Genomic DNA, 144179 nt, shown 5'->3' on the forward strand with positions numbered 1-144179 from the left:
TTTGCCAAAAATTCAAGTCCTTGTCTTTGCGTGTTTTTCAGATTTGGCAACTTTGACTGGAGGAAAAAGGGTGCGTGTGCGTGTGTTTGTTCTCCAACTCTGCATGCACAACAAAAATCTGATGTGTCACTTTTTCTAGCCCCGTGAAATCGCAGTTGAACTTCAAGCATTTCTTTTCTTTTTTTAATGGTATCTCAAGAATGGTAACGCCTTCCTCCCTCCTTCATGTGTTTTCATTCTTGTAGGGCTTTTGGGAGGGAGGAGGAGCCAGCTTGTTCCAAACCAAGCAATTCTTGGCTTACTTTCTTCAACCTGGTCAAAACTTAAAAAAAGGAGTCCTGCTTTAAGAAACATCTTTAGGTTAAGATTGTGAAGCAGGAAGAGGGGATCTTGTGGTTACAGAGAAACAGCCTCTGCTGGGATACAATCAGATCTGTGGGTGGTGTCCACTTAGCATCAGAAGAAGGAAATGATTTCTCCCACAAAGAGGGTTTGCATGTTTTGGCAGCAGTGCTGAGATCTACAACACCGCAACCTTTTTGGTGCCAGAACTAAAATTCCTTCTCCAACAAGTTTGTTATCAACACTACAGGGCAGCACATACCCCAGTTTGAACTTAGGGGTTGGCTCGACACACACACACCAATCCAGATTCCTTTTCATCATTTCCTTTTCAGTTTCTTCAAGTTTGTTTTCTAAACTTCTCCTCTGAGTTATGACCTAAGCACACACATGTGGAGGGACAGCTGTGCCAGGTAGCTTATGAAACCTGCGTGACGTGAGCTCGAATCCGAGCTGCAGCGGACCAATGAGAAGCCGGGAGAAGACAGCAGAGCACATGAAACGTAAGGAGCTCGGAGAAAGCATGAATGCAAAGGCCATTCACTGGAAAGAGTGACGGATGGAGACAGAGCGGGATTTTGAATGTGAGCTCACAAATTCAGGAACACTTCAGCCCTCCACACTGGCCACCTGCACCCTAACGCCACCTGGTGGCCAAAAAGGGAAACATTTCAATTCAATTTTATTTATATGGGCCAAATCACAACAACATAAGGGATCAGTCAAGGAACTTCTCTCTGCGGTAATCTCGTTAAAAAGAAAGTCTCTTTGTAGAAATCACTTTGTTTATGCCTGTAAATATCAAAACAAGCACATGAGCAGCAATGCAGGATGATTTGATTTCACATTTGTAACTGGCAAACTACTTAGTGGGAAAGTGCAGACTTCCTCTATTCCAGCATGCAGCAGAGTCTGGTTGGCCAAAATGAAATTTAAAGGGCTCACTTCTGAAATGCAGAAACATCTGTCATAAACATTTATGTTTATAGTTTTGCTTTATGGTTCAGCTTAGAGCCCAGTGATCCAGTAGTGTCCAAGAGTGTAATAAGCACTAACTTAATATTAATGTTAACTAAATATTAACTAAAGCATGGAAGAAGTGGGGTTACTGGTAACTGTATTTTGCAGTCTTGGCACTTATAAAAGTCAGACAGATTAACGAACACAGGTTTTGTTGCGCAAACATTTTATTTCCATTAGTACTGAGAAATAAAGTCCGAGACATACTGAGGCTTTAAAGGACATTTCTACTGTTCCAGAAACAAGTTTTCTCCTAATAGTGCTATTTATTGTTGTGAATGCACCTGCAGTTTACAGATAAGTTTCATCTCTGACAAAATACACATAGCCTGAATATGAATTGATGCGTGGGGAATGACAGAAATAATAAATAATGAATGAGGAGAGGAGGTGGTGATGAAACCTGCAGTAAGCAGGAAACAGAGGAGTGACGGGCACCTGCACAAACACACACACACACACGCACACGTCATATCTATATCATTTCAGTCTAGCTGAATGTAGTTACATGTACATACAGAATACCTTATGATGCAAAACATGATATACACTCTCCCCTTGCCACTTTATTGGTTATATCTGTGAAATCTATCCATGCCACTGCAACAGCTGTGCCTATTTTTTTCAGTGTTTTTTGACCTCAAAGTATTATGAAAGCATGGGACAAATATCACCCCACAGTATGTGTGTGAGAGCTTTGTAAAAGTGTAAAAGAATCAAAGGCTGAAGTCTTTTACTGGACTGGAATAAATCTCACAGTGTAAATAAAGTGGTCCACGGGTTTAGATTTCAAAATGTTAATAGGGCCCAAAACCGTACTCTAAATCACAATATTTACACATAAAACAGGAAAAGATGCTGCAGGAGGGAAACTAACTTTTCATTTACTCAGTACGCTACAAAAATAGACGATCAATAGAAGAAGAATACTCCATTGTATATTCAGTATATGACTAGAAAAACAAAGCTGTCATTGGTAGACAGCATGAGGAAAAATGTACAGCAAATAATCAAACAGTTTTAAGAAAATAAGTTGTTTAAGTCTTTTTTTTCTTCCTTTTTTTAGTGGATCAAAAGTTGTATCCAGTATTTTTATTGTGCACTTTCACTTCCTCTTGCTGTGTTTCATTTACCTTAAAAAAAATAAGCGTCACAGGTCAGAGTGACCAAAAAAATGCACATTAAAAAGAAGTTTCCAGTTTCCAGTAGCACTCCTCTTAGTTTTAGCATACATATATATATATTTATAGATAAAAGTTGAAAATAACTTCTATGTATTCCACTTACATATGGAATGCTTAAAAGCGAAACTAGCTTCCAAAGACCTCCTGTCAGCTACCTCTTTAATCAGCATAACCTAACAAGTGGATTGTTATATTTATTATTCCCAGTACAGTACCAAATACACACTGTGTTCTGTTGATCTTATGTGCTGCACAATAATGTTTAACATTTAGTATTTACTGTCATATTCCCATATATCATTGTGATGTTGTTTATTCTATTACTCTTGTTCTCTTCTGCTTGCTTTCTTTTTTCTTTCTCAGCAGGTGATCCAGGTGATTGATATATGCATTTTTTTTTCCCTGCCCGTTCTGTTGGTTTTTGTCTTTTGCCCTTCTCCCCCGTCCCTCTTCTCAGCTGTTTCTCTTTCCCTCTTTCTTTCTCCCCTTCTTTCCCTCAGTCAAGTCTGTCCCGTATTCAGTAAGTGAAAATAAAATAAACAATAAAAGGTGAATCAAATGGACCATTACGGCAAGGCTGGGATGGTCAGTTTGGTAAAGTAAATCCGTTGGGCATCTTTCTTTGCCTTTAGACAACAATTCTGATGGCAAAAGAGCCAAACGGGACAGGCCAAAAAAAAAAAAAAAAGTATATTATTATAGCCAATATTTTATTCATTTCATAATTGCAAACCCAGGAACTGGAAACATCTCATTCTGAGATGACCTCACACCCGCCTGTCGGCCAATGCGGATGTCTTAAAGTCCAGCATCACTGAAATAACGTCCTGCCTGCGGTCTGCAGACTGTGTAGTGTGTATTTATGCGGTCAGTGCTGTGCCAGTCCAGTAAATATTTACAAGTATTTTGGAAGCATTTAGAAACAATAACATATGGCAGATGATGGCGTGACTCAGAGCTAAATCCAGTTCATTTTGTGTGCGCTGTCACAAGGGTTTGATTATAAACGCCTTTTAAATAAGCGTCTTTTCTCTGTAAAATTAAAGTCAAATCAAATCACAATGAGATTAAAGTTCTGCATTTCAGGGAAACACGTGTATTCAGTCACTAGATGGAAAGCTTGGTACAGCTTTTTTATTTGTGTATTCAGTACAGCAAGTAGACCATTAGCTTAGCTTTGCCTAACGTAGCATAAAGACTAAAAATGAGATGAAACTCGAGACTTTAGCTTTAGTTCGTGCTTTGATCATTGACATGCGATGTAGCGAAATGGTATCAGTCTTTTTATCTGTCTTTTTCAGTAAGAAAGTGAATGAAGGCGTGTTGGCCTTTAAACTAGATTTAGCCCTGAGGTGCAAGGACCTTTAAACAATTAAAACAAAGAGGCAGTTTTCCATCTTCTTGAAAATATTACATTTCATTTCATATTCATCACCTAACACGTTTAGCTTTCCTGAACCAAGAAAATAAATCTGACCAAATCCGGGACTTGAAAATTTCTAACCGCTCACTGAATAATGTCAGCTTACGATAAATATGGAATACACAGACAGAGCACAACCTAAATACTTCTTTTCAAACATATGGCATGTTTATGTCTTAACGTGCGACCTGTGACAAAGAGGAATGGTAAAACTAAAATAAATAGACATGGCCCGAGCACCTGTAGATAAGAAACTGCCTGTTTCTTTGCCAATAAGTATTCAGTGTTTCATTGCCTGAGAATCTGTCCAGAGTTATGCTGAGTTGAGTAAAGGGCTTAAACAAAATTAGCCTCGTATAAACTGCTGCTTTTAATACTGAGAGGAATGATTTGAGGAGACTTCCCAATACTCCCTCTGTGTCCGATCTCAGAGTGCTTCAGACCCAGTACTGGTTCTTTTTCAAGGCCGGGTTTGTTGTCCGACAGTGCTGCAACAGCTCAGGGTCTGCGTCTTTGGAGTCCATCTTGGACATTGGGATGTTATTGGCTGGGTCAGTTTTGCGAAAGGTCTCTGTGGTGGCCACCTCGCCGTTTTTGGGCTTGGATGCTGCCGTCTGGACATTGTGCTTACCCGTCTTGTTTTTGCGAATCAGATAGTAGGCCAAGACAGCCGCCAGTAGCAAGAGAATGAGGATTACCATGATAGGGATGATAATAGGCCAGATGTTACTGCGCTTGGCAGCTTGTGGTCTTCCATATGAGCCAGATCCAGAAGCTGTAGTGGCATCTCCGTGGGGCCAGAGAGGGCTAACTGGAGTGACTTGAGGGATCCCAGGAAGATGATCAATGTCTTTGGAGGGAATCCTCAACAGAGTGACAGGGTAAATTCCAGAGGCATTGTAGGGACCGGTTTGGAAGGAAAGCACACATTCTGCAGGAGGGACCCCGTGAGCTTTGAGCAGGAAGCGAGCCTCATCCTGAGTGGCACCACTAGGTGATCCAGAAGAGCCATTTAAGATTTCCATAGCTACACGACCCTCATCCAGGTCCTTTTGGCTAAACGACTTCACTGAGTCACCTGCGTTTGGGCCTCCAGACTTTACAAACCGAGCACCTCTCGGTTGCTGGATGACAGTGAACGTTGGGGTAACTTTAGTCTTGTTGGCGAGGGAAGTTGCATCTAGAAGCTTTTTATCCAGTTGGACAAGCGCACCCTGGGGTAAGAGAGGATCCCTAGCAATGTTGGCCAGAGGTTGCACAGTGATGTTGAGGACAGAGGAAATGTTAGCAGCCCGGCTGCGGGCTGTAAATGAAACACTGTCTCGGGGTGAAGTGGACTTGACAAAGCGGACACTGACTCGGCCTTCCTTAATCAGTTTCTGGGTAAAAGCAGATGTAGGCTGCCGGTCTACCATGACAGCGGCGTACTTGGGAGCACTTGTGATTTTATAAAGGATGTCCTCCTCAATAGGGCCACCAGTGCTGACCTTCAACATCTCTTCAGTCACTAAGGTCTCATCGTTGCCCTGCTTCACCTTGATCTCAGGGGCTATGTCAAGAAGCAGGGTGTGGGCCAGTACGACGATGTGCAGCATGTATGCTTCGGTTTGGTGTTCTCCATCTGATACTACGAATTCCATGACGCTATCTACAAGGCTGTTGTCACTGTAGAAGCCCACCTCTCCACGATTGACCATCTCTTGTGTGAATTCAGAGATTGCCTCCATTGTGCCTGAGTCAACTAGTCGACCATTGCTAGGTGCTTTGGTCACCTTGAAGTGCACCTCATCTGGAGGACTGTCCTCATCATGAGTGTTAAGTTGTCTCTGGGTCAAGAGGGTCATGGAGCCTTGAAGAACCTCAAAGAGTGTTTCTGTAGTGACTAGTTCAGGGGGGTCTGAGCCCCTCCGTTTGATTGAGATGTTAAAGACTTCCTCCAGGACCACAGACTTAGCAGGTGAGGCCAAACTACGGCCCTCAGACTTAAGACGGGCTCTGAAAGCAAAGCTGTCAGACGAGTCTGCCAGATCATCATGGACATACTCCACCTTTCCTTGAATGACATCTTCTTGCATGAAGGACGGGGTATTACGGGGCAGGTCCTGACCATCCAGCATGATACGACCACGACCGGGGAAACGCTTAATTTCAAAAATGACATCCACTTCCCCTCGGTTTTCTTCTGGTAGGCTAGCCAGAAGGTTTGAAGCATCAAGAATTGAATCATCGATGGTTTTTCTGTGACCCTGCACAATATCCAGACCTAAGCAGAAAAAACACAAACGAAGAGAAATGTTAAATTTAATCCAGTTGTTTTTTCCCCCCCAAAGATACCTACTATCTATTTTTGTCTCTCCTGTTGATATTTAATTATGCAGGAGATTGAATCTGGAATACATTTGGAGAGGCAGATGGAGCAGGGGGCTTGTTGTTTTGGCAGCAACAGAAGTACGGCTGACAGGTCCCTTTGTGACTTCAGACTCTTAATAGTAAATTACTGTAAAGAATAAGGAAGAGAATCTAAAATGAAGAACAAGCTGCAACTCACCAGCACACTCCCCAGAAATAGAACTTTTTTTCTTCCCTACTCAGTAACAAACGCGTGGTTGCTGGGTGAATTACAGTATTTTTCCAAAATGTCTGAGCACAGTTTTAATTTGAATTTTTTAACCAAAAACAAAACAACATATCCTAGAAATAGCATCTCTTTTTTGAAATGTATCACTAAACATTTATATGTAAAGTGTGAGAATGACAAACTGCATTCAAATCATCACTGATGCACATTATTTGAATCTTTGTGCTCTCTCCAAAGATATCAGCAATTACAGCATTGTGCTGTATTCACCAACATATTCAGTGACTCTTACAACACTTCGCAAAATGCCAGCTCCAGGATACAATAAAAAAGACAAAAACTATTTTAAAGTGCTGCAGGAACGCTCTGCATTCAAACACACAAAGTAACCCTTTTTACTTTTACAGCATACAACAATGTGTGGTAAGGATAAACTCAGCTAACTAACAGAAAAATACTTGAAATGTCTGTTTGAATAATGACTTCGCTGGAGTCTTCTAATGGTGCTTCACAGATGCAGACTCTCATCTCTGCTTCCTAACATCTGTGCACATGTATTCATAATATGTATGCTTTTGGTAAGTACCAGAGTGATCATTTAGGCAGGCTCTCATTTATCAGTGTGGCCTGTGAAAAAAAACATGCAATTTACTTAATTGAAAGTGTTGCATATGTCCCTCATTTCATCATTTACCTTTGTTCCTCCACAGCTGTGAGGAGATGTTGCTGTGAGCAGCATAATAAGACACAGTTATGGGCAGGATGTGATGGACGTCTGATGCTGACTGGGACAAGAGCTCGATGGTGTCCTTCACTGCCCAGAATGGTTTCTCGGGTAGCTGGTGCTCATAGTAGACCATTCCTGACTCCAGCTGTGCATCAGAGGAAGCGAAAACAGAAGGTGGTAAGTTGTTTCAAATAAAACCATTTCTTAATTTGGCGATCACTTCAAAGCAAGTTTTATTTTAGCAGATACTTTATTTATTTATTTCATTCCAACTAACTTTTGTAGAATCTGATAGAAATGTCGAGGATTCATTATCTGACATGTGGCTCACTGCAGTCAGTCACTTGTTTGCTTGACTAACTTTATAGGCAAAGACTGGTATTTTAGCTCGGTAAGATATTTTTATTTGGAGCAGTGGTTTGGCTCAGCTCAGCTGGATTGCCTGAAGTCACTGTTGCCTCTTCTCTCTCTCTCTCTCTCTCTCTCTCTCTCTCTCTCTCTCTCTCTCTCTCAAACAAACACAGAAAGGTGCACATATGAATTTCTGCATGCAGGAAAAAAGCAAACACACGCTGCCGAATAACTCAAATCATCAAATGCTTTCGGCTTGACGACGTGTTAGATTTTCTGTCACAGTCCAAAAGGAGCAGTTTTCGGGGAAAGAATTTGTTCTCATGCTCGTCCAAGCACGGTCAGATGTCAAGAATGGAAATGAACAGATAGTCTTGATCCGACTGTTGCCAACACAGCTGCACGTGTGGCGCTGCTAAACTATCGACGCCGTGTGCCTCATAGTCCTAAACCAAAGCCATTAAAAGCTAAAATTAGCATCAGTAAAGTTTCAATATTCTTTATTTTTTGTAATCTGAATATTTGGTTATATAATAATAATAATGCTAGACAAATAAACATAAACGTGGTTATGGAACAGCGGAGCTCTTTGGAATCAAGAACCCCACCCTGATGAAGGGTGTTGCCAAATTGGTTTTAGCCACAAAAAGCCACAGAGATTTTATTATACTCAGAAATCCTTACTTTCTGCCCTTTCCATCTCTGCCCATTGCATGTAGACTTAACAGTCATAAAGGTACAGGCAGAGCAAAGCTGCACACACCTACTCTTCAAACAATATTAAAAGGATTAAAAGGATATCAAAGAAACAAAAACTCCTAATACCAGTGAGACATCACTAGCAACGATGCCCCCTGGTGGGAAAGAAATGTTCATGCTTCACATGTTGTCAGTTTGAAAGAAAAATACATTCAGATTCAACAAACTGCAGTTACAGACATGAACGTGGAACAAACAAAAAAGGGAGTTTAGACAGCATTAGACAGTAAAGCTCATCATTCATGACTTTCAGGGCTAATAACTTTTGAGTTACTTTCCTTATGAAAATACAGTTATTGCTATCATCATGAATATGCTTCCTATTTAAGTAGTAGATTACAATTAATTTTACAAAAAATACATATACATTTACAAATCATTCCTTATCTGGATCTGTGAAGATGCTGATAGGGAACGTAGGAAGGAAAGGAATGTGGATTGCAAAGTTATCTTCATATTCATTCATAAATATCTAAAAAGAGCATTATTAAATGCTACGTCCAGTTGAACAGAATCAACTTTTTGGGAGAGCGTTATTAAATTCTCCCCAAAACAGTCCAAATAAACCTTTGGAGACAAAGTTAGATCGGGAATCCTGAGGTGGAGAAGAGGGATAGTAGATTTACTGGACAAAGGATGTTGAACAGACAGGAGGAAAAGAAGGATACCATTCATGGATGGAGTGAAGGAGGACAGAGGGATGGTGTGGCAGAAGAGGTGTTCTCAAATCTTGTTTGAACATTTGCTAAAACTGGACAGCATTGTTGCTTGGTTAACAGCAACCGACACCACTAATTTGTTCCTTGGAGCCAAAGTACAAACTGAAACATTTAGTGCCAGCAATCAGAGGGCTGTACAAGAGGCTGGTTTTCAGGAAGCAAAAACAACACCGAAAAATCAGCACTATTGATTGTCTGAGAACATTTAATACAGCAAGAAGACATTTTCTATCATGTCAAAAAGGTATGGGCGTATGCAGAGGAAATAAAACTGTACATAAAACTGCACAAGTTGATCCTGTGCTGCCAGCTTGTGCTGATAGGATTAGCTGTCTTACACGCATGGAAGCAGTTTTATGTCTTATATCTCCCATGTGCGCTTGATGGTCTGTGCAACAGATGAGTGACGTGCCTTTTACAGCTGTCACTTCTTAGACACGCTGACCTGCTATTAATAGTGATGTTAAATCTCAAAGTAAAGAGGATTTACTCTGCAAAAAAGAACAGAAACACATATTTTCACTGAACCCCAAAACTCTAAAAGTAATTATTAAAAGGAGATAACATTAAAGGATCTAACGTACATTTTAGTTTCAATTTCATTTCATGGTTTATTATGTCGATCTATATCTCCCTGCTAACATAAAATCATTTACAACTTCTGATAAACAGAAAGAAATGTCTCCTAAAGGAAACATATGCCAGAAATGCACATTTCGCAGCTCCCGCAGAAAAAGCAATCACCTGTGATTGTGAGAATTGACTAATTTCCTCGTACTGGTTCCTGTCATTGGCCAGGATGAGTCTTCCCAAACGAGGCGGGCGGAAAAGCGAGTAGCTTATCTCATTTCCATCCCCACTGGTTACAGCCCCCACATTGGCGCTTGTGATGGGCTGCCTTGTTCCTGTGAAAAGACAAACACACACACATAGACAAGCGGTCCTCTGATGAGTGCTGATGACTCTACTGAATGTGGCCTCTTTGCAGTCTAGTTCAGCTTGTAAAATTACAGCCCCAAACTTTAGAGGTTACTTTAACTCATGCACAGGGCAGATGAGCTTCCTGATGCGGAGAGCATGAAATGTGTCAGATGGAGCCACGTTTTAAATACACTATTGTCTGATTGTTTCATCTGCTCAGAAGCACAAACAAAGGAGAAAGGTGCCATATTTCTGGATTTTAATGTTCACAAATCATCATGACTACTCCTGTAGCCTCTCTGCTCTGTGTATGTGTGCAGCTCAGTCTGCTGTTGGTTAAAACCAGACCTTATAGAAGGGGTGTCAAACATGAGGCCCGGGGGCCAGAATCGGTTCGACAAAGACTCCAATAAGGCCCACTGGACGAATGTGGAAAATGTGAAAGAGTATACATTTTGGACTCTTAACTGTATTGTCAGATGTTTTTAGAGCCAAGCGATTCATACTACACCAAAGTAATTAAGTAACAAAAAAACAATGCCATGACAGAAATGTTGCTGTTTTTTCAGTCTGCTATTGAACAATCGACAACTTTTTTTCTTACGATTCGAGCACAAATAACCTACTACAGCAGCATTTCTTTGTCATGTATAAAAAGTGCAAACTGTATTGTTGAAACTGCAATGTCTCATGGATTAAATGCACTGATGAACTTCTTTATACTGACAGAAAGGGGTGTTTCACTGGCTCGATCCACTTAAGATCAATCATATGTGGCCCATGATGTAAAATGAATTTAACACAGACAGGAAGGCAAAGGAAATGGAAATAGCATGGACCCAGCAAGCTGTTACTGGCTGAGGGATTCACACACACCCACACACTTCCTAAAGAGTGTAAGCCCAGAAGCATCCCAAACAGCAAAATATGAAAAAAGTAAGAAGATTACACCTCAGAAGTTCATAATTGAAAAATGTTGTTTTTTAGGAACATCCTGTGTATTACACGTTAAATAAGTTTTCCACACACTTTTATTCTGTGTGTTATAAGTCTGACTAACAACCAGTTCTTAAAATAAAGGTTGTTGACGTAACTATACTGTGTGCGTGACTGCGCATTCATCATCATGGTTATCTTTCTATCATTGTCATCTTCAGAAGGTTTTTTTTTTTTTTTTTTTGGCATCTTACCTGGAAATACCATGAGGTTCGCCTGCGTTACCATGGTGATGGTGTGTGGCCTGGCTGTGACGACAAATTTGTAGAGAGGAGACGTGTGCTCGCCGTCTGTCACTGTGAAACTGAAGCTGCCAGAATCCTCACCTGGAGCAGAACAGATTGCACAGTTTTAACGGGTCACTTGTTAAGTTCGAGCTTTGAATCTGCTTTTGTTTGTTTCTGCCCCTTTTTTGTCTCTCTGAAACTTTATTGTCTTTACACTTGAAAAGGCAGAACATTGTTTAAAGCTTGCTACACCTTTATTGCCTTGTTAGAACGTAAAAAAAAAAACACCACGTATTTGTCACAATAAGGTACAAATAAATATTACATGTACTACTTATTTAATTATTTTTTTTTACAACCTAGCCACAGTATATCTCTGGGGTTTAATTGGCCTATTGATCAATACCAGTGACATTCTGATTACATTACAAGTTTATTGAGATTTCTGCTTGGAGAAACATAAAGACCTGTGTTTCAGCTCGTCGTGTTAGCAACACTCTGAGGTAGACGCAAATAAAGGTCACAGAGTAATCAGCGTGTCAGCGGAGATACAGCGTGATCGAGCACTTAACCTCTAATTCTAATGATCTCACCCTCGTGGACGAAGACGACCTCGCCTTTGTTTACGTGAGCCTGCGTAAAATTTAGGATCTCATCATCAGGCGCCTCTTTCAGTGCAACCCTCCCATTGATCGGCATTTCAACGTTGTAAACCAGTTCCTCTGCGGGAGTGTCAGCGTCCTCAGTGCTCAGCATGCTGGAGGTGATATCAGCTTCCTCACCAGCAAAAACCTGTGAAATACCAAAGACAACAGGAGAGAGAAACACAGTTAAAGACACTTTAGGGGTTGGGGAAAAACATCAATACAGTATCATGATATTTTGTGCAGTATTTTTATTTAATATATGAAAATACATACATAAATAACAAATAAAAATAAGAGATGGATAGATGGATAGATAGATAGATAGATAGATAGATAGACAGACAGACAGACAGACAGACAGACAGACAGACAGACAGATTGATTGATGGTAAGTACAAAAAGAAAACCCAGCCTATCCGTGAAACATAAAGCAGCCAGCTCCAAAGTAAGAATTTAAAAGGTTAATTATTTCTCCATGGCAGTCTGCACACGCCTGTTATCAGAAGATGGAACACAGCAGTGCAGACTGAATGACTCTCCCTAGGTGGAGGGCCCTTAATGGACTTCTAATGGTCGGATGGCTGAAAAGAGCATTAATTGAAAGAAATGGGCCAGATCTCTAGAAAGACATTCCTAAATAGCTGGAATCAGTTGGGAGAGTGTGCTTAGGGTGCCTTGCAGTGAGAAGTAAATATCGATCTAGAAAGCCACTCACCCTTCAATACCACACTCCCTCTTTTTACAGACCCGGGATAAAGACCAGAAAGCCTCTGGGCAGAGGAAAAGAGGACACTTCGGTGGTAGATGTTAATGTGGTAAGTGTCAGTCAGTGGGAGACAGAAAGCGACAGATCCTAACAAAGCACAGACTCAGTGACCAGAAACTGGTAATCGAACTGGGGAGGACACAATTATTGCCCTCTGAGGACAAAACAGAACATGTGATCACTGTTTAATACGTGAGGTCAAACCAGATATGCATTTCCTCCTAAAACGAAAATCATTCAGTAACGCAAGGATCACTTACTTTAACTGATTCAATGCTGTAATTGCAAATTTCAGTGCGCTAAACAGCGTCTCTTAATAAAAAAAATTATCCATAGTAGAAGGAGACTGGGCACATCTGACTGGACCTGGTTTTTCAAATCTGTCTGTCAGTGTCACATAAAGTCTCGGTATGAATTTCTGGGTGGAAGTGCAGATTAAGACACACTGACAAGAACACAGCCAAAGCCTGGAGAGCGTTTTGGTGGAAAAAAAAAAAAAAAAAAGACAAACTATCTCAATGGGATTCTTTTCTAATGAGGATACTACCAAAGGAGAAAAAAAAGAAATAGTTGCTCAGCTTCTGTGACCGATTTCTCTGCACAGATTAATGGTGGCTGTTTATCAGAAACCCTGTTGCTAATGGACGATGTCTAAAGAGAAAACTGATGCTACTCTTTCTGCTATTATCACAGCCATGGTACTAAAATCTTTTAGTAAAGTGTCTACACTGCTTTCACATCTTCTGTCCTGAGTTTTCATTTATGTCTTTACTTCATCTACATGATTTTTGTAAACAGTTTCTGTTTTATGATGTTTTGGGTCATGATTTTATTGTTATTCTAACATGAAATAGATTTATTTGTACTGTTCAGGTTGGTGTCTCGGTTTCAAAGAGTTACTGATACAAGTTTACAATTTACTCTTGTGGTAAATTTTAGCATATAGGAAAGCTATATGCTAACAATGCCATACCGCTGTATTTAAAACTAGGTTCTTTACTGCTGTTGTTTGTATTGACAACATGTAAGCCTATGGGGAATAATATATAAGGATTCTTTTATTATGACTTTGTTACAGTAACAGGTCATAACCATTTAAATACAGAACAATTTCAGTAGCTGTACAATCTCCCAAAGTGTTTTTCTTTTCTTCTGGAAAACAAAATTAAATTAATATTCCCTTAATATTCGTTACAAAACATTCTAATGAATTCTGCTAAATAAAGAAATGAATTCCATATATGCACTACATAATTATGTCAAGTATATGGGTCTTGTCTCTTTGTCTAATATATGTATTTTGGCAACTTCCTGTTTTTATTTTGAAAGTTTTTTTTTTTTTTTATCATGTTCTGGGTTAGTTTTGCTTCCTGTCCTCCCATTTGCTGGAATTTAAATTAAAGGCTTCTGTTACTGATGTCAAGCTAGCTCATGTGTTCACTGGACAAATTAAAATAATATGACTGTCAATAGAATTTAAGCAGTCACAGGCAGAAAATCATCTTTAGTAAGATGTGTACAAAATAATTTGCCAATTGAATCTATTTTTCTCCATATTCTCCAGAAATGTGGCGCTGCTGCAAATATCAGGGAATAGATGTTGAGGGAAAACCTTAAGACTCATCAAGCAATCAACATCCCCAGGGCCGCATTGTCTTCCATTTCCCTATTATAGACGCTTTCAGAGAAAGTTTAATCTTCAGTTCTGAAGCTTTTGTCTTTTTAAGTGCTTTATGTCACTTCTGGTTTTTCACATACCTCCAGAGTTCTGCAATATAACAAATGTTTTATGAAGTCTATAATTTAGTTGCCTTTCAGTCCAGTGCTTATAACATCCCACTCAATTTGACACTCCATCAAAGCCCTTTCAAAGCCCAGACTGCATCAAGAGTTCAAAGCTGTGATCCATCATTATACACTTACTGCTTTTTCTGTTGCTAGATTTTGTCTTTGTTGCTCTCAAACGATAACGCTTAAAAAATGGTGATGAGCGCAAAGATAAGTAGGCTTTGAGTCAAAGATAAATCAAGAGTCCCATTCATAACAAAAGCCCTATGTCTATATGTCTAATCTCAGTGTCGAGCGGCAGAAAAGACCAATATTTGTCGCTTGCATAATAAAAAACGCATTTAGAATATGCAGAAGTCTATTATTAACAAAGGAGACATAAGCAAGATATAAAAGAAGACTTATGTTTGCAACAGATAAAAAGGAAATAAGACGGGGGTCATTTCATGTGAAAGTTACCCATGTGTTGCGTATTTCTGCGCTGAAACATGTGCGTGTACAGTCAAACAGAATTAGCACCGACAAGTTCATGTGTAGTTCAAAAGACGTTTCGACACCTCAGTTAAAGAGAACCCAAATTTATTTGAATGGTAATGTTTTTGAAAGTCTAAGTTACACATAGTTATTGCTTCAAAGGCATCTATATGAGTATATGTCTACTCCTTGGAGAGCAGAGTTGGTTGTTTTGAAGCAAATATGTGGCAAAATTTGGAATAATGCCCAAACTGTCAGCTTGAATTTCATGAATTTTGAGCCAAAAAAAAATCTACTAAACATGTATCTCACACTGTGGCACCACTGGCACTGCTGGCTGAAGTCCCTGCAGAGACTAAGATTGTGACTGGACCTGGTGATTTTTTTTGGTCTTTTCACCATAGAGGCTGTGGACTAAGAAAAAGGAGGGACAATAAGCTTACATGTGTCAAGTTCCTTCATGAGCAAAAACATGTGTCGCTAGGTAGGTGCTAGGTAGAATCGACAGCTCTATCACATCAGCCTACAACAACAAACAGGAAAGCGTTTTATCCTCGCTGTTGCAGAAACCTGCAGAGATCTTGTGATATGGGGCTTTAGAGGAGCTCGTTCTCCTTGGGGCAGTTTTCTTCTCGCGGCCTGCAAAAAAGCACAGTCTGATAGTTTGTCCAGGGGCACACCGATGGTGGGGGAGTGCAGACTAACCCAAACGTTCCCAGCCAAATCTGGACTCTATCAGAGAGGTTCGCAAGTGGATTGCCTTAAGGCAGAACACCCACTTTTCCTCTTTGCACCATGGATGAGACGGCTGCTCAGTGCATGCCCACCCCTCTATTTTAGCCCTATTCTCGCAGAAGCCTTCGGTGTACAGTATGCAGACATGACTCAGCTGAAAATAGCACCACCCACCTGGACAATTTCTCAGCTTTGAGCAGCACTGCAGACAAATTTGGTGTCCCATCGTTCAAGCTGAGGGGACAAGCTACTGGCAATTATCTGTGGGAATAATCATGTTAATGCTGAAAACTGTTTGCTCGACAGCAGCCTAACACATCCTCAAGAAAAGCTCTCAAGTCATCTAAAGCCCAGGATTTATTCACCTTTACAAAGAGATTGCTGTTAAATGCCAGCTCTTATAGGAACTAGGTTTAACTAAGGTTTTCCAGAGGCTGACATGAGAAGCTTTCCTGTTGGTCTCCAGCAGGATTTAGTACACAAACAGTTTTTTCCCTGTTTCCCATTCAAATGTTTTCTGGTGTTGTCCAAGAGCCATCAGATACTAATTAAATGCTGAAATGTGTACTGTACCTTTTTCACAAAAAGGCATATGTTTGCTAATGGCAAACAGAATTTACACTGTTAGAAGGCTGAGCGATGCTATTACAGAGCAATTCCCGGTCCTTTACACTAGATGGCCACATTAGCCCATTCTCAACCACAGCCAATCTAGGACAGGCAATCTGAAAATGGTCTCGCAAACTGATAGTTTATATAACAATCAATGCATTTAGCACCTAGGAGGACGGGCCGCAAATTCAATCTGATTGGAGATAATGGCTGGCATTTCATTTTGAGGGAGTAATGAAGTAGCTGCCATAGGCAAATGACTTTGTTTGCCAGTGACTCAACATCATCCTCTAAACGTCTGAGACTCTGAGGGGCGCCAGATGTTTGCAGCTGCATCCAAAACTGCCTAGGCATCATGTTTAAGTACAAATCCACCAGTGTGTTCGTAATTCTATACTCGGGAGCTAAAGTTGACAGCGGGAATAATGCTATTTAATTTCGATTTCTCCTCCCCTCGTCCAGCTCATTCCTCTCAGAGATACAGGTTAACTACATGCCCTCGCTCCTACTTTGTGTCGTAATGAGAGATTAAACAAAAGTACTTAGCGAGGGTAATGAGGCTATCACTCAAAGTCAAAGTAATCTTGTAAAATGTGAGAGATGCAAAAGCAAAATAGATTGGCAGGCTGTGTTTCTGCACAGAAACACAGCAAAGTCAGTCGGAAGCAGACAAAGACAGACAGGGTTTAAATTCTAATCAAGACCAGCTGTATCCTGCAACACCAGGCCAAATGTGATCAGACTGAGCAGAACCCGATCACGGTCGTGTTAGTCATCATGTCTACAGAGGTCACTACACACACACAGAACACACACACACTTCCTGCTCTAAATCAATCCAAGTGCCACTGGGCCAGCCCCTTGCTCTGTGCGGGTTAGACATCCACATATTATTATGTTACATTCTGCAGCCGCAGCAGAGGAGTCGCAGGGATTGGATGCTGGCCTCACTCTGCCAGAAAGCCGCGGTCTCATCGACCATCTTGGTTTTCCAAAAATACGGGTTGCCAGGGAGACGAGGAGCCACAGGCAGAGCGGGGAGGGCTGAATGACACAGTTGGTTTCCAGTTCTGTGAGCTGATTACTGTCGACTTTTTCCGACTGCGTGACTACTCCTGCTGTAGAATCTACGTTATTCATCCCCCTAAACGTTTCTTTCATGACTGACGTAAATCAGTTTAAAAGCTTGCCACAAACTCATTATAAGCCTTCAGCAGAGTCATTCAAATATACACCTTTCTTCTTACAACATAAAGTTCTAAGAATTCAGTGCGGAGGTGTTTCGTTCTTTGACAGTCTGCCACTACCAACTTATGAAACATTATCCAAATCGCCGGGGAGAAGCAAATATGCACGTCCATCAAACTTCTGTGTCGTTATGCTGTAATTTCACTTGGAACCCAAGCACAACTTACCCCTCAGAAAAGTGACAGTACAGGATCAAAATGGAAAATCTAGACACATACTCAGAAATGTATACCTGAAATTCCGCCTGATGCTTTATAGTGGGCACAGTGGTGAATCACTGCCCTTCTATTGTAACGTGACTTTGCACAACTTACATTCTGAATTTTCACTTTATTAAAAAAGCAAATACTCTTAGGGAGACGGTGCATGTCTGAGATCTGTATAGTTCAGACTCGATGTACAAATTCCATGCATTCGTTTGCCTTACTGCGTGGAGAACATTTTATATGTAGGTCATACAAGATTCATGATTTTGGACTGTTACTGCGGCTGAAACTATAGTGTATGGATGTGAGAACTGTCAGCAAAGCATACACATTTCATTCAGAGAAGATTAATCTATCAGCTTCTATAGACAGATTGATCTGTCTGTTATTTTGTTGGAAAATCAAACTAAATGAAGACTAAAGCACAAAGCACTATGGGGTAATTCTGCTAAATTGACCGCCTTTCAGCACGCCAGAATCTCATCAACCGTTATAAAGCCATTAATCTGTCATTCTTTCATATTTTGCGCGGCTTGAGCATCAGACCAGAGTTTGAAGCAGGTGGTAATGCCTGTAGCCTGTCAATCACGCATGCACGAGTCAAACTAGGTCTCTCTTCCTGCATACTGCAGCAGAGAGACCAAATACATACACTTTCATCTAATAACTTGCTCCAATAATGTTTGAAATACTGCAATAAACATGTGCTCTTTTCTCTTTCACAGGGAATGAAAGCTGGTGGTCAGCTTGAATTGATATCGGGTAAAATGTACAACACTTTATAAGCATAAGGGAGTTTCAATATGTTAACTTTTCTGGCTTGATGAGCATGTGGGAGAATTGGTCACCTATCACACGTTCATAAGAGCAAAGTATTACCTCTGTTCCGGTGTTGCGCGTCAGTTTCGGGGGCTCGTCGTTGACAGGTATGACAGTAACCGAGATGGTGAAAGGGAGGCTCCTGCGGTCAATGTCATAAGCAGAGAGCGAGAGTGTAAAATTGTCCTCGGTGCTCTCTGTGCTGTCGTGCATGTAGTAGACTTCTCCATGTCTCATCTGCAAGAGACCAAAAGGATGCCAGTTGTTATATAGATCTCATCATGATTCATGAGTGGCAGAACACATAATAAAAGGTTAGATGAACTTCAAAGGTGGGATTCAATTTTACAGTGTGATTGTGTCTCTTAGCATCTGTACACAGTGGAAACCAGGGAGCCGTAACTTCTCTATAAACCTGGTTAAATCTTTTAGGAGGAATTCAAGATCATGACCTGCACACAGCATTATTCAAAAGTCTTGAGCCATTCCTCAAAGTGATCTTGAACAATAGCTTTCTCAAGGTATTTCAAAGACCTTAGCTACTGGCTCCAAACTTTGAACCAAAAATGTATCACTCCATATAATCTATTGCCACTCATTGTCAGACCAGTACTTATAGCTGTGCATTGTCAGAGGAATGCTTTTTCTTCTTTTTTGTTTTTGTTTGTTAAGCCACTTAACACCTATCATTTAATTATAACAAAATGCAGCTAACTCAAGGTGAGTTAGCTGCATTTTCTTTGACAGACAACAAAGAACCATTCTTAAGGAAGAGACACAGAGAAAAGGACAAGGAATGCAAAATTAGACAAGTACTGGAGTAAAAATCAGTGGCAACAGATTTGATGGAGTGATGAATTCAAATTTTTGGTTCCAATTGCTGGTATTGCTTCAGCAATTATCTCAGTATTTTCCTGACTGAAGTTTGGTCCATTTACAGCATCCTGCCATGCGATTGCATTTGTCCCTAACCACCAGGAACCCTCATGTTAACTTTTATTGAATGGAAAAAAGTTAGCTTTCATCCTCCAGCTTCAATGTGTTTGCATTATGCTAACCATAGCTGCGTAGCTAGCCACCATGTGGCACATCATTATATCAGCTAGCCCAAATTCAGTAACCATACAAACGTCACTGCTGTTTTCTGTCTTCATTTATGTCAGAAGTGATAGCAGAGCTGTACGTTTAAATTTTTCAGAAATCCCTCAATAAGAACATGCTATATTATTTAATCTTAATTTTTGGGGGGAGACTTCCCGCAAACCACTAGAGGGAGCCCACGTACCACCAGTGGTGCGCATACCACAGTTTGAAAATGACTGCGATACAGAAAATGACAGAAAATGTCTGATTGGCAACAACTTCATTCTTCATCATGACAGTGATCCCAAACACACTGGCAATGCAACAAATGATACCTGGAGAGAAAAACAGCAGTGTGGGATCATCTTTTTCAGAGAAAAAAATTCAGAAACATCCAAAGAAGAGGTTTGAATGTCCTTCAAGAAATCTGGAGAACTATTCCTGACTACTGGTTAAATAAATTATAAGAAAGCTTGCTTGAGGGAGTTCAGATTGTGAATAATGGTAGTCATATCAAATACTGACTTTCAAGCTTACTGAAAACACTGTTTTTGCTTTGTATACTGCATTTCCATTTGTGTTTGCGCATTTCAACAAAATCGCTGCAGCTATTTCCCATTTTCGTAGAAAAATAAAACAAAATGAGGGTCGGCTCAAGAGTTTTGTGCAGGGCTGTAGTTTGAAACGTGGATGGATTCAACGTGTTCGTCACATATGAAGCACAATATGCTTATTCTTCACAGCAAGTGAGACAGTAAAACTACATCCACAATACTGTATTATTACAGTCAAGTGTAACGAAATCAAGGCACTGATAAGGGTAGTCCACCAAATTGAGCTTGGAACAATTTGCAACTGCACTTTGTTACAATGCTCTTTGTAACTTTTAAAAGCAGTCTACAAATAGGCTCTTTTGCTTTCTTGCCTGGAGTTACTGTAGATGAGAAGATAAATACTATTCTCTGGTCTGGGTCATAAATCAATTGGTTAAATATGCCAAATTTGCCAGGAGACAGTTTCCCCAGCTCAGCATAAAGATCGGTCTTTTGCATTGATTAAATAAACAACTTACCGTATGTAAGCGGGCAGTAGAGTTGCTGGTAAGTGGAGTTTTTGATAGACTTTTTTTTAATGTGAAGCCAGACCCACTGTCTTCTAGATGTAACCTAATATTCATTGGACACATCTTTGCAAAGAAAGTGTTTCAAAGTATAGTTTCAAACATTTTCTTTAAAAGGATTATATTTTAAAAGGATGAGAAGAATATATTGTTTATAGCGCACCCTGTATTATTTTTGTTTTTCTCCAATCAGATAATATGATACCAGCTTTCAAAGTCGAGAAAAGGCTATAATCAGGATTTAAATGTCTGTCTGATAGCAGCTCAGGAGCAAGTGAGCTGACACCTTGAGAGAAACCAGATGTAGAAAAGAGTCAGTCATCCATTGTTAAGGGAACTACATAGAAAACAGCGGCTGTGGCTGGGCCGAACAAAGAGCTTTACCTTTCTGCATTCCTGTTTAAAATCTTTGCCGAATGGCTCGAATAATTTAACTTAAACATCCGTTTTCGCTGATACTTTTTGACACATTTACAGATTCAGAACACTTCTCTGCAAAGAGAACAATTAGATCTTTGTCTAGACAAAAGCCAGAAAGCCACAGAGATGAAGGGACCTGCTTCAGAGAGCAGCAATTGGCGAATGGATTCCATATGACGGGCATCCTTTTGGAATAACAACCTTCATCATCATTACTGATCAGGGAAAGTCGGAGAGAAAATCAGTCTGCTTGCTGGAACAATAAACAGTTGCTGGTAATTGGACACTTGGCCAACTCAGCAAGGCTGATGTGTATGGTTGTGTTTATTACTAGCTGCAGACTTTATGTTAGTCTAATTTTAGGCCGATGAAAAGTCTCTTGGTCTGGTTGGCTATTGAACTATGGAGTACAAATGGCAAAGGCATGCTTGCAGTGTTCAGAAAACATGCACTGTGTGAAAATATAAAGAAGACAATGCAGACTTTAATAGGTTACTGCAGACCTAATGGAGACCTGATGGAAAGCTGAAACCGATTAAAACAAAGACATATTGGAACAAAGTGTTTCATGTTACTGGATGTTCATATGACAGATTCTGTGCTTATGTCCCATCTGGACCACATGGCACATAAAGTAAATTGAAATTATTGTGGCAGGCGTTCCTGTGAATCTGTATGAGTCACAATTTTTTCTCAAAGTAGACTCTTCTGTGTAACCGTAGGCTTACATAACCTCAGTGCCCAAACTGATGTCTTCATTGCAGCACTACTACTAATAAGTCCAGTGTGCATTCCCAAGTGACATCTGGGGACTTTCCTACTTGAGCTTCAAATAATATTGAACTTAGCAGAAAAAAAACACAGCTTTCCCATGTGGCACCTTTGGGATGGGAAAAATTAAGCCAGTGTACAAAGTCCCCAAAAAAATGCAATTTGTCTAATGGCCACTTGAGGCTGGCTCCAAAAGCTAGTCAGTCCTTGTCGACTGTAAATTTCCTAATTTATGTAGGAATGTTTAAAGCGTAGTACAAAAGCAGATTTGGTCATTAGTGTGTAATAAAAGCACGCCTGCTTAGAGTGAAAGGTGACTGTCGCTGCGAGCTGTCTACTGATCATCACCTCGTCTAATTCAAGTCATTCAGCTGGACTTCTTGACTTTATGTTTTGGATTATTTTACAATTATCTAACGAATAACATGACCTGCTGTGTGGCTAATTGTGCTAACAGATGGCCGAAGAAAACGGCACTATTTTTTTTCCCCTCTAAGCTGTTTTCATTTATTATTTTATTTATATATTATAATGTTTATATATATATTTAAAATATTTATTTTATATTTATTTTATAATAATTGCGGGTTGACTCAAAAAATATTCAAAATTAGGCTTGAACCTGAATTCCTATTTGGGATAACTAACTGGACTGGATTCTCTGAGTATAACATTTGAAGAAAAATTAAAGAAAAAGTACAAATATGTCAAAAAAAGTATCACGATTTTTTTCTCTCCCAGCGTTCATTGCAGCAGACTCATTGGAGCTGCACATTAGACTCTTAAAGACACAACATGAGTGAGTCTAGTAAAGTGTGGGAGAGCTTGTGTGCACTCACATATTATTATAGGAATTTAGCAAGCCAGTTTATTTTGGCTGCAGGCGCTCCAAAGGCATCGTCAGTTTTTCCACAATGCTTCAGCAAAGTAGAGCAGAGCAGTGGGTTAGATGTAGGAGCTATAAGATATATGTCTAACTAGCTCCACTCAACTATGCGGTCCATTCAGAATGCATGAGGTTTTTCCACCGGTAACTACTCATGCATTTTTCATATTTTCCTAAAGCTGGGGTGTCTGAACCACATGGAGTGAGACGAGCTAGCTGTGCTGCAGAAGCTCCCAGATTTTCCCTCCTCTCTCCATCTGGTGTAGCTACACAAATCCAAACAGCACCGAGTAGTAGCTGAGAAAAGTTCCAAAGTGACGCATTGTTGTGGTAATCCTCTTGAACAACTGCCCTTCCCTACTAGTGTGAGAAAGATGTTACACTGCCCATTGATGGCTTTTTTTTTCTTGTGAGAATATTTTTGGACCCAGTGTGACAAAAATATATGAATCTTTGTCCAAATGAAATTCAGGTTCCTTTTATGGACACAAGACACAAAGAAATCTGTTTAATCCTTACAATGTTATACTGAAAATCAAATGTTTTGGGCGACTTGGCACCACATGTGTTGCACATAAGCTAACCATTTGGTGCAAGCAGCCATTTGGTAAATAAAAAGTTTGCACTGCTTCTTCCTGCCAATTTGCAGGGCAACAACAAATGTCAGATTTTTAATAGAACTTCAAAACCCACTTTCCGAGTGGCTACAATAATGATTCTTCTTCCTACACGTGCTCGTTCCTCATGATGCTGGCAGGTTAGACATTTCTGGCAGGTAGTAACAGTTAATGGAAGTGTATCATTGGTGTACGCATGTACTGCAAATAATGAACGTCAAAAATGACATGCATAGAGCAGAAGAGCTCATTAACGATGTGCTTTGTCTGCTTACCTCTTCTAATGAAAAGTAAGAAAGCTCCTGTCCACTCAAGGAGCGGATATCCCCGTGTTTTGGTGGTTCATCCACAGAAATGTCAATGGTTGATGAGTTGTAGAAGGGGTCCAAGATGTTAATAATGTCTGCATTAATTACTCTGCTGAGGCCCTCCTTCACAGTAAAGTTGAGGGCTTGGACAGGGATTATCCGGGGCACGATGTTCACAAACATGCGCAGGTTCTCCACTGTGTTAAAACCATTACTGACATCCAGTGTGAAGACATCATGCCGCTGAAAGAGATAAATGTAGGAAATAATTTATTGATGTTCAGAGAAAAACCTTGTACCTTAAAACTGTCAGAAGCTGTGGTCGCCTTTCGTCTAGTTTTAGTTTCATTGTGAATATGAAAGGGAACGGGATTAAGAAGAAGTAATTGACTAGTTACAACTGAATATGTTTAGTGAAAGAAAGGAAAAAACAAAGCAAAACCTGGGTGGGTGCAGACACGTAGAGAATGTGTCCTTCATCAATATCTTCCTGAGTGAAAGAGTGGATGTAGTCGAGGACAGGTGAGGCCTCAGCGTCTGGACTGGTTGTCAGCTTGACCACATGACCGTGCTGAGGCGGTTCTTTGATTGTGAAGATCATTTCACTGGGCAAAATGTCAGCTTGCTCCACCTAACAAGTCAAAGGTATATCCTGTTAATTTAATATTCAAGATTTATATGTATCCTAAGTGTTTGGTAGCTTGACAATAATGCAGACTGTACATAGCGAGCATTGGAAGAACCCTGTACATTTGTAGCATTGCATGTGTAAGAAAAAATGTTGAAATCTTTTGCTGTTTCTAACTCTTTTGAAGTATGGTTTAGATATACTTTGTTCTGGGCAAAATGTAAAAAATATTGCACAACCTCAAGAGTTAGCAAAACCAAGAAATTAGCTACTTGTCTAAAATTCTGGAAAATCTAGATTGGAAGTGGCAGCACTGAAAAACTGCAGCTATTTTGTTGTTCCCCTGTTTGAACATCCACAATTGCGTACACAAATATACAGTACAGTTGTTCTCTGTAGCATTAAAACAGTTTAGTTGTATTTTTAGTTCACAATATATAATTAATAGCCCTGCTATAGTGTCTAATATAGACTTAAGACACATTGTTAGACAGCATTGTGAACAGAAACTTCAATAGACATTTGTGGCATTTGACAACAGTTAGAGCCGTGCTGCAGATTTACGCGCAGGCAGATTTATGGTCATCTCGCTTTGAGAAGTTTTAATCTTGAGCCTGCGCGGAGCCTTGGAGTCTGTAGGAGCCATGCTCACTTACGGCAATATTTCAAAAGATCATACCGCTTTTCATTTCATTGTACAGACACACACATTGGAAAAACTCCCAGAAATAAAGTCAATATTTTACCTCTTGTAAAGGCCATTCTGTCAAGGCTTTGTTCCATACATATTTCAGTACTGTGTATACTGTGCAGTCAGCACTGTATATTTAATATGCATCTCATACTGTAAAACCAGTGTATGTTCAGATTTATTATTTAGACCTTAGTCAAGGTCTTACATATAGCTTGCAATGAATGGATCAGCATTTTAAACTGCATTAATTGCTTCCATGATGAACTGCATGCAGGCTCATCTTATAAATTACAGTGGGATTCAGGAAGCTCCTCGGGGGATACTTAGTGCTCTGTTTTCTGCACTTAATAGAGTGCAATTTAGTACATAAACCAAATTAAAAGCAGCGACTGTAAAGTCATATTTAGCCCTGCTTTCATGTGGTTATAATATAGATTAAAAGCAGGGTCTGCTTGGTGACTCATGGGAAAGATCGTTTTCACAAAGAGAAAATATGTTTCTAAAGACGATATTTCTGTCATATGAAGATCATATCTACTACATAGTCTTTCTTATTTAATAAAAGCAAATACGTGCTGCACAACTTGAATGTCAGCAAAGCAAACTGTTGACTGTAGCTCTCTTAATACAAAAAAGTATTGTAATTACAGAATCAGTAAACAGTACCTTGAGATGATCATTGCTGATTACGGTGTGCTCTCCTTCGTAAGAAATGATGACCGCATTGACGACCACCTCAGGCTCAGACAAGTAACCTTGCTTAAATATTTTAATCCTGAACGTGCCCTCTTCGGAAAGTCCATTTGCCTGCACAGTGAAGCTGAAGGAGTCCTTGGACCTCAGACTCTCATAATTGTGCTCATATGAGACTACACCCTTTTTCAGGTCTTCCTCTGTGAAAACTGATGCCTCAATCCCACTCACAATAATTCTGCCATCCTTGGGTGGGGATGTAATCTGAAACGTAATCTCACTGTCATGTCTGATGTCCATGTTGGATTCTGCACTCAGCAGGGTGGTAGTAAGGGTTTTGGTGCTTCCGTGATCGATGACGATGATTGTGTTGTTCACCACTCGCAGGTAGGGTTCACCTGCCTGGATCTCAAGCACCGCAGTGGTCTTGTGGAAGCCATCTGACACCTGGAGTGAAAAGCGCTCCCGATCTGCTCCGTGGTGAATGAATAAGACTTTCTTATCTTTCAGGTCGGCTTGTGTAAAGCGGAAAAGGGGTTGTGATGGCTGTGATGTTGAGACAATATTGCCCGAAAGGATTCCCTCACGAGCGTAGACGATTTGACTGTCATTGAAACCCGAGTCATTGTCCTTGAACTGAATGACATCTGTTGTTAGCAGGCGCTGACTGTTACGGACCACATTGAAGACTTTATCCACTGTCCTCACAGGAGTATGCTCATTTTTGGGATGGATTGATATTCTGAAAACATCGCTCACAGTTCTCTCTGCATTTTCTTCATTTGCCAAAAAATGGAACTCATCACTGCTTGTCTTGGAGCCATCGTGCTTGTAAACGAGCCTTCCAAACTCAATATCTTCATTACTAAAAACTCTTATCGCCCCCTCAAATCTAGCAACTCCAGGTGGGGAATCCCTTATTAGCCGCCCATGCTTTGGCTCTTGAGTCACCCGATACAGGAAATTAACAGAACTTGAAGACTCCAGCCAAAGGTAGTTTTTGTTAAGACCATGCTCACTGCCCTCCAACACAACCAACTTCTTATTAGTCAAAACAGGGGCATCAGCGCTGGCAATGATATTGATCGGAAAGGTGTACAGAGGAGAGTGCTGATCCTCAGCAAAGACTTTGAACTGGAACTGATCTGTAGTATCCACAGCTCTTCGCACTCGGGCCCTGTAGCTAACGGCATTGTCTAAAATGTCTTTTTGGGTGAACATGTCACCCTCACCCAGCTCTCTGTCTGACAACAGGAGGCTTCCCAGTGTTGGGGGTGTAATGAGGATGTATTTAATTGTCCTGGGGTCTGGGGTTTTGTCAATGAATTCAGCTTGAAGGTCTGTGATTGTTTGCTCTTCACCAGCCTCCATTTCCAGTGGTACCAGCTGAGAAACCTTCACTTGAGCAGGGGCAATCATGACTGCAAAAGTATTGTTCCAGAGGGAGAACCGCCCCAGATGAGCGCTGAATTGGATCTGCTCCAACACAGTATTTTCCTGGTCACTTGAGTCTGTGCTGACATACCTAAGGCGCTTCTGATCTAAATCAGACTGATGAAAAGTTGTGACTTGTTTGTACACTCCGTCATTTGTCAGAATCTGCAGTTCTCCAAACACTAGAGGTTGTGTGATGTTATACACAATATCGCCAATACAAGGATGAGCGAGAGCAGCCAACTTGTGATTGTCTATGGATGCATTGCTTCCTTGTGACAAAAGAAGGCCAGAGTTAGTGACCATAGTTAAATCCGGTTGTATCACGGACAACTTAAAAGTAGTGAAAAGGCTTGATCCTTCAAAAGGCACGTCTAGGGTCATCATACCAGTACTACCACCTCTGTGTACAAAATAAATATTTCCATCTTCCAGGTCCTTACAAGCGAACTCTGAGATGCTTACTCCTGGTTTCTCTCTGTCTTCTAAGTAACCAAAATCCTTGGGAGGCTCTGAAGTAACAGTTATAATTAAGTCATCACAATTCAAGTCGAAATCCAACAACCTCATGATGCTGGTATTCAAATGAGTGCGGCCATTTTCAGCGATGGAGATTTCATTTATATCAAGTTGTGGTGTATCCTTAACTGGAAGAATTTCAATTGGGAGGACATAATTGTGAGGAGTTTTTAAACATTCTGGAAGGTAGAAATCACTTTGAGCAACCACCTGTAAATAGATTTGATCTGCAAGCCTTTCATTTCCATCATGCATATACTTGATTCTCTTATTGACAATATCAAGAAGAGTAAACTTTTGAATGTGTTGTCTGTTAATGTTTATATCGACTAAGCCATATGAGGGAAGACTCTCGAGAGTAAAGGTAATCTGCGACTGTTGCATGTTTGCAGCACTGAGGTCAAATGTAGGGTTTAAGTTGTTGATATCAAGAAAAACCTCTCCACCTTCTGGCACTTGTAATGGGGTGACATCTAGAAGCTTGGTCACATTTCTAAATAACTCTGTCGTGTTTTCTGTTGGGTAGCAGTGCTGTTGTTGATTAAAGTCAATGTAAACATGTGGGGTACTGATTGTAGGGGAAGTTGAGGTTAATTCCCCGTCATAATTTGAGTAGTCATAGTCCTCTCCTTCACATTTAACATGAATATCTTTGGTCACCAGAGCATCCTGCAGGTTTCTGTCTTTCTGATTCACTTTAATTTCTCCCAAGCATCCAATGAAGGATTCGTCTGTCAAATCTTCCTGATAGATGCGACCTAATGAACCATTGCCATGGAAGAATTCCTTCCTTTTTGCCTGGATGCCCCCTAAATACAGGCTTCCGACCAAATCCAGTTTTTGTGATGGGTCAAGGGAAAGGGAGGAAGACTGGCTGTCTACATTAAGAACAAAAGAATCCTGACTGATCTCGATCTTAACTCTGTGCCACTGATCGTCATCCAGCCGCACTTGCATATTCTTCAGGGCCTCCATACCACTACCGAGGTCCAGTAAACCTTTGAGATAGCCTTTCACAACACCAACAGCAATGAAGTCCGAATCTTGGCCAGGATGGAAAACAAGTAAGGCATCTTCAATGGTGGTTTTCATTAGAAATTCCAAGGCCCTTCGAGAACCACTACCTCCACTCCAGGTGGAGAAGGATATAAAAGAATCAGGGGTGCTGAAACTGGTGGTCTCGCCATCTCCAGCCTCAAACTCATTGCTGCAGGCTTCCTTTGTGTCTTGGCATCGTTTAAATGTTGAAGTGAGAATATCAAATTGATGGGATTGAAATTTGACTTCAGTCATACAGCCACGAAAAGGAGTAATGGCATTGCTAAGGTACGAAGTATGCAGGTCTTCAGTTCCTCCAAGCCAAATGCCCTGGTCAATATTGAGCTGCCCCCCGTCATTGCTCACAGGAACATATGTTGAAAAGACATCATTAATTGTCATGGTAAGCCTGCCTTCTTTCAGTGTCAGTGAGACTTTGTGGTCCAGAAGATTGTTCAGGTATGCTCCTTCAGATGAGGACAGCGTGACCTCACCAGCCCCCATGTTCATCCGAGCCTACGTGGAAACAAACATCATTTATTTCATTTGAAAAATTACATTGCATTGCATCTTTTGTATATTGTGGAACACTGGGTATTTCTTTGTGTTCATTTAATTGGAGCTGCTATTATATGAATTTATCTCTGCACTCTTATCTGGACATGATACTTAACATTAATGACTTACTTCACTATGGTTTAACTAAAAAAGGTTATAAAAAACAACCCTATATACTGTGCAAAGGTTTTCAGTCACCCCTCGTTTTTGGTCTTGAGCAATCATTTTGTAGACTTTCTTTTTTGGCTGCTTTTTTTGGGTCATTTTCAGTCTAGTCCTTGTACCTGACCACTTTCAAAATAATGCTTTTTTATTATTTGTTTCTTGAGCTACTTAACACTAACCTATAACTCATTAAAGCATTAAAAAAAGCATCTAACTTAAGGAATGAGCCAGTACTGTGGCTACACAAAATACAAAAAATCCAGCAATGATCCTACACAGGACTTCAGAAATGCATCTAGTCCATCTACTGTTTGCTGAGGCATCATCAGAAATGGTCTTACTGGAATGTTGGGTGTCCTTAAGGAAAGGAAATGAGGAGAAAAGGTTGAGCTATGCCAAATCACACAAGAAATGGTTTGAAAATCAGTGGGAACAGTTCTTATGGAGGGATGAATCCAAATTTGTACATTTTGGTTTAAATCATCAGCATGGAGAGAGTCATGGCTTGGGGGCTGCATTTCAGTCAGCGGTGTTCGGGATCTTGTCAAAATTGATGAAATTAAGGAAGAAGAAAAGTACAGTCAGATTTGGCAGTTTACACCATGCAGTGACATCTTAAAGCTGTCTGTTTGGCAATGGCTTCGTTTTTCACCATGACTATGATACTGCCAATTCACTAAAAGAATACCAGAATGGAAAAACACACAATGTGACACCGTCAGTCATGTATTGGCCTCCCCAAAGCCCAGACCTCAACGTTCTTTAAGCAGTGTGGGATCATCTTGTCAGAGTGAAAAGCAGTTTTTTTCCTTATATATTGTATTTTCATGTATGTTTGTATTTTCTGGGTTCAATAAGACACTCCACCAATTTCCCATTTTCCAAGAAATATAAAGAAATCAGTGGTTGCCTCAAACGTTTTGTCATAAATGAACTGTGGTCATTATCATTGCCAGATCCTGTCAGTTACAATTGATTGCAGGTTAATTATTTGGCTAATGAAAGACAAATTAAATTTTTTTTACAATATAGAACATTCAAGCAGTGTATGACAAAACCAAAGCAAATGACAAAGAAGTCATAATTAATAAGTAATTAACTCATTTAGAAAATGAATTAATTCCCAGAAGTTTCACTAATAAAATCAGAGATCTGAATGTTCTTTAAAAAAAATGTTGAACTACATGATTCTTTAACATCCCTCACAGAAAAGGCAATTTCATTTTTGTGGCGCCTCGACTCTATTTGTTCAATGTATCTGATATCCCTGAAAAACGTCGACTAGTAATATTTCCTTTTATTACAAATAACCTTTGATTTCTCCTCACTGAAAATGAAGCAATATTGTCCCTTCTGGGAAAAGTCTGTATGTCTCGGTCGCACCGTAACTGATGAGAGTTTTACTGCTTTAATTTATTATTTATTTATTATAGACATAAACAGTTTTCATTTAAGTGAGAGAACTAGAGAAGACAAAACCCCCCAAAAGAATATAATCAATCCACCTGTTTTAGAGGGACTCACGATGAAGTAATCGTAGCTTATTGAATTGAAACAGAGTTCACGACTACTTTAAAGGTCACGTAGTTCATAACCCATTCATAACACATTCTGTTTCTTCTAGTAATTTCACTCGTGATCTCTTTGGGATTTTAATGTGTGACAAATTAAGCAAATTACCCTGATTAAATGACTATTTTGAGGTCATTTCTCCATATAAATCACTTTAGCTGTTTATTATTTCACTATAACAAAACACTCTGAAACAGGACTCTCTGTACTATGCATAGGTGACTTTGACAATAACATATTTCGCACTGTAGCTGAAGTTGAAGTGTGGAACTACACTTCTCTACAAATACAATAAGTTATGCTGATTTCAAGGTGTTTTTGTTCTTTCTGAGTCCTTAGACTTGATTTTCCTGTAGAGTTGCAAATAGAAATGCAGTTGTCTGTTTTAGCCTCTTCTTTTGAACAACTGCTCTGTTTTTGAATTGGTTATCCAATGGGTGCCAACACTGCTTTGTTTAAAAAGAGTTTTAAGGGCTCAGATTATTGCCATTTCTAAATCCGCACCTGTATTTTCCCATTTTGGAGCTCAAGGAACAGGTAGTCCTCGTTCCCAGCAGCCAGGAGTAACAGCCCACTTCGTCGACTTGTCTTGAACTTTAGTGACAACTGGAAGGTGGAGACATCTTGGAAGGCATTTAAATGACAGAAGCTGTCCCCAAAGTAGGATTCTGTGAAGAGTGAATGTAGGTTATCTGAAAGTATAATATATGGATCATGTTATCCTATACATCAAAGACATTTCTGTTTTTATACCCCGGATACATACACGGACACTTATTTTCTTTCACTTTGCACCATATGTCTTGTTTGTCATTTCTCTAGGAAAAGGCACCAAAACTTTTGTAGCTAAACATAAAATAGCCTCATTTGCATGATCATTTGCATTGTCTGCACTGTGGAAGCATAACATGGCCTACTACAGTGGCCCACACAAAAAGACACCTGCACAGGATGACACATTATCAACTCATCCTACAGCTGTTGACTGGCAACTCCCTGAATTCTGATGTGGAAGTTTGGCGAAACCAATTAGAGGAGCATTTTTTAATACAGTCTCATTTTACAGTGCAACGTTCTCAGGCACTGATTTCTATATTATCAGGTGTCCTCCAGCTGCTCCTGGCTGAAGAGGAGCTCCTGTGGCCTCAAAGGGATTCTCTCACTGAGACATCAGTCATTACCCCTGCGGAGATTTTTCCGGGCACATAGAGTCATGGGGAGCAGGATTTCCCAGGCTTGAGCTGTCTCATTTTCAATGATATGCTAATTCAGCCACCTGCCCCGGACTGTGCTCTCTCGAGCCCTTGACAAAATGTAAACCGGGGAGGAAGTCAATTATTTTCCAGTGCACATGCTCTGAAATTAAACTGGACCACCTCCAACAACCCGTTTCCTCAGCCATGGGTTTTCCATGGCTTTAGCCAAGAGATATAGAATTAGTCGCCCACTTGCCATCACGAGGGTGATAGTCCAAGACACAGAAGCTCACAGTGAAGAAAGCAATGTTCTGATCGGCCAGTGCTAATGCTTTGGAATATTTGGAATAGTCCAGCAGCGAGATAGAGACAGTGTTGTGTCAAAGTTCATAAATTCCTGGGAGATCATGAGGGACAAAATGTTCCCTCAAAATCAGCAGCAGCATCAACTAACCTAGCAGGCTTCATGCGATAGGGCATTAAGGAGAGGAGAAGAAAATATGACAGGCTCGAGAATTCACATTCATAACTATAAATGGAAAAAAGTACTTTCTCAGGGCTGAAACAAATGAGTGTGTGTGTGTCTGTAAAGGACAGCCTATGTCTGGGTTGCGTCTACATTAATGTCATGCTGCCAACTTCAAAACACTGAAGGCTAACTTTGTCCTTTTGTCTCTCATCCTGTAAGTGAGCCTTTCCATTGCGGATCTGCAACAAACATTGAAAATGTAAACAAAGACAATCATTTTGATGTCAGCAAGAACGAAAGCAAAGCTTTTATCGTCACGCCCACGGTTCTGCGTTTTAACTAAGAGGCATTTAGTTTTGGGTCCAGGGCTGCTCTGTCATGAACAAAGTCAGTGATGAATGGTCTAAGCACAAGGCCAAGCACACAGAGAGACTTTTTGCAGTCACAGAAACGCCACGGATATCACACGTGGATTTGACATTATCACATGTTAAACTTTGTAATACATACTGTGTGAATAACAACAAAGAAAAGTGAAAGAAATCACAATGACAATGAAACCAGCCCTGACAACTCAACAAGGAAATGTTACAGAACATGGAAATGTCATTTGTACAAGAGAGTTGGACGAAATTGTTGTAGTTACACATCATTCATTTGCAAAATGTCACTTTTTGGAGTCTATTGTCGTTAGCTGTTACTGACTGCGCCAGAGGCTATTATAGTACAGTTCAGAGAGTTTTTGGTAAAGCTAAGGTATTCTAAATGAAATACTAGTGCTAATTGCATAGGACCCTCTAGGCTGAAACTGAAAAATGGGGGAACAGAATCTTTTCTTACAGGCAATTGCATTAACAAAGAAAATCGCAATGAGCTCCATGGTTCTTAAACCCGAGCTTTTGTTGGATTGTTCACTGAGCATGGGGATAAAAAGCTGAAGGAGAGAGCGATGCCAAGACAATTCTGCCTGGGGATTTTCTGGTTCAAATTCAGCTTGCTGCTGTTGCCTTCAGGAAAAAGGAGCACATTTTCTAATGATACACACAAAAGCTTTACTCTCTGCAGTGTACCTGGACCTGGAATTCATTAGTTCTCCATCTAAGCTGTGTAAAGCTCTGTGTAGAATAGGCTTCACGTAGGAAAAGCACATTTTCAACATGCTATCTGTATAAATGTCTCGCTCTGTGGCACTTCTTTTGTCTCTGCACCCTTGGTGAAACCTGTTCAGTGTTAACAGTTCCTAATATGTTTGCAAAGAGATACCTCCAGGATGACAGAAAATGAATTGTACATCACACAAACCTCCTCTCTTCTCTTTTCCTGCAGTGTAAGACTAAGCCACAGTCTCCATCTTCCAGGCACTCAGTGCTGGATGTAGATGGGAACTAGCTGAGGGGATTTTGCTGACAAGGCATCATCATACAGAAAGGAACATCATTGCTCCCAAAGGATGTAAGCTGGAGCTGTGGCTCTTCTGCCACACTTGGTGTCAGTCTGTGTGTTGAAGTTTAACCACCCAAGAGCACAGTCTCTGATAAGCTTCAACTACCACACCTCCCCCTTAACACCACTTTAACACAAACCATTCTGTGTCAAGCAGAATCCTGGTCTCAGGCCAATGCAGATGGCTATAATTTGATGACTGACTGCTCTTGTATTTATAATGCTCGGAGGAAACTGAGTCTTCCTCCCTTTTAAGAATCGCTGGATGAATTACCCTTTTGTCTTCCTCTCCCTTTCCTCCTCCTCTTCTCTATCCTCTTTTGGTCCCAGGCTAGTGACACATGTCCGGAAAAGCTATAGGGAAGAGAGACACGCTGACCACAAGTGCCGGAGACAGTGAGAAGACTTTGTGTCCTGTGACATGTCCGTACTGATCAGTCAGTATCGCTTTAGTCCTACTTTAAGTGAGTGTGAAGATGTGGCAGATACACATGAACTAAGGATTCAGGGTGCTAAATGACTCATTACAGTCACTCAAGGAAATCTTTAAACTATATGCAGAAAATTGTGAAAACTGATATCCTTGAACTTTGTATTAACTGCATAAACAGAATAATGCTATTTTATTTATTGTACTTATTCTGTTTGTTTGAAATATTTAGCAGAAGAAAGGACCTTGTGTGTGGTTCTCTTCTCAAATTTTGTCATGGTAACACTGCTTGGAATCCAAACAAACCACCTACTTGCGTAACCCATGGTTAAGCTATGGTTAGATTGACTATAAATAGAGGTTATGTTTGCCATTTCTTTCCTTTGCTGGGTTTTGCCTACTGCAACAGGGCATGATGGCTCAAGGATATGAAAAATAGAGTCTGCTAACCACAGACAGAACCTGAGAGCTTATAAGTGCAATATTGTTTTTGCCACATGGCAACTCAGTCATTACCACGAAACAATTATAATCCTTTGCAAGGGTCAATAGCACTTAGACCTGTGGTAAACATTTGTTTTCTAATTGTGTCTGCAGACAGCTCAATGTACTGTTAGGGTTTGGAAGAGAACAGGAGAAGTTGCACATTACAACTAATCAGCTGAGTGAACAGCCTTGATAATTTATTGTTATTTATCAAACCAAAATGCCAAGTATCAGCTGTGAGTATTTCAAATATCATAGTGGAAGAGGATGGATGGCGTTTCAACACTGCACTAAAGCTGCAACCTTTCTTTAAATGGATTTCTTTACTATCCTTTACTACAGTTACAGAGCCTGTGTTTCATATGCCCACCATCCACCCCAGCCACCTCCCTCCAATTCTTTGCTTTGACAGATGCTAAATAAAATATGCTGCTGAGCATAATCAAAGCAGCATTAAATAATTAACATAATATTCTTAATATACCATAAGTTTGATATAGGGTGTGCTGTAAGTCATAACTATATGTCAGAACCAACTTGTTGGGAGCATCAAACTCCAGCTGTTGGCCCCACCCAGCCAGGAGGTTCAAATCAAGAATCTTCCTGTTGTAAGACAAGAGTGCTAACCACTGGATGACATTGTCATCCCTCAATAAACATTCAGATTCACTATATTAATACAGATTTCAAAAAAAAAAAATTTCCAACAGAAGAAAAATGTTCTTAAAATGTCTCCAAAAGTTCATTCTGTTCATCTGGACGTAACGTTTTCAGTGGGAGAAACGTTTCGTCACTCATCCAAGTAACTTCTTCAGTCTCAGCTGAGTGCAGGTTTCCCCAATCTTATAAACAGTACATTTGCATAATGACTGAAACCAGCCCACTGAAGGAACAAAACACTACGTCTAGATGAACAGAATCAACTTTTGGAGATTTACTTACCTGGATGATTGAGGATGCATCAAGACGTTCTTAAAATGTTCTCAGGAAGTGAGCATTTTGGCAAAAACATTTAGAGACTCTGAATACAGCACTCTCCATAAGACAATAGTCCTAGCTCCAGTGCTTTTAAACAGCAGAGAGCTGAGCCACAACTCTACATACTTTGACAGTGCTGCTTTATGAGGATCCCTTCCAGACTTTTCAGAAGTCACCAGGGACACACTTTTACAGGCTTTAAGGAGCCATTTCTCAGACCCAGCTATGCTAGCGTGAAAGCAGGCTGCATAATTCTAGCCCCCTCCCTCCCTTTCAAATCCCTATCCACTTCTGCATCCCTCTGAGACACTCCAATCACAGCCAGATTGAAGAGGTACAATACTTAAAAAAAGGCTTGTGGAGGCCACAGCTGGAAGCCTCCTCCCTGGCAATAACCTACAACTTTTCAGGCTGTCTCTCTATAAAACGCACGCTTACAAAACAGACAAGGGGTAGCGGCAGCAACGAAAAATTATGACCTTTCTCTATGAAAAGAGAATGGAAGTGCAATGTAATTTTAGCTTAGGTAAATGGACTTGTGACAAAGCGTGGAGTGGAGGATGTGAAAGACTCATGCTGTCTGGATTTGTGCTCTGCTCTGAAAAGCTTGGTCTCCATGCAGAATGAAAGGAAAAGCACTCCCTTTGGAATGACATAAAAGTGGTAGTGTCTTTAATAAGTGTAACTGAAGACTTTCCAATATTCCAATAAACAAACAAACAAACAAACAAACAAACAAACAAACAAACAAACAAACAAACAAACAAACAAACAAACAAACAAACAAACAAACAAACAAACAAACAAACAAACAAATAAAAACACATAAAACTGACAGAGATATTTCTATCTGTCTTTTTATACCCATTTGTTTAGTTTAAGAAGGAAAAAAAGCAGGATAACTCAGGGCTTATAGGGGAGTACCCTACCACTGCGTAACATCCAATCCCATGACTGGAAAGCCAAAGAACAGTCTTGTTGTATACTCCAGAAAGTTGCCACGAACGCCTTTTTACAGCATGTACACTCTCTTGCACAGCTTTCAGGGAAAATATCCCCTCAAAAGTTGGGCTTCATTACCCTGAAATGCTAACTGAACTCTTTCAGGCCACAGCAGACAAAGATATATTATGGTAGTTTAAAAGCACACAATGGGACATTCTCAAATTTTCAAGCTATGCTTTTCCTGAATTTCAATTTTCCAACCACTAAGGTGTTTGATTAATTTGCAGGCTCTTGGCTCCTAAAACTCTGCTAAAAGACTTGTGATCCTAATGACTTCAGTTGATGATCTCACTCACCAAACAGCATTGTAAGACAAACATAGCCATGAACGGATGCATTGTAGTGATTTGGGGCTCTGCTGTAGTTTATGACTGACTAATACAAAGCGTGCCACTGTCAGCCCAGCTGAGCTACGGAAACCATGGTCAAGGTCCCGCACAGTGAGTCCTGTTAAAATAATCTCTCCGTGACATCAGAGGAGTGGACCGCCCCATAGGATTTCAACCTGCAATCCCCCTAACAATAAATGGACCTCACTACGCCTGAGCACACACACTTTCTTTTGTCATGTTTTGAAAGAGATATTCTAATGTGTGATTATTTATACATGTAGCTATGCCTTTCTCTGTTTTCCCTCAGCTCCTGAAATTGTTTATGGAGCTGAAGGACATTTAATGAAGTCTCACATGTGAGAAGTGACTGCAACAGTGTGTCAAGGGAGCAGACAGGAAGGAAAAAATTGCACACAAACTATCAAATCTAAGACTTTTTTTTTACAGTGATATCTTTCGCATCGTTCGGTAAAGAAAGTGTACTGTCCTTCTGTGCTTTCACATCTGAAATCTAATTAGAGGCCAACTGAGGATTTTCATTGACCTACAGTGCTTGATTGAAAAGAAGCTTAAAGGTGAAAAAAACAAACTGAGAGCGCAGCATGTAATGGATGGGTAGCTAGAATGGTTGGGCCTTTTTTCCCCCACAGCATTGATGGACCAAAGAGTAATAGCAGCAGGAAATTAGCACACAGTTAAGTACAGCCTCTTAAGTTTCTAACATTTACAATGTCAACACAAAATGGGAGCGCAAAGACGTTCTGTGTCCTGTTGTTGTGTCGTGATTAGCACGGATAATTAAACGAAATTATTTTAATGTCGGTTATTTTAAGCCCCTGTTTCAAAGTGTGATACCACATCATACCCAGGTTAAAGTCTGGATTTAATTAATAGACATCATAAACCCCTAATTTTCCCATGACAGAATCCCCCCCCCCCCATCATTATGATTTATCTGATACAGCCTATATCAGTTTGCTGATATGAGTCCACATTGAAGTCCATCTCTGGAAGAAACTTTTTCAGTTTTCAGTTACATTTTCCTCAGGTTTAGTCAACAAATAGCTTAGCAGGTTTTGAAAAAAGATCACGGTTAATATTAAATGGAACCTTTTAGCAACTTTTCATCCACCTCTTGGGGAACTTCTCTTGGCAGAAGCCCTGAAGTGGGGCTTATGCTCGGTTTTGGACATACACAACTGCAGGCTCCATGGACCAGTAGCCATTCCTGTTATATTTCTTTTAAGTCCACTGGAAGACCAGCTGAAGGGTGCATGGGTAGTTGGCACATGGTAGTGCAGTCTCTGTGCAGATGAATCCAAAATTACCCAGTATGTGGCTGTCTGCTTGGAGCCTCCTGCTCATCATCTGGTGATGAAATTTGCATCACTGCACACTTGTTTTTTTACTTTTTATTTTTAATCTCTCTTGGGTTATCCTCAGAAACCAAAAAATCTACTGGAAGTACATGCATCAGCTTATTTCCTGAATGTACTGTGTTTACTTTAATGAGGCACAAGAGGTGTTTAGAAAGTATTTTTTTTAAAATATTTTTTATATACCGCTTTCTTTATTCTTTATCACACTTGCTATATATGTGTTTAAAAACAGTTAAATCGAAGTTTTAAATCTTAAACACACCTATTTGTTTTTTTTTTGAGAGAAAGCTAATCTGCCTCTAAGTATGGTGGAGCTGGAGCCAGAGGTTAGTTAGCATAGCTTAGCATAAAAGCATGAAGCTGGAAAAAGTCATTAGTTTTGATAACAGTAAATGCCAACATATCTCTACCTCAGTGCTCCACAAACAAATTTTAGTTTGCATATAAATGCTACAAGTTGAAGGGCATATGGCTAATATACAGTGGGGCAAAAAAGTATTTAGTCAGCCACCGATTCTGCAAGTTCCCCCACCTAAAATGATGACAGAGGTCAGTAATTTGCACCAGAGGTACACTTCAACTGTGAGAAACAGAATGTGAAAAAAAAATCCATGAATTCACATGGTAGGATTTGTAAAGAATTTATTCGTAAATCAGGGTGGAAAATAAGTATTTGGTCAATAACAAAAATACAACTCAATACTTTGTAACATAACCTTCGTTGGCAATAACAGAGGTCAAACGTTTACTATAGGTCTTTACCAGGTTTGCACACACAGTAGCTGGTATTTTGGCCCATTCCTCCATGCAGATCTTCTCGAGAGCAGTGATGTTTTGGGGCTGTCGCCGAGCAACACGGACTTTCAACTCCCGCCACAGATTTTCTATGGGGTTGAGGTCTGGAAACTGGCTAAGCCACTCCAGGACTTTCAAATGCTTCTTACGGAGCCACTCCTTTGTTGCCCGGGCGGTGTGTTTTGGATCATTGTCATGTTGGAAGACCCAGCCTCGTTTCATCTTCAAAGTTCCCACTGATGGAAGGAGGTTTTGGCTCAAAATCTCACGATACATGGCCCCATTCATTCTGTCCTTAACACGGATCAGTTGTCCTGTCCACTTGGCAGAAAAACAGCCCCATAGCATGATGTTTCCACCCCCATGCTTCACAGTAGGTATGGTGTTCTTGGGATGCAACTCAGTATTCTTCTTCCTCCAAACACGACGAGTTGAGTTTATACCAAAAAGTTCTACTTTGGTTTCATCTGACCACATGACATTCTCCCAATCCTCTGCTGTATCATCCATGTGCTCTCTGGCAAACTTCAGACGGGCCTGGACATGCACTGGCTTCAGCAGCGGAACACGTCTGGCACTGCGGGATTTGATTCCCTGCCGTTGTAGTGTGTTACTGATGGTGACCTTTGTTACTTTGGTCCCAGCTCTCTGCAGGTCATTCACCAGGTCCCCCCGTGTGGTCCTGGGATCTTTGCTCACCGTTCTCATGATCATTTTGACCCCACGGGATGAGATCTTGTGTGGAGCCCCAGATCGTGGGAGATTATCAGTGGTCTTGTATGTCTTCCATTTTCTGATGATTGCTCCCACAGTTGATTTTTTCACACCAAGCTGCTTGCCTATTGTAGATTCACTCTTCCCAGTCTGGTGCAGGTCTACAATACTTTTCCTGGTGTCCTTCGAAAGCTCTTTGGTCTTGGCCATGGCGGAGTTTGGAGTCTGACTGTTTGAGGCTGTGGACAGGTGTCTTTTATACAGATGATGAGTTCAAACAGGTGCCATTCATACAGGTAACGAGTGGGGGACAGAAAAGCTTCTTACAGAAGACGTTACAGGTCTGTGAGAGCCAGAGATTTTCCTTGTTTGAGGTGACCAAATACTTATTTTCCACCCTGATTTACGAATAAATTCTTTACAAATCCTACCATGTGAATTCATGGATTTTTTTTTCACATTCTGTCTCTCACAGTTGAAGTGTACCTCTGGTGCAAATTACTGACCTCTGTCATCATTTTAAGTGGGGGAACTTGCACAATCGGTGGCTGACTAAATACTTTTTTGCCCCACTGTATGTAGCAGCATAGCAGGCTAAGCTAAACAGCGCCTGCTCTCAGTTCATTTAGCTTACACAGAATTCAAATAGGCTCTTGCCCCCAATTTTTCACTTATATCAACTGAGTAGAGAGCATCTTGGTGAAAGGAGACATTTTGGCATTCTTTTCAGTTTGCAGGCTTTGTTAGATAAGTAGTCACAAGGGGCCTGTGTTTCTATGTTGCACCTCAACTCTCCCCCTACAGTTAATATTTCTCTTAATATCTCCAAACTATGCTCTTGAGGTTTGTGTCTTCTGTTGTGCCTTGGGTTTTAATGTTTTCACAATACATATGGCTGGTATGCTGTTGCACACTACTGAGAGTGCCTAAGGCACTTTTGGAACTGCCACAATTGAAGTATGAATAAGAAGAGAAGACGTGACAGCACCAGCGTTTGGTCGTGTAATTTCCACAGCCACACTTTTTTTGGGGGTATTGAAAGTACATGTCTGCGTGTTTGCTCTCATCCTAATTCTTTTATTGTTAACAGTCATTTCTGACAGTATCAATAGCTCCATTCAGCTTTCGCACTGAGTACCCTCGTGACTGCAGTTATGAGTACGATTGCATGCATCAGTCACTCCTCCACTAATTATCAGCATGACATTGGCTTTTCAGTGCCTTGGAACGTACTTTGCTGAATAGCAGTTCACTGTCATAAATCATTCCACTTATATGTCAGCACAGGGAATGAGATTTAGCACCTTAAACCAAGAAACCTTGCTCAGCTGGGGTCCAGTGCCTGGGAACACTAGATAGAAATGGCTTTATGTTCCAGACAGATCAGTTAAATTATTTTTATGTCTTTCTCTCATTTGGGTCTCACTGATTCAAAACAGAAAATGACTTGTCAATTTTATGTGGTCCTGGCTGCAACTTCACCTCATGCTATATAGCAGACAAGGTATGTCATTTTACATTGGGAGCCACATACTTTGATCTTAAGTGGGCCGGACCTAGGATGGGAAAAAGTGCAATTTCAAAAGAATGCCTTGTGTACATTAAAGAAGACGTCTTGGCTTGTTTTTGCCCAGGTTGTCCTGTAATTATAAAATATAAAGTTTTTGTTAATTAAAAAAAAAAGTTCTACAGGAACTTTTCTGTCATTTAATTATTTAATTATTATTTAATTATAATAGTGTGGTTATAAAAAACCATGGAGGAAGTCTTTATGTAAGGAAGAAATACAGTTAAAAGTGCAAAAATGTACAAATTCCTTCACAGGCCTTATGGTTGACACCCCTGTAACAGACAATACAAAATTGGATTTATTTAGTTGTAAGGTGGATAGTATTCAAACTCTTGGTACCTTTTAATTTTATGTCAGTTACCCAAAACGCCACATTTTTCTCTCCTCACAATAGTTAAATGTTGAAAGGAGCCTTTGTCACATCAGTTTCAACCTTCACAGCTACACACTCTTTCCATGACCAAATCTAAAGGTGAGGCTTATCTGTAAATGAGGCCTCTAGTCTCTAAAGAGGGGGGACTTGTGATACAGAGGTTGCAGTGTAGGGGCCTCTCAAAACCCATATCCGGCTTTAAACCAGGTCTGCAGACTCAGTGTGTGTTTGAGATCAGAGTGTCACATTAGCTCCATAATGAGAACCAGCTGAAGGCACACACCACCAGACTGACCCTTTCCAGCTCAGACTGCCCCCACCTTCATTTCCCTACCACCCTCGCAGCCGTACCCCAGATAAATGCTTTATCCAGATGCTTTCTCTGAAACCCTTCCATCAACTGGCGTTACTCTAAACCGTCTTAGTGCACACACCCAAAAACAGAAGTACACGGTGCAAACATAAACACCCATACTCACCCTTGCACCTATTAGTGGCTATGAGCACACGCACACACGCTTTCCCTCCCTTTGCCACGGGTTAAGGATCTCACAAGCTAACAGCCATTCCTTCTGTGCCCGCTGGCTGAGTCAGCCCTCCGTCTCCCGCCATTCAGATAAATGTTTTCCACCAGGCTACCGTTGAAGAGGCCCACCCTGCTCCACCCAGCTCCTTTTCTCCAACTGTCTTTTGGGAAAATGTTACTAGCGCTCCCTACCCCCCAACCCCAAACCTCTCTTTAGCATCCCTCTGTGCAGAACTCACTCTTCCTCAGCCCCACAGCCTTCAGTCCAAAGTAAACAGCATTTAACATGGAAAGCCCGGAAACGCTGCGCAACAACTTAAACAGCAGTCTAATGTCCCAGCTCCAACAAATACATCTATTTCATTTTTCCACAGTTCTGCAGGGTTTGGTTTTATTATTGAAGCACTGGCTTGAAGATGGATAATACTGGTTCTTAGTGGAAAAATTTTAGTAGCAGGCATAATAGACGAGGAGGAACGCACAGGGGATTTGGACTTTATACTCAACTACATACTACAGTACTGCTCAGCTGGTAAATTTGATTTGTAGAAAAAAAAAGAATACATTTTAGGATTTTATGTAATCCTAAGATTTATTGTGTCCTTACAGGATTATTTCAAGCAAATACAAATATGGCTGAAACCAAAATATTCAAAATAGACCAGTGTGAAAAATATATTTATTCAACCCTTTATTAGGGCTCCAGCAAAATTGGGCAATGCTGAGCATAATTAGATACACACACCTAGAGGGTCTCTCTCTCTCACTCGCTCTCTCACACACACACACTTGCCCAGATCTGTCTTTGCGCACAAACCAGCAACCTTCTGATCACCTTCTTTTTCTCAGTGAGAACACTGACATCTGTCCAGTCACAGCACGCCTGCCTACACAAAACAGGGAAGGCTACGCATTAAAGGCAAACACTGGTTTTGCTGGATCTTAACATTCATGCCACATCAGTGGTAATGGTTTAAACATGTGGTGACAAAACTGACCCGGGGGAGGGGAAACAGAACCCGTGAGCTTGCCAAGTCAATCAATGACGGCGGCCACTCCGCGCACCGCAGTTAGCCTGAGGGGACGTCGTGGCAACATGCATCCTCTAACACAAGCCACTGTTTACTGTACATAACTCACACCCTTTGGCAGTTGTGTCGTGCGTGGATGTAGCAACAGTACAAGTCCAACACTATAATCTGTGATGACTATAACAACCCTTCATATTGCCCTTCTCTCATAGAGCCATCTGCCTTTCAAAGCAAAATCTTTAAGACCACTTTTAGTTGAAATATCTGCCGGCCATTTTTCTTCACCTCCAAATATTGTTATTCACATATAGGCTTGCAACATTTGACACTACAGTAAAGGATAAAAGCAGGGTGGCCACTGTGTCTTACCCATAATCCAAATGTGTTATTTGAGCAACAAACCACTACCATCTACTGTGTAACCAACATGCTATTCCTAAAAAGTTTTTATATTTAGACAATATAGAGGGCTGTCACAGAAACCAAAGAGTCTAAGAGAGAAAGACAAGTAGGCCAGTCAAACGATGTTGAGAGATCATGTTCAGGCAGGTGAAACAACCTAAGTTTGAAACAGAAAGACTGGCTTAAGAAAGACAAAAACGATACTAATGTTTAATGGAGTTTTTGATGCCATTCAAGATCCAAGATATTTTGCAGTTGCAAACAAAGTGACAAATTAAGTTTTCCTTTTAGAAATTTGAATGAAAAACCCATGCTACTTTTTTTTTGTTATCAGTTGAATCTGTTTGGTTTCTTGTGTGAAAGGACTAACTTGTGACAAGGGTCATGAGTCAGAATTGACGCCACAGTGCCACGAGTTTGTAAGCAGCATAGTTCACCGCACCTCAGGGATGCCTTGCAGACAGAAAGCAGAAAAAAACAAAACAAAAAAACTTTAGAAAGACAAACGCTTTCAGAGGAAGAATATGATGAAAAAGAAACCGAGTGAATGTTGTATCTGGAAAACAAAACAAAAAGTCTTCAGAAATCCAAAGAGTGAGCACAGAAAGAGATACATCAGAGAGCTTTTTCTGTTTGCTGTTTCTTCAAGTTGGCATGGAACTTCAGCAGATTGACAGAGGTTCTTATTACCTATAATTTGCATTTAGATGACAACAAGAGCAGGGAGTTTGAATTGAGTGTTGTTCCAACAACTACTTCTCAGCTCCAACAGATGTAATTACAAGTAATGCACCTCATTGCATGTGTCTGATTACAATGCTATTTCTTCATTTTATCTGAGGGAAGTTGCTCATAAGCATCCTTTGTGCATCATCCCCCACCTCCCAACCGTGCACGGCTGATTGAGCTAAATGCTTTTCACTCTGTTAGAAACTACCATATGTATTGCAGATGACTGAGGAGAAATCAAACATCCTCCCATACTGTACCACCTACCTCTTGCATGACAGCAGATCACAGCAGTTACTGTTGGAGTTGACTGCTTTTTAACTTCAGAAATGATCTATGGTAGTGTGTGTCCTGAAAGTGAAACTCTTTTAGAGCAGTCAAAGATATGTCTGAATTGCCAGAACCCAGGATACAAAGTCTTACAGACTGTGACAGCTGAATGTAACCACAGGTAAGCTCAGAAGTGATCTTAAAAGAGACAAAAAAGCCTTTGTTGGTGCATGAGAAGTGAACATTTGAACCTTTTTTTATGGAATCATCCTGTGAAAACACTTATTAGAAAACTATTAAACATTAAGATGGCATTTATAAAGCATTTCTCCTCCCTAGTATGTAACTAATAGAATGGATATAAAGTGTTGCTTAATAAGCTTATAGACAAACAAATTATTTAGGCTATGTCAATGGTTCATCATATCTTTAATAACTAAAGTGTGAGATGACAGTTTGTTGGAAGTGTGTCTTGGTGAATTTAGCCCAGTTGAGCTGTGTTGAGCTAACCAGCTAATTAGCCTTGCAGCCCTGTTGTCCATTGTTGTGTTAGCACGGCGGCATCTATTTTCCCAATTTTGATAGGTGAAGTTGACTTTACATTATTGTCTTTAAATCTTTAGTTAATGTTGCATATTTCTGCCTTAATAAATTGAATGGGAATTTTAAATATGAATTGCAACTTTGTTTACTTGATGATTAAATAAAAGATCAAAAAATCATGACTGCTGCACTAAACACAAGTACTGTATCAATGTGTGGATTTACTAATCTATTAGAGTGGTATTTTGAGAGTTGATTTTATATTCCTTATGGCCATTTAATATAGGTAACTATTTATTTCATGCAGTAGTAAAACTGGGGTTTTGATATTCCATGCAAATACCATTTGTTTTGGGATTGTCTTTGACAAAGGAAATAGAAAGCCACACCTGAACTTGATCGATTTCTTACCCCGAGGAGCTGCTCTGATTTTTTATTATGCTGGAGAAGGAGACCATCCATTACTTTTTTACGCTTGAATTCACCTGTTTGAACACGACTGGACAACTTCACTTCTTTGTTTGATTTAGGAGCACTTTGGAACTGAACCATACAGGACACTGACTTGCCTCGCCAAAGCTGTCTACATATCAGAGGAAACTTGATGAATAAACTAATGATATTCCAAACACTTTACAGCACTTTGCATTTAATCAGACCTATTAATCTCTGACTCTCCTCCACAGTCTATATGTGCCCCGTCTTCGTCCCCTCATCCCCAACCGGTCGTGGCAGGTGGTTGTCCCTCCCTGAGCCTGGGTCTGCTGGAGGTTTCTTCTTCTTCTAAAAGGGAGTTTTTTCTTCCCACTGTGGCCAAGTGCTTGCTCACAGAGGGTCATCTGAGTGGGGAGTTTACTCCCATATTATTGTAGGGTCTTTAAGTTACAATGTAAAATACTGTGTATATAAAACAACAGTTGTTGTCATTTGGCACTGTACAAGTAAAACTAAGCTGAATTCAGTTGAGATCCAAGAGATATTTTCCCACACAGTTTATTACACCTACACTTGTGAAGGTCTGTGAAATATTCCCCATTGGTTTGGGATATTCTTATTCATGTTTACTTTAAATGAAGATGCTTCAATATATTTATGTCACGTTACCCTGGAGCTCTCATTGTACCTACAATTTACTATTGCAGCATTTTTGTATGTTCTGCATCACTTTGTACCTTGTCTGGTTCCTTTTTCAATTAGGAAGATAGCTGAGACTTGGCTGAAATTATTCAGATTTATGTATAAAAAGAATTGAAAAAAGAAGCAGTTCATGGTAATAAAATGGGTCAAAATATATAGTTGATGAAAGTTTTAAAAATCCTATGTTTAGTTTAATGAGGCACTCTTTTAGAGGTAAGAGTTCAATAAATAAAAGGATTTCATGTTTGTTTATTGTGCAGCGGAAGAGAGTTTGGTTGATATGAAAAGGTAAAGTTCATTCGTCTTTAAAGGTATAAAACTGGGCATACACTGTGCGATTTTTTTTCAGTCGCGTTATTCAGCTCCTGCTCAAACTGTACAATTGAATCGCAGGGGTGAGAAGTTCTAAGGTCACGATGCAGGGTCTCACACTATACGGCCCGACACTCTGATGTGACCTGAGTGCTCAAACTGTGCGTCCCCAACATGAAGCTTATAACACAAAATCTGTCTCTCGCTCTCCCTCTCTGTTTTTCACTCACACAGACACGCACACCACCACCATCAACTTTGCTAAATTGCTAATGAAAAACATTGACCAGGTAGCTGTGATTGAGCAGCAATGTCCATCCAACTCTTTTCACGGTTGTTGTGGTCGTGACAATTTTGTGAGGCCACATCGAAAAGGCTCTGATGAGCTTGCCAAAGGTCTCCAAGTTGTACCTCCATGGCTTGTGTCCAGATCACACGCTGCACTGCCGTGCTGCTCCATCTTTCTACTTCCATTTCTGTTTGCGCATGCGCAGTGTGAGAGGCTGCGTTGACACCCTCACGACGGCCGACAGGATTTCAAACAGGTTTGATTTTCTTAGGACCAAACGACTGATGATCGGGAGCCAGTCGTGAGGTGTATACCTCATGTATACTACATGATACACGACACAAGATTGAGGCGAAACTCGATCCCCAAAACGGTTGCACGACTGAAAAATCGGCTCAAAATGGGCCAATAATCGCACAGTGTATGCCCAGCTTAAGGAAAAGGTTTTGAACCTTAAGAAACCTGGTGTTTTATTTTGAAAATCTTTATTGCTATCCAGTGCATTAATTTTCACATTGGTTTCTTTTATTTTAAATTATTTCATAAGAGAGCGTAACTGTCTAACATTTCATTTGATTTATTTTTCTTTCATCAAACAAATACCTGTTGAGGGACAATTTTTGTGGTCCTCATTAATGTAATCAGAAATATACATAGTAATAATAATAGATACAATGCATGTATCTATATTGTATATTTAATATTGATATGCATCTGCAATTATGGGACATAACATTTTTAGTTGAAAGTTAAAAAACATAATCATTTATACAACCAGCAATTTAAACCAGTTCACATTTGGATTTGGGGTAAATGTTAATGAATTTCCAAGCGATCAATTGATGATTATTCTCATTATCAATCACTCTTGAAATGATTTTCTTGATACATTGTTTGGTCAATACGAAAAAGACAGAAAATTATGATGAATGACGATTATCTTCTCACACGGCCCAATCATTAATCAATTATTAAGATAAATTGTTTTATGTTTTGATGAATGACAAATCAATTAACCAGATTGCTGAAGGTCTTGAATTCCACACCCTGAAAAACTGAAGAAGAAGAACTGATGATTCTTTTAGCACAAAACAATAAGGTACGTGCTTTCGGCTGCTGGAGAGATTTCCGTTTATTATTTCTCGCTGTAGAAACAAGAAGACTTTAATCTACAGGTTTTGGCAAGAGCTTAATTATTTTGTTAGCTGTTCCAGTGCTTTTGCAATGATCCATTAGCAACTCTGAAAGCCTCATGAAACCTACTGTTGAAAGCAACAAATACTATAGCTGTATTTGAAACAAGTAGGTTAATCAATACCCATTTAACTCTTGACTGTAGCCAGAACATAAATTGGGGCAAATAAAAATAACAATGCACAGTGATGAGTTACAGATCAATTTGTTTTCATGTAAGCTGCTTTTAATACTAGAAACTTTTGGCTAGGGATTGTTTTTGTGTTTTCTGTACTTTGAATACACAGTAAAGTATAAAAGCATCCCTAAAAAGAGTCCTTAAAATTAACCAATTACACAGTCTATGTATCAGACTACATGTTCCTTAGACTTGTGTGGAAATGTATCTGCTAATCTAAATCTGGTTCATCTTCTGAGCCTTTCATCCATCATCACGTCGGCAAATCTTTAATCTTGGCAGAGCATAATTACGCGTACTGATGAAAGTGCCACACACGGGTGAGTAATTTGATGGCATAAGACATGCCCGGCCACAGATGGCTTGCACAGATTCCGTGCATAGTACCCACATCACTGCATATAGCTTTACATACAATCCTGACAACTCCTCATCCATATTTAGATTTATGACCACATTTGTTCCTCCCGTTGAGGCACAAGATGGCTTTTTTCACAGGATATTGACAAGGCTGTCAGACTTTGATGAATGCAAGGGTTGGAGGAGCGCATTGTTTGAAATAAGTGTCAACGGGAGCGAGTGAGAGCGAGATCATCAGTGGGGCTGTGCGAACGAGCGCAGGCAAAGGAGAAAATGTGGAATATGTTTTTTATTCACCGCTGGAGGCGAAAGCTCCACCGAGACAGAGTCACTGTCTTGACTGAAGACCAAAGCGAAGCCCAGGACTAAAATCAATGCTCGCCTTCACAAAACCCTGCAGCTGTAAACAGAAAGGAACTTGAGAGGGGCAACCATTGTAAACTCTGACGTGGAAGATAAAACAAAACAAAACATAAATGAAAAAACAAAAAAACTAAAGCTCTTAAAAATCGTTCTGGATAGCTGGCGATGCTAAGTATTGATTGTATGAAAGGTTTTACTTGTTGTTTTTGTAATTTAAATCTGAGTATATACTTCAACTGTTGTCCAGCTTCACAGACACCGCTGGTAAGTGGAGATTTTAATTGCGTTGACGGCATGTTGTGGTTAGCACCATAGTAAGACGGTACTGGGTCAAGCCTATCGATTGGTTTGAGAGCCATTGTGTGAAGTTTTCCTGTTCTCCCCATGGGCTCCCAACTGGATACTCTGGGGTTTCCTCCGACAGTACATGCGAAAGACATGGATGTTAGTTTAATTGGTGAGGTGGCATTGCCCATGAGTATGAATAGTTGTCTGCCTCGCTCTTTTAGCCCTGCCAACCTGTGTAGGCTGTCACTCACCTTGTGTTTACACACCACTCTCCATTTAATTATGTGTTATTATTAATGTCTGACTCTCTTCCACAGCATGTCTTTTTTCCTGTCTTCCTCCCCTCACTGCAGATGGTTGCTCCTCCCTGAGCCTGGTTCTGTCTGAGGTTTCTTCCTGTTAAAGGGGAGTTTTTTCTTCCCACTATAGCCAATGTGTGGGCCTACAGGGAGTTGTCTAAATGTTGGGGTTTCTCTGTATTATTGTAGGGTTGTTATCTTGCAATATTGAGGCGACTTTTGTAATTTGGTGCTATATAAATTAAATGCAATTGAATCTAGGGTTGGTGCAGTTAGTGGGGTTAATTGGTATATTGGTAAATCGAAATTGCCCATAGGTGTGAATGGTTGTCTATCTCTATGTGTTAGCCCTGCAGCAGACTGGCGATCTGTCCAGGGTGTACTCCACCTCTCGCCCTAAGACTGTTGGGATAATGTGGTGGCAGATTTCTTTTCTCATGTAGTAATCACATATTTAATCATATCACATTAGTTATAGTAATATCACTTTCTCACTTTACTATAGTAAGAGCACTCTTGTCACTAGTTTACATGCATGTGGAATGTTAACACAGTGAGGCCATTGTAATGGGAGACGTTAAACAGATAGTGGGACTCCCTCTGCTTATCAGGGATGTAAATCCTTAGGTGACAGCCAAGCAGAAAACAAGGTCATAATTCTCTCTATGAGGGAGGAGGTATAGCCCCCTGTGAGAGGGGCCAGCATGTAAGAGTTTGTGGAATGTTCTTTGTCTGTGTCTCTGTATATAAGATGTAAGGGTGGTGGCCACGATTCAGAGATGGTCCTAGGGTTTCACTGGGATGCTCTCTCCACATTGCAATGTGTTTATTAAACCCACTTCAAATCAAGCTCACTGGGTGTGTTGCAGGTTATCGTTAAATTTTCCACAACAATAGGCTCCAGCAGCACCCCCCCGCAACCCTGACAAGGGTAAGCAGAAGAGAATGGATGGATGCGTGTACCCTACCTCTCACTCCAGACTCCAGACCCTCCATGATCCTAAATTTGGATACATTTAAGAAAATGGTGGATGAACATTAAAAAAACAAAAACCCTAGAAAAACTCTTAAAGACCCCAAACTGTGGGTAAAATTTCAAAAAGTGACAAAAAAACGTTTCAGTTTGCACACCAAGTAAAAAAAACATACTGTTTAGCATTCAGTATGCTAATAAGAAATGTGCTTTCTTTAAACTGTTTAAAGATTTAAGTTCTCACAAACTTTATTGGCATTGTGTAAGCACAATGGAATTGAAATGAGTTTCATTATAAGTCTGCTCACTCCTCCCTATGCTTGAGTGAAGGTATGCTATGATTATAGCTCCTTGTCGAGCAAGCGCTCTGTCCTTCACTCTTTTTCTGCACATCTTTCCTATTTTAGGTTTTATGAACATGTGCACAACATGCTGTCATCTGGCACACAGTGTTGCTAAACACATGTACTTCATGTTTATGGTTTTGTAGATCAGATATGTCATCCTGCATATATACTGGATCACCTTTATTCTTGCAAAGCAGACTTTCACTTTCTTATTCTTTCTTATTTTCTACTTTATAATTCAAGCTATGTAAACTCTGAAGTTATTATGTAGCCATAAATGGTAACAAGTAGTGCTTTCTACCTTAGATAGAATCAGTAAGCTGATTTCATCTAGTTTCTGTAGTTTCATATCAAAACTCTCATGTGGCCACAATTAGCTTTTCTACACAAACAGAGTGCTATGTTATTAAGACAACAACAGAATTCATTGCGACACACTCAGCAGATCTGGATGATCTGTCACGATGGAAACTAAAGCTTCATCACTAACCAGTAAATGTTGCTTAAAGCCAGTACGCAATTTTTTCTGTAATAGTTTTAATGTTTTACTGAACTCGCACATCAGAGTTAGATGGAAAACTCAGAAAAATTGATGTAGGAAGTTAAAACACAGGCTGCACTATTCAGAGGGTCCTGTAGTTTACCCGCTGCTTGGAAACATCTCTGTTTTTTATCATGTTAGTTATTGTTTTTACCAGTTTCTGAACAGCTCTGAGGAGGATCATGTTGTAGTCTTACAGCCCAAGGGGTGGGGCCAGTATACAGCATAAAAATCATTAACTGTAGTACTACAGCATTGATCCAGTGCTTTATCATACTTAGTGTGCACATTGGTAATGACTTCTTCAAGTTAATGCCTCTAAATTCCTGGCGTTCCAGCTCTGGGTAGGAGTCTTCCATTTCAATGATGTGTCTAATAGGTGCTGGGCTGCCTCAGTGACTGCTACTTTAGGCTAATACAATAGGAGCAAACAGTCTTGGCAGGTATTATGGGCTTCATTTAATAATGAGCGTCTCCAACACCAAAGAGCAGGCCCGTTAAATCGGTGTTGCCTGTGCGCTGCCTCTTGTTTACATAGAAACACACAACTCAACCTTTCCTCTTGTGTGAAGCCTCTGTGCGGTATAGTGCTGACACCTGCATTCAGCCAAGTTTTGGTGAAGCACAGTACGGAGCAGTCTGCAATATCCTGTCAGCTGTTGATAAGCAATTCATCAAGCTTATTAACCAGGGAGGGTGCATAACACAGTAAAGTGCTTGATGTTTCCGTCTTAAAAGCAAAACAAGAGTGCCAGCTCTTTTGCCTCACTTTCTTGGCTGTAAATGGAATTTGGGGCTTATTTTGTGCCAGCTCTGGTATTCATGGATCCAACAACAAAGTCACTTGTAGAAAAGATAGTCACTGGTTGGTAATAGACCATGATGTCTCAGATATGTAGTAGAACCAGGTTTACATATTTGAACAAGCTTTCAGCATAGTCCACAATAACACAACAGACAGACTAAGAAACAAGGAAACATCTTGGTTCTCTAAGACGGTGCTGTGTTGAACACATGCGTTTCTGGGACTGTTTAGCCTGACCAAAAATGTATCGAAACATTTATTTAAAGGTGCAGGGTGTAATATCTCACTGCTAGATGCCAGTAGATTGCAGGCAGCTGAATACTGTTTTTTTAATCCCTCCCAATTCAAGTGCGTAATCCTAGCTATGGTGGCCCCTGAAGGACAAACATGACTTTTTCAGTCAGTTAGCGCTGCTGTTTTTTCCACTGCTAGCTGCTGTTAGCCAGTGTTAGTGAAACTTTCTTTGAAGTGGCCCTAACATAGCTGCACTCTGACACTTAGTGAATAAACTCTCATACAATGTCAGAATATAATCAGAGTATTCATCAGTGGGACACTGTGACTCTTACGATGCTTGAGCCTAACATGAGGCAGGATTAATATTAGCTTTTAACCGGCTATTTTTATTGTTTAGCAGCAGTTGGTTGCAGAGATGGGAGGCTTGTATGTCTAATCTGCCTACAATAAGTAATTGTAAAAATATCTGGAATAATTAAGCATGTCTGTGCACGTTTCTGTGTGTTACAGCCCTGCCTTTAGTTCAGGTGATGAGGAAGACGATGACATTTTATTAAGATGCCATTCATGTTGTCTCTTTCTTGAAGGTGCAGACGCAAACTGAAATTTACCTTCACGACACACGAAAGCCTATGCGTGCTCTTCTCCTCTGCCTTTGGTGTAATATGTGGTCAATCTCTTGCCATGTACATAGAAGTCGATTAGGTTTGAACGGTAAATTTGTTTCTTTGCTGTGCATATAATAATACAAACAAACAAAAAAAACAAACAAACAAACAAACAAACAAAATACTGACTCTACCTTTAAGTGTAAATGGTACAGTCAGTTTACACTGTAACATCACCAAACAAGACAAAATGTGCTTAAAAGCTAACTGCACAATGTTTCATGGAGACAGCATTTTCTAGTTGAAAGCACCCTTGGTGTTTTCACTCAGTTGATGAATCTTTTTGATTTTGACAAACAACCAAAACAACCAGTGTGGCAGTAAACACATTCGATTAATGTATAAATTATTCCTGGTTTGAGACCAGGAGAGGACAAAAGCCGCTGGAGGACTGTGTGACGGAGGGCTTCTGATGCAACAGTCGGCCAAAACCAGTACGCTGATCCATCTGCAGAAGCATTTTTGTCACATTATTTCGATTTACTATTTGTATACACACACTTACAATTGGCCTAATTTACCCTCAAACAATACACATATTTCATATTAACTAACTCTGATCCGTCTCTGCTGACATATGAGTTTCTGAGCTCATTCGAAATCACAATATGCCATTAAATCTCTCTTCCTGGGATACACAGAGGAAAATATCTATGGAGGGATTACAGTCCTAATCAAGCCAAACTTTCAAACTGTCAGAAAGCACAGAGTAAGCCTCTTTTTAAAACTTTTTTGTACTGACAAGGCTTTAGGTAGACTTTTCCTCATAGCCTTGCTCTTCTTCTGACCTCCTGCAGAAGTCCCTGTTGGACACCTGTATTTGGGATGTTCATTGTGATTCATTAATTGTTACCTGAGTTTCGATAATATAATGAAAAGAAACTTTTTGAACTTTTTCCAAAAAAGTACATTAACATGCACAGTGGTCTGTCTGGATCATTTGGGAAGGGGGAGAGTTTGTGGTGATTAATATTATTCATTCTGCTTTTGGCTCGGGGAAACTAAAACTGACATTTCTGTTAAACAAAGAGGGAGGCAAAATAAGTCAGGAGGCCTCCTACAGCACAAAATCCAAACTCTAAACAATCTACAGATGTGCTTACCAGTGCTGAGTAAACAAACTCTGAGAATGCGTATATATGCGAATATATGTGAGAAGCGATGCACCACATGGGCTGAGGATGCACACATCTCATACCTCACAGGGAGATTAAATTCCATGTCAGTGGATATGATAATCATAAATCTGAGGATTAGCTTTTTGAGTATTTCACAGATCTGGATGATCTGTCAAGCTGGCAACCAGTTTTTTGTGGCAGCTCTCGCAAAGCTTCTGTTTCACACATCAGACAAACAAGTGATAAAATCACAAAGTTACTTTATCATGAAAAAAACATCTGCCACAACAAATCTAACCTCTGATGAATGGAGGATTTTGATGTTTTCTGAAATTTTATCCCGCGTTTTTTTGTTGTTTTTTTTAAAGTAAAATGAAATATGTGACTCATATCTGTCAAACACAGCTTGAAGACACAGAAATGCGCAGCGGCAGTGTCTCACGAAGACTGAAAACCTGACACAGACACAAGTTCTCGTGATGTGATATGTAGATTTACTCTAAGGCCGACAAATTGCTTTATATTTTTATCTGTTTTTTAAAATTATTAAAATAGTTTTATATCACCTGTGATGCTCTTTTGTACTTAATGTGCACTTTCAAGGAAATCACATGTAAAACCGTTAATTTGCCACCCAAACTAAACAAGCAAACCCAGCTGAAAGCCATCTGAGTGTAATTAAAATTTCTACAGATTTAAATACATTCTCGAGTGCGCATGCTAACAGCCCTTTTGGGAGCTTCTTGGACTAATCGGAGAGAGTGAGAAGTGTGTTCCTTTTACTAATGGGTGAGCACATGATTTCACAGCTCCCAATGCGATTATGCTCTTATTAGGGTCAGACATTCATAAAGGCTCATTAGCAGCTTTTTCCCATCATGCGTGTGGGTGATATCATCTCTATCTCTTTTTGGTGTGTGCAATATTTTTGCTTTGATTTCAGTGACTCAATCCCTTTGAACGCATTTGTAAGCCACTTTGTTCTCACACCCAATCTTAATGCAGACTTAAGACAAAAAGACGAAGAGACACTCAGCTGGTTTGATCTCGCGAATGGCCTGATGGTTTGGCGTTTAGGTGACTTAAATAGAATAGAATAAACAAAAAAAAAAAACACAGATCAATTAACATGCTTGCTCCACTCGGTGGCCGATTTGTTAGGTACTGCTAAGAAAGTGACCTGCGGTAAATCCATGTTGCAAATCTCCTATTAAACCACATCCCAAAGGTGCTCTATTGGATTTGGGCTCTGGTGACTTGGGAGGCCATGTTAGTACACAGAACTCAATGTCATGTTCAAGAGACCAGTTTGAGGTTATCGGAGCCTTGGCAACATTATTCTAGTCTTGTGTTGTCCAATTTTGATGAGTCAGTGTGAACTGTAGCCTCATTTTCCTGTTTTCTACTAATAGGAGTGGCACTTGGTGTGGTCTTCTGCAGCTATAGCTCTTATGCATAGCATGGTTAACGAGTGTTCGTACATAGATTATAAATGTTGCCTCCTACAAGCTCAACGCCATCTGGGCAGGCTCTTTTGACCTGAACCATATACAGTGGTAACTCGTTTATTGTGGGAGTTACGTTCTAAAAATGACATGCGATATGTGAAATCTGCGAAGTAGCCAACTTTATTTTTTTTTTTACAATTATTATAGGTGTTTTAAGGCTGTAAAAGCCTTCACTACACACTTTATACACTTTTCTCAGACAGGCATGAAAACTTTTCTGTCTTGTTTAAACACTCTCAAAGTTCAAACCTTTGTAGAAAAATAAGTCCAGTATTACAGAATGAAACCAAAGTTTCAGTAACTAATTACTGATTACTTCCCCCAAAAAGTAATCCCGTTACTTTACTGATTACTTATTTTCAAAAGTAATTAATTACTTAGTTACTTTTTAAAAACACAATTTACAACCTGAAGAGGTGATAAAGCGATAGATCTTTCAGCCCAATTCTACTTTTTCTACATAATCCATCATACAAAATGTAATCAAATGGAAAAGTCTCTTTTTAAAACTAGTTTTTTATGCATCAAGCAATAATTTAATTATATGCAACATTCTCTGACTGGAAGAAATTTGTTTAATATAAATTTTTTTGTGTGTTTACACTCAGTCTTTCAAATAGATGCAAGTAAAACACAGCAGAAAATAAATAAAGTCAAAGACTCAGCGGTCCTGTTGCTCTATTTTCACCTGTAAAGCAGGACCGCGGTAGGCGGAGGTTTACCCTGGTGCAGGTGTGCCGCGGCGGTCAGTGGAAGAATCCGTGAGTTTCTCTGTGAGTTTCCCATTACGTCATAGCGCACTCGGTGCTTGCTTGGAAGTTTTCACTATAAAACGAAGTTTTCTTCCCACGCACGATGGACGCTAATGTTTTTGTCACTTTTTATGGAATCAAACTCAAAGTAAGGTCAGTACTTCCACGCTTTAAACGCTGCACGCTCATACTCTCTCCCGCACTCGATATATGATCCATTGTTGATCTGCACACAGCTGTTGTCACGACCGGCGCACTCGCTTACGTCACTGTCATGAGACATTCTGCAAAAAAATCACGGTTTTAGTAACGCAGTAACGCAGCGTTCCTACGTTACGTTACAAGTAACGCGTTACTCCCCATCTCTGATCAGGACGCAGAACACAATATGCTGTAAAAAAACAAAACAAAAAAATTGAACAAAAAAAAAATTTGTGAAACAGTGAGGCTGCGGAAGGTGAACCGCGTTTTAGCGAAGGACCACTGTATTTTCACCCAGAAAACTGCTTTGTGGGACCATGCTCTATAAACATTAGGATGGTTTTGTGGGAAAATCTCAGTAGATCAGCAGTTTCTGAGAAAACAACCACATCACGTTCAAATTCACTTACATCTTCTTTCTTCCCCGTTCTGATTCTCAGTTTGAACTTCAGCAGTCTTGACCATGTCTACATGCCTAAAAGCACAGAGTTGCTGCCATGTTATTGACTGATTAGATATTTGCGCTAATAAGTAGTTGCACATGTATATCTATAATGAAGCGGCTGGTGAATGTAGTTATTTATGGCAACAGCAACACGTACCCACGTTTTCAAACAGGATTACTGCAGGCAGTGCTCTCCTGCTTTTGCTCTTTTTAAATAGAAAAAACTGCTAAGTATAAGGAGCCAAAGATTTGCAGAAAACTGGAAGCCCACCTGCTAAGATGGTTTACAGTCAAGATAATTGAATAATGTGCATCTGATCAGCAATGGCAGCATAATTAATGGTTAACAAGGCACTGCTGCAAATACTTGGCTGTGTATGTGGCTCCTTCTCAGACAAGTGGGGCTCTGTCGTTTAGACATGTTACGTGCAGCCGGGTCAGTAGTTTTGTAAAAGCTGCATGACATTTTGTTTCCTTTCTTTGAGTCACTTGCAGGGTGTGGTGCTGGGTTTTACCATTAGTTTTATACGTTTTTTTTAGTTCCCCATAAAGGTAATGTGTTCTTTTTGTAACCTTTTATAACCAGCCTTGGTATATGGCAACCATGTTTGTTTTTATTCTAGTAGTACAATGATGGGTAAACTCTTATGCTATGATTTATGAGAAGTTTAAAATAAATGAGTCATCTGTTTGTCTCATGCTACAGATAGACACACACATGAAGAAAAACATAAACACACAAACACACGAGGACTCCCATTTCCTCTTCTCACAGAGTCCGTCCAATGAACCACAGACACACTTAGTTCAATCCTCTCAAGCAAACACACACACATGCACACACATACACAGCTCTTGATACAGAGAAAGGACCACCTGATGTGAAGTGAAAAGCATATGCATGTGCTGATGGCATGAAGGTTATAGAGGAGGTTTTATGACTGCAGGGATGTCAGTTTGAATCTCCAAATGAACTCTGGGTTGAGTAATGCCGTTTCCTCCCACTAAACAGGTTCAATGAGGTGCCCTTGAGCAATACTTGTAAGCTGCAGTTACCAGCGGTGGCTCCCTGGTGCGAATATGCCTAATGATGTGAATATCAGGCACAGTGTTGCTAAAATGTTGAAAAATTCACCCGTCATCCTCGACGCACCTGCCATGCAGAGAATCCAGCAGCAGCTGCGAAAAAGCAAACTGTTGCGAAGATGCATCCTATAAATCCAGGCGGATTTATGTAATTATCAAATTAGCAGTTGAGGGTGAAGTGACACTAAACGACCGTGCAGCCTTCGCGTGGGGCTGCGGGTGGGCAGAAGCAAGGTGATCTTTGGAGAGCTTGAAAAAACTGTTTAGAAATGAACAACCTTTCGCCTGCACAGCCAACAGGGTTTTCTGTGGCTGATGACATGGAATGTGTTTGATACGTTTTTACTGCATTCGCCCTTTAACTCTGCCAGGCTTTGAGGTGGTTTTGGAGCGAGCAGAAGGAGGCTCTTTTTTTAAACATTTATAAGTTGCAGGGCGACTCGGTTGCAAAAAAGGGAGGAGCTGTCCAACCCGGGCTGTGGAGGAAACTGCCTCCTCCTCCAAAAAAAAGGGAAAACCAAACAAATGGCACAGAAAGTTATTTTTCAGATGGCTACTGTAAAAGGATCCTTTGTGTCCTCAAAAATCTGTTCCAACCGACACTTGACTAAATGCAGCGAGGGAAAGGACAAATGGAAAGAAAGACTCAAAGAGAAAGTACGCAGTGTACCCGATGGGAGGAGGGGATTCTGTTTTTCGGGGGGCAAAAGAGCTCGTTCTGGAGGCTTCTGAGCCGCTGTTTCACCAGAAGGCCTTGGCGTAGCATCAGGGTGTTGGTCTTATTTCCAATAACGTCACTCTCTGTGTGACAGCAGCTTCATAAGATCTTAATAATGTGTTTTATTTTTAACTGCTTCAGATATCTGATGTGGCAACAGTCATCCTCGGCAGGAAGCTCTAGTTCAGCCGGAGCATACACACACACAGAAATACAGAGGGTAGTTTTATCTTGACAAAGAACTTGCCAACATCAAGATCAATCACTCCAGCCATTTTTGACAAAATTATACTAATCTTAAAGTTAAGTCTTTAAGACTTTGGTGTTCTGAGCACCTAATAACATGCTTCACTCTTAGAGCTCTCAAGCTTCCCTTCCAACTGTGCCGAACACATGCAGACTGACTGAATTATACATGAAAATGAATACTGCTGACGCTGTAACTCAGTTCATTCACAGGTCTCCCATTTCTTCTTTCCATTATTGTCAAACCTAGACTTATCAGCGTCTCCTATGTTACCACCCTGGATACAATAATGGGTTCGAGGCATGCATGTAACACAACATATGTTGTTGAGAAGTTGTTCAGAATGCATGGCGCTGTCCCCATAGATCAAATGTAAATGAGTTCTGAAGTTAGTTATGAATATATTTACAGTTGTTTATAAGAATTTAAATGAGGTTGAAGAATTGAATTCCACAGGCTAAGAGAAGCGGCGCGTGTATTTCTGACTGCTAATGAATGCCGCTCCGTAGTGCACTGATTCTCGTTAATCCCGCCAAAGGCATCCACTACCATCCAGCTGGCATTCAGATGCTGTACAGATGTGCTCGATTCAACCAGAATAAGACCCATGGAAATAAACACATCCAGAACACTGAACTGCAAAGTACAAAACGGGACAATGCTGCTTTTTCATGAACATGCTTAACCGCTGAGCTTCCAAGCCAGCAGTGTGAATGTGAAGCAACACTGTGACGACACAATAGCTCATTTGTTATTGAGCGGGGCTTATTCACTCATTTAATGTTTTTTGCCCATGTGTTTTGATATATATACATCATCCATCCTTTCTGTTATTGCTGCACAAATTTAGATATTTGATTGCATATATTTTGTGATTTTGTTTTAGTCCTGATTTCTCCATTTTAAAAAGCAGAAAGCTAGCATATCGGAGTGAGGAAGGGTGAAGCAAAGCGGTACAGGACTTGCCTTAAAATGTCAAACTATAGTGTCCTCCTCACACAACATGTGTTCCATGTCTTCATATTGATTCCCTAAAATCATACCACATGCCCATATGAAACGATACTCATGAGGTTCTATGGTTTAACATTATTTATCTCTTTTTCACTCAACAAAGCATAGTACCACTTTTTCCCTCCCTTGATCGTGGCGATCGTGGCTCAAGAGTTGGGAGTTCGCCTTGTAATCGGAAGGTTGCCGGTTCGAGCCCCGGCTTGGACAGTCTCGGTCGTTGTGTCCTTGGGCAAGACACTTCACCCGTTGCCTACTGGTGGTGGTCAGAGGGCCCGGTGGCGCCAGTGTCCGGCAGCCTCGCCTCTGTCAGTGCGCCCCAGGGTGGCTGTGGCTACATTGTAGCTTGCCATCACCAGTGTGTGAATGTGTGTGTGAATGGGTGGATGACAGGTTGTGTAAAAGCGCTTTGGGGTCCTTAGGGACTAGAAAGCGCTATACAAATACAGGCCATTTACCATTTACCATTTGACAATATACTTGTTGTAACTCAAGACTCACAGGAAAGACGTTTATTATATCGGTAACACTGGACACCTGCTCATAGTTAAAGCCTCATTCATAAATCCAATACAGTGGCCTCATGTGGTATAGCTCCCCTTTTCCCCCCCACACAGACTGACTATTTTGGGGCCACTAAGTTTGTTTCCAAATGACCTCACTCCTGAGTGATGTGATTCAGGAGTCAGCAGTAAGTTCAAATGCGGACCACCATCAATAGTTTATGACTAGCATTTGAAAGAGGCCCGAGGAGGTCTTTTCTGGTCAAGGAAAAAAAAAAACCCACCATTGTCTGTAAATGGATCATGCACTCCATAGTTACATTAAACATAACTGACAGCATAGCCCTTAAAACACATGACTTTGGAAAAAAAGAACTTATTGTCAGGGGGTCGAATGGAATATATGACACCATGTTCTTCATAACTCACAACATGGAGGTAACTGAAAAAAACAAACAACAAACAACAAATAATATATGAGCAGTTATGCATCTGTTCTAGAACTTTACCCATGAAGGGTTTAAAATGTCACTTACGTAACTTTCCCTGAAGAGTGGTGCTGCTCTAAAGAGTAGCACCTTTATGCTAACCCCACACCACCGCCACCAATTTTCTCATTAACACTGCAGCAATCAATGTTGCGCTTGATAAACATAGTACAACCTAGTAGTTATATTAAGGGAAAGACACAGAAAATAAGCCACGAATTTCACCGAATTTCAGCCATTAGAGTCTGAAATAACTTATCTTGACCAAAAATCCATAATAACCTTTCAGCATGTTGTAAATCAAATGGTCTGAGAGGGAACCCGACTTATGCACCTCCTCTGGGCTCTGTTTTCTGCCTTTAAATTAAATCAAGGCCATGATGTGAGACTTTAGCCATTTGCAGCTCTTTCCAGGCCAGATTAGGTGAGTAGTAGTAATGGCAGCAGTATAAAGAGAAAAAAATTCATAATAAGTTGGAAGTAAAAGGCAGTGTGTCAGTGCGCTAAGCCAGAAATTTGAAAACAGAAAGTGTAAGTGGGTTTCGAGCCTTTGTAAAGCCATGATTCTGCATTATAAACTGTTCATAAAGAATGGATGTAATACTGATCTGTGAATTTACAATCTAAAGCCTTAAATTTAGCCTTATGGTCACCACCACTGAGTACCCCCTATATTAAGATCAAGATTAAGAGGGTGGTGCGAAAGGTGTTAAAAAAAGGTTACACAACACAAAGTTAATAAAAGAGAAATGCATTTACCAACATTGGTGGAGACTTTTTGGAAGGGATCTAACAATAATCTGTAGTAGTCATCACATAATTGCAGTATAAATACACTAATATCCCAAACATGACCTAAAGTCTATTTCCAATTGAAAGGAAAGGAACAAAGGAAAGGAAAGCCTAGTCGTAGAGGGAGAGAGGTTGTCTGTCTCCCGAATCCAAATTGGGAGCTGAAGGTTCGGCCTCCCATTTTACTTTTAAATAGGAATCACAATTAAGGTAGTGACGATGTAGCTATAGACTGTAAATTTGGATATATTAACATGGGAGTAACTGACTTACATTTGGACCATTTGAGGCACTGCTGTTTTTGAAACTTAAGTGTTGGCTTCATTTTTCAGCTCCAACTTTCCTACTTGTTCACAGCATTTCCATAGTAGGACTGTCATCTATCATCTAGCTGTCATTTCTTTTTCACCTCTATTACATTTCTTCCGATCGCAGCCGTGTGCTGTGCACGGCAGAAACTCAGAGTTTGCTGATGCTTTAATGCAGCTTTTTTGCATTTGATTTCTAATGGCAGGTCCTGCAAAGGTAAAGCAAGGTTTGCTACATTAGCTCCAAAGTTTTGCGCACACAGCACATACAGAGACTCAGGAATGCTGATCTACATGCACAAAGACAGATGTCAGGTAATAAGTGAACATTCCCTGGCAGTAATTCAGTATTCCAAACTTCAAGAGACAGTACCGAATCATGTTGTTTCCAATCTGGACTGGATTTCACCTTCCAGCACAGAGCTGAGCTATGGATGTAATGTTGAAAACAGCCTCTTCTCCAGGAGCAGAGTGCGCCCGGTATGAAGAGTTGGCTGCTTGGGAGAGGCTTTTTTGCAGAGTTAGTCAATTTTGAGAAGCTGGAGGTTTCCCATTTGAGGTGAAGGGAAAGGTTAGAGCAATGCCAACATGTGTTTAACAAGCACAATCTGTAATATGGTATGGGCTCAAAGCTGCAGTGTTCATTAGTACACCTAATCAATGAGTCAGAATTTGAGTCTATACTTGAGTCTATACTTGAGTCTATACTTGAGTAGGTGCAATTTCAGTAATTATAACCTCAGTTTTTCTATCATGAGATGTTTCACTCACCAGTGCTGCTATCTCTGCTATTTACCATGTAAAACACTAAGAGCCTTTAACATGAAGCCATAGCTTTCCACATAACTGACTGTGTACCTTTACATCTCAAAAGAGATCCACATTGCCTTTGGCAAGACAGTGGGTTGAGTTTATTCCACTTTGAGCTGCCAGGAAAATATTTTTCCTCACAAGTAGCTTGCACGTTAGACGACAGTATGAGTTTGCTGCAGCAACAGCTGCTGAGCAAGTTAGTGTTGAGACCTCCACCAAAATAGACAATATGACAAATTACTGAAAGGAAATCTTCACTCCTGCAGAAAGATAAAAAGGTTTTTTTTTTGTTTTCTTGTTTTTTTCTAACTGTGATTGATTGTATCAAGCTCCATTTTTGTCCAGTCAGTTTTCGAAGATCGTCCCCTGTCAACAAACTGATTTACTGTCTGGGCTGATAATGTCTGGCTGCAAAGTGGAAAACATAAATTTTGTTTAGAGAAAGTTTATTGTGGCTGTGATACTGCTTTTCAGAATCACGGGGGGATATTCTTATTTTGGCCTACACTTTCCAGGGATCAGATATTTCAGTTTTAAACTCTTAAACTCTCCTTCACTGTCTGCTAAAGTATGGTAGTGCTTGTTTGTATGTGTGTGTGAAACCCAAGACACACCCTTCCTAATCATGCTTCCCCATCCATAATGTCTCACTTGGCTCATACTACAACTGTAACTCACCTTCACCTACTTATCTCATTTGAGACAGAACTCAGACTAATTACTCAGTAAATGATGATGATTGCTTTTTCACCTACTGATGTAGAAAGCTGATGTAACTGGTTGTATATTACAGATATATAGACATCCACAGATGGAAACCAGTGACCCAAATTATTAGTTCAACATTTAAAAGATCTAATCCTTTTCAAAGTTAGTAGGAACTACAGTCTTAAACTACACTCCAAAGCTTCCCTCCAGCCTGCTTCGACTAAATGGCCATCTGTTTATATAACACAGTTTGTTTACTTGACCATTTTGCCTTTCCATATATGTACAAGATTAGTTTTTACTGGAAGGGCAAAGGGCAAAGAAGTACTGTGAGTTCGGTAATTTAAAAAAACAAAAAACATTTGTGTGCATTAAAAAGCAGGAAGACAGAAAAACAAGTTCAGTTTTCCCCCCATTAGGCTGGCCTTGAGCTAATTGCTATCCAGCAGTTATTGGTTCCCTTATGTGTAGCAAATGTTCTCTCTTTCACTGCAAATTCACTATACAGCCTCTGGGGAGTATTCAGCAAGGATTGGACCACATTTCTAGGAGATTTTCATACTTAAAATGGGTTTTATATATATATATCATTGGTTAGCTTTATGAAATCAAGTGGAAACATTCTTTTACCTGCATAATTTAAACCTTACGCTTAACCTTCCCCATCAGAAGACCATAAAAAGAAAGCAGCAATTGTGAGAACACAAGAATTCAGTTCTCTTCAGTCATATTTCTATAGCACCACTTCTCAGGTCACTTTGCATTGTAGCTTGAAGACTGTACAATGTTGCAGAAAGAAACCCAGCAATTTACTACGAGTAAGCACGTGGTGACAATCAAGCTACCCAAATCTAAACCAAACTCAATAACATTTCAGATATCTGAAGTATCTCCTCTGTGGTAAAGCACAATGAAGCGTTGCTCTGAAGAGAAGCTTAGGAATGTGTTTTTGGCTGTTAGAGGACAGGATGCTCTGGGGTCACACATGGTCAGCTTCCCTTTTTCTGTATCTTCACATTCCCATGGGGACTATCCAATGGCCCAGGCCGGACTCAATATAGTACATCAGACTGCATAACTAGCCACAAAAAACAGGTTGTTCTTGGATCACAGTAATCCTTCCTTATCATCTGCATTTTTGGTTTGGCTGATTACTTGTTGACTTCAATGCACCCGCCTGGTGCTGTCAGTTGCTTAGAGTCCCGATTTGTTTTTCTCATTTTCTAATGAGAAGTTAAAGGGCAATATATATTTACTTCTTCTAATTGTTTTTAATAAAGCTTATTGTTGTTTTTGAGCTTGATCTCCCTCCCCTTTGATGACACGTTAATAATGCGTTGAAATGGGAATACATGCTTAGTGATGATAGAGAATTATTGGGTAATGTAATGCAATGGTTCAAAATGATATGTGTTTTATGAGTGTGTTGGTCGTGTTCATGTAGAAAACGCTGCAAAGGCTTTAAGCTACTAAGTGAAGATGCTTCCAAAACAAATACAGCGAACAAACAACCTCTAAAGAGCTTTATAGACATGGGAAAGCCAATATTGTTACCATCAGATCAAGCCCAGCTAAGAACAGAATATTTTCCCATCATCAAGAGGTGTCTTGGCAAATGTGAGATGAGCCTTTGTGTTCTTTTTGGTCAGCAGTGGATGCCTCAACTCTTGCATGGATGCCATTTTTGCCCAGTCTATGTATTATTGTTGATTCATGAACTCTGACCTTAACTGAGACAAGTGAGGCCTGCAGTTCTTTAGATGTTGTTCGGGGTTGTATTGTGAACTCCTGGTTGAGTTGTTGAATTTTGGTTTTCTCCATTTGATAATGACTCTCACTGTATAACTGTGAAGGTTCTCAGTCATCCAGGTCATCGTAGTCTAAGAAGCTTGGAAAGAAAAGCGTCTGGACTTCTTTAAGTTGCTTGAAGATGTTTCACCTCTCATCTGAGAAGCTTCTTCAGTTCTAAGGTCAAATGCTGGAGAGAACCAGAGGACTTAAATCTGGAGTCCCAAATCCTTAAAAATGGCTTTGTAACCCTTTCCAGCTGGATATATGTCGATGACTTTGCTTCTCTGTTGTTTCTTTAGATGGTGGCATGATGTGTTGCTTTTAGAAGTCTTTTAGCCTGCTTCACTTTGTCGGACAGGTTGTATTTAAGTGATTTCTCGATGCAGCAGGTCTGTCGGTCATCGGGCCTGGGCATGGCTAGTGAATACGGTTAATCACAGTTAATTCATGATTCATGAAAAACTGAATTTTCCTCAATACCCTGAATCATCTAATTGTGACAAATTTGCAAATAAATAAGTAATCAGGAAGGGAGCAAATACGTTTTTACAGCAGGTTTTGAGGATCTGTTTTGCCATCACTGTGTGAAAGATTCAACACATAATTGCACAAGGAGCTTGTGTAACTTGGCAAAGCAGTGACGTGTGTTTCAGCTCCTCTGTGTAGCTGTTCTCTGCTTCATGCTACTGCAGACAGTCAGTCAAACTAAACTTCATGGGACACATCATTTCCTCTGGTTATTTTAAGCCTTCGTAACCAATGCAATGACGACATTTGCTCTGGTCCCTCAACACTGGGATCTGTGTGAGCCACAATGCATAAAGAAAACACACATAAACACTTTCTCTTACACGCACACATACACACAGCCAAAATCCCCACCCTGGATCCCCTTTTCCTCCCTTCCTCCCTTCCTCCCTTGTCTCTTTCGTCAGCCTAGTGTGAAGCAACATGCTCTTGCTTAGCGCTACTGTCTAGCTATATTTAACTAGGCCATGCTATTCCAGAATGCCAGATCCCAGGGCTGGTGCTATCCCCACCCCCTTTGATTCTGTATGAACCCAGCTTGTAATGAGGCCACCTGGCTTCAAATTGCTCAGGTCCCTCTGTGGTGTTGATCAAGATGTTCAACAGGATGAGATCTGGCGCTGGTCTGCATGCTGTGAAAAGTGTCTGTCCTAACCGCAGCCCCCCGCTGCTGTGTTTTTGGAATAATATAGCAGGAGACTAGCTATTTGATAGCAGGAGACTAGCTATTTGGATAAAAAGGGGAATTTCATCGCTGAAAATCATGCATGTGGAAAAAAAACACATCTGTGTTAAATGTTTTGGAGAATTTCCCACGTCACATCTAAGGAGTTTGCAGGAAAAACTCTAAACTCTGTCAGTCACCAAATGCGCCAAGCAGAACTATGCTGTTTGTCCCTGGAGGTTCTCGCACTGCAGCAACTCGTCTTGCCGTCCTGGAGCAAAGGCTTATAACAACTAGGAGTGGACGACTAATTAGAAGCACAAAAAACTATTAGTCTGGAGTCTGATGTCTCATGATTAACCACTGCAGCCTTGTGCTTGTGAGTCATACACCCTCTGGGCTGGAGGGAGTCCCCACAGTTGAAGTGGATTTCTCTATATTTAAAACAGTGAGTCATATTCATCTGCACACTACCACTGATTCACTTAAAAATAGCATGCTCATTTCTGTAAGGAACAGTGTGAACAAAACAATTATACTTGAGAAATGTGCAGTTCGACATATAATATATTGCCATCTTTTTTCATTTGCTGTACAGCATTTGATGTATTTTGTTTGGCTGACTGTATACAAAACTTCGTTTTCAGGAAGTTGGAGGGCTGCCAGGAGATTAATAATGGCTCCTGATAACAACCCAGTCTGTACATCTGTTTCAAGCAAAAAGCAACAAGCAACCCTGAGAATACTTCAAAACTTGGCTAATTGACATTCTTCCACCACAGATGTTTTGTCTATATTCGGTACGCAAAATCAGTGGGACAGTCTGATTAAAGCCTCCAGCTTTGCCTCGCTCCTAACTGACCAAGCCAGCTCCAGATGTTGCAGTGGAAACCTCAGGCTTTTCCAAACATGTCCTCATATGAATCAGCTCAACACTGGAAACATTTTTCCCATGATTCATGCTGCTTTTCCAGCGCCTGTGCTTGCCTTTTGTTACCCTACTGGCAACATTTGTCTGATTCCAGGACATGTGAGTAACAGGCAGTGCAGTGTTCAACAAAGAAGGCACTGTTCCCCAATAAAAACACAGACATAATTCACGTCATATGATCATTAAAAAGAAAAAAACATCTGATGAGATGATCAACAAGACAAACAAAGAAGAAAGATTTTGAAAACTGATTTAGAGGGAATAAGTGATTCCACAAAAGGTCTTTGGAATGAGAAAAAATTTTGTTAATCCCTTTCCCCTCCTCCTTTTCATGTATTTTCAATTGATAAAGGAAACAATGGCAGCCAGAACAGAATGGATTCTTCTTTATTCAAATGATAAAATAGACTGTCCTCAAAAAAAAAAAAAAAAAAACCCCAAACAAAACAAGAAAACCCCATAGAGGCGGCTCATATCGAGACATCTGGTCATGCATAATTCCTGCTTATTGAAAACTTGGCCGTTCTGTGATGATGAGAATTTTCTCTAGAGTTCTCGTTTTGGGCACTAAACTCCCCGACAGCTCTTATCAAAAATAAACACAGTTCATTTGGTGCAGCCAGTTAAGAATGCAAGTCCATCATTCTCAGCGTCATAACACACTTTGAATGTAAATGTCCCACACAGATTCTGGCCCCATTGCGGTCCTACAGGTATCATAATGTGCATAAAATTATCACATTATTACAGTTTTGTTTTGTGGGCTTTTTGGGGGGGATGGTGGTGTGGGGGGGGGGGGGGGGGGGGGGGGGGAGCAGTACTTTACTGTACAAGGTTGCCTGCTCCTATGCCTAAAATGTATTTTAGGGTGTGTTTAACACGCTGGTTCCTTAACAACGCTCATAAAAAAGTTTCAGTTCCTTTGACAGACTGAACCTTAAGTTTTGCTTTTTACATTCATAGCACCAAAACTGGAGTACACACAAAAAGTATCTTCAGTGACAAGAAGAAAAACAAGTACTTCAGCAGGTGGTTTGGACTCCAAAGAGTCGTGGTCTTAATATTTTTGAATTAGCCTGAGGAGACAGAAGGCACTCTGACAGCTTAAATCCACAAGGACCCGGAACAATCTACCTGCCGCCACCTTAAAAAGCTGTGTGTAACTATTTTGAGGAGTTTGGCCACAAACTTGGGCATCTTCATATAAATACTTGCCTTGAAAATCTCATCCATTTCAAACAGAAATGAAAATTTACACTGTCAACATGCATCAAATTTGCAGGTGTTTCTCAGTTTCAGTGTCTCAAGGTGTTTCAAATCTGGACCTTACTGTATGCGTGGCTAGATTCCCACACAGATATACAACCTCTAGTAATTTAAGCAAATGACAAAGCATGGCAGCAGGATGTAAATACAACACATTATGTTGCAACGAGTGTAATTAAATATTCCATCAATAACCTTGGACAGATTTAAAAGGAAAATATATGTTTTAGCATGTGATGTTTCATAATTATTGCAATTTTTTTATCCTTTGCCTACACCTCCACCACCAATATCTCTCTCAAGCCATTTAAATAATATTTTTTCTCAGTTATGTCTGCCAGTGGTATTCATTCACTACTTGTTTTTGTCATGGTTTTAGAGAAAAATTATTGGTCACACTTTTTGTACAGTGTGGTGTTTTGATAAATGTCAGCTATTTTCCTCCCTTGCCGGCGCAGCTATAACCCCGTGCTGTTGCTGCTGTAGGTAAGAATTGCCGAAAATTGTATGGCGACGAGGTAATTGTAACAATCTGAAATTCCAAATAATCACCTACAGACCTGAAATCTGGTTACAGAATCTCCATTACTCAACCGTACCACCAACTTATCTGATTGCCTTGAAAGGGGTTAAAACAGCACAGGAAGCCCTGCTGGAATAGCTTCTGAACGTCTAACTAGGGACAAAATCTGGGCCTGTGTTTATGCACAGAAACTCTTTTGTGCACACACCCCAAGCTAAATGACTTCTGTGTGTGGGCTGTCTGCCTGCTCTGAGCAGATCATAACCCTAAAAATTATCTGAGCCGCCTTCCAATGACAGCCAGCAATCTCAAAGAGAACAATGTTGGAAAGATCATCTGCCAGAGGAGTACAGAGTCTTCAAGGCAAGGGACATGTATTTGTATGTTTTGTTTTTCAGGGTTCTCGCATCACACTGAGAATAAAGTGATATGTACTTTATCACGTGTGCTTTTGAAGACACTGAATGCCTCAATGTCAGAATTTCTCTCTTACTCCGGCATTGACATCTACAGCTGCATAAAAGACAGCTTGATAAACTTGATATCTTCATCCTATGTTATGATTACTCTGTTACTCAGATTTAGTTATGTATGGCTCATTTTTTTTGTCAATGTAGTGATCTTTCCTGTCAAGACCTATGACAGGAACAGAAGGATTTGCATTACACGAGCCGAGCTCAAACTAGCACTATCAAAAATGTAACTCCAGATGCTCTCATGGCCCCTCATCAATTATATTTTTATTATCATATGATATTTTAGAAGCATATGCACTAGACGCTGACCGTCTGGGGCTCCAAGATGGTTGTTCCAAGGTCATCCAAATTCTTGGGATCCCGCTAGCTAATGCAAATGACGGAAACTATGAAAACACCTTGTAAATTGGCTGGGGCTGTGCTGCTGAGGTGAAAGAAAGGATAAGGTGGTCAGCAAGCCCAACTGTTCTAAGGCCTTTTGTATTTTACATTTCTTGCTTGTAGCTGACTTGCTTATCTGACCACAGCAGCACGTTGTGAATGAGCACCAGTGTCTTGCTCAAGGACAAGCTGACAGAAGTTATTGCTTTTACAGCAATCAAACCTCTAAAAAACTCTATTATTGGCCCGCCACTGTAATCACTGAACAGACATGCTGTTCATTCTGTAGCTGCAGGTCAAATATAAAATTCTACCTGTAGTAACAAGATGAAGCTATAGAAAGGAAAGGAGCAGGGTAAGGCAGGTTGCCTATACAGCTAATTTTGGATTCTCGCAATGATGTTTGCCTCAGGCCAGAATCCTAAAAAAAAAAAAAAAAAGCAGTTAATAAACCACGACTCACTGAAACTTTCTCTCTGAAAGTGGCAGGATGAAACATCAGGCAGGCAGAAGTGAGGAAGGTTATATCATACGAGAAACATTATCAATATTGATAGTCGTCCATGCTTCGAGATGAAATAAGGGTCTCATTTCCATGACGCATTAAAGAAGGAGCTTGGCAGTGAGCAGAATGTTGTCTCAAGTACAAGGGCCACTCATATACTGCACTTAAGTTTTTGATGACATGCACTTCGTCTGCAGTGCATAAGCAATCAGAGTTGAGGTTTTTTTTGTTTTCTTTAAGGCAAATGTTAAGATAAAACAACATAACAAAACCCTGCTTTCTCCTCAATGATGGGATTTGTATTATTGTGTTTTGAAGCAGATTATAGCTCATATTTTCTTGGGAAATAAAACATGGCTGTGTCTGAACTGTCCACCAATTCGCTATGTAAGTGCATAAGCCTTCTATATCTTGACTGTGAATTTCCCCTATAGTGCACTACAAAGCAGTGAAGTGACGCTATGAAAGGTAGTGTACAGAAGAAGGAGCGCTACATCCATCGAGACATCATGTGTTGCAGCCTGTTTATCTGTTATGAAACAAACAACCCCCCCCCCCCCCCCCCCCAAAAAAAAAACAAAACAAAAAAACAAAACAAAACAGAGACACCAGATATGGAGCTAATTTGATTTTCTTACTCTTTGAGAGTGCCTGGCAAGCATAATGCTCCTCAGATGTTTCAACCGTGCAGTGGCTCATCTCCTTCTATGCCAGAGCAGCATGACTTTCAAATTACAGATTTTAGCTGGTCAATTTAAACTGTAAATGTGTTAGTGGAAAGTAGCTTGCTTATGAAATGAAAAGCATAATGATAATTCATAAAAGATTTGTAGCACAGTTGCAGTTTCTCTCATCCTTTTGTAAGTGGATACATTTACGGTAAAGTATGCAGAAATGAATAGGTGTGCATAGATTAATATGGTAGTAATGTGTATAGATTGTGCTGTTATCCGTTACAGTGTTTACTTATTCTAACTGTGTCCACTATGTAGCAAACACTATATAGTGGATGGGTGTGTCTGATGTTGGTCCACTAGGATCAACATGAAACTGATAAGTCATGTTGTGATGCCGTTGCCCTGCACTGTGGTGGAAAAGAGGAAAAAAGTCTTTCTTTATACAAAACTCTCTTTTGGAACAAATGGTAAGCATTTCTAAAGTTTTCTTTATGAAGTTATGCAAAACAACAACTATATTACCAACTTAGCTTTGCTTTCAGCCAAATTTAGGTTACTTATGTTGGTTTGCTTGTGATAGCTTTTCATCGCATTAGCTAACTTCTTGGCTAATGCTAACTCTAAGCTTAGAGAACGTGATTGGTCAGCTGCAATGTTGAACCCAGCATTGTTATGACAGTGTACTAACAACACTAACATGGATATAAGACGCTCAGTTTTAATACAAAAGCATTTCACTGTGAGCTACAAGCACCTGGTCCTCCCTTGAGAGACAAAAGGCAGATGAGGAGCTGCGTGTTCTTCCCTCCTTTTATAAACACAGATTTTCTTGTTTACATTTACTCCAAAAGCTACTTTTCTATCCTATCTTAGCTTTACGTTGTGTTTAGACTAAAAGTTGAGGGAAGGGTCACGAAGCATGTCTGCGGGACCAGTACAACCTGGAATAAAGGCTAATCTCATCAATTTCCCAGCACAAATATTGGATTTATTAATCTTCTGTGCAGACACTTGTAGTCACACCATTTTCCCTGCCAACTCTCAAGGAACATGTGGAGGCCTTGTATACGGACACTTCACAAAGCCGAGGCAAATTCCATATTTATTTTTTTTTCTTGTTACCATAGTAACATTATACCCATGGGGAGATAGCTGGCTCATATGCAGTCTTGGGATGCAAATCCCTTCGTTAAGCTTTGCAATTGAAAATGCAAACACATTCAGCAGAAAGACATCTCTGAAACACTTACAAATGTGCATAAAATATTTGATATTGTTTGTAGTAGATGTTCTCTTAATGTGTGTTATCTGAGCAATTTAGGAAAAGCTTCCTCAATTAGGTATATGGGAATTCAAACAGTGCTTTTGCGATGATAGATGGTATGTATTTCATAACATATTCATTGGCAGCAATTTGCACAGCAGCATTTGTTCTGCCAGCAGGGGCTTGTCTGTTCATATCTGTATTTTAGAAATGCCTACATCTCATAAATGGATTTTCAGAAAGCAAAACAAGACAACAAACAAGATACCTAATTTAGAAAGATTTGCAAGAAAAAAGGAAATCAGTAAATAAGTAAATAACAGCCAACAGTGGGAGTGGCAGTAGATGTGACTTCCTTAGGAACATCAAACTTTGTGCACTTATCAACAGACAGAAAAATGAGGAAAAACTCTATTACCAGGGCAACCAAACAACGTGTATGCACTGGGGAGCTATTTATGATTTGGAAATAACTACCCATCCAATTTTTCCAAACTTTGTTAAAGGGCAGCTTTAAAGTCTGCTGAACAGATAGAGAGCTGCAGGGTGTTTTAAAGACTCAGAACAGGAACATGTCAAGTCCAATTTCAGACACAACCATGATAAAGCGAGTTTCTCTTGATATGAAAAAAGTGCTCTCATAACGAATGAATACAGAATACTACAGATTTTCTGGCTGTGTGTCCAAAAAATATCGCTTTTGTTGCAGGAATTTGTATTAGAACTGCAGACATTACTTGCCACTGGCCTTACAGATAAGGTCAGAGTTCATGATTCAGAAACAAGAAGGTGACTGGGCAAAAATGGCATATGTGGGAGTGTTTCTAGGCAAAAAAAACCAAAACACTGCTGACCAAAGAGAACACAATTTCCCACATTTTTAGAAAAGCATCTGGTTTTAAACTAACACACCATTTAATAGAAAAAAAAGATAATAGTAACAGTCAAATATAGTGGTGGTAATGTGATTGTCTGGGGCTGCTCTGCTGCTTCAGGATCTGGATGACTTGCTGTAATTGACGGAACCATGAATTCTGCTTTCTATTCACAAATCCTGAAGTAAAGAATATCTGGCCATCAGTTTGTGCCATGAAGCTCAAGCGCACTCTCATTTGGGTTATTCAGCAGGACAATGATCCGAAACACACCAGCAAGTTAGTAGCATGCAATACAAAATGGTTTTGGAGTGGCCTAGTCAAAGTCTGGACTTAAATCCAATCAAGATGTTTTGGCATGACCTTAAACAGGTAGTGGCTGAATTAAAAGTATTCTGCAAAGAAGATTGGGACAGAATTCCTCCAGAGTTATGTGAAAGACTTTTTTTCTGCCTTGATAAATAAAATCATCTTTTAAAAACTGCATTTTTGCATTAATTCACATGTCACGTGAGTACTATGAAAAAATTTGGGGTGATTTTTGGTAAGTGTGACATTAAATAAAATAAAAAAAAATCAGAAACAGAGCAAATACTTTTTCACAGCAATTTAAGTGGATGAAAAACAGCAGCATAAGACTCAATTGGAAAATGGGATATTGCACCACAGAAGAAAGCTCATATAAAGTGTTGTGATAGTGGACGTCTCACTGTGCTGCTTGCTTCTGCTGTTGTGGCAGAAGTGATTATATTTCTCTGGACTTGGAGAACTGCAATAAAAGTGACTACAAGTCTACCACTTCAGTATGGGCATCCCCAGTAGAAAGGTGCAAACGACTACAAAAAATACCAAAGCATCTGGACACTGTGCATGCGTGCATGTCCCGTGACAGCTGAAGACTTAAACACTGGGAGGAAATGAAACCCTCTGTAAGCCTTCTAGGATGCCTATGGAAGAATCCCCCAACAGCTTGTGGCAGGCATTTTGTAGAGCAGAGGGGGCCAAAATCTAATCAGTGACTTGGTACATCTGGTCAACATTAGCATTTAGTTCTCTAGGGTCAGTGGGTGAGTGCTGTTCACACTGAGGCACAGAGGATTGTGCCAGCAGAAAATTAGATGAGGAGAAATCGTTCCCCGGTGCAGTTTTTGTGTTATATTCTGCCACATTTTCAATCAAAGGAACATTTCATCTTAAAAATGTGGAGAACTGCAAAGCTACTGTAACTATAACACCAACATGTGAATGTGTACTTTATATCTAAATAAAGACATAAATTACAGTTATGCAAAAGGCTAGCAAATAAATCGCTAGCAAATCATATTTTTCTGTACTCAGACAGCACTGTTTGCTCAGTGTAAAGCTAATTCTTCAGCAGAGGGGTCACTGTCACGCCCGTCAGCGGGGTTTATCTAGAAATGAGCAAACAGAATGGCAGATGACTCTTTTCATGCTTGCCGTGAACAGATCACAGTGCCGAAGAACCGAGTCCAGCTCCCCGGCCGAGCTTTGACTATGTGCCACTAAAACAAAGCAATACTCCTACATGCAGATCAAGGGACACTTTTTCACTTTAGCTGCCAATGGAGACATTTGTCCAGACTTAATTGGAGTGGAATTTTCAGCGAGGGTTTGAAAATCTGACAGCAGGGGGAAAACAATGGACCCAACAGCTGCTCAAGTCCAAGGCTGAACATGCCAACTTGCCATGTGTACAACTTTGTGGCAATGTGAGTTATTTAAGCTGTTTGAAGACAGGGGGGTTTCATTTCCCATTAAGACACACAGCACTCTGCATCTCACACAAACTGCACTTGCATCCAGCAGGACTAAACTAGCTCATCATAGTGAGAAAGTATATCTGTACCTCTTTACTCTAAGGGATCATTGTATAATCCTTTGGCCATCAAGCGGCTGCTTCCTGTAAACGCACACACACTGCCTCTCTCACTCGTTTACTAGCACCTCTCTCTCTCTCTCTCTCACTGCTACTTTCATCTCTCTTCTCTCTTGTTGGATAAGGAGCGGCTCTGCCTTCCACTGTGCACTTCCCCTCTGAAAGAGCCATTCATTGCTGCCGGCAGCAGGACCTCAGCTAAGAGGGCTTCAACTTCTCTACCTCCTGCCTTTTGGCAACACGCTTTCAATGCAAACATTCCCAAGGTAAATGCGCTCACTCATTCAGCTCACCACAGACTTGAAAGCAAAAAAAAGAAAAAAAAAAAAGAAGAAAAAATGCGATAGAGGAGAAGCCGACAGATGTTGCCCCAGCCTTTGGACAAGTGGTCAGACCATTGCTCATCTTTTCCTCAGTGTATTGAGTTTCATCGAAGAATATAAAAGGTTTTACAACAGTGAGTGACATGTGTCCCGTGAGAATGAATAAACAACAGTAAAAGGGAGACAACTGAAGATCTGATGTGGAGTTACTTAGAAAGTTTGTAGCCCAGTGCAGCATCTGTAAAGGATAACGTTGATACTGGGTTTGTTTTGAGGGATTAACTTGTCAGCCAACCATGGTTGGATTTATGCAGAGGGGAAGCCTCAGACAGAGATGGTGATCTGATCTTTTTCTGTGGATCTCTGACAAATGGGAGCAGAAGGGGAGAGCCAGGACACTAAAAGAGGGATTTGCAGTGGCACTTACCTCCATGACCAGGGCTGGGGAGGCAGAGCAGTACACTCAGGAAGGCACCAACAAAAACCAGATGCAGGGCTCTCATATTTTCGTTGCTGAAGAGTTAAGTCCTCCACTGTTGTGTTAAAGACACTCCATTCAGAAGAGACTGAATGAGTTTCCAGTTTTGGGACCTGCTACAAGATACTTCTCTATGTGAAGGGGCAGGGCTGGGGAGGGACCGCTAGAGGGACGCCTTCTTTCCAACCCCAGCCCCTACCCTTCTCCAGCACACTTGCACGTGCACACGTTACACACACACAGATCTTCAAAGAATGGAAAATCATAACCAGACTCTCTTTGCTGACCCGACACTTACATATTTTTACAAGTACAATACCCGTTTATACATATATTTGTCTCTCATACGCACACACACGCACACAACAAATTTACACGCATCAATTTACATGGCTTTTGTAACACCACACAAATCAAAACTCTGACACGACAAGCTCACTACTCCAGTGGATTTTTTCCCTTTTGTCTCAGTCTGTAATTGGAGTGCCCTTTAGAGACCAGCAGCTCCCGTTTGCAAGGATAAACCCTTTACTTTTAATTAAAGACAACTCAGGTTGCCATTGGTGCTTTATCTTTCGAGCCTTTCCCTTGATCAATGTCTGGCTCTTCATGTTTTTGTTCAACAAACCTGCTCCTGAAGCTAATTAAGCTCACACTTGAGTGTGGAGTAGAGGTTGGTTGCTCTGGATTTGCATTCTCTCTTGTCTCCCTATTGATAGGGCAGGGACAATAGAAAAGTTTTACTGTGCAAATAAAGCACTCGGGGAAAGACTTTATTTGTGGTGAGTGCTGTCGCTGATTGTTCTCCACTTGGCTTATACTTTCATTTCTGGTAATGAACATGCATACACTCATCACAAGGATTAGTATTTTCTGGCTGGATGCTAAGATTAAACCTCAAATTCACTCGCAAAGCTTGAACGTTCAATTTCATCTGTCTCACAGTCAGCAGATTGGCAACTTATTCGTCACTCTTGCTGACAGCTGAAATGGGAATACAATTAGAATATTCTGAACACTTCCTCTCAGGTGTGGAATGACTTTACAATAGCTATTCGCCGTTCACTGCAGCCCGTGCAGATTAATTAGACTTTTGCTTTTCAGCTGAACAAACAATGCCTCTGAAATTACCTTCAAATTAACTGGCATGTGAAATATTACAGATAATTTCAAATGACTTATGACAGTCAGGAGAGCTTTTTGCATTAACTGTGGATTGATTGGACTGCATATTTGTTAGTCTCAGACTTGGTGAACGTACAACCTGAAATGTTTAAAATAAGCACTTTTTGTCTCTCAGTTGTATTTCATACATCTGAGGAGAAAATAACAAGCTTCCTTTCAACCACATGGTCTTGTATGTGTAAAACTTCCCATCCCATAATGTGGATAGTGCATAATCTTAGCTACGGTGGTCGCTGTAGGACAAACATATTTTAGTTAGCCAAGAGAGACCTGTTCCTGTGTTTCTGCTATTGTTTAGACTGGTTCTGGAGCTGCCCCAGAGTTGTCTCCTATCTGTAGGAGTCTACTGTTTACCTCAGCTGTCAGTGTCGGGTTGTTGCTCTCTCTGTCTGACCCTTACTGAATAAACTCTCATATGATGTGAGAATGTAATCAAACTGTTTATCAGTTTATCAGAAAATATTATTTTTAGGATGATTCAGCCTAATATTAGTTGGCAGAATGTAGGCTTATAACATGTCACTGTTGTTGCTTAGGGTCGCATGTCTAATCTGCTGACAATAAGTAACTACAACAATATCGGGAATAAATAACATGTTTATGCACATTTTCATGTGTTAGAGCCCTGGCTTCAGTTCAGGAGATGAGGCCTGAGGTTATGAGAAAGAGGATGACATTTTCGCTTCTTTGGTGTAGAGTACCCCTTCTCTGGCAATATGCTAGTATGTGGCCAGTCTCTAACCACATACCAGCCACTATATTCAAATATGATGCTGGGAACATGGCGGCCTCCACAAACCGCAAACCTGCTCCTGTGTATTTTCAATGTAATAATTCTAAGTTTGAATGCATTGTACACATAAGCACTTTTTATTTAAATAGCATAAAAGCCCAATTCTCCAAAACACGATTGTGTTGAATAAAACAAAGGCGTAGATCCATTTAACATGAAGAAGACCTCATTTCTCCACATTTCAAAAAAGAGCATGAGCCACTGTAACCATTGGAAGACCTGTAAAAACATATCATACTTGTAACACAACACCATTTATTGCTGGCAACCTTTTCTGTCACCAAAGCCTTACTGACTATTTCAACATGACACAAGCTACAATTAAAACGCTCCCTCTGAGCCTTAGCCAACCGTTTGCACCAATGACATGCTCTCACCTCCCTGGGGATGCATAACTCTCCCTGGAGGGATGTCACCCACTGATATGAGTGGGCTCCTGCAGTATGTGAAAGCAAAGGCAGGCTTATGTAACCCACAACACCAGGAACCCCTTTACCATAAGCATGACAGATGATGTAAGTAGATATGTGTGAACTTGTCTATATTAAAGTAAATTGATGCTATTTATGAGACTTTTTTTTGGTAATAATGAATATGGTCATGCAGTGATTAAAGGTGTCCTGTGGAGGCTTTTAAACAATCAGGTTTTTGTTTACATTCAAATATGCTCACAAAGTACATAATACGTATCCTTGAGGTCTACAAGCATGTTGAATGTATTTCCAACCTCGTAAAACATCTGCTTTTTGTTTACATCGCTATGTGTAATTCTTTATGCCTATTTTTACAGCTGTGCTGTGCTGTCTGCAATTGCTGTCTCTTTACATTATGCTGATATTCTGCATGTATGCATTTAATGTGGTGCAGCACAAGACAAAAGCAAATAAAGATTCACTCAAACATTACACTGCAAAAAAAAAGTGAAAAAAAACATGATATACCATTAAATCTGTTGGGTTTTTTTTTTTTTTGCCACCATAGTCCAGCAGGACTACCTTGAAGCACAGTGTCTGTGATAGGGATGCGGTTATTGCTGCGGACTTGTTAGGAATCATTTGCCTGTGAACATTTCAAGGAGCAACATTAGCATTCATTTAGAGTAATGTTTCTGTCCAGAAGGTGAAGATAAGGTTCTCCATTCACATGGATAACATGGTTTAGTTCATTCCACTGGCTGGGCCATAGCTCAAGAGGTAGTTGGTACTCCTTGCAAAGTACTTTTTGAGACATAACTAAACAACTGCATTTTATTTACAATTGCCCTTAACCCTGTAAGACCCAACCCATCAAAAAATTAGCCCAAAAATTCTGATTTTTTGGAACTGAGATGTTTATTGACCCTTATAACAAAATTCACAATTTTTTTTGCTATATCATTTTGTGTATGATATATTTTTGTATCACATTTGATACATTAGGTGTTTTTGGCAACTGTTTGTTAACAACAACAATGTTAATTTTAGAATAAAAAAGAATTTTGTTCCTAACATTTTGAAATTATGGCAAGTATTGATCATGTTGATGAGATAGAGGTCTCAGAAACTCATGTGTCAAATATGATACAAAGGGCATTATAGAATTAATTACAGTTCTGTCATTAAAACAAGGGAGAATCTGATGGGTTGTAATTCAGCATTCTGGTAAAGAAATGTTTAAATGTACGTGAGACAGTTTAATTTTTTATTTGTTTAGTCACAGCCCTGGTGATGTTTTTCATAGCAAGTAAAGAATCAATGTAAAAACAAAAATAAAACAATCTAATAATTAATCTACTTGTGATATCTACAAGTACATATACACTTTACTGCCAAAAGTATTCGCTCATCTGCCTCCACACTCATATGAACTTGAGTGACATCCCATTCTTCATCCATTAGGTCCTAACCTTTGCACCTATAGCAGCTTCATCTCTTCTTGGAAGGATTTCCACAAGGTTCAGGAGTGTTTATGAGAATTTTTGACTATTCAAGAAATGCATTTGTGAGGTCAGACATTGATATGTGATGAGAAAGCCTGACTCACAGTCCCCACTCCAATTGATCCCAAAGTTGTCCTATCGAGTTGAGGTTGGAAATCTGTACAGGCCAGCCAAGTCCTTTTACACCACATTTTCTCATTAAAACTTGCACAGTCATATTCTAACCAGAACGGGCCATCCCCAAACAAAGTTGGGAGCAAATTGTCCTAAATGTCTTAGTATGCTGAAGCATTTAGATTTATTTCCACTGTAACTAAGGGACTAAGCACAACTCCTGAACATGCAGAAAATATTTTTAAGAAAATCTGAGAGCCATTTTTTTAACCTCCTAGGACCTGGCGTTCACATATGTGGACATCACATTTTGGGTTGTCTAGAGCAAAATATTACATTTTGCTCTACAAGGGCCTGGTATCCACTTACGAGGACATTATACTGCCACTGTGCTATTGAAATTTTAAACAAATATCCTCATATGTGAATCTCATTTTTCTCAGGAACAAAGATTTGGTAAAAAAAAAAAAAAAAGAAATCTGGTAATTCTTTGTTTTTACATTCATTAGGTGCCAATCAACCCAAATATTGAAGAGAAATTAAAAATGCATGCCATTGAAGACTTCGGGTCTTAGGAGGTTAAAGAAAGTAGAGATTATTTGCTAACTGGGGAAACAGTGAAAATGTTTTGTTTTCCAACTGTCCTCTCCAATCTTTAAGTCACAGTGGCCACTGATTTCACTCATTGCCATGTAACAGTAACGAACCAATATGAGTGCACCTAGTGATATGCCAGGTAAGTAGCAGGTAAGTAAAAATTGCCACTGAATCAATCTTTTCCTCCCAGCATTTGAATTTCTGTTTAAGCTAAATTAGGGCATTTAGCAGACCTTTCAATGTTGTCTTATTGTACCATCCTTTTACATCTGCAAAGACACATGAAACACAGATTGGAAATACTGAACTAAAATGATTCTTATTTGACTTTGACAGGTTTATGTTAGTCTGATGAAAATTTGATATTGAAACATTTTTAATGTAAAAGATATTTTTATAAATGAACACTGTAGATTGTCTCCCTATCACTTGTATTTGTGTTAGTAGCATTATCACTGTGGGAAGGACAAATGATTAATGTATATCGTAATATGTATCTACCTCAAAGGATATCTACCTATGTATCTAGAAGTGTTTATACTTTTCTGGTACAGTATAACACACATTGCTTTTTCCTGTTATATCTCACTAACTTGCCTGAGGTTAGCGTCAGTTCAGGTGACAACAACAAGTTTTATCAGATGTCATTTGTCTTTGTTAATGCAGTCTTTTCATAGAGCAGAAACTGGACACATATTGCAGAAATATCACCTCTCAATTCATGCTGGAAAGAGAGAGCAAGCTCGACTTTCAACACATAGTCTCAAATATCACCTTCGTGCATTGCTCCAGCCGTCTGGCCAGACCGCCCCGCGCTCTCAAAACTCCAGACTTGATTAAACCACAAAAACTACGTCAATGTTATGTGAAGCCTTTTTTCCAATGTCAAGATAGAGACTTGAGCTTAATGCCAGATAATCGCAGTGGTCTGTTTTGATCACCATGATTTAATGCTTTTAAGACACACTGTAATAATCAAGCACCCCCTGAACAAAGACAGCAGTGAGAACCTTATAGACGAGAAAATAGAAGAGAACTGCATATCCTTAACTTTTTCCAAGAGCTATCACTTCTCCATGCCTTTTTAGCTAATACGAACCCACTCTCTTTTGGTTTTCTTAGTGAGTATAATAGCTCACTTTTTATTCATTAGTTCAATTAATTGACTAATGTTCACTTTTCTGCACATTAATCTTTGTTCTTTGATTCTTTAAGTGCCATTCAAAGTGGAACTACATGAAAATATAAAGCAAAATGAAGCTTCATAACATTAATCTTTTACTACCCAGTCATTTTTTTTCATTGTAATTTCAGTTTAGATTGAACTTAAAGTGCCTGTCTAACATCAGTGATCACTATAAGGTGTGCAAGTCTTTTACAAAATACTAGGTTACTTGAAACATGTAGTACAACATGTAATTATATTTTAGAAATTACAAAAGTTAGCTGCTAGAATTGAGTGATTAATAATCTCTGCATCAGAATGTATTTTTTTAAATGACTTTCTAACACTATTCATGACTCAGTGCTTGGATAAGATTTTGTAAATTTTAACTGTTTCTGTTGAGGAGTGAGCACCAGAGCCCAAAGTGGAACTTCTCATATACCGTGTTATGATTAGATTAGCATTTGAGTGTTTTTATATAAATGTTTATACTGCCAGTTTAATAAATATGTCCTGCACGAGAGATGTTAACAAGCTTCCACTGTCTAGATATATACTGGTGGGACATCAGTTGAGATGTATTTATTTTAAGCTATGTCAGGCTATGTCTCCCAAAATCCTTAAAGGTAAAGGTGTTACAGCGTGAATAACACCCTTAACACTGTCAGAAAGGTGTTGATTGGGCTCATATTTTGAAGTTGAGGCCTGGTGTTTATTTGCTATATTTTTCAGATAATGACAAAAGCATGGAGAAATGACTTTTTAGGCTTTTATTTTGCATTGCTGGATTAACAGATGCTAGCTGTCAGAAACACTTTCCTCCCACAATAAACCCATTACTCTCCCTTTTTAGACAATCCATCAGTAGTGTCAATTTAATTTGCTCTTCTCACCAAGCCAGTATATGACAGCACTGGAAAATTTGGAATACACATGTGTCTCATATGTGTAACGTGTCCCAATTTATTGATGATGCTAATCATTTTTGACAATATTTGTGTCATGCCCTTTGTTTTTGTAAATATTATTCTCAGGTTATGGTGACATGCAGTCATTTTTTACAAAAAGAAAAAGATGAATAAAAACAGGAATTTGTATTACCCCATATATCACTGCAGCACATCTTTTTTACCCTTTTGTTTTATCTCCTGTCTGTTATCCAGTCTGGTGTGACCAGCTGGCCTGGTAAAAACAAGGTAAAAGGACATGTGTCACCAAATTCAGTGAGTGTAGTTATCAGCTGTACCTTACGATTTTTATCCAGGAAACATATTCAATTATCATGTGATGATTTAAAATTGATATTTCATTTAATATGAATTTTGTCTGTCCCTAAATATTAGCCTGGGTCACAGGCTATAGCTAGGTTATAGCTAGTCACAGTAATGCTAATAACAGCCACAATAAAGTCCTACCACAAAGGATTTTTCTAAAGAAAAGATGATCTTATATACTGGGAGTATAACACACTTGAATCATACATATACAATAGTCAACAAAGCATTTGCCATGCTTGTAGCTGAAGACAAGCAAAAACTACTCCCGTCAAAAAGTAAAAAGTGATTGACTAGCTGTTTAATACTTGTTTCTATGGTGACATAAATAAGTGACATGGGAAACATTTCTCTGGGAGATAATTTTTCACATTCTTTTAGAATCTGGGCTTGGTAATTTTTACAGAGGTTTTATATACACAAAAAGGTACACAATAAAAGATAATCCAAATCAAAAGAATCGCCCAGCCTCTTTAAGGTGATGATGGTGATGAGTTAAGCTTGCTAGTCAAATCACTCGACATCCTTTACGATTATCTAACTTAATAATAAGTGGCCTGGCATAAACTTTGTTTCAGGCTCCCTAACCTCTATTCGTATCTAGTTTCCTCAGCACAGGGCTCCTCGGCTAAGCCCTCCCTACATCCAGTTTGTTTATCTATTCCCTGCCTGTGGCACAATGTTAGCAGATGGATGGCAATCCTCAGGTTTTAGATGATGCTTCTGAATAATATATTAATAAACTGACCTTAGAGGGAAATGAGGGATAAATAACTAAGCAGAAGTAAAACATTAGTTGCCTGGCCTCACCATCAACATGTTTATCAACCAGGTTAAATTAGCTATATATTCAAAGAGAAACTAAGCATATTTGATAGGATTTAACACTCTGATAAACACACTTGGTTTGCTACAAACCTCCCCCAGTCTTATTTCTGGGCACATGTTTAATACTGTAAAGCATGAAACCACAGCTGATCATGTAAAACTGGATTTTCTCTCCATCAAAGCCGTGTGACAGAGTGGGACAGAAATCTTTCTAACAATCAAGTGTGCGCCAGAGTCAGCACGTAGTCAGAACTAAAATCTGAATTTCATGCACTGTTTCACTTGATAAAGAGGAAGGCTGTTTAGCTGCTCATATATGCACTCGCTAAATGGTAGGAAGGATGGAAGGGTGGCAAACATTGTTTCTGTAACACTGAGTCCCCCTGCTGTGAGTGAAGGGCCTCAGAATATCGCAGAGCTTTAAAGCAGAAAATGTGCAGCGTGAAGTAGACAACGCATATGAAGCTGCCAGTTTTCTTTAGAGAGAAAGTCAGGTAGTGATTGAAATGGAAAAGAAGAAAAGAGTCCAGGCTTATGAGACTGTGAGGCTTTTATATTTGAAGTAATAGAAAACATTCTTTGATTTCTCACCTGAAATCAATAAATAATGCGTTGTGGCATTTTTCTGAAAAAGGGAAAGTGCTGTGAGCTCTGCATGAAACACTTGTTTCTACAAAAGTAGAATTTGCAATATGCAAATTGCTTAAAAGAAACTTCATGGGGATTTTGCCATAAGGGTGGACTCTCACCGAAGAGGAAATTCACATTAAAAGGAATTCTAAAAGCCCCAAAGTCAATGTTAGTATGACCAGCCAACAAAGTCTGCCTTTGTCAATATTAAATGGAGCTTAATAATAAAACATGCTGTAGCTAATAAGAAGAAAAATGCATATATAAATTATACTGTTAGGCCACCACAATTGAATTATTCTATGAACTTACCTCACAAAGTTAATTACATACATATGCTGTTGTCACACTAGGCTGCCGACTAATGTGAGCTCTCATTTCCTTAAGCCATGCTTGTACACTTCGAGCTTCCTTTGATTCAGACACTTCACTTCCTGCCCTTAGGTGTTTCCCGCCATTGTGATCTTTGCGCCTTTCCTAATGTGCATCACCTGTATTTAACCATGTTACCAACTTTGTGTACTTGGTCTGTGTCTTCCCCTCTCTGTCTGTGCCAGATGGGCTGGAGTGTCTTAAGCACTGAGACAGCCTTTGTTGTTGTTGTTTTTTTCTTAGTCTCCTAGTGTTTTTCTTTCTTCTTTTTACTCTGCCTGTTTTCCCTGGTTCCTCCCTCTGCTCATTCTATGGCAGACTTGTTTTCCTCCCTCTGATTGATTACCCATATACAAACCCTTTTTTCCAAGTAAAGTCTGGCTTTTTGTGCTTTTCCTCCCGAGTCTGCGTTGCTCTCTTGAGTCCTGTTTCCATTGTTACTAGCTGTTAGAAGTATTGGCGATGCCAAGATGTTATTGCACCCTTTCAAGAAGTATCGGTAAAAACTCAAATTTACGCTTGTGTTTTTTTAAATTTGAACTAAATAGACAAAATGTTGTTTCAGTCCAAATCAGTTTAGCTCAATACAATTCATTTATATAGTGTAAATCTCAATAACAGTTGCCTCAAGGTGTTTTATACTGTAAGATAAACAGAGAAAACCTTAACAATCTGAGTACCCTCTATAAGCGAGCAAACATAGAAAAAGCTGGAAGGAAAAACCCCCTTTTACCAAGAAGAAACCTCCAGCCCCTAGCAGCCTCGGCGTATTGCAGGGTAACTAAGGGAGGGTTCAGGGTCACCTGATCCAGCCCTAACTATAAGCTCTATCAAAAAAGAAAGGCTTAAGCCTAATAAAAGTTTGTTTTTATCATTTCTCTTTCCCGTATCCAAACAGGGAATTGGTTCCACAGAAGAGGGGTCTTAAGGCTGAATGCTCTGCCGCCCATTTTATTTTCATATAATCTAGGAAGTCTGAGAGTCTCCAGTCTGAGAGTGCTCTGTTGTACTTTAAGATTAAATACCTTAAAGTACGATGTTGTATGCTAAGATTTAAGATCTTAAAGATAAGATGTATCCCGTATCAGGTGGTCTTTATCCTTCAAGCTCGGGCCTGGGAACATGCGAGTCGTGGGCAGTATCTTTGTTGTTCCTAGGACTGCGCTCTTCTGGACAGAGATCTTGGATGTTGTTACTGGGATCTGATTGAGCCACTCGCCTAGCCTAGGGGTCATTGCACCTAGTGCTCAGATTATCACTGGGACCACTGTTGCCTTCTCTTTGAGTTCTTCTCTCAGCCAGTGGTCTTTCTTGAGCTTCTCGTGTTCCTTCTTGCTGATGCTGCTATCACTCACAATAGCTATATCTATCACTATGGCCATCGTCCTCTCCTTGTCCAGCACTACTATATTCTGGTTGGTTAGCCATCACCAGTTTGTCCGTCTTTATCTGGAAGTCCCACAGGATCTTAGCTCAGTTATTCTTGTCCTATTTTGACCATAGGACTTCCAGGCCATACTCGGAACAGATGTTCCTGAATACTATGCCGGCCACTTGGTTATGGCGTTCCATGTATGCCCTGCCTGCTAGCATCTTGCACCTTGCTGTTACAGTGGCTTGCAAAAGTATTTGGCCCCCTTGAACTTTTCCACATTTTGTCACATTACAGCCACAAACATGAATCAATTTATTGGAATTCCACGTGAAAGACCAACACAAAGTGGTGTACACGTGAGAAGTGGAATGAAAATCATACATGATTCCAAACATTTTTTACAAATAAATAACTGCAAAGTGGGGTGTGCGTAATTATTCAGCCCCCTTTGGTCTGAGTGCCCATAGACATTGCCTGATGAGTGCTAATGACTAAATAGAGTGCACCTGTGTGTAATCTAATGTCAGTACAAATACAGCTGCTCTGTGACGGCCTCAGAGGTTGTCTAAGAGAATGTTGGGAGCAACAACACCATGAAGTCCAAAGAACACACCAGACAGGTCAGGGATAAAGTTATTGAGAAATTTAAAGCAGGCTTAGGCTACAAAAAGATTTCCCAAGCCTTGAACATCCCACGGAGCACTGTTCAAGTGATCATTCAGAAATGGAAGGAGTATGGCACAACTGTAAACCTACCAAGACAAGGCCGTCCACCTAAACTCACAGGCTGAACAAGGAGAGCGCTGATCAGAAACGCAGTCAAGAGGCCCATGGTGACTCTGGACGACCTGCAGAGATCTACAGCTCAGGTGGGGGAATCTGTCCATAGGACAACTATTAGTCGTGCACTGCACAAAGTTGGCCTTTATGGAAGAGTGGCAAGAAGAAAGCCATTGTTAACAGAAAACCATAAGAAGTCCTGTTTGCAGTTTGCCACAAGCCATGTGGGGGACACAGCAAACATGTGGAAGAAGGTGCTCTGGTCAGACGAGACCAAAATGGAACTTTTTGGCCAAAATGCAAAACGCTATGTGTGGCAGAAAACTAACACAGCACATCACTCTGAACACACCATCCCCACTGTTGAATATGGTGGTGGCACCATCATGCTCTGGGGGTGCTTCTCTTCAGCAGGTACAGGGAAGCTGGTCAGAGTTGATGGGAAGATGGGTTGAGCCAAATACAGGGCAGTATTGGAAGAAAACCTCTTGGAGTCTGCAAAAGACTTGAGACTGGGGCGGAGGTTCACCTTCCAGCAGGACAACGACCCTAAACATAAAGCCAGGGCAACGAGGGAATGGTTTAAAACAAAACATATCCATGTGTTAGAATGGCCCAGTCAAAGTCCAGATCTAAATCCAATCGAGAATCTGTGGCAAGATCTGAAAACTACTGTTCACAGACGCTGTCCATCTAATCTTACTGAGCTGGAACTTTTTTGTAAAGAAGAATGGGCAAAGATTTCAGTCTCTAGATGTGCAAAGCTGGTAGAGACAAACCCTAAAAGACTGGCAGCTGTAATTGCAGCAAAAGGTGGTTCTACAAAGTATTGACTCAGGGGGCTGAATAATTACGCACACCCCACTTTGCAGTTATTTATTTGTAAAAAATGTTTGGAATCATGTATGATTTTTGTTCCACTTCTCACGTGTACACCACTTTGTATTGGTCTTTCACGTGGAATTCCAATAAAATTGATTCATGTTTGTGGCTGTAATGTGACAAAATGTGGAAAAGTTCAAGGGGGTCAAATACTTTTGCAAGCCACTGTATGTGCTGAATTGTCTCAGGGGCATCCTTACACAGCCTGCACCTGGGGTCTTGCTTGGTGTGATAGACCTCAGCCTCTATGGATCTTGTGCTCAGAGCTTGTTCCTGTGCTGCCATGATTAGTGCCTCTGTGCTTTCTTTCAGTCCAGCTTGGTAGGATTTTTAGATATCAGCCACTTCCTCTATCTGCTGGTGGCACATACCATGCAGGGGCCTGTCTTTCCACAATGGTTCCTCCTCTTCTTTCTTGGGTTTCTGCTGCCTGAGGTATTCACTAAGCACGTGGTCAGTTGTGGCCATCTTCCTGATGTACTCGTCGATGTTTGTTGTTTCATTCTGGACACTTTTCTGACACTCACCAGTCCTATGCCTCCTTCTTTAGCCCACTTCGCATCGGTGTGTCCTGGCTCCTCAACACCTGATTCCTGTTAATTCGGCCGACGTCCAAGCTGGTATGGCTTTGGCATTACCACTATAGTATCCTGTGTGTGTGTGTGTGTGTGTGTGTGTGTGTGTGTGTGTGTAGACCAAAGTCTTGCAAGTCTCCTCTCTGGTATATTGTATTTAAGCAAAACATACCATATGTCTCTTAATTTACACCCACTAACGAGGAGATAATATTCACTTCAGAGTTGAACTTTATTAGTATCTGAATTGAAAACGTACAGAATATTTATATCCAAGAATGTGTTGCGATTGTGCAATCTCAGTGTCAGGCAGTGGGTGTTCAGACACTCGTCTTTCTAGAGGTCACTGCACAGCTTTGCCATACCATTGAATAATCAGCCTTCACATTGTTTAAGAAAAAAAATATAGATCCTACTGACAAATGCGTGGTTTACAGAAATACAAATTATTTATGGAAGTGTCACACAGATGGCTGGCACATTAAAGGAAAAAACACAACACACAGTATCTTAGTAAGGTTCCATCAGAGTTCAAACAGGGTGCTCCCATGAGAATAGGAAGGCTTCATACTATAGGTTTATAGGAATAAAGTGATCACTCATAACAACTTTGCACTGACTTGCTTTAAGGGACCAGATGGACCAAAAGCATACCGACATGCTAAAGCAAGGAGGTCATAGGTTTCAGGTTTTTCCCTGTCATTTGTCACATTCCTGCATGTTTCAGCGCTTTTATTTAAAAAAAAAAAAAAGAAAAAAAAATTAGGCAGCAGAAGCAGAAGCCTGAGCTTGATGGTGCACACTGGAGATTACTTTATTGCCTTCTATTCTGTAATGCTGACTGAGGATGCCATGTGGAGAAGGGGTATTATTCATTTTTAAAACTCTTAAAGAATCCTGCTGGGAGCCTAAAAAATGTTTGAATGCCTTCTGTGTTTGCGTCGAGCTTGTTCAGACACAAAAGATACACTCAAAGCTTACCACAGTGCGACAAGGCGATTATTAAAAAAAGATCCATTTTGGTGTGCTCAGTGATTTTTGTGCATCCTCTGTTCTTACACTCCTTTTGGCAGAGACCAAAGCACTTCCGCGTCTTTGCTTTGTGAAACGGAATGATGCATTTTACCGTATGGAGTCAAAGGAAGAAAAGTTTCATCCTACAGTCTGCATGTTCAAGCTACACAAACAGCACAGAAATCTGCTGGACAACATTTGAAATTATTCTGTGTATGTATGTGTATCTGTATATGTGTGTGTCTGTGCTGAGTGCCTCTACACACAGCTCTGAGGTAGAGTGCTGAGATACAAGTATTGCACTACTGGGGAGTTAAGAAGAGCTCTGAGGTCAAGAGAGCACTTCGCAGTGCCCTCTGGTGGAGGATCAGATGAGCTTTGATGGCCACCCATCAGGCCTCTACTCCTGCACATACTTAATCGTGTAATTACAATCACGGTAATGAACAGATTCTTGTGAGGGGCATAAGTTTTTCCTATTAGTTATGTGACTCACCGGGATATCTTCCAAGGGAAAATTCCCACATTCACAGAGTGGGAACTTTTAGTCTTTTTCAGTGACTTTAAGCACTTGATGAGTTTTTGTAAACAAAAACTGTAGATGAAGTGGTCAGAAATGCAGGGTCAATCTCTGGGTGCCTGGGAAAAAGACAGTGTGGGATGTTTGAACAATGAAATCACGCATGTGAATAGGATGTCCGCGGTTAGTTGTGATCAAAGGTTATTAAATGGGAGCTGAATAAATGAGCGTGTGCATAAAACTGCATGCAGCCATGCCCAGTGCAATGTTTTTAAGTGATGTTGATTTCTTATCATTTCTAAAGGACAACTGATTATATCCTTCGAACCCCATTTTTATTAATAAGAATGATAAAAAAAATGAATCTCATCACAGCTCATAATTTCAGTGACATTTAACAGCGAGTGTTAATTTCATACCCGCAATCAATCTGAAGAAGATTTCCTGTTGTTTTTCTTATTTTATGAGCTGTGTAACAACACACGGCGGTTGATTCTGCATTTCAATGATACACCGCAGAATGATGTGAGGAGGTTCTGGTGAGCTCCATGGCGAGTGCTGCATGAATCGATTCTAAATCACTGTTCTGAAATTAACAAGATGGCCTCCTGTCGGGTGGTGCAGGATTGTGGTAGGACTCGACTTAAGCGGTCAAAGAAGTGCAGGAGACTGATGCTGTCCAGCAAGTGATTTATTCACCATTCTGTGGCCCAAGAATATTTACAAAGAAACAAATAAGAAACTCAACTCTATAATAAACTCAATTCAAATAAACATAACTGAACTTAAATCAACGGAAATTAAGGTCAAACTGCACACAGCTACACTGACCTGAACCCTTCTCCTGAAACACCTGAGTTCGTCTGCTTAAATAGTCCCCTTAATCAAACACTTTCTCCTCTGGACTATTCCATTCAGTAGGTAGGTGAGATGAACATGATTATATTCATCCTCTACTACTCCTCTTGACTGGCAACATAAACTCTGGTGTAATCAATACATATCACAACATTAAATCTATTTCTTTATAAACCCTTTAAAATCAACTTTATTAAATTATAAGAATTCTTCCCCTCCTGCCCTTGGTCTCTTCCTGTGACCTCAGATGAACCCAGAAGGTATAAAGCAGGAAGTAGAACTACATTTCCTCCTTTTGCTTCTGGAAGACAGGTAGGTAAAGGTAAGTTCAAACAATACAAATTAACAGTTGAAATAAATAACATGTTAACTTAACAAACTTGCATGAATTGATTTAAACCAAGATGTTATATTATATAATCTGTAAAAGTGCAGAACATAAACAAACCCGGGATAGTAGATGTTTGCCTATTGCAGATTACATGTGAAATATGGTTAAATCAAAACAAGAATGTTAACTAAGAATGTAGACAAATGGTCTTCTCACCCACTTTGTCACAAGGATCTTGATAACTTGAATAATGCTGAAGTCGTTTGAAAGGAGGTTTTGAATATCCCCCCTCAAAAGAAACAAAACTGTCCCATAGACACTATTAGGATATGTCTATGTGTGTAGGCTTCGTGCAAAATTGACACCCACTCTTGTGTCCCACCAGTGTTGCAGCTCAGCTCTATGAATTCAGCAGCACTGGGCCTATTTTTTAGGTGTTTATGTGAGTTACGATGTTTCTTCCCAACAGACCTTGGCTGTCTTTCTCTCTCGATCGGTGCATCTCTGTCTCTTTTGTTTCTCTTCCTTTGTCTCTTCATCTCACTCACTCTGCTTTTCTCTTCCTTTCTTTTTACTCAGTGCACAGGGGCCATTGTAAAACACTGGCCTGAGTCCCAAGCCCTCAGGAGGCTCAGAGGCTCAGGGTTGACTGATCGCTGGATTTCACCACAGGCTCCCAGAACGGGGATTGTTGAAGAAGCTTTTCCTTCCCACTGAGACCCCTGTGGATTAAGGATTCCTGGCTTCTGTTGCAATAATAAGGCCTCACACACTGCCAAAAGAAAAGACTGCAGCAAAGCTCTGCACTGCTTTAACCGAACATTCTGTACATTGTCACATTTTGCACCTTTATAATTTGTTCTTTTTATTTTGCGATCTGCTCACGTTGAAAGAGTGCAGTTAAATCTGTGTTTGCAATTGAATAATCTAATTCCTGACATATTTTCTCCATGAATATGTACTTAAAGATTGAAAAGGTTGTTGCATAGGCTCCTGCCCACATACAGACACCAGTTCAAATAAACACATCGGTGTCTACATACATTACTGTACATATATAGATGCCAGTAGCAGCTTTGTAGCAACTAAGATGCACTGAAAAAAGATGCATATGTTTCCCTTGTTGCTCTTTGCTTGCACTTTATTACTCACTCAGCACTCTCTGCTGTGAGTGCCAATAGGTCGAATCAGAATGTCAGAGTGAGTCAAGCGCAATAAAGCTGAAACAAATCACAGAGCCTATAAAGATACTAAGAGGGAAGATGGAAAAGGAAAAGTTTATAAAAACAACAACTATAATGTCTTTTTAATCATCTAAACAGCAGTGTCTGCAGCTTCAATAAATACATGAAATGCTTTCAAACACAGATAAAAAGATATGAACATATTTGGTGTTGTTTTTTAAAAATATTAGAATTTCTGTAAAAATGACAATAATATGTGAAAATGTTTAAATATCATGTATAATGTATAGATATATAGACTACACATTGTTGTTAGTGTTTGATATTTCATCTTATTATTGATAAGTCATACATTTTTGCAGCCCAACATCACGGCCATATTCACACTAGCAGGAAAAATGTAAATGTTATGGCATAAAACATCCAAGCTAGGTTTGAAAAAGTAATGAAAGGCTGATATTTGCATTCTTAATATTTTTATGACTGAAAAGGAGAAACCAGGTGATCTCAGTTAAACCGGAACAGCTTTAAGCAGTTTCACTGACAGCTGAGCTAGCACTAGCAGCTACACAAATCGCTGTTGGTAGCTGTACCTTTACACAGCTGTACAATAACAACCATATGCAGCAATTTAACATCTATACCATGTGGCATTTTCAGGTAAGCTGAGTGGCATGTTAGATTTTTAGCTCGCAAACTGACATTAGCCGTGCTTGTTCCTGGGTGGATGTTTGTTTGCTAGCTGATTCAGGAGATCAAGAGAAGCAGTAGGCACATTTCCGGCTTGTGGAAGGGGAAGTATGTTTGTGTTCTGCATTTTCATCTTGGTGTAGAAGGCAAACCGTCTGTAAACAGTGTTAAGCATTTTTTAGAAATCATTTCCCAACAAGCAAGTCCCACATCAAAAGTAATTCATCTGTTTTAAAGGATTTATACAATATGCTGATGGACTGTTGCTGTGTTAAAACATAAAAGAATGAACTGAGACTGGAGAAGTCTCAGTTGGATAAGTGATGCAATATCTCTCCCACTGAAAACAAATTTCCTAAGTAATGAAAACGGGGGACTTGGTATCCATCTATCTCTATCTAGCGATGCGCTGCACCAATAAATATCCATTAATTTGAGCTCTTTCTATTTTTTTTTAAACTAATTGAGTCTATAGGAGAAACTGAGAAACAAAGACACAAGGGACAGGATGGAACAACCAAGATAGAGACTGGGCCTAAGTCCCTGTTAGCCACCTCCACACAGTGGGACGCTTATGTGATGTTGATTGGCTTTGGTACAGTAGCAGTACTCATTGCTAATGACATATCCAGGCAACTGCAATTGAGCTGTAGTTCCAGATGGCTCTCTGCGGTGTTTTTGACGCCACAGCCTTCTCCATGCAAATTAGTAGCAGAGACTGACCACCATTAGCTCTTTATGGAAGTCAGAATCCATTAACACAATGGTGTTAATGGAATCTGACTTCTGAATTTCAATCTGACTTGGCACTGCCTCAAAAAGCCACTGCTCTCTCATCATCATGCTGTCCTTCTAGCCCTGCAATAAAGCGGGGACAAAATGATCTGTGTTTTGGACACAGTTGTGAACAGTCAAACAGAGCCTTCTGGAGCCACAATTTCTACCAGTTAATACAAAGAAATGTAATTTAATGCAGAGAAAGAATGTAGTAAATGAACAGTAATGACAAAGTTGGACTCTAACACAGCAGCACTACTGATGCGACCAGATGCTAAATTCTGCACAGTTTAGAGACTTGACACACTGCCAGTTAATTAATTGTGTCTCTCTAGTGCAAAATACTACCAACACACCAACCGACATCCTCCAGGCTGAGTAGCTCAGAAAGCATCCATCTTAGTGGCCTCCTTCAACTTGAGCAGTATATTTTAAAGTAAGCTGGACAAATGACAAAGGGACAACTTTCCTATTGTACAATAGCAGGGATTACAGAAACCCTCTTTCCTGCTCTCCCTAAGGTGAGGGGAAAAGTAATTGCTGGACTTTTGGACTTGATAAAACCAAGCTAGAGATAAATGGGCAGCCTCCATGGTTGAGTCTCAAAGGAAAACTAGACAATAAGTCTTTTGTTAATCCTTTCCCCTTGCTTTGCGATCTCTGAAAAAGCGGTTGACAGATGTTTAAGAGAAGGAGAAAGTGGTAGATGTGGTGGTGGATCTCAGTGCTGTTAACAGTCAGATACTTGCTTTGAGTTATTCTTTTATTTGGGTTTATATTTTGCTACTGCAAAAATGTGGATCAAACATGATCCTACAAAGGTCTTTCAGTATCTGTCTACAGGCTATGAGCTACTGTGGAGAACTTGTTTGTCTTTCTACTGATATTGATCGGTCAGATTTCATAGTACCACAAAATTGATAGACTGTATCCCTCAAAACATGATGGAGATACATGAGCTGATACATAAGTTGTGAATATTAGCTCAAATTCACACAGATATGCAGCAAATCAGCCTTTTCCACTGTTTACAATGTCTGCACACCAGCAGGTGCATTGCAAAGATATACAAAAAGCCAATGCTATTAGGGTTTTTCACTCTGTTATAGCTGCAAAGGCCTGGTTTCAAAGCAAAGAGCTAGAAAATGAACACTTTACACAAATTTATGAGCTGGTTAATTATTTAGACACACCTCCACCAGTTCCTTACTGAGGTAGTACTTGCTGAGAGGCTGGAGTCAGGAAGCATGAGTAAATAGTATGATACTATCCGATGGTAGCAGGTGCTAACCTACCTACAGCTAGCTTGATCGGTTAATAACTTGCTGATAGTCCCTTGAACACCAGCAGAAACTGTGTTGCTGGTGTTTGACGTCAGCCTCCACCGCTATTTTCAAATATCTATGTGGTGATATTTGGAGAATTAGCAAACACTAGTTGATAGAAGTTGCATATTTGTGGAGAGACCGTACCATGCACAAAAACAAAACAATTTAATTTCAGTCCTCATTTTATTGGGTGCACAGGTCATGTGGCACAGTAGGTTTAGTCTAACTCAGACCCAGAGCAAATAATATTGTTTGACTGATGGCCCTTAATATAAAGACTTCGGACTTTACGTTTCCCAATTTTTGCTTTGAGTTATTTTGTTATTTACATAATAATGTAAATAACCTAATAATTATCCTTATTGCTGTTTTAGAGGAGCGGTGCTTCAAAGGATAGTTGCAGATTTCTGTCAGAATCTGCAGATTATACAGTACAAATAAAATGTTCACGTTTCTCCAATGTTGTCTTCCCAACAGTTTCACTAACATCTACACTTATTGGCCAGGAAGCGTTTGCGATGTCTTCTCCGGTGCTGATAATTGGCGTCTGTCTTGTGTCAGTGACGTAAAAGACGGATTTAATGCGACATGACCGTTTAAACAGCAGTCGCTTTCTAAAATATCGGATATGTATCGGATTCAGTGCCACATACGAAAGTGACCCAGATCGGATTTGAAAATATCGGATTTGTGCCGTTCACACTGTCATACTACGATCGGATATGGGTCGCATAGGGTCAAATAAATCTGATTCGATTCGCTTTCACCCGCAGCGTGAACGTAGCCTTTGAATATTTGTTAGTGTAAGCCCACTGTGTCAATACCTCAAACCTCATACATGCACTGTCAGAAATGTCTGACACACATTACCTTTATAGTCTAAACGCCTTTAGACTTTAAAAGTTATCGTATTCTGGCTGACTGTATTCAGATTTATGTCTAACAAGCCTTACAAATATCACAATTTATCAGTTATAGCACATCATGTTTTGCATTATTTGTAAATTCTGTTGTTGTAACCAGCTAAAAGACCTTGTAGATTATGATCTGCAAAACTCGAATTAATCGCTGACCCAGGTGTATAACTGATTATACTGCATCTTGTTACAAGTCAGCTTGGGGTAACAGAAATTAGCCAAAATCAGTAGCCAAACAAAAGAATAATCAGAGATGCTCTTTCAGAGGTAATTAATCAAATTCTCGTAAGTGAACGCTGGTTTGTGAGCCTTGCAGAATAGCAAATGAAGCCCCTGCTGTAACCTGCTGAGTCTCTTCAAGGATGAGCTTTCATCTGCAGCATCAGTGAGATCCAGTGCAGTGCTAATAATGGGCAGGGTCTCCCTTTGCTCTCAAACAGCCACAGCGCTTTATGATTTGGATTTTTCAAGATTTTTCATTAATTCCTTTGAGATTCTGCTGACATGATCGGATGACATCAGATAATTGTCAGCTATGTATTCCTGCTATACATTTCCTGTTGCCAGAGAAGTTCTATTTTATTTAAACGGCAGAGACCACTGAAGTCCACTGAGCTCACTATTAGGCTCATATTTCAGACAACTTCTGTTTTTCTGACATGCTGCGTTATCAGACTTCAATTATTCATTAGAGTCTTTAAACAAAGAATGACTGACAATAAGTGGGCCAAGAAAACGATCTCCACACTATCATGCCTTAGCCTCAGATGTACTGCATATACTGTTAAGCAGACACTACTACACACAGCTGCAGCTGAAAGAAAGAGAGAGATGCACCACCTCCCACTTCCAGCATAAAAGAGTAACATAGGCTATAGTAGTCAGTGAGTACCAAATGCTGTTAACCTTCTTTATATTGGTTGAGATAAAAGTAAAATTAGGGTAATGAAAAGGGTAAAAGGTATCAAGGCACCACAAAATCTTGTTATCAGTTAGTTTTCTTGAAGCTTAAACTAACTCTTTTAAAATTTTGTTTAAAAATGGTTAATACTGCCAACAATAGTATAAATTAGCTAACATGACTGTAATAACTTGTTAAATGTTAAACAATGTTAAACTGACTTTTTCTCCTAACACAAGGTTCATTTTATGCTGTTTTACAAAAGCAAATACTTTAACAATGACAAAAACACACCCAATACATGAGCCTTCCTCATGACAGTAAATGTAGTAACTGATGATACTTCGACTGTTTCACTCCTGTTGATGTCTCTGAGCTAACGTCAGCATTTGTTTTATCCAAACCATAGATGTCTCCATTAGATATCTCCATTAGACACAATCCATACAGGGCTGTTTAAAAAAAATCCTACCTTTGATTTTAATTATTATCAGCTCATCATTATTAGTAGGCTACGAACAACAGGCTTTTAAGGCTGCTGTATTCAAACCATTACACAAAGCCCTTACTTTACCCAACTGTCTTAGCTAATTATAGACCAATGTCCAACATTTCATCATCTGAAGAGTTTCAGTCAACATTTGGAGTTCGTAACAGCACAGAGACAGAACTATTCAATTCCATTTTATTCATATAGCGCCAAATCAACAGTTGCCTCAAGGTACATATTGTAAGGTAAGACCCTACAATAAAGAGAGAGAGAAAACAGAAAAGTCAGATGATCCACTATGAGCAAGCACTTTGGTGACAGTGGGAAGGAAAAACTCCCTTTTATCAGGAAGAAACCTCTGGCAGAACCAGGCTCAGGCTCGTTTCTGTTATTTGAGGAATATTGCTTAAAATTAAAACCATCTCAGAGTAACACTGAAAAGCTAGTTCGTGCATTTGTTACTCTGTGTTGGGCTTTTGTAATGCCCTATCACCAGGCTCTCCTCAAAGCTCCCTGAAAAGCCTTCATTTGCTACAAAATGCAGCAGTGAGAGTACTTCTCTTCTTTGGCTCCCTGTTATTATGCCAAAAACACACTTCACTCTCAAACTGCTGCTTACTGGTGCTTCCTAGAGTCTCCAAAAGTAGAATGGGAGGCAGAGCCTTTGGATATTAAGCTCCTCTTCTGTAAAACCACCAGCATGGGTTTGGGAAACAGACACCGTCTCTACTTTAAAAATGAGGCTTCAGACTTTCCTTTTTGAAAATGTTTATAAGCAGGGCTGGATCAGGTTACCCCAAAACACGATGGAATGAATATTTCTCTTCCACTCGCTTCTGTTTACTTAACATGCAATTGTCATTAATGTCTGTCTCTCTCTTTCACAGTTTAGCATTTGACTCAATTTGTTGTTGATTGTCTTTGTGCTCTCCTTTTCTCTCTTTACTTTCCCTTTACCTCCAATCAGAAGCACCAACCTGATCCTGATTCGTCACGTTTCTTTCTGTTAAAGACGAGACCTTCCGTCACCAGGTTCTTGGAAGTTGTTGTGAAATTGTGTTATATAAATAAAATTGAGGTGAACAGCATACTCACTGTTTATATGGCTGTTGTTACAGAATCAGAAGCTTATTATTCATACAATAAATAAAAGTTTGCACTTTACACCATTAGTGTATTTATGAAATAGACATCTGTGACAGACAATTTGATTTATTTTACTGAGGACAATTCTTACTTTTATTAAAAGCGAAATAACTCAGACACACTGACAGACCTGTGTAATAGAATTATGCTTGAAACATACCCTGAGACAGACAGAAAGATTTATAAGGAATAAGAGGAGAAATGAAGGCAGACTGAGCATAAGGACCATCTCAGAAAGAGAAAACTCATAAGAATCTGAAGACAACAACAATAAAAAAAAATAATAATCCCCAAACAGCCAAAGACTGCAGACTCAGAGTCTGCTTCCAGACTCAGCCTCCTGTCTAACCCATTGTAGTCAGCATAAAGATGTATGAATTCAGTTCTCTATGGATGTCTGCTTTGTTTCTGGAAGGAGAGAAGAAAGTGGAGAGACTCCAAATTTTGCCTCAGGACACATCTGGACTGTGGAGTTCAATGTAACGCTAATTGGCCTTATTTTTTCCTCTTCTATATGACACAAATTTTGGAACTCACCATGCTCAAAGGGGGAGCTGTTGCTTAAAGCTCAGCATATGCTGACTTCCTGATCAGCAGATCATCATGCAGCAGTGTAGGCCAGTTATAGTCTGCTGAGAGACAGCTTGTCACATCACAGCTCATGGGAGCTAAAAGACCTCATTTGCAACCAGTCTGTCAGGAGTTCAAGCACTTAACCTGATGGAGATGGTTCAGCAGCTTGACTTTCCTAACCTCTTTCTCTGTCACCAATTCAAAGCTGCAGGCCTGGCAATTTCATTTGTAGCTGTCTCTTACAATAACAGTAATTGTTTTAATCTCAAGGGCTCACTGTTTCGTCTAGTGATTGTCATTTGCATGGTAATAAAGCAGACCAGCATTCAGCTAAATTATTCAGTTTTTTTCTCAAATGATTGTTAGTATCATATTAAAGGTTCAGGAGTGTCATTGTAATGTAGGACATGAGATCCACGTCATCAGTAAGCCCACATGGGATTTCAGAATATAAATACAAGACCATTACTTCCACAATTGCTAACCTAATCCTTAGACAACTGCAGTATTGTTCAGATTTTTGAAAACACGTATTAAATAAAATAAAGGAAAATATATCAGTAAATGGAGGGTAAGACATAGAAAAGATCATTCAGGCACAGTGGCTAGAGCTGGAGTGATGGTGCCTCTAAAATAATGAATAAAATGCAGTACGGTAAATGTGATATTAGTCACTGAACCATCATAATTAGCAACAATAAAAGCTACATACACATTAAGAGTTCCATCCATTTATAAATATTGTGACAGTATGAAAATTATAAGTGGATCTTGAGAAGAATCTGTGTGTGAGCTGTAAAGCTATAATATGTCCTTTAGCATGTTGTTGGCCACTAGAATAGTAGATACTATGTACCTTTCTGCCCTCTCTACACAAGGCACTATTGCTAGTGCATGTGAAAGGTGTCAGTGGAAACAGGTGGTAAGGTCCGTACAGGATGTCAGAATGGACCTCAGATGAAAGCTGTGGGCCAGTATGGGTAATAGGTGTTAAAACAATATTGTCTCTAAAGGTTTGACATCAAAAACATCCTCCCCTGTCAACTATTGCATCACCTCTGTAACATATGTTGATGAGGAGATTGCAATAACAGCTGTTTGGTCTTTTGTATTATAAAAGTTTGAAAAGCCATGGGAAATGTAGCAGGTCAGTATGGAGTTGGTGAGGTGTTAAAAATGGGGTTGTTGATGGTGCCTGCAAGGTGAGATGGCCTTTAACCTATAATAGAATAATAATAACAAATATTCAAATACAAAGCATTTTAATATTTAATATTTAACTTTCTCTCTGAAACAAAGATCCTTGTTCTAAAGATGAATCACATGCATGCATTACAGTGGGCTACCGAGGCTATGCTTAATTTAGCCAAAAGCCAAACCAGCTTGTTTTTAATTAAACTATTTGTGCAGCTCATCTCCCCCAAGATGAAAGTTGTGGGGGAAAAGAAGCTGAGCAGTATGGTTGATGAGGTCTTAAAAAAGTCTAAAAAGATGACATCAGAAACACCACCACCTTCTAACTATTGTTTTAGCTCTATAACAAATGTTGATGAGGAAATTGCACCAACAGTTGTTTGGTCTTATCGTGTTATATTGGGACATCGGTGTTTCATCCAGCCCATCAAAAAAAAAGAACCAAATTACAAATACTTATTTATATGGTTTTGAGACCAGATATGAGAATGGTAAGATTAACTTTGTGTGTGCAATGGATTTGCAGGGGAACACGTTTTCTTTCAACAGGTTAAAATGTGGGAGTATATTTGTGGTACGGGCATCCGAAATTCCGGGGGTAAACCTACATCACTAACCATGTATCAAGTTTTGATAACTACATACTTTTGGAGTACTTTGTCAAGCATAGAATAACACCGACTGTCACAGTGAGAGGAAGCAGAGTCATTCTGATGTATGACGAGGGTTTTGACCAGAGATGGATAGCCAAAACGGCTGTTGCACTTGGCTTTGACGACACAGAGAACAGGCTAATGAATATTATGTAGGTTTGTATCCAGACCTGCACTTTTATGACTATGATAGAATGAGTGGTTGGTCACACGGGTATCATTTGAGCCTAATAAGGTTTTTGAGAGGCTACAAAATAGTTTGTAACTATGAAGTGTGGCACTTTCCCAATAAGAAAAACACACTGTTTGAAAATTACGTCAAAACGTTTTTACAGTGTAAGCAGGAGGCATCAGGTTATCCAGAAAATGTGAAACTATTGATGACTATTATGAGAAAGCGGGCATAAGACTAGACCCTGCAAAGAAGTGGTCTGGAGTTGTAACAGACTACTGCTCAACTCAGTGTGGGGATGGGTCAGCATGAGAACCAACAGGCCCTTGTGTGAGTTGACTGACTCATTGACTCAGCCAGATTCACACAGCTAATGTTTAGCAATGAGTATGATGTGAGACTGTTTTGTTTCATTCAGTGCATTAAACTCCAAATCGGTTAACCACGATTAGCGGACAGAGTAAGTACACTCACCTGTAGCCAACCAGAAAACAGACACACATGTGGTTGCTGTATCTGATACCATCAAACATGATAGTGCAGTAGTTATTGTGGAAAGACACACAATAGTCATAATATTGCTTTATATAATCAACTTCTTTAGATAAGAGATATCAACTTTGTAAATGGTATACCTGAATTATTCTACCTCCAGACAAGAACAATTTGCTCATTATAGATGACTAAAGGAATGATGTTGCCTATAATAAGTACAAAATAACTTCACTACATTTGGACATCATTGGAATTTAAATTGTATTTATCTAGCTTGATAATTGTTTATTTAGGAGAAAAACAGCTGAACACTAGCTATATAATTTTGTTTAATAACCCAGGGGTAAATATAAAATCTAACTTTTAAGGAAGACAAATGCTTCCTGGTAACTCCAAATAGTTTATAGAAGCATTGAATCACGATGTAAGCATCCCTTACTGTCTGACATGTTAGGAGTTGTAGTGTGGCATGTATTTCTAAAACCCCTTGCAGATTTAAATGTACCTTTGTCTGCCCTCCCTAACACACAGGTAGATACAGCCAGTTCTTAGCTAATTAAGGGTTGAGGGGGGCTGGAGCCTATCCCAGCTGTCTTAGGGCGAGAGGCGGGGTGCACCCTGGAGAGGCTGCCAGTCTGTCGCAGGGCTAACACATAGAGACAGACAACCATTCGCACTCACATTCACACCTATGGGCATTTAAGAATCGCAAATTAACTTAGCCCTACTAACTGCATGTCTTTTGACTATGGGAGGAAGCAGGAGTACCCGGAAAGAACCCTCGCCATAAACACAGGGAGAACATGCGAACTCCTTACAGAAAGTCCCTGGCCTGATGGTGGAATTGAACTCAGGACCTTGCTGTGAAGCTAACCAGTGCACCACCCAGCTGCCCAATTCATTATCTCATCACAGTTGTCTTTGTAGAAAAACTCAAGAATCTCAAACACACAGCTGTGTTGCAGTTAGCTTGGATAATTGACTTCACAGCCATAACAGATCACTTTATGATACTTCGTCAAATCCTCCACCAGCAGGCGGAGAGTGACCAGTTTAATGTTGTTTATCATTTCTTCACACAGATCCAGTAGATCTGATGCATCCTGTGAGTCACAGGGGGGTGGTGGAGATAGAGAAGGAGACTGTATCAGCAAAGTCAGTAGGGGAGACTCTGGAGCTCCCTCAATACAAAGTGTGTTGTATGTAAAAAAGAGACCACTGTATTGTTATTGTCTCATCCCCACACTAGCTACCTAACACTCATTTTTATTTTTTTTACTTTTTGTAGACAGATTATCTGGCTACTTTCAGCCTACACACGTCAGAAGGGAGACCAATCGAATCAGACGTGAAATCGTCAAAAACAAGACGTTTTCTAATGCTTTCATAAGCAGCGTTGAACCTGTTTTTCTTGATGCCAACCTCACTCGACAGGCATTGGAGTGATCTCAATTCGCCCACTGTATAAAAAACAAGTCCTTAAACCATGACATGCTTCAAAGATGAGGAGTTACAGGTTTAACCTCCAGTTTTCAGCATCACTTGTCACTATTAAACGTTCCCTGTCTTTGCATACACTGAGAAAGTAGTATCAGTCTCTCCATGTTCCTTTTGCGCGGTGGTCCGCAGAGGTTTGCATCTGTACACATACTTCAGCTTCAGCAGTGGTGGTGAAGTTGTGGAAGGTGGTCATGGCTGGCAATGGCGTCCACTGTAAGTGAGGTTAGAAATGGTGTTCCAGGACAACAGTAAAAACATTGCTCGTCTATATATACCCATCACGAAAAAACCTGCCCACTAGGAGGAGTTGTTAACCCTCAGAAGGTGGTACCATATATGCAGCAGCAAAGGTGCGTTGTACAGAGGATCGTGCACATGTACATGGACGTCCATGCACGTGCACAATTGATGGGGAGGGGTGGAAAAGTGCTTAGTATCTACTACTCACTGGGAGCAAGAATAAATTATCGAGGCAGTGCTCACATACAGCGCATTATTCAGTCTGAAGCTAATGAGTGAACCAAAATCTGTCTGTTAATTAATTTTTCAAACACAGGGAAACACTGCAGTCCTTCCTGATGTGTACACATGTACGCTCAATGTACCATGGACTTTAAATGTCTTTGTTTTGTTTTTAACAGAAAAAAACCTTCCTGCCGCTCGATAGATGATTCTATTTGTTTGCACAAATTGAGAAGTACGTTTACACAATAACAATAAAAAATGTAATTGTATATTTAAAAAAACAGAACACTAAATATGAAGGCGCAGGCTTTTATCTTAATTTAAACATATTGCAGTGTTCCCGATCACAATCTTTCATTATAAATGACATAGCTGTTTTCTTCCCCTTATTGTAGTTGTGTGGATGCTTTAAGGATCCCCACTATTGAGTTCCTTCTTGGTGTTTCCGTACACTTTTCGCCGTGGACTTACTTCCACAATTTTTGTGCTATTTTCACCGTTCAAATTTTAAACTATTCTGCTATTTCTGCTAATGATGGCTATATCTTTTGGTATTTTTCACTATTATACTTTTTTAAATATTAAGCTTTTTTCCTTTAATTTGAAATGAATGGGAAACTTCTGCAATTCTGCTAAAATTTGCTTGTTTTTGAAACTTAACTCTTTCCTCATATTTTCACGTAGAACAACCATTCAAACTTTAAAATGTTCTCAAATTATTGGGCTATTCAGGTATAAATCAGCTTTTTCAAATCTTTTACCGTTTTACTTTTATCCCTCTTAAAGTTTTGAGTTGCAAAATTGTGATTTTTCACAAAATACATGCGTTGTTATGGTTGCTATGCACTTGGCTTCCAGCGTGCCACTGAAGGTTTTGCAGTCTTCTCTTCATGTCCGAACAACTTCTTGCTACTTGCTCAATTTTCACTCAACTTCCACAAATAATACATCAAAACGTAGGTATTTTTGCTGGCTTTCAGGAAATGTCACTATCATTGTTGTGGGACTTATAGAATTTTTGCAAATCTCCTCAGACCAACACAAAGTCGGAAAACTCTCCATAGAAAGTCAATGGAGAGTTTGTTCAAAATCACAGCTTGATTTCTGTAATGAGAGGCATTTTCGAATCGTCATATCTCCTTAACGAAGCAAAGTTAAGACATGAGGCTTGTCCCAGTATATCTTCAGACACTCCTGACGCTCTCAATTCAAGAATTTCTTTCTCACCTATTACCGTTCTGAAATGAGTTAGACTTGTTTGAGGGTAGGAAATTCGTCCTTCGCTCAGATTTCTTCAGATTTCAAACTCTGGAAATGAACCACTTTTTTCTCTCATCATAACATTTTGTTGGATTTCCACAGAGACCTGAAAATTTCCATGACTGTTCACTAAAGCCTGCTGTCTTTTACGGTGAAAGAATGATATTGATACTCCAAATAGATTTAGAGTTAGAAAGCGTTGTTTGAGGGCAAGTCAAGGCAGTTTTTGCTTTGCCTCTACTCAGTTATGGTGCATTACAAGTCAAATATCTTTAATAATTCATATTTTAATGATAAATTGTCAACACTGGAAGATTCCCCCATCTCTTCTGAACAAAACGATCTAAGAATGACCGTTCTAGCCCCTACGGTTAGGAAATTATGGCCATTTGTTTGAGGGGAGTCCTCACTCTGAGAAATAGACTGCAGAAATCCTGTGTCTCTCTGTGCTGCGTGCACCTGTTTTGGCGGGAAAAAGTACACAGCCTCTCTGATTGGTGGATTCAAATTCAGCAGCTCCCAGTCTGCTTGACTGAGCTAGAAACTTACTTCTCTCTCCCTGTGTGTGTGTGTGTGTGTGTGTGTGTGTGTGTGTGTGTGTGTGTGTGTGTGTGTGTGTGTGTGTGTGCGTGTGTGACAGAGAGAGAGAGAGAGAGCCTTTTTATGGGATGATCTCATTGTAAGATTTAAATTCAATATATTTAGACTGGTTGACTGAATTGGATCTTGTGAGTGTGTCTCTCTGTGCATGTGTGTTTCCTTATGTGTACATATTTGTGATTGTGTGGCTGTTATATTTTTTTTGCTGATTTTTTTCATTTAACAAGTATATTTGAGGGACCCTCAGCATGTTCAGCATTTTTTCAGCTGTCCATTTTGCTTTTCCAATTTTTCTTTTTAAGTTATTGCTATTGTGCTAAATCATACTATTTCTGCTATTTTATAAGATTTGTGCTAAATATAGTATTTCTGATTAATTATAGTTTTTCCACCTAGTTTTTGAGTTACACAACGTTTAGTAACTCCAAAAAACGGCGTTTTTCGCCTCTCACCGCGATCTAATTCTGACTGCTCATCACCCTGTTTTTCAAGGCGCCCGCTCTCTTTCCCAGTGGCGCAGCTGGTCTGCAAGACAAAGGTCGTGGGTTCGATTCCACCTTGGTCAAAATGTTTTTTTCCCTACAAATTAATCATTTATTACAATTCTGCAAACTTTTATGGTTTTACCAGCTTTTCTAATATGGACCTCAGATTCTTGTTAACACCCCATGGCACAAATATTGTTCCCTTTAGGCTCTGTGTATGTGTGAGTGTATATCAATATTTCTCCCATTTTAAAGTATTTCTCCTCCATAATTGTATTTCTGTTAAATCAAAGTACTTTTACTACATCTTAGTACTTCTGCTCAATCATAGTATTTCTGCTAAATCATAGTATTTTTGCCAAATCATGATTTTTGTGCCAAATCATAACATTTGTGTTATGTTAAAGTATTACTACTAAGTGGAGGAATTTCTGTCATGTTACAGTATATGTGCTGATTATAGTATTTCTGCTAAATCATAGTATTTCTACTATATTATATTTTTCTTTCTAAATATAGCATTTCTGCTATATAATTGTATTTCTGCTATGTTATAATATTTGTGCTAAACCAGAGTATTTGTGCTGAAACATAGTATTTCTGCAGAATGATAGTATTTCTGTCAAATTATAGTATTTGTGCTAAAACATAGTATTAATTTAAAATTACAATATTCATAGTTCATCACAGTGTCTCTGGTAAATCACAGTATTTGCTATGTTGTACTATTTTTCTAAATCATAGTGTTTCCGTAATGTTTAAGTATTTCTGGCTAAATATATTCTTTCTGTTATCTTATACTATTTCTCCTAAATTCTTGTATTTTTGAGAAGTTATCATGTATCTGGTAAGTTACAATATTTCTGCTAAGTTCTGCTATGCTATTGCATTTCTGCCAAGTATTATGTTTCCTCTAAGATATTGCAGTTCTGCTAAGTTATTACATTTTAGCAAAGTTCCTTTGCTTATGCAAAGTTTTTACAATTTCTGCAACTTTTCAGCTTTTTCAGCTAGTTTTTGCATACTGCTTCAGCTTTAAAGCATCCACACTGCATTTTTGCAGGAAATGCTAATTTTTCTAGTTTTTTTTTCTTTTCAGTTTTTCATAGCAACTTTCACACCAAACTTTTTTAAAATCTTGAACCTCAGTGAGTGCCACAGTGAAAACAGTATTCACCCCCCCCGATTGCCACTTTTTATTTTTCACTAATTTTCAAACAAAACTCTTGTGAAAATACTTTGGAAAGCTGCCTCTTTACTGGCACCCTTATCAGATCTCGGACTCTATTATTATGGTTTCACCAGTTGGACTTAGTGCAAACTTCTTCTCTCTCTCTCCACTACTCTCTTCACTTCACATCCTGGTAAATATATTTCCTTATATAACTGAAGGTGTAGCTGTGTATCGGTGGTTTACAGGCAGGAATCGATGGATTTAGAATAAGATTTACAGAAATGCAAGGTAGTAAGAATAAAGTTTGCTGTTTCTTATAATACAACTTTTAATTAGTACTAGTATTCATTTTAAAGACGTATGTTTAAATATTACAAGACAGCAAGGCCTTCATTTATTCTTATGGATGGCCAGAGGGACTTCTAAATGTATTCATGAAGTTTGAAAATATTGATAAATCCCTGATTGTGCATGAAATATTCCGCTGCAAGATTTAGGTACAGATATGTGCACAGGCACTATTAATGAATGAGGGCCCTTGTCATGTCATTGTCAGGGTTGGAGTTTCTGGAATGCAACATTCTAATTAATTTACTACATTGGTTTCAATGTAGTTCTGTGGCAGGCAGAGTTAAGACCCAAACACAAGACTTAGACACAAAATGGATAAACTAAAGGAGGCAGCTTTATTAGCTGTACCATTCTTTACCACAATACAAGAATACAAAAACCAAGAAACTGGAAACTAGGAGATAATTAGGAAGGAAATGAGGAGTAAAAGGAAATAGAGCAAACAGGGATGATGCAACGAGTAGAGGAAGAGAGAGGACTTGAATATGCACAGGATATGGAGAGGATGGGAAACAGGAGGGAACACAGTTGGAACGATACGGACTAACGTGAAAGGGAAAGAAAAACTGACAATGAGAGACTGTCAAAATAAAGCAAACAGAAAGCGAACACCGAGACAAGAGTTAAACAAACCTGAAGACAAGGCTGAAGACCCGATAACAAAACTAAGACCAGAAGCACAAAGCAACCCCCCCCCCCCCCCCCCAAAAAAAAAACCAACAACAACAACTAAAGAACCAGAACCAAGAACATATACACTAAATCTTAGAATATTAAAAAAAACCCAGTACCAGGACAAGTTCTGTCTTCTTATTTTTGTCTCATTCTCTAGTAACTTCTCTCCTGTTCATTCATTCATGGTCCTGCATTTCTGTGTTTCAGGTGTGACGTTGTTCTTTCTGTTTTTATTGTGATACTTATGGTCAAGGACACTCCTGGGTCATGTACTATGAAGTGAGTTTAACATACCTAGGGCATTTACCCTAACACTGGTGATCAGGTTAAGCGGTCACATGAAGCTAAGTTAACCCAGGATTTTCACATGAAAGCGGTGGCAATGAAAACAACTATTGTACCGGCAGCTGAGCGGCTCATTTTACAAAAGAAGATAAAAGTATAACATTATAAAAACACAGCAGCTGCAGATAAGTCAGTGGTGTGAAAGGAAAAGCTCTGTTCAACAGTTTAGTGTAAATGTGTGTGCTTTAAAAACATTTTGGTCAGTGAGACTAGAAAATAATTTAATTAAATTAATGTTTAAATTTGCATAAGACAATTTTAGTTTTTATTCTTTCAGCTTCAGCCTCGATTGTGTTTAATGGTCCGAGAGCAAGTAAAGGATAAATGCAAAAACAGAATTCAAATGTTTGCTTGTTCTACTTGCGATTGAGACAAAGTCCACACGTACAGTGCAATCGTCCTATTTTAGGATCATTAGTTCTCATAGAACAATTAAATTGCTTTAAAAATGTTGTCAGAGAACTGAAAAAATTACATTGGAGAATAATTATTATTATTACTGATGCTCATCAGGGAAACATAAAAACAGACACTACTGAAAATCTTTACTCTTCTTCTCTCTGCGTATAGGTGCAAAGGATCTTGCAGGAATAGTGACACTATAGTCAGTGGGCAGAGATCTCATGCCTGTTGATCTTTAATCTAGAACAGGTTCAAGATATAAAGCGATGTACTGCAGTAAGAGGTGAAGCACCTTCAAAAAACCCAGAATTAACCCTGAAGTTAGCTGTGTAAGAAGCAACAATGCTTTGTTATATAGGCCTCTGTTTTTCAGGTGTGAACCCACTTTCTCTTTGTCTCCTTGATGAGCTGTGAGTGTATGGGTTGAATAACTCTGAAGAGAGTGTGGCTGTCATGACTTTAGATGATGAACCTCATTACACTTAAGAGTCCCTCATTGAGGAGAAGAAAGTGGCATCATCAGTGGAGATATGCTCCAGAATTGGGCAGGCGGTGGCAGTGTTCGCTTCCCTGTGCTGGTGCGTTTGGAAGAAGAACAACATCTCATTGCCGACAAAGATCCGCCTTTACCGAACCATGATCCTGCCCATTCTACTTTACGGCGTGGAGACGTGGACAATGCTCAAACACGACCTGAGCAAGCTCAAAGTTTTCCAAATGCGTTGCCTTAGATGCGTTCTCGGCGTTTCCCTTCGTGACCGTCATTCGAATGACACCATCCTCACCAGCTGCGGCAGCCAACCAACGATCGGTGACCTAATCCAGCGCCGCCGACTCCGTTGATTTGGCCACATTTGTCGAATGGACCAGAGCCGCTACCCCCATGGCCTACTCTGGTTGACCCGCCCCACCGATTGGAGGGTGCATCGAAATGCACCAAAAAAGACAGGGATGAGACAAATCCAGGATGATTTGAAGGCCCTTCAACTTGACCTCGAGCAGGCAAGAACCATCGCCTTAGATTGAAAAGCGTGGAAGATAATCGTTGGTCAAGCAAGATGGCAACTACAGCAGCGTACTGGTTGCGCGGCCGACCACCACCGCTGGTCGCCCGCTAAAGGACAAGAAGAGACACTTACAGTAAGAGAAAACACTCACTGATGGCTGGTTGAACTATTCATTCGGTTGTTTGCTCAGGCCACTTGGTGTCTTGCATTTGTTTAACTTTTTCGTGTTGTGTCATGTCTTCATTGCCACCTGTTTCTTGATACCCCACTGCTTCCACTCCCCTACCTGGTTAAATCCCTCACCATCTTCACTAACTTAGTATAGTATATGTGTTGAAAACAGCTGTTCTGTCGAAAAGCTACAACAACTACACATTTGTAAATTGATTTTATGCTACAATTTCTATACAAATGAGAAATTACTCTGATGTAGAGAATATTTACATACTGGAATACTGTTAAGTACACTGGCGATATGTCAAGACAAGCAAGGTGAAAGTACTGATGAAATACACAAAAGTAAATCTATTTTTCTCTTCTTTCATCTCAGACAGCACTGTCATAAAGCGCCTCGCCTGTTTTCAACCATTCTTTATTGCCATCTGAGAATTTGTCCCCATTCAGAAGATAACCTGAAGCTGAATGTCCTTCAAACAAAAGAACTCATAATGGACTTTAGGAGGCAGAGACAGGTCACTCCTTTCTCATTATAAATGGAGAATGGGTGGAATCTGTCTCCACTTTCAGTTTTCTGGGCACTCACATCTCCGCCCCCTCACCTGGACCCACAACACCAACACCCTGGAAAAGAAGGCCCAGCATAACTTGGACCTGCTAGGACAGCTACTGCTGGCCTTCAACTGCTCCTCAGTGGAGATCGTGCCTGAGTGTTTGGTACGCAGAGGCTACTACTAAGAACAGGAAGGCTGCGCAGATGGTAATTAACAACCCCTAAAAATAATTGGCTGCCCTCACAAACAGCTTCTAGACCCAGGCCATTCGGACTGTCAATAAACACTATCCCCCCACACCCCAGCCATTCAGAACAAGTCTTTATTCTTTGCACTACTTCTTGAACATGCAAGCTGAGAGGCCCTCAGTGTTTTTCTGGTGGTTTGCGCATGCACATTGCACATATGGACGGCAGCTCTGATCATCTCAAATAAAACAGACAAGCTGACCAGATGCAGGCTCAGCAGCTTTCAACTTTAGTAATATTTTTATATATAGCTACTCATAAATATTTTTACTTTTGAAACTTGCACAATTTCTTAATAATACAATGATAACAGGGTGTTTTCATGGTGTTTTATGTTTGTGTGTATGTTGGTATTCTTTAAAAGTCACCACACCACCGTTCAGTAATATACTGCGGCTTTTAATTTTGACACTGAAAAGAATTTCAAAGTGTTTAAATGGTAGAATGAAAATTAAACTGGTTAAGAGAAGTGAGACTGCACCAAAAGTGAGCGAATGATGAGACAGTTTCTTCTGCAAAAGTCCTGTTTCAACAGGCAGTGACATTCACATTTAACAATGTATGCAGAGACACCAGAGACCCTGCTGCCTAACAAAATCACCCAGGAACAGATCTACTGTGACATGCAAATGAATATGTAAATGGAAAATTTTCGAGCCTCTCATCCACTCAGCTGAATTAAATATCTAGTCCCAGAGAATGATGAGTGACTTTTCTGACATGGACCTAGGACCTTCTCTGAAGAAATGCAACAGCGAAAAAAGCTTTGTTCCTGAAGAATTATATGCTTTGTTTGCTTAAGGTTTAATACATCAGATCTGGTCACTAATCAAGGTTTTGTTGGGGTGGGAGATGCAAATGAAATATTAATAGCTGAAATAGCATGAACACAGTTAAACTTGCAGGATGTCATGAAGTGTTTGAACAGGAGGCTGTCAAAATCCAGGGAACTGATTATCAATATAAATTCATGTTATGGTAAGTTTGCCATTTCATTGACACAACAGAGGGTGTGACACTTATTTAAAGGCCCGTAAGATATCTCATTCCTGCAACTCATGTAAACATTATTGGACTGTTTCATGGTGAGACTTTAGTTATTATGCAACTTTATGTACTGTAACAGACAAAAAGTCCTGTCACATAGAATACCTGAGCTGACACAGAAATGTCTTTTTTTTTTGTTTAAAGATGCCACAAGACACCACCTGCACTAAAGGATTCAGTGGTTTCTTGTGAAGCAGCCAGTGATCACTAAAACAGATTGCACTTTTCTTTTACAGCACAAAAGGACAGAGAGGACAAGAGAAAAAGGGGAGCTGCCATCTTCCAATCTCAGTCACATTGTTCTCCTGAGTCATAGCCTGACTCTAGTTAGAGTAGAACTGCGGTAACAACAGGAACAGACTACAGCTTTATATTAAGAAAAGAAAAGAAAATGTTGAGACACATTTCCATCATACTGCTTTTGCAGTAAAGGAAGTATATATGGATTTAAATAGACTTGTTGTAAAACCTCAGAAAACATGAAACGTATTTGCAACAATGATGAGTAAAATATTTAAATGTGAAGGATAACAATCATATTACTATTTGGTTCACTTTGACAAAGCTGTAAGCACCTCAGCACCTAACATTCTCTAGATTAAATCCTCTTATGGTGAAGTGATGTAGCAAGATGGTTCCAATGGTTAGCCTTCACCAAAACCAAGGTGCTGAGCCCTACTTCTGAAAAACAACCCATGTCATAATGCCTCTTCAATGAAACTTGGTACAATGCAGTCAGAGAAGTGCCATTCTCCTGGCCACCACCAGACCCGGAATCATCCATTGCATTGTGAGATGGAGATAGAAGTGGGACAATCCTCAGTGATTTTACATGGCCTACCACTTTGTGGCTTAGTTGCTCTCATTCCCAATTGCTTTGACTTTGTTATAATACCAGCATTCTATCTTGGTACCAGATGGGTGAGGAAATACATTTGACATATTTGTCACACTTAAACCATTAAACAGATTTTCTCAGATGAGAAATAAAGTTATTCTTTCAGAGTCCAGTTTATGAGTCTGGAAAGGCTTGGGGACTTCAGGAAACCGAGTGAAAATAATTATCCACATATGAAGAAAACTTGGAACAGTAGTGAACCTTCCCAGGAATGGTTGGCCTACCAGAATTCCACCAAGAGTACATTGAACCATGAACAACATTGAAAAAACCACAGGCTTCAATTGTCTCAGTTGAGGCCAGAGTTCATGATCCAACAATAAGAAAGATTTTGTAAAAATGGCATCCATGAGAGTGTTCCAAGGCAAAAACCACTGCTGACCAAAAAGAACACAAAGGTTTATCTCACTTTTTCTCCAAAAACACCTTCATGATCCTGGGAAAATATTCTGTGGGCTGACGAAACAAAAATTAAACTTTTTGGAAATTTTGAGTCCCATTACATCTGGCATAAAACTAACACCACGTTTCATAAAAAGACAATCATACCAACAGTCAAACATGGTGTTGGTAGTGTGATGGTCTGGGGCTGCTTCAGGACCTGGATAACTTGGCATAATTGATGGAACCATGAATTCTGCTCTCCGACACAAAATCCTGAAGGAGAATATCAGGCCATCAATTTCTGCCCTGAAGGTCAAAAGCAATGAATGGAAACACGCCAGCAAATCTAACTCTGAGTGATTAAAACGGCATACCTTACCATGACGTTTGTTGGGTGGGTTGTTATACAGTCATAGCTGCATACAGTAGGGGTCTGAGAACGCAGCTCTGGGGGCATCTGGTGCTGAGTGACAGTCTTCGCTCCAGAAGCAGATGGCAGGGGGGATCTGAAGGTGGTCCAGTTTGGTGGTGAGGATGTCTGGAATTATAATGTTGAACGCTGGAGCTGTAGTCCACAAAGAGCATCATCACATAGCTCTTCCTGTTCTCCAGATGGCTCAGCAGTCTGTGAACAGTGATGGAAAACCTCGGTGGACCGATTTTCTCTGTAAGCAAACTGATAGTTGTCGAGATTCTCTGCTGAGAAACTATCCACTCAAAACACTTACTGATTACAGACGTGAGGGCCAGTGAGGCTGTCTATTCCAGTCTATTTGGGGATAGGAATGATGGTGGAGGCCTTCAGACAGGTGGGAACAGTGGCATGAGTAAGGGAGACATTGAACAGCACTGGCGAAGATTCCTGCCAGTTGGTCTGGCTTTGACCACAACCCCTGGAATGCCGTTGGGAGGTGTGGTCAACAAAAAAATAAAAAATAAATTAAAGTTTTGGTGTGGCCTAGTCAAAGTCCGAAGATAAATTGGATTGAGATGCTTTGACATGACCTTAAACAGACCATCATGCCCCCGAACCCTCCAATGTGACTACATTAAAACAATTCTGCAAAGTGGGCCAAAAATCCTCCAGAGCAATGTAAAACACTCATAGCCAGATACAGTACATTATTGTAAGGACTTATATTCGAAAGCAGTGTTTTGCTACAGGTTTCAGGTTGGCTTAGATGTTTCAGAAGAATGATGTGCAACCACAAGACACTGCGATAGATTTACTCTTGACCGGGATAGCGGTCATGTCCGGTTAGGGGCTCTGTTGGCTCTCAGGTGACTGTTTCCTCGCGGCTGCGTGCAGCGGGGCTAGGGGAGGGTCTGTGCTGACGGACGTGGGTTACTGACCTGGTAGCCTGGCTGCCCCTGGGTGGGTCCGGGATGGGCGTGAGGTTCTGGGGGCGCTCCGTCTCTGGGCTGGGGCCCGGGCCGGGCCTCGGGGGCTTGGGTCCTGGTTGGTGTGTTGCCGGGGTTGTGGGCAGGTGGGTGCATGGGGGCCCAGCCCTGGAGCAGGGTGCCGCCGGTGCATCGAGCCACCTGGGGGGCTCTTCAACTGGTGGGGAAGATTGTCACATCTTGCAGGAGCTTTCCTCTCCTCAGGGGCTCTGTCTGCAGGAGGGGGAGATACAGGAGAGGTGGAGGAAGATCTCAGCCTGGGTGTTTATTGTCTTATGTAGTCTGGAAGATGAGTGGATGGTGGGGTGGGTGCAGTTTTCCCTGTGGTGGGGTTGGGTGGACTGTCCCGGGCTCTGTGGGGCCGGGAGGCGCTGCTGCGCTGGGCCCCGGTCTGGATGGGCTTGGGCCCCCTTTCCCTGGCGGGTCGCGGAGTATGGGGGTGCCTACTGGGGTCAGCGGGGGAGCTGGCCCCAGGGAGGGGTCACGTGCCCCTCCCTTCCTTCCCTCCCCATCTCCAGCTGCCTCACTCTTCCCGCTCCACCACAACCACCCACATATGCAGGACCTTGGAGTAGGGGTATATCACCAGGGTGCAGAGGAGGCTACCCCCCCCCCCCCCCCCCGTCCCCTTCTGGCTGCCTCTGCCTCAATTTTATCCCACAACTTAGACATTCACATTGCTCACACTCTCATTACACATACATATAGGATCTTGGGGGTGGGCACGATACACGGAATCCAAAGTACCATCAGGGTGTACACCTCACCCCTGGCGTCGTTGCCCACCTCTCAATGTTAAATACACGTAGACATTGAGGGCTAGCAGGAGGGACTATGCGCTTACCTGCTGCTCTCTGGCAGGTAGCTCCATGCCCTCCTGGGTTTTAAATGCACCTTAGAACACACATGCATCAACACCACAATGAGCGGGTGGAGGGAGGTTTGGAGTCTTCTCTCACCCCCATTCTCTGCGACCTGCTGGAGCGGGGGGGCTAGGAGGAGGAGTTGGCCGTCCGACTGCGGTCTGCAGTGTGGGGCCTCCCTGCTGCTGCGGAGTCGGGGCGGTCTGCCTCCCCCCACCGCAGGGAAAAGGGTAACACCACCTGGGTCTGGGTGCAGCTCCCCCCTCCAGGGGCAAGGGTACCTAGACCCGGTTTGTAGAGTACGCTTGGGGAGTGTGATCGTGTGTACAGCGTCTCTTTATGTCTGTCTCCACGTTGGTTGAGTGTGGAGTAAGTGCATATGAGAGCATGAGGGTGGGAATGGATGTTTGTATATGTGTGTGCCTGTATGTCTGTGTCTATATGTCAGGTTGGGTGTCAGGCGCCACCTCTCTGGGGACATCTTAGGCCCTCCAAGGTTTGGAGGCCTATCTCCCCCTACCACCACTTCCCCTGCCAGTGGCGGACTCCCTCAGACATCGGTGCGTTGGTGGTTATTTGTGTCCGGGGATGGGCGTCCAGGTACACACCAGCTCACTCCTTGGCGGCCGCTTATCGGGGCCTGGAGCCTGGGGCTCGCTCGGGCCACTTCGGAGGTGGGGTGCCCCCGGCCTCTCGGCCTGGGGCTCGGTCACTCAGGCACAGCTGGCTGCCAGCGGAGCCCTCATCTGGGACTCTCCTCAGCTCTTTCTGGGACAGTGGCGTGGCTGCCCCTCTGTTGGTCTTCCTTGGTCTCTTGTGTTCTGGGGGCCTCTGGATGTCTGGAGTTTTGATCTCCTCCACACCTGCTTCATGCCCTGGAGGACGGGGCTGTGGCCCCCCCACACCCTCTAGCAGATCATTACATGAAGGAACCTTTAAAAAAAAAACAACAACAAGCGCGTCCATGCTCACAGGTGTACACACGGGTGATCACACCCACAAACTACACCCTTTTTGGCTCCTACCTCAAAGCACACTGTGTTCTGTTGATCTTATGTGCTGCACAATAATGTTTAACATTTAGTATTTACTGTCATATTCCCATATATCATTGTGATGTTGTTTATTCTATTACTCTTGTTCTCTTCTGCTTGTTTTCTTTTTTCTTTCTCAGCAGGTGATCCAGGTGATTGATATATGCACTTTTTTCCTTTTTTTTCCTGCTCATTCTGTTGGTTTTTGTCTTTTGCCCTTCTCCCCCGTCCCTCTTCTCAGCTGTTTCTCTTTCCCTCTTTCTTTCTCCCCTTCTTTCCCCCAGTCAAGTCGGTCCCGTATTCAGTAAGTGAAAATAAAATAAACAATAAAAGGTGAATCAAATGGACCATTACGGCAAGGCTGGGATGGTCAGTTTGGTAAAGTAAATCCGTTGGGCATCTTTCTTTGCCTTTAGACAACAATTCTGATGGCAAAAGAGCCAAACAGGACAGGCAAAGAAAAAAAAAAAGATTTACTCTTGATTAGTGGAAGCTACCAATCAGGAGTAATATGCAAAGAAAAAAAATATCAGTGTTTGGGTTATATTATAGCATGTTGCGTCTATCTATCTGTATGTGTGCGTGTGTGTGCATACACCTTTCCACAGTGAAGTAGTAGTAGAAGTAGATCTCAGCAGTAGGTATGTCAAAACTATCCACCTATCTCTCCTTATGTTCCTGTACTAATTTTATGGCTTGTAGTGCTAATTATAGTGTATCGTGTGTGAATGTAATTTTGAGTAGCTATGGTGTCTGTACTGGGGAAATTAAATCTGTCTCTCATAATCCATCTACAAAAGCTGTAAATGAAAGAATCTCATGAATGTCATGCCAAGCATGGAAATGATGATATGAGTGGTCACAATTTGTATTTCTGCGGAGGTATGACAGTGCATTGTGAATTGGATCAGCTTTCACTGGTATCATTTCCAGACTTTGCAAATTTACACAATCTATATATGCAGGTGATAAAGATGGAAAATGTGTCTGTGTTAGACCTACACTGGTGTGTCTACCGTATGCCCTGTGAATCTGATAGCATAGTAACCATATATATATATGCTCCTCTTTACATAACCACAGTCAAAACAATCAATACGTCCTTGAAATGCAGACTTACATCTCTGATTCCAGGGATTTGGAAAAAACAAACTATTGCATCATTTAGGAATTATAGACATTTTTGCACATACTATAGTCCTCCATTTCCAGAGCCTCAAAAGTAATTGTACTGAAAAGTACAATTGAGTATATATGCTGACAAATAATAAATTAAGCAGATAAAAGTTCAAAATTCAAAAATCTTAAACTTGCATTTGTTAGCTTCTCACTGAACGTTTCAACTTAAGGTCCAAGGATACTATATGTCAATGCAAGTGAAAGAGGCGATCGTTAGGCTGATAAATACAAATCAACTCGAAATAAAGTGAGATAGCAAATACAGAACACAGAGGGATAGCAAATATAAAATAAAGAGAGACAGCAAAAAGTTTATGAGTTGCCAAATATACAACTTGGAATATTCTTAAAAAGAAGGAATGCAAAGGCCAGGCAAAGAAAGTAAACAAACAAGCTCCTTTACAGAACCCTAGTCACGTCAAGAAAACTCAAAAGGAGAAATATTTATCTTTGTCAGAATCTGCAATCAGAATATGCTTTCATGAATTTAAAATCAGACGGTTTCCTAGTTGTGCTCAAAAACAAAAAGGTCAGTTGATCTAACTGGAAAACATCTAAAAGAGTATGGCCAGTCCAGGACAAAAATATCTTTGGATACATGAAAGAAAAATGTACTGTGTAGAGAAGGAAAGAAACCACTCGTGATCAGATACCACATGTCAAAAAACATGGTGATGGAAATGCTATCACATAAGTGTTTATGTATTCCAGTGGAACCAGACCATTTAGATTTATTGATGTGATGGCTGATAGAAGTAGCAGCAGGAATTCTGAAGTGTACAGATTCAGCTAAATGCCACAAAACTGAGACACAGTGCTTCACAGTGCAAATGTATGAGGACTCAAGCATACTTTAAAGCATCCCAAGAGTTTCTAAGGCAAAAAAGAGATATTCTTCATTGGCCAAGTTAGTCATCTGATCTCACCTCAGTAGAGTATCCTTTTCAGTTACTGAAGAGAAAAATGAAGGCAGAAAGATGCACAGAAAGGCATCTGCAATAAAGAGTGTGCAGAGCATTTGAAAGGAGGAAACACAGCTTTTGATGATGTCTATGGGTTCTAGACTTCAGGCACAATTTATGGCAAAAACAAAATCAGTTATTATATTTATAAATATATATTTTTGTCCAAATAGTCACAAGCTGCTAAAAATGTGTGTACTTTATATAAAAAACAAAACAAAGAATAGTAATATCTAAGCAGTTAATACCATCATTTAGTTAAACCTCTTGAACTAAAGCTTAAAGTCTGCACTTCAATTCCATATTGGTTGTTGGATTTGAAATCTTTTCTGGTTGTGGACAGAGAGAAAATTACAAAACAAGTTTAATTGTCCAAAAACATAAAAACCTAAGTGTACCTGCACTGCTGCACTCCCATCTCCTCGCCTAACTTTTCTGACATACATATATCTGCATAAGACATTTCAGTCTCCTGAATGTTCTTCTTGCACGAGTAAATGTGGTCTCATAAGATTTCCACAACAGATGTCTCTCACATTTAATTTCTACAATCTGGCTTCAGTTCACCATCTTACCATCTGCATCATCAATTTCCCCAGTCTCCATAATGTTCACATGCATGGGTCAGAATGTCAGTACAGGTGAGCACATTCTGACATTTAAAAAGAAGATCCCAATCTTTTTCTTCAAGTTTACATGTACCTCTTTATTGTTACAGTTTATGGTTATGTAGTTAATAATAAATGCCTCATTTATAACATATAGTTATAAACTAAGCCTTTTGTTGTTTTTGGTTAGGTTTTGTTTTTAACTGCGTATAGTTTAGTGGTAAAAAGGTTTTGCCTTTTATTTTGAATACTAGGGAATACAAAATAACAGTTGAAGTGTTTTATTGCTGAACATTTTGAAAAACTGAGTGATTAAATTTAGGAATAAAAAATTGTCCATGAAAGCAAGAGCAACATATTCAAAATTAAAATAACCGTTAAAATCAACAGAGCAACTGTGCAAGACCTGTAGTAGGTCTTGAACAGTTGCTCTGCTATTGTGCTGATGAAATCTGCCTACAAACATCCACACAGAAAAGAGGAGACCTACCAAAATAATAAAAACCACATGCGTGACTGCTCTACTATATATAGAATGTATCCACATTTTATTTTGCTTATTCACATCTTGAATGACAAACTGAGAACAATACAGCTATCATGACTAGTGAACATGAAAGAGAGACATGACATCATGGGATCATGACTTGCTAATCGCTAAGCTGAATAAGCTGAGGAACAGTTCAGCCTCAGTTCTCACTTTACTCTCCATTAGTAGAGCATGCATTTGCTTGCAAGCCGATTACATTGATGTATTCTACTTGGAACCCATCATGACACTTCCTACATTTTATATCATTAAATGTTGTTGAAACCTTTTCACATAACTGGTTATGTTAAACTTAAATACACATTTCACTAAAAGCCCTGCCAGGGAACAGGACTGAAGCAGGCTGTCTGCCACTGTGAGTTTCTGAATATACACACACTTGGACCTACCTCTTATGTTATGCTCACTTAGGAGGATGGAAGGTCCCCAGACTAGGACACAAGGTTTTCTAGCACCTGGGTGTGTCACTCTGCCTGGGCTTGCAGTGCCTCCAGCTGCCTCAGATTAACCACCACCTGCTTTTAGTGCATGGCTGATGGCTAACATAACCACATAACCACATGCCCTGACTAAGGCAAAGGAGCACCACCGTGCACATCTCCTTGCATACCTGGCCAATAAAATTGGATCATAATTTGGTCCAGTGTGTTATCAAATCTCAATTGGCCAGTCGTAGAATGAGACACCTCTGTGCAGCTTTTTCAGCACCAACAATTGGGTGTTTTCATCTTCCATGCAATGTCACAACTCACTGAATAAAGTCTGTCTCATTGCAAAACAGGGGTATGATTACCCGGCATTAGGGTGTCATCATTACTCCAGTAGAAAATCTTCCATGGAGAGCATTACAGGTTCCCCCTACTCAGCAGCAGTGTCAGACAGCCTTGTATGTCCCTGTCATGAGCACACCGCCAAACACTGTCCCACCAGTTTATTAAATTCTGGAGAATCTGTTCCCAGAATAAGAAGGTGTGCAGGGGCTAACTACAGGCTTGACCGTATGTGTTTTATCCTTGTGTTTAATTTCCCCTGGCACTCTGGGATATTTATGTATGTCACAATGTACACACTTACTTGTTCACCAGTGATTCCTAAATTGTGGGCTGGGGCCCCCTGGTGGGCTGACTGCACTGCAGGTGGGCTGCAGTACAAAAAATGTGCAGTCACATATTCATATAACTGTATTTATTTGTATTAAGGGTGAATTAAAACTGGCAATAGCAGGTGGTTAGTTTGGGACATTACTCAATACTCTGACCAGAATTTTCTGTTCTTTTTTAAAGGTGGGCCACAGCACTCTTGACTTTGGCAACGGCTGTTATACCCACTGCTTCCAACAATGCTCTGGGAGAAACAGATTCTGGACTGGGGTCTGCATACAGCCCAAGTCAACCGTAGCCTGGTGTCTAGCCCTTTGGAACTTGGAATTGGGACACAATACATTACACAATACACAATACAATACAGAGAAACCCAAGTGAATCAGTACGGATCCCCTGGTAGGCTGAGCATTGGTTTTTGGGCTTCTCCAGACATGAGGGGAGGCACACAGCCCAAACATGTCTAGGAATGACTAGGACTTCTCCATCTCCCCCATCTTATGCAGCGTGATGAACCCCAGACAGGGCCACAAGGTTTTCCATCACCTTAGTATGCCACTCGGCCTGGACTGCCAGTCCTTCCAGCTGCAACCACCACATGCTCTTGGTGCATGCCATCCAGTTCTGCCTCAGTCTATTTCAGGACTTGCACTGGCTGTAGATGCAAAGGACACAACATGACTTTTCTGGGGGGAGTACAGTGCCAGTGTAACAGGTTGTCTGCCACTGTTCCCCAGTACTAACACTTAGACTAGGGCTGCACGATTTTGCATAAAATGAGAATCACGATTTTTTTGCTTAGAATTGAGATCACGATTCTCTCGCGATTTTCTTTTCCAGTATAAATATTTATTGCGCTTATTAACTGCACATCAACTTCGTAACAGTTGAGACTGAACATAGAAACAATAAATAAACATAAAAACAATAAATGTCTCACGTTTTGTTGTTGCCGCAAAATGTTGTACTGCTTGAAATTCCGTCTCCACCGTTGCTCGACGCTGCGTGTATAGAGCAGGTAGTGCAAATAGTTGCGGGACGGCACTGTGTAGCGTTTGTCTAGGGTGTTGATCATTTTCCTAAATCCCTCGTTTTGCACAGTGTTGATGGGAGCCATATCTTTGGTCAGGTGATAAGTGATAGCCTCCGTAATTTCTTTGTGCCTGCGGGAGTTCGACGGGTATAGGGAAGCGCTGTATAAGGTTCCCGTTATTGATGTTTGGGTGGTTAACCGGGACGGATTTTCTCCTGTCACTTTCTCGTCATTCCCGACGTGCTCTAGGTTGTTTTTTCCCTGCTAATTTTAGCATCACACGGCACAGCTTCTGTATCACGTGGTATAAGGCTCCGCCCTTGTCATTTGTTGAGCAGGAAGAGTGAGCGCTTGTTTTCATGCAGATTACGTCCCGGATCAAAATGCGGTACAATCGTCGTCGTCTTTTTTTTTTTTTTTTTTTTTTTTTTTTTTAATCGTTGTCATTTGGAAACGAGATCGCACATAAGTATGAATCGAGATCGCGATTTTCTAACGATTAATCGTGCAGCCCTAACTTAGACACAGCACATGTGTACTTATTTTTCTTCTTGTGTTCACACCCATTGTCCTTTTAGACGATTGCCCAGTTGGCAGTCCAGACAACCCCAAAGAAACTAAAAGTAGATGCAGCAAAGTGTATCAAATTGACCGACATGTTAGCAGAAGCACCATCAACACTAGTACCTGCAACAACTAAAAATCCCTCGCAGTTACAGGAAGCTGCTGCTGCTAGCATTAGCTGTGAATGAGTGCAGGAGGAGGGTCAGCAGTCTCAACAACAGAGCGAGGAATAAACAGCTTCAAAGTGTAAGTAAGGTGGGAAGAAGAATTATGTAGAAACATAAGTAGAAAGGAAAGGGAGAGATCAATGTAAAATAAATAGCTACTTTGATTATGACCACTCCTTATAGCTAAAGTGTAGCTTTTAATTATCACATGCTACACTGCAATAAAACTAAGATGTTCGAAGTACAGGGCTCCAGTCAGGGCTAGGTTAAAAACAAATAAGTGCTTATAGCTCTCCAATGGTTGATTCAGTGATTAGTAGTGATGTGCGATACCACTGATTTCCCTTCCGATTCGATACCAAGTAAAATTCAGGGTGGTATCGACGATACTGATTCGATATCGATACTTTGTACAAAAACTTATTTAATTTATTGTATCTCAAATTATAGTGTCATAATGATTACAGGACATCAGATTACTTGTTCTTATCACTTAATAATGCAGAGTCATCATATAGAAATAAAAAAACTGAAGTTGTGCGCTATTTGAACACCTTGCCTGCTCGCAGCACTAAAGGACTCCGTGAGAGACGTCTCTCTCCCCCTTGCAGCACCTGTACCTGTCCTCCTCTTCAGTTCGCCTCAACATATCATGTTATTCTGTGATATGATTTACTCTGAGGTGTTTGACAAGGTTAGTGGTGTTGCCACAACACCTCACTTTTTTGTATCCCAAACCACATCTCAGCTGTTTGTGGAGGTAAAATACGTCTGCACATGACTCCAATTACGCTCAGCCATTGTTGTGAGTGCGCACGCCAAGGGGCTGCGAGACTTTTATACAGCCGTATTTCGCACATGACTATGAAAGGCAGAAGAGGAAGTAGTTCCTTCGAATGTAGACAATCCGAATGTTATGGTTTCTTTCCACTGTGTTCCTGTTAATGATAAACTACAAATTTACCCTAAATTACTAAAATATCGATATTTTAATGTGAGAATTGATTCTAGAACATAAATGACTCGTATTGGAGGAATCGATATTTCAGGATCAATCCGCACATCACTAGTGATTAGCTTTCAAGAGCTTCAGTCATCTTTACATTCAAAGTTTATTCACTTTGTGTCCTTCAACATGATTGTCAAGAGATGTAACAGCAGCCATATATCGTATAAAGACCCTAATGCAGACTGGATGCTGTGGCCCAGCAGTACCAGTGCATTTTAGAATTTATTTTAAAATCTTAGTACTGACTTTTAAAGCTTTGAATCATGTTGCTCCTGTGTATATTTCTGATCTTTTAGAGCCTCACACTCCGTCTCGCAGCCTGAGAGCATCTAATCAAAGGCTGTTGGTAGTTCCCCAAACACGTTTTAAAACCAGAGGTGATAGATGTTTTAGAGCGGTGGCCCCCAGGTTGTGGAATTCTCTCCCTCCATCTTTACATTGCCTGGATTGTATTTATTCTTTTAAACATAATCTCAGGACTCATTTATTTAGACTAGCTTTTAATTAGCTTTGTGCTGTATGTTTGATTGTACTGTTGTCTGTTTATCTATGTTTATCTCCAACATATTCTGTAGGTCATGGTTTCATTTGCATTTTACCATGCATTTTCCCCCCTCTTCTCCCTATTTACTATATTCAAAAACTATTACTACTATAACTAATGTGAAGTTTGTGGCAGGCTGCTGCTGTCCTCATTTTCTCTGGCATTTCCTGCATATGTTTATCTGGATGTAGCAGAGCTTGTTTTGCTCCATTACCTGCCATTTATTTGTGTACAGTCTGAACAGTAACAAAAACAAGTTCCACTGGAGTGAAATAATCCACCACGGCAAACCCCGAGCCTAAATTTAGGTTCGACACTGTTGGTGTGTGTTATGTTATTGTGCTCAAGCGTTTCTACATTAGTGCACGCATTACATTACGCTCTACTTCCTGTCAATCACCTGATTCCACAGGAGAAAATAGAAGTCTTTGCAGGCATGTGACCATAATATACTTTAATAAGAAGAATTTCTCATTTTCTTAACTGGGACACCACATCAGTTGTAGCAGCAGTTAATTTTAAACTAGGTTCAATAATACGTTTGTGGTTTGAATTGTGCATGACTGACAAAGTGTTAAAATAGGAATCAAATAAAACGTTTATATCTGCTTCTATATTATCCATACCAATGAAATTAAAAAAAGAGTACAATCTTCTGCTTTACTCCCACAATGAGCAAATTCATCAGCATCATAAATAAATACTCATTCCATTAAACTCTCTGTTTTAACACATTAAGACCACCCACATTTTACCACACACTGAACCCCTGTTACAACACCTTCCAGTTCATTAGGCTGCAAATGAACGCAAGTAAGGGAAGAAATGCCACAGCTGGACCCCTCGGGGTATAAACCGCTACAAAAATGGGAAAACTCAATAATAGTTAATAAGTGAAAGTTAACATTTACAAATGAGCCCCTACTTACACTGAGTGAGTCTGCTGTTGTTATTTCTCCAAAGCCTGCAGCTGCTCTACTGAAAACGAAGGGCAGGCCTACTTTCGGGGCACAGAAGGTTTATTTGAGCTTTGTGCTCGAATGGGCATTACTTCCTGTGCCATGTTCCCTCAGTGCACACAGTGGTGACACAGTGATGTCTACTGCCCATTGTTTTACTCGTCAGCTGTGTGAACGGGCCAGGTGGTCCTTTAGTATGTAATACAGGTGTTTTATAAATATATATGCAAAATGTGACCCTGTCTCTTATTTTGAGGCAATAGAAATGTCATGGCATAAAAAATACATATATTTTACATATATATATATAATACATATGTATATAGCCAATGAATGTTATTTAACTATTAAAATTTGTGCTTTTCAATAAAATCCAGTGTAATTCAATTCAATTTTATTTATATAGCACCAAATCACAACAGCAGTTGCTTGAAGGTGCTTTGTATTGTAAGGTAAAGACCATAAAGTAATGCAAAGAAAACAGAGAAAACAACAACAATTACATGACCCACTATGAGCAGGTGCTTTAGTGACAGTGGGAAGGAAAAACTCTCTTTTAACAGGAAGAAACCTCCAGCTTTCAGCAGGCATGAAAGCTCTGCCTCTCATTCTACTTTAAACACCATAGGAACCACAAGTAAGCCTGCAGTCTGAGAGAATATATACAATATAACAGTATACCCAGAAATTATCACACAAGCAGGAGTCAGAGCACCTTTGCTTCTAAAACATAAGAATAACATAATATAAAATTATATTGTCTATCAATTTCATAAATGTGAATAGTAGGTTAGGTGTCATACTGAAAAAAAGAGGATAATTTTGGTGATGGTAGCACATCAAAGTTTACTGTGAACCAGAGCTGGCAAAAGTGCAGTACTTAAGTAGAAGTACAAATACTAATATTAAAAAAAGTACTTTAGTAAAAGTCAAAGTACTAATTCAACATCTTTAGTCAAGTAAAAGCAAAGAAGTACAGGCTCTGAAATGTCTGACCATGAAACCACAGCCACTGTGCACCAGCCACACACTGTTCTTTACTTTAAACTCATCACAGTACAGCAAAAAGACCTGTTTATCCTGCACTAACCTGTAGAGTATCTTCATGCAGCCTTTGAATAACACAGTTAGTCCGATTTGCAGCACGTTTCACAACAGGAAAAAACATGTCACATGTACAGACCCAATATCTAACTTAAAAACACGAGGACTTGTGTGTAAGCTTTAAATGAGCAGTCCTTACCTTTAAATATGAGCTTTCTTCTTCCTCTCCTGTCTTTTCTTTCTTATCTTTCTCCATCTCTGAGTGAAGTTAGCTCTCATTCTCTCCCTGTAAACGCAGCAGCATTAGCTAGCAACATACTGTCCCACAAACTGCAAGCAAACAGTTTGTGTGTTTGCTGATGTTTGTTGAGCTGCTAGAAACATTACATTTGAGATGACCTCATATTTTTTTAAAAACACACTCACTCCCTTTATGCTAGCTCCTCTTTTGTAGCGCTAGCTAGATGCTGAAGTGCCACAACCGCAACTTACAGACACCTGCAGTTCCGGCGTTTGGCAAAAATAGAAACAAAACAAACAAAAACACACCATCCCATTTTAAACCCCTGACTTTGGCGCACGTCATCTCTTTTTATTCAACATCCTCCGATGATTAATACATGAACCCAACTGCTTTACATGTGTTACTGTTTAGGCTCAAGTCAGTTTGATGCTCGGAGACTTGAAGTGACAAAATAATAACTCGACCCAAATGCGTTAAACCAAAAGTAACTAGCACGTTTTAAACATGTAAGGAGTAGAAAGTACAAATGTTTGTTCTAAAATGTAGGGAGTAAAGGTAAAAAGTAGTCAGAAAAAAACTAGCCAAGTAAAGTAGCCTTAAGATACCTGAAAATTGTACTTAAGTACAGTAACAAACATTTGTACTTTGTTACTTCCCACCTCTGCTGTTTACTCTGTAAAGCCTGAATCTTGAAGTAATTGCCAGAAAATTCTGTTTTGCCCCCAAACTAGAGTATTTATTGGATCTTCTGACAAATAAAATACCATTTTTACATATAGGAGTTTTAATGATCATTTTATAATTATTGTATAATTTTTGCTGCATCCAGCATTTTTGTGTAATGTATTGCTTAAAAATGAATTGTGCAATTTATTTACTTATTTATTTAAAAACAAAATTACAACAATGATGTAGCTCTCTCAAAAACTCACAAAGACTCATGTATTGAATATGATACACGCGGCGTTACAGGGTTAAGTACAATATTAAATTTTTCGTGAAAGCACTACTTCCCTTGGACGTCAACGACCGGTAATGAAACCAGGGCGTGTTCATGAATGGTTTGCTTAAGGCTTGTCTGTATTCAAAACTGGAAGAGAGAGGGCTGATCAATGTAAGAGCTAGCTCAAATTTAATACATCGCTGTAGATGGAGGGCAAGCGAGGAATTTGCCTGATGCCTCAGGAAGAAAGACAGAGAGAGAGATGGTCAGAATGTAAGAGAGGGCCTGAGAAAGCAGAGTAGACATGGAGCCAGAGGAAACCAATTAGGACAGTGATGGGCACTTAAATCAGGCTGTTATTCAATACTGCACAGTCTGTGTGGGAGTATTACAATTCCCTGAAGCTGGATGGAGTATTTCTTGTCTGTAGTTGACAACGGCTTAAAAGGGGGATAATACTGATTTTTAGCTTTGTGTGTTGCTCTTGTGCTTCAGGAAAACTGTCTGTCTGAACATTTTCTGAAGCTTCTTATAGCCAGAAAGAAGAACAAAGCACGCCCAGCATTTTAAGCTGTGCTGTAGCACCTTTCGATTACATCCCCTCTGTGCAACACACATTTTTTTGTCTTAAAGATTAGCTGTACAACAAAACCTTTCTTCAGTTATAAATGGCTTCTGTTTAGCACTATTTACACATAAAACACAATCCTGGTCATTTTATGAGAATGTGAGCACAAAATGCTTTTTTGTCATATTTATCCCAGAATTTTTTATTTATTTATTTATTTTATTTTACCAGCCCTCCAGTATTTCAAAGAGTATTAAGTCTTTTGTTCCAATTTGGGAGAGTGGAACAAGCTAAAAAAAGACATCTGACGTCTAAATATCCTATAGAAATATTATCTCCCCAAACAACTCTCCATTTACTCACCCAGCACACACATCAATGGTGTTTGGTGGCTGAAACCAAAATAATGAACTGGAACTAGTTTTGTAACACTGGTGGGAAAAGCAGACTCCAAGCTCTGAACTGCAAATCCACCAGTGAGAACACTCTTCTACGTGTACATAGTTATTTGGTCTGCTGTTAAAATGGGAAAAAAATCTATTACTATAGATTTAAAATAATCCATTCACTGGGATTTTTATATTTAGGCACTATTCGGGGGATTTCAGTCGTTTCTATTTCTTTAATAACTCAGCCACACTGTAAAGCTTATTTTGAGGTACCTAAACTACAGTTCTGTGCAATAACTATAAGAAAATTAGTGACTGCTTTAACCCTTAGATGCATGAGTAACTGGACCCTACACTCGTCGATTAGTGGGTCAAAAATGACCCATGTTAAAATCATTGTTAAAATTAGGCATACAGTAAGTGCCAACCATTTGGTTCGTTCTACATACACTTCCTTTGTGATCAGTTGTGTTTTTTCCCCTTTCTGGCATTTTCATCCACCATTTGTTGTGATACATCGACCTCAGGAGTACAACAGTCATTCTTTTCTTGCTGACATAGCTGACCATGGTAAGGCAGAGGAAGGATGTCTGCCTTTTGCTTATTGTGGTATCCCCACAATAGTGTCTCCAGGAGTCACTGTGCTAATTGAGCACTGGAGAAAAAGTGATCTGTGGTGATGTTGCGTCTCGTGTTTCTGAATCTTGTGCATAACTGCTGGAAAATTTCCCCTCACTTCTTCCCCTGTTTGTCTCCCTGTGGAAACCATTCCAAATATAGGGGATGCATGCATCACAAACCCAGAAGAGCTTTAATCCATACTTGATGGGCTTGTTTGGCATCTATTGCGGAAATTTGAACCTACATCTAAAGTGAATGAGGATGGACGTCTCTCTAAATGCCGTTGCTGTGTCTTTTTAAGGTGTGACACTCTTAAATGAAATGTTAACAACTTTTCTAAATTAGATATTGCAAGAAAGCAACCTCACCTGCTCATTTTTGACCCACTTATGCACCTAAGGGGTAAAATGGTGCTTGGAGTCAGTGCAATAAGCTGTTACCGTTTCACTGACATGATTACCTTTTTTGGGCTATGTTTAATTCACATGGAGAATTATTTCTAGCTTCTATTTTTATCTTCTTCTTTGGTGTGCTCTTCATTATGCTAACATGTCTCCTTGTTCTTCACTTAAATTGTGTGTGTGAGAGAGAGAATGAGGGAGGGACAGAAAGACGACGTGAGGAAGAGGCACAATGGGACAATGATGGAGGAGCCAAAGCCGCCAAATGAGAAATTGGTGCCACAGAGTCAGTCTTTACTAGTGTCTGTTAGTTATGATCTCCTGCAAGCAGGAAAACCTGGCAATCTGACAGGTACAAATGTGCAGAGAACGTATAATCCTGTAGGCCTTTAGAATAATGTATATTCATTTTTTAGACAAAAACAAACAAACACTATTCCTATTGTTGATTTTCTACAACTTCACAGCAATATATAGTTAGTTTCTTTTGCAGTAAAGGGGGGTTTCTTTTGCCAGCAAGAAGAGAGAACATGTAATGAACAAAGAGTAGATTAATTTAGCTTGTTATAGCGACCTTTATTTTCTGTTAGATTCAGATATAATTTTCTATTCATTCAGGTGAAAAAAAATATTGATCCCTGTGGGAAAAATTGCCTCATACTGTCAAATTTGAAAAATAATGGCAGCCTCACACACCAAGAACCAAAAACTGCAGATAATTTCATAATAATATATTAGGTCCCAGTGCACATTGTCCATTTATAATACGATGTCAGTGAAGGACTTTAAAGCTGTACTCTTAAACTTTCCTGTTTTCCTTTCCAATCTTAAGGGGAACCTTTGTCCATGCTTGCAAAGCTTAATGAGACTCTGTGATCTGAAAGAGATTAATTTACAGCCACCTTTTCCAATAAAAGTTTCAAAAGTGTGTGAAATATAAATAAAAACAGAATGGAATGATTTGCAAATAATTTAAACCCTTAATTTGTTTTCAGATAGTACGAAGGCATATCCAATGTTAAAGATGAGAATGAGAAACTGTCAGTGATATTATTTCAATGATGTTATTTACTCTGACAAAAGCTATTCTTAATTTACAGAACTCTTTGCCCACACAGTCTTTCACAGACGGGCGAAACCACACCCCTCTTTCTTGAATTGGCACCTGTTGATCAAATTGATAATAAACCAATATGTTGAAAAGTTTTCTGTTATAGCATATGATACGTTGTATTTTACTTTTTAAGTTTCCCTAAAAGGTGTCTTACAAAAGTCACATATGGTATAAAATTAATGAGACAGGAGACAAACAGTAAAATGGTATACGACCTGCCAGCTGTAAAATTCTCTCAGCAAACAAAGTAATCATGTATTGATATGATGATATGTTCCATCTGTAATTACCCCCAAAACTGATTTTACTATTGATTACCACGATGCATCTTCTCATTATAGGTCTAATCCAACTTCAAACTGATGTCAGCTTTAATAGTTACTGCCATTAAAACTGATACCCTTAATCAAACATGTGCAGCTTTCAGTCTTTTGTTTAACTAGTGGACTTAAATCCCTTCACAAACACACACGCAGCACACACAAAAGCCTCCTTTCTTCCTCGGATCTTCGTAGGATCTAATAGAATTACTGAGTGTAAATAACAAGGCATAAAGAAGAAAGGCTTTATATCCCATCACCTAAAATCTGTGAGGGAGCGTGCTATTAAGTGAACAAATATCAGGGATGGAAACACGGGCAGCATCAGTTTTATGCTTAAATGACTTGCGTTTGCGGCCCCACCTCACGCATGACCTGTCAGATTGATCCGTTAGGGGAGTCTGCATAAAAGAAGCAGGGGCTCATTGCCCTATTTCAAAAAGACATCTTCATTTGTATTGATTTGACCTGAGTGTGTGCCAGGAGTTCTTTGTATCACCAGTCATGCATCCTCAGTCTTGTTCTCCACAGACCTGTGTTTGAACACTTGGCACTTTACTGCATGCTAAGTGTATGCTTCCAATCAGCAGTTAGGAAACGGCAGAAGCCAAAGCAGACATTTTATCCAGTTCGCCAAGCGATGAGAAGTAGTAAATTTATTGCCTGTTTCTATGTGTCAGAGACACACACATGTACTGTGCACACACATGAAAATCCTCAGCTGCAGTTTCCATGATCCAAATAAAATATAAACCATTAGTCAAGTAGCTCAAACTAGATAAAGCATGAACACATTAAGCATAAAGTGGTAATGTTGAGCTAAATGCAAATAACATTCAGTGTTGTTCGCTCCGAAAGGCCAAACCTGTTGTTGTTGTTCAAATGGAAGGCTGTAACGATGGCTATAACCATAAAGTTAATGATTAGAACTAACTGGATTAACACAACCATTTATTAAATGAATGTTTATTTATCCGTTATTACAAAAAAAAATACAGAAATGCATATTCCTTTACAGCCGCTACATATTTATCAGCATTTATTAAAATCACGTTGCTTTTTGTTAAATAAATGAGGGAATTGTATCGACTCTGAAGATGCGTACACTAGCAGCAAAGTAGGCAACACCTATTGGTCACAGACAAGTGAGCTGACCCAGTTAAGAAGAACTATTATTAATTACATAGTGAATGAAAAATATTGCAGTGAGTCAAATATAGCTGCCATGCAGACAAACCAGCTTGTCACTACAATCAGCAGCAATTCTGTGCATCGCATTGGGCTGTAATGTGGGTTCAGATATTCCCTTGTGTCTTACCTTTGTTGAAACTTAATATCACACTCTGTAAACTATGTTTACGAGGTAATCAATCACAGACTGTGCTTGTGTTATGATCACACAGTAATAGGGTTTGTGATGCCAGCCACTTGTGACTGCAACATTGGTGCATAGACAAATCAGACAGGGTAATCCCAGTGGGCAAAGTCATCTTTTTTTCTTTTCTATTTTAATAGGCATTATTGTCATTGTCAAGGTTACAGCTGCCTCTATGCTTGCCGACATTTTGTGTTTGCGAGGTTTAGATGATGCATATTCTTCCTTCGCTGCACATGGTTATTGGATTCCCCCACCATATTTATGTTTTTAATCCACTTTGACAAAAGCCACCAGAGGGAACATGCACAAATAACCAGTCATATCTGCTACTAACAATCAGGTCCAGTGAGAATCTCTATCATTATAGTCTGATATATGAAGCATTACAGCTTGAGGTCCTGAGACTTATTATTATTTGTCCATAGCCCTGTGTACTTTTTGCATCAGAAAAAAATGGATCGATGTAAAAAAAACAAAAACAAAAAAAAACAAAACACTCAAAAAAGCCACTGCTACTGTGTTTAAATGTTCATTTTTAAAATTATCTTATCTGTTGTTCCAGAAATCAGAAATGTTACCCTTTAGTGTTTCACTTGTTACTTACCTGCACTTATTTACCTGCTCTTTGTCTTGATGTGCTCTAAAAATGTTAAAGGAAAAAAAAAAGCTAATATTCGAAGCACTTTGTTTTAACTTCCTGAGCACAAGTTTTGATTGTTGAGCTGATGACTTGCAGTTTTTATACAGCGGTTTGGAAAGCACATCCATCTGTATTATTAATTTGTAACCATGTGTTCATAAACTCAGGTGAGCAGTAATTTAGATTTTTACAACTTCAACACATTTGTGCTTATAAGATGGATTTTTTTGTTTCAAGATATGAATACTTTTCCAAGAAGAGCTTATAAACCAGAAGGTCATGAGTTATTGACTGGTGGATTAATGATGTGGGAGCCTGCCCCTCTAACAATCTGTTAGGATATATAGAGATATGTTATGGATGATCAATCACTGATTTCACGAGTCATCAAGTTTATTGAATCATTATAGTTAGGGGCAACAACACATTTGAGTGACACTACACTAACACCTTCAGATCATTGCTCATATGCACTTGTATCCTGCCCTAAGAAAAGTTTATTTACAAAGCATCATTTTTTTTTGTCCTTAACTGCAGTCTTTGCGGTACGGTATGTAAAGTCATGCTGTCATATGTTGAGGTTTTAATAGTGTATCTGTGGCTTTCAGCCAGTGGGCATCTGGCAGCAAAAGGAGATGTGTAGTTGATGAGGTCGATGCGGGGACAAAACAGATGGCAAATGAAGTACCATAATTCAAACCAGCAAAATTTTAAACGTATGTGATAAAGATTCTTATTAAAAAGAGCATATGTCATTCTCTACTGGGAATACAAATGCCAGGGAAATTCAGGTTTTTTTTTTAAAGTATTTAAAATGCAAGATAAGTAAAGACCATCTAAGCATATAAATTTACGACGTCTGCACTCGTTAAAGGCAAAAACAGATGTTTTTCCTTTTACCATCCAGCAGGTCAGTAATGGCTGTAATAACCTCTGATGCCTGATTAAAGGTGCACACAATCAATACAATAACTTTACTTAGTATGTTGCCAAAAATGCTGCTTCTTGTGTCTTTCTGCAATTCTCCTTGCACTTGTTTAATTCCACAAGCAAAAAAAAGCACAACCCCTCCGAAGTGCTGTATTGAACTCTGCTAGAAAAAATGAAAGTAAAGCTACTTTCTTTGATCTAAATGTTGAGGCCTGTGATCTTACGTGGACTAATTATTAACATTCACAGCCTTTCAGTCATCTCTCTGGCAGGTTTATTTAGAGCCAAACCATATTTGCAGGCTAATGATCAGCGACTCTCTAGATGTTGCTTGACAGTGCAGGTCTGGCATCTCTCCTTTTCTTTCATTCTCACTGTACCTTGCTTGCTTTGCCTTGCATTGTGATGACTGTTAAAGCTCCACCGAATGTCCCGATGTTGTGCACATTCTAGAAAACTGATTACACTTCCGTCAGAATAAATATATGTCATCCTTGCAAGCTCCCATGCCTAGTTTTCTGGAAGAGATTTTGGAGAAAAAGGCAGGGCAGCTGATTTTGACTGGGTGAACGAGACCTAGTTTTGATGTGTCTCTACTGTCAGATCTGCTGGGTACAGAGATGGACTCTTACCCAGCAGAAGTGGCATCCTGCAGGGGTGACGAGGTGGAGTGGATAGCAGACTGACAGCTGTCATCAATCACTTGCCCTGCTAGCCTGATGCAGGTTGACAGAAAGTGGCACGTTTGCTAGAATGGCGATTTGTACACAGTTTACCGGTGATGTCTTTTTGCCAGGCAGTCTCTGGTGGAATGCTGTCTGTCATTAAACCATCCGACCACATATCAATCAATTACTTTTCCAGGGTCAGACCTGTATGCGACACGCTCCATTTCCCTGAGGTGGTACGGAGCTCTGCCTCTGTTTCTTTGATACTTTCTCATCCAATTGGCTGTCTTTCCCCACAGGAAAAAAAGCTACTAGGCCTACAAAGATCACATTAGTTTTCTTCCAAAACCAAGCCTGCTAATCACGGCTTACCAGACAATGCGACAAATGGATAAAAAGTTGTGGAAAAGTTTCGTTTTGTTTTTTCAAACTATTTCTGCCTCACAGATTTAAAGACAAGGCTGGAGAAATGTGAAAAAATATAATATAAGGCTAGAGTCAAGACGGTATAGACCAAGATGACCAGAAGCTAAATAATGCCAGTCAGGGGTAGTTAGATAGACAGCGGAGAGATACTGCTTTGTCTCTGAGGACTTTCCATTGGTTGAAGCTCACTGATGCTGAACACTCCAGACAGCTTGAGCTAACTCTGAGCAAATCTCGTTTTTGCAGCCCCCTATACTGATTTTCCCCAGACAACATGTTCATGTACACTGGAGTCTGGCAATGAGAACAATGAAATGAATGCATCCAGTGCATGAAAATGTTATGTGTGCAGGCTTGTGGAGTGCACCGTGATACAAAGATGCTCAACGATTTTGAAATCACCAACCAATCTTTAATAATTAATCATATAGTTTGGACCAAATTAACAGCATGCATATCACATCAAAGCCTAGCTCCCTTGTGGACTGTCTCTACTCTTGTTTTTTTTTAAACTTACACAATAAACAAGTTGTTATCTTATGGCGGTCAGACTAACCAGCATGGTCACAAGCAAACTTTGGACTGGAAAACTTTTAAACATATCTGGGAGAGCAGCTGTAATGTCATCACCAAAAAATCTGTTAATACTGTGGCCTACATTAGCTTTCCTGCTATCGGAAGCAGACCCCCTGCCAATTGCGCTCGGCTTGTGAGATTTCTAATGAACAGAAATTTAAGCTGTTTGAAATCTTTGTCTGCATATTGCTTGTTTCAGACAGATTAATACCAAAGCTTTTATTGCATTTACAGTTCTGAAACGAGTCGTTGCCAACTTTGAAGCCCAACATTATGTCCACTTCACCTTTCAGTTATCTGCTTTAGGCATTTTGTGAGACCACAAGAAGTGTATAAAGGAAATGGGCATTTGCATTTTAAAGCTCTCTGCTTATGTTTGGACAAGAGGCCGGACACTCACTAGAGACACACATTAGGAAAAATGCATTTCTAGTGTATTATCATATTCCATCTCAAAACTGTATCCATTAAAAGCAAACATTTCAGTTGTTTGTGCCAAATCTTCTTCTTTGGGTGTCTCAGGCGCTTACAACAGAAGTCTGCATTGGCAGTCTGACCCTGGGGAAGAATTCACGGCTCACAGCATGCTATTGATCGTGCTTCTCACCTGAAAGGTGCCTTCAGGCTTGAACTCTGCAGATTTCTTCACTGAAAGCCTGTTGTTTGGTGTCTGAGTCATAGCCAGAGACCTGGCCCTATGATCCTCTTCATGAAAGTTGGCTCATTCTGACACTGAAGTTGTTTGGTTGTGCACAAGTCTGAGGTTAGCGTGAAACTGAGGATACAGCAGGCACATGAAAGTCATGTGAACAGGACTTCCATGGAGGCATTCAAACATACAGTAGCAGGATCACCAGCACACTCAGTGTTTCACAAAGAGAGGACCTTTGAGGTCATAGTGGCCATATTCTAAAAAATATGTTGTAATATCATTGGGCAAGTCAAAAAACCTTTGATTAAACTGATAATTCATTGAATTGTTTTCACTGAATCCACCTGCACAGATGACTCATAGTAAAAATATGACTTCCATACTATTTCAAAAATATTAATTTTCTTATTTTATTGGAATCAGAGTGTGTTCAGAGACCTCGAGGCTTGACCGTGTGAAACTATCCATCCATCCATTCGCTTCCGCTTCTCCTTTTCAGGGTCACGGTGGGCGCTGGAGCCTATCCCAGCTGTCATAGGGCGACAGGTGGGGTACACCCTGGACAGGTCAGTCTGTTGCAGGACGAACACTCAGAGACAGACAACCATTCGCACTCACATTCACACCTATGAGCAATTTGGATTACTCAATTAACCTATCCCCACAAACTGCATGTCTTTGGACTGTGGGAGGAAGCCGGAGTACCCGGAGAGAACCCACGCAAACACGGGGAGAACATGCAAACTCCACACAGAAAGACCCCGGCCTGATGGTGGCATTGAACTCAGGACCTTCTTGCTGTGCGACAACAGTGCTAACCACCGCGCCGTGTGAAACTAGTTAGTCCTTAAATGAAAGCAAGAATTGCCCTCCCACTGACTTTGGGACAGAAAAAACATATATTTGCCTATATTGAGTGATTCTTCCTATTTAGAATTTGTGTGAAGTCAGGAAGTGCAAAACAAATTGAATGGACCTTTCTCATCCTCTCAAAGCTGTGAATATGCGTACTATTATGCAAAGTTTTTGTATTTCGTGTGTGGAGTGAAACTGTGGAACAAGTGGAGTTGAAGCAGCGTTCAAAGATAAAGCAGTTTAAAACGAGTTGTAAAGATATGACTTTCATGAGATATAAAGAAAGGGAAAATTATGAATTTCAGTGAATGTCTCTGTTTAGAAAGTTATTATTTCGTGCTTATTTGGATTGTACGATTGTAACGTTTCAAAACTAGAGGTAGTGGCCTTGTTGTGTGGAAGCAAGTTATGGAGTTACAAAAACAAAATGATGTGATAAGAATTTGTACTTTATGTGGTGTATATATTATGTTAGAAATATGTTCATTATAATTACCGCACTTTATATGGTTAAGGAAGCTAAATAAATATTAACTGGTAACTTAAAGGGAAGGGGTGGGTTTAATAAGTGTGCACTTCTTCCCACTCCTTTTTGATATGTAACTGAATCAGAACAGGTGAAGCAGTATTGAAATGTACTTTGCTTTATTTTAAATAGCATTTTTTTCTTTTCTTTGCTAAACTCCTTAATATTGTTTAGATAATTTAAATAAACTGAACAAAAACAAACAAACCAATATTGAGGTTATATTTACTTCACCAAGCAAGGTTGTGGGCGTTTTGTTCAGTGGGTTAGAGGTATAATGCGCGGCATTAACAGGCAACCCATGATGCTGGCATAAAACATCTCATTCAAAGGGCACTGGAGCCTGCTTTTAACCAAAGGAGAACGAGGTCAGCTTCCATTTTACAAGTCAGGGAATGTATATATTGGGTTTAAGTGTCACAAAACACTGAGGTGACAAGCTCTTTGGGATGTGATCAAGTGTGAGTATGATTGGAGTGCAGCAGAGCAGTGACAGTGCTGCCTCTGGGGTGGGCTTTGATTATGCCGGTAGCTGGCTGCTAAATCAATAGAGCCTGGCGCTATTGGAGACCGCACAACAAACACCCAAGCTTTAATGTACCTGTCTTGTCTGAAAGCAGGGGCCCAAACTGACTTACAGTTCTTAGAAAATGAAACGTCTAGATATTTGTCACATCAAATTTTCTCTTTTTCACGAGTTTGGATTCACGTTGGACAATCAGCCAGAGCCTTTCACCAAGTAGATTTCATCTTAAATATTGGATCTATTCAAGTGGAGGATGCACAAATGAAGAAAGCGCACCATTAATGTAATGTGGTTCTTCACATGCATTCAGCCATAACCAGGTTCATCAATTGCCCTGGAGTGTTGAGCAAAATTTTAATAACACATTCTGTTCGCTGCTGAAAGATGACTTCAAAAGCCTTTGGGCCTACCAGTGCACAACAGAGAATGATAACAGAGCGCAGATCTTTATTATTTTGTCCCAAGGGTACAAAACTGTGCTTTTAGAAGACAAAGACATAGGGCAACCTGAAGTAATCTGGAAAAAGTCATGAAAAGCTGTTGTGCAGAAATGTTTAGTGTGATTTCTTCACAGGAAAAATCTGTTCTAGCACACTGGTGAAAAAATGTATGACATTTATTAGTACTACACATAGCTTATTCTTTTGTTTAAATTGTCATTTCATCTGGTAAAAGTAACAGTCAGCATTGCCTAAAATAGTAGTTTGTAAGCAGATTGCAAAAGACTGCTACTTATATAGCACCTTTCTACTCAATTTGAGCCTCATTCACAAATTCACATGCACTTGCCAATAGATGGGATTTACTTTGATATATAGACCAAGGAAGACGGGGATCAAACCACCACCCTTGTGACTAGCAGACAGCCCTTTCTTCCTCCTGAGCCTGTGGCGAAAAGCTCGTCTGTGATAAATGAGACAATTACTGCAGCACCAATGGATACAGGTATATAGGGTGTATCAAAAAGAAACATTCAAACAGTCAAAAGGCAATATATTTTAAAGTATTGGACATAGAAGCTTGCAGTAAATTTTAAAATGCCTGGTTAAATAAATAGAGTTTTTAATACAAAATTTACAGTGATCACAAGTGAGATATGCTGTGCCCACCCAGACGTAAGTCATATGTCCATACAATAGTCAAACCAGTCCCATATTTTTGCAAGCATGGCTGGAGTCACTGCAGCCTCTGCTGTTGCTATGCTACCTACCAGCAACCATGTGAAACTCACGAGTCCGCTCTTTCTAACATTACGTGTTTCGATCAACACTGAACGGCTGCAGAATTAAAGCACTTCAGCTCAATGTATAACAAGTTACTGGTTTAATTATTGCAATAAAAATACATAATAAATAATATATAATAGTAAGATTTTAATACATAATAATATAATAACAATACAAAACAGCTTAGTATACGAGTTTCTGACATGTATACTCATCTCAGTATAACAGTTTTGCTCTGCAGACATCTTACACAGACACAGATCAGTGCAGAAGTAGAGGAAGTGCTTGTTATTTCCCAGTAGGTGAAAAAACAAAATAAGCAGAAATCAATTAAAAGAAAAAACAAGGAGAAGAGAAATTTCAGTGTTTCTGAGTCTGGTGTTGCTGTTTTCTCTTTCCACCTTCTCTGTTCGTCTTTCACTGACAAATGGAGTTCAGCAATTCAATTTTACCTTCAGTCTCTTCAATTTCAGCTGTGCTTCCTCTGTATTAAATGTAGCGTGCATATTTGTGTGTGAGTGTGTCTGTGTTAGATTTCTGCAGTATACCTAGTGCTTCCTGAGATCCTTTTACAGTCCACAGAGCACAAAGATTAACCGTAGTAGCAAACATTTGAACCTGATACTCCTGGATATCCCAGTTGCCTTTAGAGTTGGGAGATTTTGAGAAAGCTGCGTTGCTTGTTCACACAGTTGAATCCTGTGAAAGCACTGCATAGTGTTGTAAACTAGGGCTGGAGTTTTATGCTATTTTTTCAAATCTTAATTCAGCTCACCTATTGAATCAGAGTCCTTTCAGATCTTTAACTGATGCACAGATAATTTGTCCATTAAAAAAGGCAACAAACCTAGCATATAACTTTATTCCCTGATGTATAGTTGATTTGGTCATTTTAATTGTGAGTTATAGACCGATTACCATGGTCTACCAGTCTTCCGCAAGTTAAAAAAACACATTTTAAAGAGTTGAACATTTCTTTTACTTGCTTAGGCCTGCTGTTAAACAGAAAGAGGAGCAGAAACGGCATATGCCAGGTTCAGCCTGCACAACAGCAGCCCGATTATGCCTTTAAAATGGCGACGCGCATGTCAGCTGACAACTTCTTCTCACACGATGCACCATAAAGCTGGCACCATAAACCAAAGCTGCTTCTGCATGAGCTGACTCTCCTCTCCACTTCTGCCCCTCCCGTGAGGCTGACCCTCCTGCTCTTACTCATAAAAATGTCCATTCGGACACAGGATTGTAATGGACAGAATATTGGGTAGCCTGAGCCTCCAATTAATACTAATAAAAAAATAATATGATAAAAAATAAAAAGGGGATTTGGTGTTCAATGACCCCCAAATTATAAGAATATTACATTAGCGCAATAAAGGAATCCACCTCTAGCTGAAAGTTACTCCTAATCTTCAGCTGATGTATGTCATGGTGATGTTTTCATAAATTTTCTAGGAGCAGCTAACAGTGCCGGCCGCGTACCCGTGGTAGTGGTGATGAATGTCTGACTGTCTACTTAGTTGATTTTAGGCTACATCTGCTGTGTGTAGGTATTTGTGGGCAGATTCATCATCGTGCTCAGTTGTGGAACTCTTAGTCATAAAACTGCAGGCACAGTGTCTGAGAACTTTGAATAACGAGTTGTCACTTCTACGCTTTTTACCGGCAATATCTCCTCTCCTTCATGGCGCTGTTTTATAGAACGAGTGGCTCCACTGTGTTTAACGCATCATTTCCCTCCTTATTGTGAGCAGGGAGGGAAGAGCAGAATGATGGGTGAGTGGTGGTAGCGGCGGTGGTGGGTAGGGGCTCAGTGTCCTTGCATTTTATTGCCCTGCTTGTCCTTCCAGCATGGCTGGTCAGAGTGGTGCCCTGGGTATTACAAATAAGCAAATGTCCTTTTCGTACTAACACTCTACTGGAATGAGTTTTTTTTCCCTCTATGCAACCAAGTGATAGACAGCGATCCACTTCGTTTAGAGGGATTTTAATATTTCATCATGAAGAAATGGCTCCGAGGAATAAGCAGTCAGTGATTCTTGAGAAACAAGAATTTGTGAAATTAAGAGTGCAGGATTAGATGTAGTTACTACAGAGCTTTAAAGGAATTAAACACAGCTTCATGCTTTTTAGAGAGAAAATCATGAAGCTGCTTGGCCAGGTCTGCAACAAGATTACAGCAAATCATTTTCACTTAGCCTGATCAAAAACCGGTGTCCTCTCCAGTGCCTATATTTAACATTTAAACACTAGCATCTCTGCTGAACTCCTGAACGCTCCTTGAGCTAAGGTTTCATGTGGGTTTCTTGCTTTTAATGAGCCGTAACTAACTGATTTTACATTTCACTTTAATTATACATCGCTAATACACAACCGCCTGAAATTGTTCATAGCTGGGTAATTTTAATTTTGCCTTCCTAAATTGATTTATTTAAGCTTAATGAAAGTTTTATCTTTTAAATGCACCATCATCACTATGGCATCTAATTATGGCAACGCAGTGCTGGGTGGTAAATATACTTAGTAATGAGGAAGACCAGCATGTGCTGAAAGATACTGGAGAAAAAAAAACATCAGATGTTCATATGTTTAGATTAGAACACTGTAAACATAAGCTTTGCCCGTTAATTTGGCCACAAATCAATTCTTAACTACATCATTAATTACACGATGAACAAACATAAGATTAAACGTTCTTTGCAAAGGTGAAGATTAATGCGCCAGTTTAATTGCACAAAGTTCTATTTTAAGTCACGTGATTTTAATCTACTGACGCCGATAAAAATAAGCCTCTCTTTGCATTACCTCCTTTGCTTTTTCAATTAGTGAAAAAATGGCGTGCATTTTATATTTGCATGAATATCCTCAAAAACAGAGCACTGATTAAACCCTATGTCATAACGCTACATATGCAGTACAGTGAAATCTTCTGTAGTTTAAAATCCATATCAAATGATTTCCTGTTATGAGCTTTTGTACTGCACAGACAGTGAAAAGTATTTGATAACAATGGGTCCAGAACAACTATATTTGTCACACAGTGTGAAAGAATTGCAGACATTGTCTGCCTTAGTCTCGTCCTTCTTTAAAAAAAATGACAGTGCTGAAGTGGAGACCGGGCCTCTACGTCTTAATCTGAGTTAATCAATGCCACTTCATCACGGCGCAGACAGCTAAGTCATCTCGAACACTCCCATCAGCTTTTCATTTCCCTTCTCCCTCTCTGTCTCCTATATGACGGACAACTGTGACCTAGTACATAAGGCAGTTTAATGGTCTTCAGTGAGATTAGACTGAACGACATAGGCCATATGTTTTGGGTTTTTTTTATGTGAGACAAGAGCTCTTAAGCATAAACTTGACTGAAGGACTTTCTGTGTATTTGTAGGATATGTACACACCTGTGTAGTTTACACATGCATCACATAAAGACTGCATGATTCATTAAATCCAAACTCAAGGTTAATCCTTACCACTTTTAAACATATTACTAACTGATGTTTTTTAATTAAATAAATTGATTTCGTTTTGTGCGATTTCGTTTCCCTAATAGTTAGTTTTTTTACACGGAGAATGCTTTTTCAAGTTAAAATAAACTAAAGAAAAAAACATCTTTTGCTGTTGTTAATATTAATATCAATTAAGAATATGCTGATTAAATCAGACCGAGTGCATTAAAGCAACTCTTTCAATGCATTTGCCTAATAAAAATAAATAAAATCCTTTTGGGGCCTGTTAAACTGTAAATGTTAGGTAAAAATACCTTGTCTAACAAGTCCTTTGGAAAATACCACCATTAGGAATCCAAGGGCTTTTGTCAAGAGCTGAATTGACACATTTGAAACAGAACAGCTCAGCCTTGTTGACAT

The 144179-nt window shown here is 39.9% G+C and overlaps 1 protein-coding gene and 1 long non-coding RNA gene across 2 annotated transcripts; one reads left to right on the top strand and one right to left on the bottom strand.

Annotated features, from left to right (window-relative positions):
* Positions 1 to 3626: 3626 nt before the first annotated feature.
* cspg4 (chondroitin sulfate proteoglycan 4) lies at positions 3627 to 77097 on the bottom strand. The gene is made up of 11 exons (XM_026175228.1): positions 76937 to 77097; positions 31553 to 31716; positions 25736 to 29269; positions 24190 to 24378; positions 23715 to 23990; positions 18603 to 18779; positions 11841 to 12039; positions 11215 to 11346; positions 9848 to 10008; positions 7242 to 7419; positions 3627 to 6232 (listed from the first exon to the last, which is right to left on the bottom strand). The coding sequence occupies exons 1-11, from the start codon at positions 77010 to 77012 to the stop codon at positions 4407 to 4409; spliced, it is 6912 nt and encodes a 2303-aa protein (XP_026031013.1). The 5' UTR covers positions 77013 to 77097; the 3' UTR covers positions 3627 to 4406.
* Positions 77098 to 92168: 15071 nt separating this feature from the next.
* LOC113027440 (uncharacterized) lies at positions 92169 to 93569 on the top strand. The gene is made up of 3 exons (XR_003273054.1): positions 92169 to 92189; positions 92584 to 92640; positions 92778 to 93569. It is a non-coding gene; the product is annotated as an uncharacterized LOC113027440 (long non-coding RNA).
* The last annotated feature ends 50610 nt before the right edge of the window (positions 93570 to 144179 follow it).

The sequence above is a fragment of the Astatotilapia calliptera genome, chromosome 7 (assembly GCF_900246225.1).
Source record: "Astatotilapia calliptera chromosome 7, fAstCal1.2, whole genome shotgun sequence".
Classification (NCBI taxonomy): Eukaryota; Metazoa; Chordata; class Actinopteri; order Cichliformes; family Cichlidae; genus Astatotilapia; species Astatotilapia calliptera.

What these genes read in the sequence shown, in the direction of transcription:
- cspg4 (XM_026175228.1), bottom strand. Translation starts at nt 77,012, where the DNA reads ATGAGAGCCCTGCATCTGGTTTTTGTTGGTGCCTTCCTGAGTGTACTG. An exon ending in CGCGCAACACCGGAACAGAG is followed by an intron (nt 12,040 to 18,602) that starts GTAATACTTTGC and finishes GGTATTTCACAG; the next exon opens with GTTTTTGCTGGTGAGGAAGC. An exon ending in ACAGCTGTGGAGGAACAAAG is followed by an intron (nt 6,233 to 7,241) that starts GTAAATGATGAA and finishes TTTTCTGCTTAG; the next exon opens with GTCTGGATATTGTGCAGGGT.